At 46.8% G+C, this 133,647-nt stretch overlaps 6 protein-coding genes across 18 annotated transcripts; 4 read left to right on the top strand and 2 right to left on the bottom strand.

The window, feature by feature from the left end:
* The first annotated feature begins 13,225 nt into the window (after positions 1-13,225).
* On the top strand, positions 13,226-28,738 carry ARR3 (arrestin 3). The gene is made up of 17 exons (XM_077826209.1): positions 13,226-13,242; positions 15,229-15,259; positions 15,705-15,765; positions 16,407-16,451; positions 16,887-17,086; positions 17,831-17,890; positions 18,247-18,314; positions 18,707-18,842; positions 19,450-19,534; positions 20,728-20,800; positions 21,600-21,737; positions 22,456-22,539; positions 24,656-24,679; positions 25,456-25,508; positions 26,633-26,642; positions 28,102-28,104; positions 28,639-28,738. The coding sequence occupies exons 1-17, from the start codon at positions 13,226-13,228 to the stop codon at positions 28,736-28,738; spliced, it is 1,188 nt and encodes a 395-aa protein (XP_077682335.1).
* Positions 28,739-32,727: 3,989 nt separating this feature from the next.
* RAB41 (RAB41, member RAS oncogene family) lies at positions 32,728-56,295 on the top strand. Of its 13 annotated transcripts, none has more exons than XM_077825701.1 (8): positions 32,815-33,011; positions 38,391-38,449; positions 39,739-39,792; positions 46,704-46,809; positions 47,090-47,201; positions 50,190-50,283; positions 52,380-52,446; positions 53,715-56,295. In XM_077825701.1, the coding sequence occupies exons 1-8, from the start codon at positions 32,933-32,935 to the stop codon at positions 53,777-53,779; spliced, it is 636 nt and encodes a 211-aa protein (XP_077681827.1). In that variant the 5' UTR covers positions 32,815-32,932; the 3' UTR covers positions 53,780-56,295. The 13 variants fall into 13 exon arrangements, 7 of the variants coding, with proteins under 7 accessions (XP_077681820.1, XP_077681821.1, XP_077681827.1 ...); XM_077825700.1 differs by lacking the exon at positions 50,190-50,283 and adding an exon at positions 50,831-50,924 and having other exon boundaries at positions 32,818-33,011; positions 46,701-46,809; XM_077825696.1 differs by lacking the exon at positions 46,704-46,809 and adding an exon at positions 42,438-42,543 and having other exon boundaries at positions 32,818-33,011.
* Positions 56,296-66,748: 10,453 nt separating this feature from the next.
* On the top strand, positions 66,749-71,335 carry LOC144270279 (START domain-containing protein 10-like). Its single transcript, XM_077826642.1, has 6 exons — positions 66,749-67,009; positions 68,544-68,691; positions 69,167-69,270; positions 69,704-69,821; positions 70,130-70,182; positions 71,030-71,335. The coding sequence occupies exons 1-6, from the start codon at positions 66,854-66,856 to the stop codon at positions 71,249-71,251; spliced, it is 801 nt and encodes a 266-aa protein (XP_077682768.1). The 5' UTR covers positions 66,749-66,853; the 3' UTR covers positions 71,252-71,335.
* Positions 71,336-74,238: 2,903 nt separating this feature from the next.
* PDZD11 (PDZ domain containing 11) lies at positions 74,239-83,398 on the bottom strand. Its single transcript, XM_077827002.1, has 7 exons — positions 83,296-83,398; positions 82,948-83,047; positions 80,348-80,431; positions 78,783-78,839; positions 78,281-78,379; positions 77,587-77,647; positions 74,239-75,977 (listed from the first exon to the last, which is right to left on the bottom strand). The coding sequence occupies exons 1-7, from the start codon at positions 83,331-83,333 to the stop codon at positions 75,937-75,939; spliced, it is 480 nt and encodes a 159-aa protein (XP_077683128.1). The 5' UTR covers positions 83,334-83,398; the 3' UTR covers positions 74,239-75,936.
* Positions 83,399-83,535: 137 nt separating this feature from the next.
* Positions 83,536-123,944, top strand: KIF4A (kinesin family member 4A). Its single transcript, XM_077826046.1, has 32 exons — positions 83,536-83,657; positions 84,466-84,606; positions 87,168-87,310; positions 87,494-87,608; positions 88,390-88,580; positions 90,155-90,244; positions 91,285-91,451; positions 91,760-91,854; positions 95,659-95,778; positions 97,151-97,326; positions 98,127-98,188; positions 103,937-104,069; positions 104,736-104,794; positions 104,981-105,086; positions 105,846-105,923; positions 106,282-106,467; positions 107,173-107,276; positions 109,341-109,485; positions 109,948-110,058; positions 110,751-110,834; positions 111,905-112,018; positions 113,019-113,174; positions 114,359-114,453; positions 114,955-115,084; positions 117,102-117,272; positions 117,935-118,042; positions 118,985-119,062; positions 119,166-119,267; positions 119,957-120,118; positions 121,685-121,804; positions 122,614-122,736; positions 123,223-123,944. Exons 3-32 carry the CDS (start codon positions 87,188-87,190, stop codon positions 123,406-123,408), a joined length of 3,690 nt encoding a protein of 1,229 aa, XP_077682172.1. The 5' UTR covers positions 83,536-83,657; positions 84,466-84,606; positions 87,168-87,187; the 3' UTR covers positions 123,409-123,944.
* A 2,607-nt stretch (positions 123,945-126,551) lies between these two features.
* On the bottom strand, positions 126,552-132,632 carry TAF9B (TATA-box binding protein associated factor 9b). Its single transcript, XM_077826786.1, has 7 exons — positions 132,550-132,632; positions 132,220-132,301; positions 130,827-130,963; positions 130,613-130,747; positions 129,435-129,516; positions 128,536-128,649; positions 126,552-126,911 (listed from the first exon to the last, which is right to left on the bottom strand). The coding sequence occupies exons 1-7, from the start codon at positions 132,598-132,600 to the stop codon at positions 126,745-126,747; spliced, it is 768 nt and encodes a 255-aa protein (XP_077682912.1). The 5' UTR covers positions 132,601-132,632; the 3' UTR covers positions 126,552-126,744.
* Between the last annotated feature and the right edge of the window lie 1,015 nt (positions 132,633-133,647).

Below are 133,647 nucleotides of genomic sequence, written 5' to 3'. Positions count from 1 at the left end.
ACAATTAAATTTAATCAGTTTCAGGGACAAAATGAATTTTACAAGTAGCCTTAGTCAGTTTCAAGGACTGTAAACTCAGGTAACGTTTTGTATTAAAGACTACATTGTAGACATTTTCCTTTTTAAAAAACATATTGAAAAGCTCACGGTCTGGGGGCACTTTCATGATTTCCATGCCCTCCATGAAATTGTGGTTTACACAGGGCCCAACTGATGGGCAAATGGAGAGACTCCCTGCTATCTGAGAAGGGAATAACCTCAGATATTGAAACCAAATGGGATGAACTGCCCCCAAGACTACTGCTGGGCAGATCTAACTTGTCATTAGTCTTTATTATCAGCAGGTGTCACTGTCCTCAAGTCAGGAATAAAAATGAGACCACTGTGAGCAACTAGGAAAAGTGTCTTGTTCTTGTCTTTCCTTGTTAACTCGACCCCCTAAACCCACCCTGTCCAAGCCAGCCTCTGCACTATCACGGGTCTGCTCAGTGAGATGGCTTGATACGCTCCCTTATGTCTGCACAAACTCACGCTCTAACACAGGCATGACAGAGCTGCAGTCACCTACTCAATCCCTTCAGTTCTTTAAGCGAAATGGGACAAGGAAGAGGTCTTTGTATCTGCACCCACATCGGATTTAGGAATTAGAGTCTGAGGGTGCATCAGGGTCTGAGTTCAGATTCCATGGGACAGAAATTTCAGCAGTTATTCTCAAGAGATTTGCCTGCATCTGAACTGGAACCAGAAAATAGGCTTCTTCTGAGTTTGATCCAACCCAGATCCCAAATGGAAGGGTGGGTTTGGATCTGGGGAAGCTCTTAAGGGGTTCAGATTTGAGGATCCAGTTCCAATCTCGACTTTAAACAGTTTTTGAGTTTGGGGGGAGGGGTACAAGTGGGAGGGATGTGCCCAAAGCTGCTTCTTAATCCTGGTCTACACTTAAAACGTAGATTGACATAGCTACGACACTCTTAAGTGTGAAAAATCCAGACCCTTGAGTGCTGTAGCTATGCCAGCCCAACCCCTGTGAGATCCAGCTAAGTCAAAGGAACTGGTAGGGAGGTGGCAGAAAAACCCTTCCTGTCACTGTAGTCTGCATCTATGGTTCAGAGTTACAGTGGTCTAGCCACGACACTAGCTATGCCACTATGGCGCCTGTAGTGCAGACATGGCCGAAGGTTGTAAACTCTTTGGGCAGTGACTGTCTTTTTGTTCTGTGTTTGTACAGTGCCTAGCACCATGGGATCCTGGTCCCCGATGGACTCCTAAGCACTAGAATCATACAAATAATAATAATTATAATAAAAGAAAAAAAGGTGAAGCTCTTCATGGAAAGTGCACTCCTCCTATTCTCCCACTCCAAACACTGTCTTTCTGCTACACGCTCCCAAGGTGTCCATCTGATTGGTTAACACTGCTGAACTTTTTCCTTGTTGGATGATAAAATCCTTGGCTGTTGGCAGTTTCTTTCTCTATGTTTGTTCATCACCCAGAACAATAGGAACCCAAACCCGGTCGAGGCCTTTAGATGCTACCAAAATGCAAATAAATAACAAAGAATCATAACTGCTTAGACAAAATGTAAATGCAAATTAGAGAGAAATGCTAAGAACAGCTAGAGGAATGTCAGCTAAGGAGGTTAGGTTGAAACGCCGGGGGCGGGCAGTTCACGCACTCACGTTGATCGGAGTGACCTGAAGAATATACATTGTTTTGTGCTTGCTCAAAACAAAACAAGCCCATAAAGATTTGGCTAAAAGCTATTATCTCTGAGAGTGCCAATGGGAATTCAGACTGGAAAGGCCAAATCAGGTGTGTGCATTCCTGAACTGATACACATGCTTGCATATACTAGCAAACACACAGTCCTGTGCCTGACTCCAGTGGGCTAGTGAAAAGCCTGAGATGTTTCTTTCAGCCAACCTATCCCCCACACCTGGTCCATAATTCAAAAAAGAGCCATTGAATACAGTTTATTTGTTTTAGTCAGGGAAATAAGTTCTTCCCCACTGGATCCAGACAATGGGAAATAAACTGAACTGAGCCCCTCGACAGTGTTCCTTGCATCCTGCCTGGACAATATTCTGATTGATTGATCCACCTTCATTTTTTGTAGTGTTCATGGCCACTGCACTACTGAAAGAAAGCAGGCTATCCTAAGAGCCTGAGTCTCAGGCCAAAACCTTGAGATTAGGCAGCTTTGATACATGCTGAGGGTTCTCAACCCTCACTCATCACCGTGCCTGTGTAACTACCACCAGGAAACACAGACCTGCCCACTCCTATGGCTGTATCTCTGCTCACTACGAGCGTTCAGAACAGGTCTCTCAGGAGTGTGCATCCTGTTCCCTGCAAGACCATCACTAGAAAGCTCACAGTTCATGTGTCCTCCTGACCTTGATGGAAATAGCCAGTGCTAATCTACAGATTAAGCAGCTCTCCTGTCTACAGTTACAGGATCACAAGCCTCAGCGATGGGCAACGTGTTCTGACAGATAAAACCCTCCCAGCTGAGGCTGGCCTGACAAAGATGCTTCTTTTCAGCTTACAGAGACCTGACAGCACAGGTGGGCTAAGTGTGAGGAGGGGGTACACAGTGATTAAAGGCTGGCGACAGAGTTCATGAGCACCAGCGGTCCCTGGCAGCCCCGGGAGATGGCCACAGAGGGGTCCCAGAGGCAAATCTGGGGGCAGAGAGATCAAAATGATTGGCAAGCTGGCCACTATCTGAAACAGAGTCAGCTGATCCTGTGCCCTAAGAGTAGGGGGTGTCCGTGCTGCTTCAGCAATGAAATCCAGAATCAGAGATCTTTACAGTCCAGTATTCCACACAGTCCAGTATTCCAGGCTTCCCTGCTCCCCTGCTGCTTTTGGGAGTCAGCGACCTTGTGAATGCACCAACCCTGAAACACAAATGGCAAAGCAATAAAAATAAATACAAACGCTCATTGGAACCTGAGCCTTAACTATCTTCAGTAGTGCTGAAGCCCTGCAGGGCCATTGGAACAGGGTAGCAGGGCCTTAGGAGCTGAAACAGAAACAAAAACATACTTAAGGCAAAGGGATATAAATAAGTGGGGCTAATAAAGCAACCTAGGCCTGGGCCTGTGTCTGAGCAGAGACCCTGGTGAGCTCACTTGTGCACTACACCTTGCATGTACAAATGGTAGCATGTCTGTGTACAAACCCCACAAGTGCTCAGTCTGTGATGGATTTGTGCTTGCAGAGGCATTTGTCCCTGCCCATCTTTCAGTGGTAGGGTGGCCAGATGTCCCGATTTTATAGGGACAGTCCCGATTTTTGGGTCTTTTCTTATATAGGGTCCTATTACCTCCCACCCCCGTCCCAATTTTTCACACTTGCTGTCTGGTCACCCTGTTCAGTGGTGCCTGCGAAACTGCACAGGCACAAATACAGGCCACTTTCTAAAACACAGGGCAAGGATTGCACCTTGAGTTGACAAAATGGCAATAAAGTTCTTGGCCTATAGTTTTGGCACTGTTGTCATTTTTCCAGTCTGCCAGACAATATAGTAGTTATTGGTCCTATAGCTTAGTTGTGCTCCGTGTAATGCTTAGCGAATAACATACATGAACCACAGAGAATTCAGGTATCAGGCTTGTGCTGCTGCATATCTGATTCTGTGCAATCCCACCACAAAAGAGCTGCTTCTGTTACAGATGTTGATGGCTGGGAGGTCTCTTTTCTCATCTCCTAGTAGCAGGGCCAGCATAGCCAGGAACAAATGTTCTTTACTGCATTCAAAGTCTTCACACATCCCCAGATTTGCTATTTGATCAGATAAACAGAAAGGCTAAACCCATATTGGCTCCTTAGCAGGTGGAATTTGCAGGGTTTATATTCACCCTGTGGGATTTTTTTGTTCTTGGATTTTATAAATGCTAAACTGCTCCATAATGCCTGACTCATAATGGGCACTTCTGGCTGGGTTCTGATCATAATCTTGGGATCTCAGACCAGAACCCCGCAGTGTAAAAGCACACAGTCTTGCGTTGCCCTGAGTTGCAGTCACTATCCTGATGCCAGGTGCAATCACAAAAACTCAAGAGATCTCTCCTGGTGGGAGAGGAGACTTTGGCGCACTCTGTATGCAGAGCTATCAGCACATGTTGCAGCGCATTGCAAATTGACAGAAATCACCAAAGTTTTCCCCCAAAGAAAACTCATTCCAGCAGGATTTTCTTGCTGAAGGAGGGAAGGAGGCTTTGTTGTTGAATTTCTTTTCTTGGGGTTTTAGTTGTGGTCAGAGGCTTTTGTGACTCTGAACTCACGCTCAGTCAAAGGTCAAAGAGAATGGGCTTCTCTTTAGCAATACCTGCCTCTTTCCCTCCCTCTCCCTTTTGCTGTGTTAGGCAAAATATGTCACCCCATTTGACAACTCTGACACCCTGAGACTGCGTCAGCTGACAGCCAGACAGATGGCGCTATAGAATATTTCCCATGAATGAGCGCTAGTGGCTCCTGATCTTGCTGCTCCCTGGGGTCTGGCACTCCCTTCTTCACATTGACTGGCAAATCAGATTATGTGCTGTTATTAATATAGCATGATCCAATGGCTGGAAGCTGAAGCTAGATAAATTTAGACTGGAAATAAGGCATAACCGTAGGGGTAATTAACCACTGGAACCATTTATCAAGGCTTGTGGTGGATTCTCCATCACTGACAATTTTTAAACCAAGGTTGGATGTTTTCCTTAAAGCTCTGCTCTAGGGATTATTTTGGGGACGTTCTCTGGCCTCTGTTACGCAGGAGGTCAGACTAGACTATCACAATGGTCCCCTCTGGCCTGGGAATCTATAATCATGTTCAGACACATGCATTGGAGAGGCAGCCTCAAGGAGAGGCTATCGAGTTTGATGAGTGTCTCGCACTAAATGCAAAGCAGCCTCCAGCAGATTGATAGGGCAGTCTCACCAGGGGGCTCAGGGTGAAGGATATGATTAGCACTGAACTTGGCCCTGATCTCACACCTGATCATCCACATTCTCCTGAGCTTCCCACTTCCTCAGGGAGCTGCCTTCCTTCTGGGCTGGCTGGCTCTCACCTCCTTTGGGCTTCCTGTGCATTAGTCCATCACACTGTGAAGAGAGCAAGACAGCCAAGTACTGAGCAGCCACCTAGCCTGAGAAGCTTCTCGTCAGGAAAGTGCTCCCTTATCCTGGCATTAATGGGGACAAGAGAAATCAGAGGGGGGAACGGAGTTGCAGTAATGAGAAGAGTCAGCCTTGCAACAACCAGGCAGGTGAGGGTACCAAAGGGGCTTCCCGAGCTCTAAACATCAGTTTGGAAACATCCTTTCATCACATCTTCAATCTGGAATCGGGCACTCTCCACCTGTTGGACTGTCTCTCCCTCTCTCTTTTGGGAGCCATATGATGACACAAGGCCAGCCGTGCTGAGAGAGGTGGGGAAAATTCCTGCTAATTGGCCCAGTCTGTAAAGGGAGAAGGAAGTTGGGGGGGAGGGGTGGAGGCTATTTTGTCTCATAAAACAAAGCCACCTTTACACTTGCAAGAGTTTTCCATTCACAGCAGGGAGCCGTTGATTAAAGGCATTGTAATAGGGTCAGCTGGGACATGTGAGCCACATTCTTATAGGAGTATGCTGGCACTACCATATGGAAGAGATCATTGGCCCAGCTAGTCCTGTGTCCCACCTCCAGCATCATACAGTACCTGCTGCTTTAGAAGAAGACGAAAACATCTTGATAAATTGGAGAATTGGTCTGACATCCACAAGATGAAATTCAGTAAAGACAAGTGCAAAATACTGTACTTAGGAAGGAAAAATCAAAGGCACAACTACAAAATGGGGAATAATTCACTAGGCAGTAGTACTGCTGAAAAGGACCTGGGGATTACAGTGGATCGCAGAATATGAGTCAATAATGTGATGCAGCTGCAAAAACGTTCATTATCATTCTGGAGTGTATGTGTAAAGCCGACAGACCCCGGTCGATAACTGGTGTAGCATCCGTTAACCACCTAGTCTGTCTGTCACCCACAGGTGTAACCACAGCCTGTGTCTCAATCTTCAACCCTCTGTCAGAATACACAGAATATCTCTGATTAATGCACTAAGGTACTCTGAGCACAGAACCAGTGAATATAAATGGCAAAACCTCAAAATGAATAGGAGTCACATCCCATTTCTGCCCTAGCTTCTGCAACACACATTTCCTTCCTATGTGTATCACAGAAACAGAGTCTTCAAATTAACAATTGTATTCTTTTGTTTTCCCTTCACCTGCCTCAGATTAGTCACATGACCAAAGATTCTAATAGCCCTCTTAATTTCTGCAGTACTATCAACAGGGGACACATAACTGACCAGAATTGTCCTATAGGGATCTAACCCTAACTGTGTACGAGTTTCCATTATCTTAATAATATTAATATGATGCACAAATTCAATAATGTTCAATAACACCACATTCTTTTATAACTAATTGTTGCAATATTCCTCAAAAGAATTCAGAGGTGAGCTCTGAGCAATCCTCAAGTCCCTGTCTGTTTGGGCACCAATCTGTAACCTTGCGTGGGCTAGAGTTCACTTCATTTCCCATCTCCAGTGCCTTAAAAAAACCCAACTCCCATAGAAAGTAGCTGGAGACTCAGAGTTCAGTCTCTAAGGATTTTCAGCAAGGATTGCACAGGGTCAACCTCCCCACATTCAAGTCCCAAAAGGAACTAAAGAAATGAATTGAATTAAATAACTTTATGAAATCTTATGATAAAGAAACAAATAATCTAATTTTTACAGCATGGCATGGCTATTTTATAATCCACAGACATTACCTTCACAGTTATACATAAACATAAATAAAGAAAACAAACTAAAATCTGAACAGTTCAGTCCCCACAGAAATACAGTGAGAAGAAACTGAAAGTTCCCAAAAGCTTAGTTTTTGTTCACCTAAGTCTCAGTTAGAGTCTTCGATCACCAAATCTATACAGTCTGCTGAGTCTAAAACAGCGGTCACCAACTGGTCGTTCGTAATCGGCTGGTTGACCCTAGAGGATCTCCCAGTCGATCGCGATCTCCAGGGGTAGCACAGCGTGGCTGCAGCTAAGGCAGACTCCCTGCCTACCCTGGCCCCACACCGCTCCCAGAGGCAGCCACTGCAGCCCCATGGCCCCAGGGGCAGGGATCTCCCTCCGCGCGCTGCTCCTTCCTGCAAGCACCACCCCTGCAGCTCCCATTGGCTGGGAGAGCTTCAGGGGTGGTCCTTGCAGAGAGGGGCAGCGTGTGGAACCATGTGCCTCCTGCCCCTCCCAGGGGCTGCAGGGGCACGTTGGTCCCTTCCAGGAGTGGTGTGGGGCTGGGGTAGATTGGGACCCTGTCTTAGCCTCGCTGTGTCCGCCGCCGACTGGGAGGTAAGTGCTGCCCGACAGGAGGCCGCACCCCAACCCCCATCTCTGAGCCCCCTTCCAGATCCAGCACCCCATACCCCCTCCTGCACCCCAAGCCCCAGCCCTGATCCCTCTCCCAGAGATAGCACCCTGTACCCCCTCCTACACCCCAACACTCTGCCCCAACCCTGACCCCCCTTCCAGAGCCAGCACGCAATACCCACTCCCGCAGGCCAACCCCCTGCCCCAGCCCTGACCCCACTCCCAGAGCCAGTATCCTGTACCCCCTCCTGCACCCCAACACTCTGTCCCAGCCCGGAGCTCCCTCCTGCACCCAAACTCCCTCCTAAAGCTTGCACCCCTCACCCCCTCCTGCACCCCAGCCCCTTGCCCCAGGCTCAGCCCAGAGCCCCCTCTCACACTGAGTGAACCCCTCAGCTCCAGCCGAGAGCCCGCACCCCCTCCCAAACCCCTGCCCCAGCCCTGTGAAAGTGAGTGAGGGTGGGGGAGAGCCAGCGATCCACGGGGGTGGGGGGGAGTGGAGTGAGTGGGGCAGGGCCTCGGGGAAGGGGCAGGGCCTCAGGGAGGGGACGGGGTAGATTCTGGGTTGCCCTTAGATTCAAAAAGTGATCTTGGGCGTAAAAAGGTTGGAGACCACTGATTAGAACAACATCTTCCCTCCACTTGCTTGTAGGCATCTTCAGTTGGAATCCAGGCAGACTCTTCCTCTGCTGAAATCACTGCTAGCCAGTCGGCTAACTGATTAATCAATCACTCAGTTAAGTGTATATATTTAAAGAAAACCCTGTTACAAGAAAATACAAAACTGAGAAGAGCAAAACAGAAATGACTCTTTCCTCATTACTACTTTTAAAGAAAAGTTGGTGAATCAGACTAGTTGAGACAATTTAACAAAAACAGTTTGGCTAAAATCCAAACAACATTCAAAGCATATAATTAAAATAGAAGTTATTTTTCCCTCCCAATTCCCTTTGCTATAATTAGCATTGCCCATGCTTCCCTGTTAGAGGGTTAACATTAACAATATCACTAATCTGGCCTTCTGCACAGCAGCTGCCCTGACTGCTTGCCCTCATGGAGCCTGACCCCAGCAACACAGAACCTACTGGAGCAGACCCAAAACTACCACATCCAATTCCAGAAGCTTCTGGCTGTGGAGCGCTTAATCTGCCGAGCAACAATGACTCAGACCCTTGATGCCTTTGAGGAGCAGTGGGCGCTGTCCGGGGTTCTCTGCTCAGTGTCCCAGGCTGGTTCCTTTCGTTTGACCCTTTAACCACATTCCTGTCCCTGTTATTTCATTAGTTGTCCCCTGTATTTATTTGGTTTCCAGGTCCTGTGGATCCCCCTCTTAGGCTGGGGGGGGATCCTTTAGCAGTGCGTGGGCTTTGCCCGCCCACTTCCTGGATCCCAATAGGAGCAATGACTCAGACACAACTCACTCCTCCCTTCCTTGAATGGGTCTCCTAAAGAGATATCTCCTTATTAGGCACATGGGTTACGTATGAACAGGACTGTCGTGTGTAAGACATAGGAGGTAATTGTCCTGCTCTTCTTGGCATTGGTGAGGCCTCTGTTGGAGAACTGTGTCCAATTCTGACGGCCACAATTTAGGAAAAATGTGGCCAAACTGGAGAGAGTTCACAGGAGAGCAACAAAAATGATAAAAGGCTTAAAAACCTGACCTCTGAGGAAAGGTTAAAAAACTGGGCATGCTTAATCTTGAGAAAAGAAAGTGAGAAGGGACCTGATAACGGTCTTCAGATATGTTAAGGGCTGGTATAAAGAGGACCGTGGTCACTTGTTATTCATGACTATTGAAGGTAGGACAAGAAGTAATGGGCTTATTCTGCAGCAAGGGAGATTTAGGTTAGATATTATGAAAATCTTTCTAACAATAAGGATCATTAAGCTCTGAAATAGGCTTCCAAGGAAGGTTGTGGAACCTCCATCATTAGAGGTTTTAAAAACAGATTGGACAAACACCAATCAGTGATGGTCTAGTTTTCCTTGGTCCTAGCACAGCGTGGTGGACTGGACTTCATGACTTCTCAAGGTCCTACATTTCTATGATTCTATGATTGAAGAATGCCAGGAAGAAACAAGGACTGCAAACAGGGGCGGCTCTATCAATTTGGCCGCCCCAAGCAGTCCCCGCCCGAATTGCTGCTGCTGCAAGAGCAGCGGAGCTGCCGCCAAATTGCCACTGCCCCCGCAAGAGCGGCAGAGCTGCAGCCGAATTGCCGCCGCGGGACACGGACGGCCGCCCCATTCTCAATGCCGCCCCAAGCACCTGCTTGGAAAGCTGGTGCCTGGAGCTGGCCCTGACCGCAAAGCTTCCCCATTCTAATGTCTTCCCAGGGCTCCTCGTTACACCTCGCCCTGCTAGCGTCTCAAACCAAGTCTCCTAATGACCTGGTGTGATTTTGCAGCAGTGCAGTGATTGTAGAAACAGGCTCCCAGCATTGTGCAAACTTCCAATGTGCAAGAGCAAAGCATCCATCCTAATTACAGTACCATCATCAGGATTTAAGCCTGCTCTACCAAGCTCTCTAATCTGCTTTCTCAGGGCTCCAGCAGAAGCATTATTTATAGCCCACTCTTACTTACTAAAAGTCCCCCAACTAATAAAGTAATAGGATTCTAGCCTCGAAATACTCCCCCTACAATATGCACACACACACAAATCACATCTCCAGTCAAAGCCTCTCTGGCAAGAGCAGTCTCCAGGGGAGGGACTAGCAAGGAGCTATAAGAAGCCTACAAGCAGAGAGCAGAAGCCTCCTTGTAACTTGGCTATAGAAGAAAGGGCTGGAAGAGTAGCTGGGCTCTGTTCACTCATCTCACAGGTAAGACCTCTCTACCTCCCTTTTTCTCAGGCTGGGAGAGGGAGAGGCTTTTTCTGTCCCTCACATCCAGTACTCTGGGGGAAGTTCAGTTACTCTGGTTACGTTATGAGCTCACTGGGGCAGGGACCCTTCTGGGTCTTGTAAAGCGCTAAGGACCAGTAATGTTAATTTTTCAATAGCGGCTATATAGGTGGGTAGTGCCTTCTGGCCCACAAGGGGCTAAAAGAGGGCTGCCTGCCTGCTGAGACACTAAAGGACTTTGCCAACCCTATCCAGGGAACCCATGAGCCTGCATGTGGCTGAGCTGGAAACCAGAGAACAGAAGTATTAATATATCAGAGTAGGAGATGCCCCATCCTAACCAAGCCATAATATGTCTCCAAATCCCTAGTGCACCCTTCCTCACAACAGCCTTAGGAGAAATAGGAGGGGACTCAGCTCCTTTCTTCTCTGGCTTCCTCCTTCCACTTTCTTCTTTAATTCCCACCACATCACACCACCAACATCCTGCCATAGACCTGTCTTGTCTCCATCTGGGGAATGGATGAGTCCCATAATATCCTCCTCTGCTCCCTCTTTCTCTGACTCAGGGTAATCTGCCTGCTACTGCTCCTGAGGTCTAGCTAGGGCAGATGCCCAGCGTTTCAGAATCCCAGAGCTTTTCCACAGGGCATTAAAGACACAGTCTGATGTTAGGATTAATTACCTGTCTCCCAATGGGGCAGAAGGGTGCTCATCCCTCTTTCCCCCAGAGTTCTGATTTCTTTTTTCTCCTGGGTTTTGTTTCAATTACACTGAAAAAAGCTCTGCCCATGTGCTGCCCAACTTAGCAGTTCTGCATGGGTTGCTATCCCACCTGGCTTAAGCAGGGCTATCCAAGTTTAAGATGCTGAGCTCATCCCTGATAAGCTCCCCGCAAATCAGCTGATTACAACTGAGATGTTTACAAGTGTAATTCTGGCAGCAAAGACTGATAAAGTAAAGCTCATTCAGATGATGACAAGATCTTGAGCAGTCCCCTGAGTGCAGGGCGAAGCCAGAATCCACTCCATGTTGGCACAACACTACAGTGCAGGGTTTACCTGAATTGTCTCTGATGATTAATGATCACTATGGCAGTCTGTGCTCTCAGACCATTCACTGGGACAGAGGGAAGGAACCGGAACTGGATATCTATGGTCCCGGGAATTGACCTGGGTTTCGTACACCCCTGGAATGGACTTTGGGACCCTGGCCCTGCACTGCTAAAGCCATGGGTTTTCATGGATTTCAGTGAAAGCAAAAGCAGTCCCCATACTAGCTATGTAAAGAGTGAAGAGAGAGATGATGGATTCATGAATGGTGAGAGACAGATGTAGAGGCAGAAGTGGTTAAATATGGAAATGTTCAAAGCAGAATGGTATTTTCATTTTCCACAGGCTGAATTATAGGAAAGCCCATTGTGCAGACTGTGAGCTTTTTGGGGAGAGGGGACTGTGGCTTCCTGGGTATGTGTATAGTGATAAGCACTAGTCAGCAATGACAGTGGCAGTTGTGCATTCCCATTAAACTGATGTGGGGGTAGAGACAGGAGAAATAATTTCCCATAGCAGCAGTATGAGATGGATCTTACCTGCCCTATTTTTGTGCATTCTCAGAGTAATAATAATTAATAATACTTAGCCCTTAACTAGCACTTTCCATCCACTGATCTCAAAGCACTTTACAAAGTGGGATCAGCTTATTATCCTATTTTTACAAGGGACAAGCCCGCTGAGGAAACCGCGGTGCAGAGGCTAAGGACAACAATTTCAAAAGTAGCCCTATTTCTGGCTGCTTCAGCTTTTGGGCAACCAGTTTAAGACATGCAGGATCTAATTTTCAGAGGTGCTGAGCCCCCACAGCTCCCATTGACTCGATTGGGAGTTACTTGTATCTTGTCAGAAGAGGATAGGACCTCAGGAAGGGACTTCTCTTATGGGGAAAGCCAGCTCTTTGTCCTTGTTCAAAGACCCCTTCCTGGGAGGTTGTATGTAATTAGTGGCTTGAATATGCATTGGTCTTGACTGCTCTAAGCTTGGTTTCCTAGCTCCCTTTATAGAGGACTGGCAATATAGCAACCAGCAGCTTCCTCCTAATAAGTCATTATAGCAAATTTCTTGCAGATAAGGACTTGTGTAAAATGCTAGCTCCTCTAATAGCTTCATTCATTCATCCTGCTTTCCCAGCCCCACAGATGCTCACTCAACAGTCACTTGCCATCAGGATGGTCTGAAATGGTTCTTCTGTCACCTTCTAACATCTGTTCTGCCCTACACATCACTCTCGTCTTTTCTGACCCTCATTTTCTTTGCTGCCTTCCAGTGTGATAGAGGAAGAGTTGGATGCTAGGTCTGTTCCCATCTGGGTTATGGGGGTAGCCTCGAACCACAGTTAAACTTGCATCAGTGCTGCATGCACCTAGCCACGTCCACCAGGTCCTTAGGGAATCAGGAGCAAACATGGCTGGGAAACAGAATGCCCTAACCCCACTCATAGCCTGGTTCCTCACGAAAGAACCAGTGAGACCATAGCCTGAGACCCCAGGCTGAAGGAAGGCCCTGGCCTATCCTAATATCATAGTGTCCCATCAAATGTTAGACCTGTCATTGTGAGAACTAGGGCTCCTAGATATCTCACCCTGGTGACCCTAGGCTGAGGAACTAGGGGGCCACCCATGCCATGGCCATGCCACTGAGTGGCGCTGTGACCCCACGCACCAGGTTGCAATGCGCAACGCCACTTCCTCAGATTTGGAGGGGGTGGGTGTCAGGGCTTATGGGCCAGGGGAGTCAGGCTGCTGGTGGGAAGGGGGCGCCTGAGAGGGGAAGAGGAGGGTCAGGTGGGAGGAGCGCAAATCTATGCGCCCCCAACAATTTTAAGGGCTCTCTGAAGACCCTGCTTTTGATTGTTTTCTTTTGCTTCCTTTTGCAGAACCCCTGCTGTGCAGTGACTGATTGAAAATGTCAGACGGCTCCAAGTATGTCTTCCTCTTCCTTCTCCCACTATGTATTGGATTGGGGCACTGCAGAGTGCCAACATGCAGCACCCTTCACAGGAAAGAGGGGACCCCAAACACACTGTGTTAGCTTGCCCCAGCCCTAGTGGAGGCAGCCCATACCCTGCAGAGATCGGATGGAATGGGATAAATGCCCATTGTTTTGAAGGCCTCAGCCCCCTCCGGGGACAGTCCTGCAATCAACCCATGTTGCCTTTTGTTCTTTCTCCATGTGGGACTGGGACGTGCCATCCTCCAGGGATGGTCAGGAGTCTCATGCACGTGTGTTTAGCAGTGGGTGACAGGACTTTGCCTGGCTTTGGTGGCCCATCCCTCTCTCTGTCATGCATATTCAATGCCATCTGCTGGCATTATGCAAGCTCTCCCACTTTGTATCCCGCCCAGAACAAAGCCTGCATCTGAGGGAAGCTGGGTGCTTAATGTTAGACTTGATGGAAAGGGAACGTGGGATTATGGTAATGGGAATTGACACTGAAGTCACTATCAGCTCCTTAGCATCAGCCTCCAGCTGGCAAGGATGTCCAAGGTGACTTTAATCCTCCAGAGTCTGGGCCAGGAGCCAGATGGACATAGGACCAGAGGAACTTCCAACCCAGTCAAGTGTCCCAGCTCCTGCCAAAATCAAACCAGTTCAGTGGTCCATTAAGTCCAGTGTCCTGGCCCAAGCAGTGGCCAGTTCTTGATACGTTAAAGGAGGAGGAACCCCACCATCACAAAAAAACGACCCTCGTGGTAGGTCATATGTGCTGCAGTGTTCACGTGTAGTGGCTGGGTCCAGTGACTATAAACCCTGCATCTATCTCATAGATCAAGCAGTTTGACTTTGTTGCTGAAGGTCCCAAATCCAGTCTCTTTTGATGAGAGCGGTGTCTGTATGCATATGCAGCCACATCTATGTACATGGGGGATTGTCTCCTCGCCACTGGGTGATCAGTTCATGCCAAGAATTAGGAGCATTGGGAGCCCATGTAGCCTTTTACCCTGACTGCAGATAATGTCTAACTGGAATAGGAACTTGCCCCACAGCATACGCTAAGGCATCAGAGTTTAGCGTTACTAAGGCCATATCTACACTACGGGGACTACAGCAGCAGTGTTATGGTGCCAAAGATAGACTGGCATAACCTGTAGTGTAGACACATCCTACAGCAACAGTAAGGGTTTTTCTGTCATTGTAGGAATATCACCTCCGCAGCTGCATTTACACCGCGGGTTAGGTCGGCATAGCTCACCTGGGGTTTCCCCATCCCTGAGCACCTGTTGACCTAAGTGCAAACCAGGCCTGAGTGTTTGGCAACAGTAGCTCCCTGTCCTGTGGAGAAATCCACTCCTCAGTGCCAGCAGCTAGAGAGAATTGGGGAAATGCAGCAGCCCTACCTGAGAAACCTGAGACAGGAGCAGGACTAGTGCCTGGCTGGCTGACCATATTCTACAGTGAAAGGAGATATATACACATGGTCTCCCTAACTCCAGGAGCTGTTCACTAGCTAACACTCTCACATCGCAGTTCCCTGCTTTCCTCCCCAGCCTTTAAAACATGGTCTGTGGCAACAGTATGTCCTCCACTCCTCCCCACCAGGAATATTCTTCTCATGATAGTAGGCAGAGAAATCCACAGCATAGAGAGCTCAGGGCATATGATATCTCCATTCTCCCCAGCCATTTGAGTCTGCACCAGGCAGAAACAGGCAGAAGCTCAGTTTGGGGTCTGACCATGCAAGGGACTGAACGCCCAAAGATCCTGAATTCACATGCCCACTCCTCCGTAGCTGAGTGTTCTGGCTACAGACTCAGCCTCGCTCCCCGACTTCCTCCTAACTACCAGGTGAACTGACTCCCCTTCTCCTCCCTTTCTCTGAACATAGCACTTCAGCAGAGGCCAGCCTGCAGGGACTTGCAATCTTTTCCCAGACCTTCCCAACCCTTTTGTGTTTGTTTCCTTTGCAGGGTTTTTAAGAAGACCAGTCCCAATGGGAAGGTAAATACCTGCTGAGCTTGGGCAAGCCTGGGGGGCTGCAGAACACAGACACATGCAAATTTGTATCCCAGGACACTTTACCTGTTGAACTAAATTGTATTTGATTTACTCAGGCACTACTAAGAGAGACTTGCAGGAACATGTGTGTCAGAGACTCCATGCTAGGGGGATTCCAAATCCATCAGGGGTGCATTGTGGGGAATCCCTCCCTCTTCAATCTCTCTCTTACTCTATTTCTGATGCACCTGGCATTTTTAAATATAATGAAGTCCCTAAGTAATGATGGCTGTTCTGGTAACTTGAATAATCACAGTATCGAGAGATCTCCATTCCATGATCCCAGCCATGGCTACAAACTTGAAACTTCCACTGGTCAAATGAAGAACAACAACCTGTTTCTTTGATGTTCTTTTTTTTTTTTTTCCTCCCCTCATGCTGCCTCCAGTTATCCATCTACTTGGGGAAGAGAGATTTTGTGGACCATGTAGGTTCTGTGGAACCTGTAGGTGAGTGACATTACTGTCCCCATCCCATTCTGCAAGCCAGTATCCTCTGCATGTGACACGGCAGCTGATTGCTATGTAGCTGGTTGTCATGTTGCAAACAAAAGTTTTGTGAGGCCAGATTCTCAGCTGGTGTAAAATGGCTTAGCTCCATATGTTCCAGTGGTCGGTGATTTTCAGTGGGAATAAGCAAGAGGAGCAAGCAAGACTTGTGAGAAGCAAAAATTCTGGTTTCCTGCAAATATCTGTAACATAAGACAAAGGTGGGAGAAGCAGAAAATCTAGCCTCTAGGAGCAGGTAGACAGACACGCACTAGCTCTGCTCTAGCTAGCACACTAAAAATAGAAATGTGCCCATGACAGCATGAGCAGCTTGCCTGAGTACGTACCCAGGAGGTCAGCCAGGTCTGTATATGGAGAAAACTGATCACTACATGGAAATGGTTTTGGAAGTATTTTAGGAAGTGGTAGCAGCTCTTCAACATGCAATTTCCCTATGGGATGGGCTAATGTCTCTGCAGCTGGAGAAAGGAGCTACTTTTGTTGACTAAATTTTATGGATAAAGTACATTTTTAAAAGAACATTTGCAGCCCCACCTGTTGTGAAGGCTGAGCTCACCTGCACTTCTTGTGCTTATTTGCAGATGGTGTTGTCTTGATTGATCCAGAGTATCTGAAGGATAGAAAAGGTAACTCTCTGCAGCAATAAGATGCAAATGTTGTGGCTATGATATGCCTTGTGACTGTAGTTAGGTTAAAGTGCCTAGTGATCACCAGTCTCCCTATTCAAAGCAACCCTTCCTGAGCCAGAGATGAAAGACTGTCTCTGTTTTCTGCTCTTCTCTTCTGTCTTGGGGACTGATTCTGAAGCTCCCAGAGGCTTGAAGAAGGATTTCATGGATCTTTCTATCTTTCCACTGGGCTTTAGAGACCCAGCCCTAGATAATTGGGTCAGATTTTTGCCTGCACAAAGAAACTGCTTTTAACTTTGAAGAGTCATTAACATGGCCCCTTCTCTTGTCTCAGTCCTGCTCCTCCACCTGCCTTTTCCTCATTTCCATTCTTTCCTTTTGCTCATCTTCTTTTCTCTCTTTCAATTTCCATCTGTCCTGCACTGGCCCCAGTGTATGTGATCCTGACTTGTGCATTCCGCTATGGCCGAGACGACCTGGATGTCATTGGCTTGACCTTCAGGAAGGACCTCTATGTCCTGACCACTCAGATTTATCCTCCTGTGCCAGAACAGACACCAACTTCCCTCACTCCTTTGCAGGAAAAGCTGTTGAAGAAGCTGGGCGAGCATGCTTACCCCTTCACTTTCGAGGTAGGAACTTCTAACACACATGGCTCTTTCCATTCACACACTCCACTATCTCTTGCTATGCACAGCCTCTCTGGAGCTGTGAAGCAATGGCCACTTCTCATGCTCCCCAACAAATGATCCAGGATCAGTGGCAACTAAGTCAAGGAGTTAACTCATAGTAGTACCCTTCTCAGCTACCTCAGCTCAAAGGTGCTGCCATATTGCTGGGGGAGCAGTCTTGAGATTTTGTCCCTTGGGTAAGGGATTGGGGCAGAACCAGCACCAGCATCAGCTTGAACAGAAGCTTCCTATGGACAGACATAAAGCCCATGTCATAGACAGTGGCTTAAGAAAGTACGAAGAGACTATGGGGCCCCAAATGCGTTGCTACCGTGGTGTGGTGTATGGGTGTGCAGTGTGTGTGTGTGTGTGTATGTGTGAAGTTCCTTGCTCCATTTATGCCTTAGGGAACTAATCCTCAGGCAAACTCCTTATCTGAGCCGATAGCCATGATGGAAGAGGAAACTCAACTGCAGAACTCTCAGCTGCTACCAAAATATCTGCCAGGGACACATCTATCCCACCATAAACCCAAAGCCTCGGGACTGAAGCTAGGGATTTTCTCATCCCAACACCCCTCGATGCCAGGGGTCACTAGCCTGGAGTCAGACATTACAATGAGTGAGGGGGAACCTGAGCTCTGATTGTGCTGTTCTGCTGGGTTGGGTTTGGTGTTCTTGGTAAAGATTTCCTCTCTTCCCCCAGATGGCAACCAACTTGCCCTGTTCAGTCACTCTCCAGCCAGGACCGGACGATCTTGGAAAGGTGAGCTTGGGTTCCGCATTTCATACCTATCATTGGCCTGAGAGAAAGACAAAGAGGTGGATGGATGAATTAAGAATCTGTCTCCAACAACCTGCCCCAACTTTAGGGCTCCAAAAATCACAGCTGCTTCCATTGTGGTACAGCCAGCTGGGGGGCAGCTCTGAGAGGGAGGTAGCACAGCTGCTTCATGCAGAGACAGGGTCTTCAGAGAGGTTGATGATACACACTGATGTGATGAGGAAAGGAGGTGAATAAATGTAACTATCAGCACTTATTATCCCTGATGGAAGTTAAGGGGCCCTGTTCCACCCTGAGGCCTATCACAATAACCTTGTAACCATCTGTGTTTCCCTCAGGCTTGTGGTGTGGACTTTGAGGTCAAAGGATTTTGTGCTGAAAATCTGGAGGAGAAAATTCACAAGAGGTAATTCCAGTGCATCCCTTCTTCCCCCAGCACCCTAAAGCAAAAGAACCAAGTTTCTCCCCTGAGGCCAAATCCCTGCAGGAGGGCAGCCCTGGGTTTATACTTCCAATGGAGGCCACAGGCTTTAGCCTCCATCATCCCTGCCTCATGCTTTTTGATTCAAGGTGCCAGCCTCTGTTTCCATTTCTGATGCTTCTTAAGAGCATACTTTGGTTTGCCCATGCATCTCCCTGGGGCGGGGGAATAAAAGTGTCCATCTGTTTAAGCAAACAGACATTTTCCTCCATTCTTTTAGATCTAGCTGGGGGAGAAGGGTAGGTTATATGTGGGACCCCTTGGGACAGACCCAATGTCTCTGTGCTTACAGGCCTGGCCATTTCTCATCCCTGCAGGAATTCAGTGCGACTGGTGATCCGAAAGGTCCAGTTTGCCCCAGTAAATACGGGTCCAGCACCAAAGTCAGAGACCACCAGGCAATTCATGATGTCTGACAAGCCCTTACACCTTGAGGCCTCCTTGGATAAGGAGGTCTGTATCCCTGTATGGAGTCTCTCCCGTGTACTCTTGCAAGTAGGGCCTGTCCCACACAGACTGGTACATGCTGGTCTTTCCCTTTGCTGCTGGAGACTGATTACAGCAGAAATGCTCAGCTGTGAAACTGAGGATCCAGAAGAGGATCTCGCATCCATTCCAGCCTCCTGACCTATTGTGCCTCTCAGCCTTCCAGCATCCATTATTCATTTGCCAATAAATATGGGGGCTTCATCACAGCCTGTACTTTTTAAGACATGCTTTACCCTGGGGTGAATCCTCAGGAGTGTAGTTGGGCTGGAACTTTCTCTTCTATGTCTGTATTTCTAGTGCTTGGAAACAGACCCTTTCCACAGACCCAAGAAGACAAAGGACCCCCTCCTATCTGGGCTGTCCCCTTCTTGGAGAGGAGAGGTCCTGGTGCGCATTGCATATGCATTCCCTTGGGTCCCTGCATCCTAGCTATTACAGGTCTCTCTTTCCATGGTGCCTCAACTTCTACTTATCTATTTAGGTCCTTACTTTGGTGCCCATCATCATAGTATCTGGTTACTTCCTTAACACCTGTTAGTGCGCAGTGTAACCAGCTCCGTTGTGATTGCAGATCTATTACCATGGAGACCCAATCACTGTCAATATTAATATCAACAACACCACCAACAAGATTGTGAAGAAAATTAAAATATCAGGTGAGAGAGAACATGGTGCACACCCTCAGGCCTCAGCTTCATTCTTACCTCCTGTGCCCCACATTGTTCCTTTTGTCCCCTGTCCTACACTTTGCTCATGCCCCACACCCTGGGGCAGACCTTTAAAACACCTTTGTGAGAGTCAGGTTTTATAAATAAGTGTGCACATGGGCCCAGTAGGTGAACTGTGCTGGTTGGGCACAAGGCCGAATGCCTCACCTCTTCTCTTCCCCACTCTCCCAGGCTCAGAGAGTAAATCCCTGCGCCTGCTTCTCCTCTCACTTGGACCAGTTCTACACCAGTGTAGTTCCACTGACTTCAGTGGGGTTATACCTCCTTTAAACCAATGCATGGGAGGGAAGAACCAGGTGCTTTGTATGGTTCAGGGATGCGGTTTAGAGACACAATAGTTTCATTCACCCTCATAGAGCTCAGACTGTTAGGGGAGGGATGAGATGTAAAACAACTGAGGCCAGAAGCCTGCACGACGTGTGTCATGCTCCAACTTTATCTAACCTGTCAATGCAGTGGTGGAATGACTAGGAAAATCCTTGGGAAGCCCCCTGCTATTCCACTGGTTTAAGGGACTACCTCTTGAGATGCTACAGAGCCGCAGTGTCACGGGGCATGCACAAGGGGGGCAAGCATGAGCATGCCCCTCCTCCAATCCCTTCTCCTTCGCCTTCTCCTTCGCCTCCTCCAATCCCTTCTCCAACGCCTTCTCCTTCCCTGCTGCTGGCGTCCCAGGCGTTGCCTCGGCCTCCAGCCCTGACTCACCTCAGTGAGTGCCTGCAAAGCAGGCAGCAGTGCTGGGACTCCAGCAGTGGGGAAGAAGCAGCAGCTGGAGGGGGAGCGGGAGGGGGAGGAGGAGTTCAGGTGGCAGCCAGCCGCCCTGCTGCTTCCTCCCTCCCTTGGGGGGGCAGGGGTTGCAGGGACACGGAGAGTGCAGCTGCCAGGGCAGCTGCTGCCACCTTGCTGCCGGGCATCCCCGCCAGGGTGTCTCGAGAAATCTGGGCCGGGGGGGATCACGCAGACCTTTCACTTGTGTGTGTTTAATGTGCCCCTCCGAAAGCGGTCAAATTTAAATCCCTGCGCATGCCTCTGTACAGAGCCACGGACGGTGTGTGCAACATCCTATGTGATAGGCATGTCATTGCCACGATAGACATTGTGTTCCCTTTCTCTCTGATCAGTCGAGCAGATCACAGACGTGGTTCTCTATTCGCTGGACAAATATACAAAGAACGTGTGCACAGAAGAGATACTGTAAGTGAGAGGAGGTAGCAGATCATATATCACTGGGCTTGGCTGTCCAGTAGAGTGATGGGGAGAGAGAGAGAGAGAGAGTCAAGGAGTGGGAAGAGAAAGATGGGGAAAGAGAGGAGGCAGGAAAGATGACGTTTCAATGCGGAGCAAGACTATCCAGAGTTCTAACAGGAAATAGGGAAAAAGAAACAGAGCTTTGGAAGGGATGTAAACCCCCAAGCATCACGGCATAAGCCACTGTCTAACCACTGGGAGCTAGGAGGAAACTTCCCGGGGGACAGATTGTCACACAACTGCCCACAGCAGGGTCCTTGCAACTTTCTCTGGAGCATTTGGCGCTGGCCACTGTAAGAGACAGGATACTGCGTGGACTAGTGGGTCACAGGTCAGATCTAATCTGGCAGGTCCTGTGTTCCTGTGCAAAGGAAGAGGGAGAAAGAAAAGGGGAGGAGGAATACAAAGGAGAAGGAAAGTGGGAGAGAGAAAAGGAGACAGAGAAGCCGGGGGATACAGACAGCAGGCACGTTTGTGTTTGGCGGAGTGGCGGGCGGAATAGAGATTCTCCTCTTCCTGGGGCATATAGACAGCAGGGTTGGGGGAAGGGATCAGGTAGTGTGCTGTGGCCTTGCTCTGCCCAGACACATCTGCTCTGGGTCCATAATCACAAGCCGTTCCCTGGTGCAGCAGCAGGCAGCTCAGGATCCTAGCTTTCCAATGGGTTACTTGCAATTGTCACTACTCTGTTCTCTGTTGGGACTTTGGTGGCTGTTCCGAGCTTTCCTCTCTGCATCCCTTTCAGTGAGACTGTGGCTGCCAATTCCACCTTCTCCAAAAGCTACACAGTGACTCCCAGCCTATCATCCAACCGTGAGAAGCGTGGCCTAGCACTTGACGGCAAGCTCAAACATGAGGACACCAACCTGGCCTCCACCACCATGTAAGAGAAAGGCCTCCACCCTGCCAACAGTGCTCTCTGGCCCATCTCTTTGCTTCTCTTATCAGTCTCTGCCAGACAACCACTTCCCACACACTACTCCCACTTTGTACCATCCAGTGCTGCTTGCCAATACCTAGGTACCCAAACCTTGAGCTGCAGCCTCCACTCCTGCTAGTCCAGTCCTGGGCCTCTACACACTGCTTATGTACCTTGATCCTGTCCTGCCTCAGTCCCTGCAGCTCTGTTTCTAAGACCTTCTTGAGCAGAGACTGTTAATCATGCTGAAGAATTTGTTGCGTTTGTGATGAGGCTGCACACCCACTGATCCATCTTGCAGATGAGAGGTAAACCCATGGGCCTGACCGTGATCTTTAAAAGATCCCATAACACTTTTTCCAAGAGCCGGTGCATCAGCCCTAGTGTCCTGATAAAATTCCAGCTGAGGTAATTACCATCGACCCCCACAAATTCCTCCATGCTTTCAGCTACATTAGTCTTCCCTTCCTTTGTACCCTGTGGCTGTGCAGTTAAACAGCTACTTCCCTCTGCACAAGATGGAGCCCTATGGGAGACACAGATTATAAGATTTTTATGGCATTGTTGTGGTGGCTTAAACCTATTTTAGTAGCTGTCATCCTGATCATCAGGTGACAAATTCAACATGGCATTTCTCATCCCAGGTCATCTTCTGACCTCTTTTCTATGCTTTTTCTTGTAGACTGAGACCTGGGATGGACAAGGAGGTATTGGGGATCCTGGTGTCCTACAAAGTGAAGGTCAACCTAGTGGTATCCAGAGGAGGGTGAGCATCTCTCCGGTACATAGAGTGTGACTCTTTGGTGTAAGAGTTGTGTGTTTGAACAACACCTGGCATAACAGTGACCCAGTGCATGACTGGAGCTCCTAGGCACTACCCCAATACTACTACAGCTAATCAGAATAATACTGACATGTACTGACCAGGGAAATAGCTTAATAACTGGATTCCTTAGTTTGCCTTTTGGGGCCATCTCTGTACCCTACAAACACTTAAGCCAGGGGTTCTCAAACTACATTGCACCACGACCCCCTTCTGACAACAAAAATTACTACATAACCCCAGGAGGGGGGACCAAAGCCTGAGCCCGCCAGAACCCCACTGCCACAGGTGGAGGGGGCCAAAGCCTGAGCCCGCCCGAGCCCCACCAGCCTGGGTGGAGGGGACCAAAATCTGAGCCTGCCCGAGCCCCATGGCCTTGGGTGGAGGGAGCCAAAGTCTGAGCCCACCCGAGCCCCACTGCCCCGGGTGGAGGGGGCCGAAGCCTGAGCCCGCCCGAGCCCCACCAGCCTGGGTGGAGGGGACCAAAACCTGAGCCTGCCTGAGCCCCACAGCCCTGGGTGGAGGGAGCCGAAGCCTGAGCCTGCCCAAGTCCCATTGCCCCGGGTGGAGGGGACCAAAGCCTGAGCCCGCCTGAGCCCCACCATCCCGGGTGGAGGGAGCTGAAGCCTGAGCCTGCCTGAGCTCCGTTGCTCTGGGTGGAGGGGACCAAAGCCTGAGCCCGCCCGAGCCCCACCACCCTGGGTGGAGGGGACCAAAGCCTGAGCCCGCCCGAGCCCCATTGCCACGGGTAGAGGGGGCCGAAGCCTGAGCCCGCCCGAGCCCTACCGCCCTGGGTGGAGGGGACCAAAGCCTGAGCCCGCCCGAGCCCCATTGCCCCGGGTGGAGGGGGACGAAGCCTGAGCCCACCCGAGCCACACCACCCGGGTGGAGGGGGATGAAGCCTGAGCCCACCTGAGCCCCACTGCCCTGGGTGGAAAAGCCAAAGCCCAAGGGCTTCAGCTCCAGGTGCACAGGTGCCAGCTTACTCTGGGACCCAGGGATGCTCAACCTCCCGCTCTGCGCTCACCCACCTCCTTCTCCCAAGTCCCCACCCCCACTCCACCTCTTTCAGCCCCACGTCTTCCCGCCCAATTCCATCCCTCAACCGAGTGCGCCCTGTCCCCGTGCCTCCCTCCTCCCTCCCCGGCGCCTTCTGCCCACTGTGAAACAGCTGATCACAGGCGGGAGGCACTGAGAGAGAGGAGGAGGAGTTGATCAAAAAGGCAGCCAGTGGACAGGAGGCGCTGGGCGGGGAAGGGAGGAGTTGGCTGCCGATGGGTGCTGAGCACCCACTAATTTTTGGAGCACCTTTTGGAATTGGCACCTATGCCCAGGTGAGGGCCTGTAAGCTGAGCCCCACGACGCAGGGCTGAAGCTGGTGGGCTCAGGCTTCGGCCCCAGCAAGTCTAATCTGAGCCCTGGCGACCCCATTAAAACGGGTTTGTGACCCACTTTGGTGTCCTGACCCACAGTTTGAGAACTGCTGACTTAAATCATCCAGGCATTGGGTCTTCCACATGGCATCCGTTCCAGAGGTGAGCCTTGGCTTCTCAATGATTCCCACCCCTTTGCTCCCAGGTCACATCCCCATTTATACCCATGCACCTCACTTTATTACCAAACATTCTCTAATGTCCCACATTCTCATAAGCAAACTAGGGAAATGTGGTGGAGATAAAATTCCTATAAGGCGAGTGCATAACTGATTAAAGACCGTGCTCAAAGAAAGAAGTTATCAATGATTCATTGTCAAACTGGGAGAGCATATCTAATGGGGTGCCACAGGAGTCAGTCCTAGGTCCAGTACTATTCACTATTTTCATTTATGATTTGCATTACGGAGTGGAGAGTCTGGGACTCTTGACACATCACCACAGGACACCTGGGTGCCATGACAGCAGGGATCTGTGAAGGGTGTCACTCACCTGCCCAAAGTAACAGTGACACGAAATGAAAAGCCTCATTGTCCAGAAGGGGACATTTTCCACTCATTCATTACATTTGTATTTGTTGTACTGTTTTTTAGCTGAATTCTATGTTCTTTCTTTCATCCCCACAGCATCCTGGGAGATCTCACTTCAAGGTAAAGAATGAGTCGATTGACGGGCGTCTATCAGGAATGGTGTCCCTGCATACGGAGCTTTGCAATCGGATGGTGCACAGGGCCCAGAGACAATGAATCCTTCTTTCACTGTACAAGAATAAATATCAAGCCGCCCCCACAGCTTCACACCTCCAAAACACACATATGCAAACACACTTTCAGACACCTTGTGTGAAGATGTGATTGTCAAACCCCACACCTCCTGTGTGACACCTTCCTGTGTCCTGCTAGTGGGTGGCTCCTCTTCTCTGGGCTCTCATGTTCCCTGCTCAGCTTTTAGTGCAATTACCCAGCAGATGACTTGTGCTAAGAGAACTTCACTCAAAGTTGAGGAAGGAGTGGGTCAAGTAGAAAATCCAAGGCCTTTTCTGGCGCAAACCATGATTTGCAGCCTGACCTCTCTCCAGTCCGCTCTCTGACCTGTATTTCGCAGCACCATTCAGGGAGTTGGATGGTGTTCCTAATACAAACACACACAGCTGCTCCCCATCCTGTCCTTGTCCCACAAAAGTTACATTTTAACACATATCAGTTTTAATTATGATTTTGATTATCTGATTGTTGCATAGCATTGTGGGACGTTTCCATGACTGCCAGAGTGCTGTAAGCAAGCCTGAGCAGAGACAGCCAGACCTGTACTCATGCCCATTGAAAAGGCCGTCAGTTCAGGAGGATTTAACATACTCTTGTGCTCTTCCCTCACAACTGTCTCTGTGTAATTCTCCCCTTTAAGAGATGTGTGCTTTTCCTTCCAGTGATGTTGGTGTTGAGATGCCTGTTATTCTGATGCACCCAAAGCCCACTGATGGTGAGTGATCACGCTGGAATACAATTTTCACTAGGGAAGCAGCAGGGAGGAAATGCATTCATATTCCTGAAGGAGTCAGAAACACTAGTGACACCAGTTATCTCTAAGGCCAGGTGAAGCAGTTCAGCTCAGAGAAGACCCAACCCAGATGGAAACAAACCTCAGAGCCTTTCCAGGGTGGGATCAGTTCATTTGCCCTTTTCTCTGTGGCTCTGTTTCTTCTGCCATGGCCAGGCCTGGAAGCTCCAATGCACCCTGAAAGAGAGAGGCTTGTATTATTCCCTCTCCAAACCGAGCTTCCACACTTTCTGCAACTGACCCATCACTGGGTTCCCATGATGTCCTGCACAGTGTGCCAATGAGACCATCAACAATATGAAGAAGGCACGGGCTGTGCTTTCCAGAGTCCATTGTTTCCAATGAATTTGTAGTCAGTCAGAGCAGTTCCCACTTACATTTTAGCCATGATCTGTCTATGGCATGCCAGGGGAGGTCTCCTGTAAGTTTGCCACCTCTCCAGATCTTGACAGGACCATCTTGTTTCCTGCAAACGTGTCTTACAGAACATACAACTACATCATCACACCAGTATGCTGCATTGTGATGGCACAGACATCACAACTTCATGATGCCGTGGGGTTGTAGTGGAGGACAAATTTTTAAGGGTGGTGATCCAATGCCCAGCCAAGACTTGAGGCTAATGCTCTGCTGGAGCAAAGGTCCTATTTTGCAATTGTGTGTCTGAGCCACTAAACACAACACAGGTAACAGGAGAGCTGTGAACTGTGTTTAATGCTTATTTAGCAGAATTGAGTAATAAACGCAAAACTCCACAATGTGTGTAGTGTAGTGGAAGGTTTGACTTTGCCTTGAGATCTAGGCTGAGAAATATTCTCAAGGTTGCATGGTGTCTCAGCCATATGTCTACTACTGACCTTCCACAGTAACTCTGCAGATAAAACACACAAGCCCTGTCAGTTATTTGCCCCGGAATGTGTCTTTCCAATAGAAATATCCCAGTAGTAAGAACATGTCCTTTTGAAATGCCTGTTTCAGACTAACCTCTGTGTGTCTCTCTCAATCTTTCTCCGCCTCCCCACGATGTGTTTATAAATGGACTATAGAAAAGCCAAGGTAAGGAAAAGGTTTCTCGGCCTCTATACCAACGCTTTCTGTAAGAAATCTGTTACATAAACTCATTGGCGATAGCTGCAATACTAAGTAACCTGCTCCCATTTCAATATGCAGTTATGGAGCCTCCTGTGAGTGTCTTGGACCAAAAGATCCATCATAGAGCTCAGGCTCAGGCCCCACAAATGTGTGCTCTCGACATCACAACAGACAGTATGACATTACAATGTGATGTCACCACTAAAATGAGCATTGTCATAGCGGGAGGAGAAACCAAAGCTGTAAGAGAGGCATGTTTGCAGCTTAGTTTTGTTTATTTTATGGTTTCCTGGCTTTTCTTCTCCTTGCTAAAATCACACTTCGCCCCTGTTGTTTCAGATCCAAACTGTGTTGCCTATTTCAGTGTTACTTTATTATTTTCTGAAGGGAGTTGCTGTCACCAACTTGGCTCCATAGATACATGCCCTGCTCTGTTGCTATGGTAGATGGCCCACTGATAGAGATTTCTGTCCCTTGCTCCTATCAGCACAGCTGAGAACACAGACTACAGCGCTCCCAGTCCTGTTGCTTCCTTGGTAATCTTAGCTGGCTCCAATTCACTTAAGCTTGGTGGCTGCTGGAGGCTGCACTCCAGGCACTGGACTACCGGAAACTGTAACCAAAACAAAATCCAAAATATCCCTAGAGAGAGGGCACTGGCTGAATTCTTAACAGCAATAAATCCTGTAGCTACTGTAATTAGTGTAGGAAATGACTAAAGCATCCAAGAACTGTCCCAACAGGACACAAATCCACCAGGATTGTTAGTACCAAATCCTGCTATGTGCCAATAAATTATATATTGAGAGCCAGCCTCATAAGATAAAGTCCTGTATCGCCCTGGTAATTCTGTTTAGCTCCAGAACACTCTGTCCAAAGGACTCTAATGGTGAAATCCCACTTCCCCAGCTGGCAGCAATATATACTGACCAAAACACAAGGATGGAATTGCCACACTTACAAGTTTCCCCTCTAGGAAATCTCACAATGTCAAATCCATCCCCCACTCCAAAGTCCACCAGCTATGACTTTGATCTATAGTTGCAAGACCATGAAAGACCACTTTTGTGTCTAGTTATATCCTGCGAGGTGCTGCTGCGGGACACTGGAGAAATGCATGAAAATCAGAACAGTACTTTGGGAACAGGCAGAGTCCAGGAGCTCCCTGTGCCTAGATAAGCTACTCACGTGTTCTCACAGCAAAGAATGTACCCTTTATAGCCTCTCTATGAGCCCAGTCAGGATATTTCAAATGTCTCTCAGGAGTACGGAACTCACTTGCACTTCATTCAGTTTGTCGAATCACTTTATAGTCTTGAAATTTTGGAACCTGTTTTGCTGAATTTTCTCCTTTTTTCCTTCTGTTCCTTTTTGTGCCTCTTTCTCTGTTTCATGGTGTCATTTTGCATTTCTCTCTTGCAAGAAGGTAACTAATCCTCTTTATGTCTCTCTGTCTCCATTTTGTCTGTTTGGTCACTGTGTAAAACTTTGTCTTCAGGAATCTCTTTAGATGCAGGTTTCCCCCCTCCATACACACACCTAGCTGAATGTCCTGGGTAGAATTGCATTGCTTCTGCTGGTAAAAGTCTCAGCCACTTGAGTAGCTATTTACTATTCATCAGCACATCTTGTGGATTGCCTTCAGTAAATGTCCCCCACTACACTGTCCTTACCAGTTAGCACTCCAAGCCTCCTGGGGCCACGGCTGAAATATGTACAGAAGGCGAAGCACTGTTCCTCAACAGAACATGTGCATTGAGGAGTCCTGTGAGGCTGGGTGTCAGGAGAAAGTGGACATTGTCTCCATGCTTCTGATTATTTAAGCAGGGACTTCACCCTTTTGGGACTTACACACTGTGACCCTCCCTCCTCTCCCCCCACCCCCGCCCGAGGCAGATGATGTGTGTAGTCACCAAAATCCCAATTTTGAGGCCTCATCATTCTGTCTTCTTCTCTCCAGTGAGGAAGACATTGTGATTGAGGAATTTGCTCGCCAAAAACTCCAGGGGGAGAAAGATGATGAAGATGAGAAGGAGGAAGCTGAAAAAGACGAAAGCTAATCTGCTGCCCTGTCCGGTCCAGCCAGAACATGCAGCAGTGACCACTCCAGTGCACATAGATTTTTTAGAGCCGTCCCTGATGTACCAATCTTATATTGTGGTGTGATACAATCACCATTTGTTAGCAACTGTAATTATTTGAATGCTGTCAAGGAAATGTGTTACATTCTGTTTATGCCACCCACTGGAATTCTGCAACATTCTGCAATTTCTTTATAAATAAAACTATATAAACTGAAAGGTGCTGGAATCCATTTATTTTGGCTTTGGTTTTACTCTGATCACTTCCTCATAAGTCAAGGAAGAGCCTACAAGCTAGAGACAAAGTTGGTGCACAAGTCCCTGTGTCTCTTTCACAACAGCGCCAGCTAGGTGGACACCACCCCACAGGGAAGGGTCAAGTCCAAACAAATTGTTTTTTTTAAATATGTTATTAAAGGAGAATGTTCAGCATATGCTGTATATACTATTCTTATAACCAGTTCAGATCTGGAACAGCCTTCCAAGGGGAGCAGTGGGGCCAAAAAACCTAATTTGTTTCAAGACTGAGCTTGATAAATTTATGGAGGGGATGGTGTGATAAGGTTACCTAAAATGGCATATGGCTCATCTGTGACTGCTATTAGCAAATATCTCTAATGGCGAGAGATGGGACCCTAGATGTAGAGTTACTACAGAGAATTATTTCCCAGGTGTCTGGCTGGTGGGTCTCACCCACATGCTCAGAGTCTGATTGATCACCATGTTTAAGGTCAGAAAGGGATTTTTCCCCAGGTCAGATTGGCAGAGATCCTGGGAAGGTTTTTTTGCCTTCCTCTACAGCATGGGGAATGGGTCACTTGCTGGTTTGAACTAGAGTAAACAGTGGATTCTCAGTAACTCAGCCAGAAGTTGTGCGTCTATTGCAGGAATAAGTGGATGAGGTTCTGTGACCTGCGATATGGAAGAGGTCAGACTAGATGATCATGCGGGTCCCTTCTGGCCTTAAGGTTTTTGAGCCTATGATTTACACACAAAACCCTTTCAAATCTGCCACAGTCCAGTGACGTTAGTTTGCCTGCTCTGGAATTAGGTGATGTCATTGGGGTTGGGATCTCTCATCTCTCAGCCCAAATGCCCAGCCTGCTTATGCAGACCAACATACAGCGATTGTATTTACTGCACCTGCTAAAGAAGGTAAAGTTGCTGATGGCTGATGAGATGCAAAGCTGGATCTCACAGGACCTAAAACATGATAAGAGTGAGATTTGAGGTAATTATGTGCTGACTGCACTTCAGCCAGACAATTTGGCACCAATTGCAGAAGAGAATGGAACCAGCAGGATCATATTTGTCATCCACGTTTAACTGTGATTGTGACAACAGTTGACCAAAACCCCATAACAGCATTACAGTCAATATCTAGTGCTCTGTGGCAAGCAAGATCTAAATTCTGCAACAAGGTTCTTTGGATTCTCTGAAGGGCGCAGAGACTGGAAACTCTGTGGCAGCTAAATGTTAAAAAATATGTTTAAAATTAAATATGTAAAAGAATAATACAGTCAATGGTATCCATTCTTTTTTATTGTGTTATTAAACTCAATGTATCTTTACCCTGCCCCCACATGTTCTGTTTTAAGGTAGTACACATTTTTGGATTGACAATGCATAACTTCATCATAGAAGCTTTGATGAAAATAGGTTCTGGCAGCTAGAAAGGCATTGCAGTTTGGGAGCTGGACATTTCTGCTAAAATGAACAACAGTGATGTAAACTGTTATATTTAGACTTCAGAGTTAATACCACCTTAAGATGAATGGGGCATTTCACACCTCAGATCTACTGCTTGAGTCTGTCTGCAAATTCAGGCAGATATCATTGCCTCAGTTGCAGTCATGATTTGTCTAGATTAGGGAAATTTGCACCAATGTAACCATATCAATGTGGTTACACCGGAGCAAATTCCTTATGTATTGCGATGATGCAAAAGTGGGCTTGCTTCTATGCAGGTAGGTTCACATTGGAGAAGCTCGTTCAGTGTTGCACATGTATACAGAGAGGTTGCATTGGTTTAGCTACATTGGTGCAGCTACATAAGTGCAACAAAAGTCACGTTTAGATAGGACGTCATGTCCTATATTTCAGATTTTCCCTACAACCATGGTCATGTTTGCACTAGGAAAATTCAGACCCATAATATACGACCTGGGTAGTAATGTTGAAAGTACTGTACTAGTGCGTGCAGGACATCAGCATTCTTACTATGTGACCTAAGTCTTCAAGGCCCATGAAGGCTAAAAACACGGTGTTGTTTTTGCAAATGGAGACTTATAGTCTACAGTACATTTGGGCAGGGAAGCGTAGATCCCTGTTATCCATCGGATGGGTAGGCCCCTGTTATAGGTGGATTAGGGGAAACCTGGTATCTAGCTGCTGCGGAGCCCCTGGAATAGATGCATGGGGGGATTTTATGTAAAAATCTGGTGTGTGTGTGGGGGGGGGGGGTTCCTGTTACAGGTACATTGTGTTATCCATCTGGTGGGAGGTCCCTATTATAGGAGCATGGGGGACCCCCGTTACACATCTGGTGGGAGGTTCCTGTTATAGGTGCATGGGGATCTCCTTTATCCATCTGGTGGGAGTCTGTTATAGGAGCATGGGGAGACCCACCCTTACCCATCCGGATGGGGGTACCTAACAGTCTGGGGAAAGGGCAGGGCTGGCCTTACCATGAGGCAAACTGAGGCGGCCGCCTCGGGCGGGGGACCACTAGGCCCCAGAGTGTAGAAAATTGTGTCTGCTGCTGATGCATATGTATTCTCTCTGCTCTAGATGCACAGAGATGGTGGAGTGCTGTGCTGGAGGATGGACGTCACAAGAGACATAACAGGCAGGAGAAAAGGGGAGAGGGAATAACAGAAAGCAGCAGGGGCTTCAGGGAGAGAGAAGAGGAGGAGCCTCTTATCTACCTCTCTAGTACCCCCAGGAGCCTGGACTGATTAACACCAGCCTCTCACGGAGCTTCCTGTTTCCTGCTGCTTCCCTGAACCCACTTGAGGAGAACAGGCCGTCAACTGCAGTAGTATGAGGCAGTTAGACCCTTAAGACTCTGATATCTTCCCTCACTCAGGCCCTGCTACCAGCTGACTTATTTGTCCCCTTCAATTGAGTTTTGAGAGTTACTATAGCTGGCACAGAACAGCAGTCATGAGTGAAAGAAGAAAATGCCCTCCTGGGCAGCATTCAGAAAAAGAAAGAAAGCAAAGGAAGCTTTTCTATCTAAGCAGGAAGGAGCTCTCCTGAGATACATAGACACAAATATTCACGGTGAGCCTTCTGGCCCCAGTGAGGATGTGGGTGTTGAGGAGATGCCTGATCTTCCAGTTAGTCAGAGTGCAGGTGACCTGGTAGCTATTGCAGCATCCATATCTCCATCACAAATGGATGTAACCATGCACATTCCTGAAGAAAAGTGTAGATCAGAGAAGAGTGTGGTGGAGGCGCAAGAAACAGCTGCTGCTGAGTTTAGTTCCTTAAGTCTAGATGATCCAGGGCTGTGGACCCACTTGAGCAGTAGCCTGAGGGACTTCCTTGTACTGCATGGGCCACAGCAAGTGGAAAAACTTCATGTTCCCCAAAGACAATGAAAATAGAAGTTTCCATCCAACACATTCCTGGCGTGAAATCCCCAATGGTGACTAAGTGGAGAGGCCGTGGCTTATGTACTCAAAACCCCAGAATGCTGTTTTTGTTGCAAACTCTTCCAGTCCCATGTTCCAGCCACATTGCGTTCTACAGGAACAAAGGACTTTCAAAGTTTTGGCCCAAGCAAGGGGGAATGTGGGGGCGCCATTTGAGCGCCCTGCCTCAGATGCCAAAATGTTGTGGGCCGGCCCTGGGGAAGGGGGTTTGTTCATCGCACCTCAGGCACTGGCTGCCTTGGGCCGTTAAACACCCAGCCTTGAATTCAGCACCAGCGTGCCACGTGACGATTCGGTGACGTCACACGACAGGAACGGGCAAGCCGGTACGTGAAGACGTCGCTCACGCGCCGGCCGGGATGAGCCCAGGGCGCAGGGGGATGACGTTTTCGCTCTCTGCGTCTGCGGAAGTGACGCCCGAAGCGGTGGCGGTGGGTGGATCTCGGAGCGGTGGGAGTTGGGTAGCGTCTCTTTTTCCCCAGTCCCGGCTCCGGCTCGGCCTCCCCGCTCCGCCATGTCCGCGCCCGGCAGTGGCGGCGACTTCGGGAACCCGCTGCGCAAGTTCAAGCTGGTGTTCCTGGGCGAGCAGAGCGGTGAGCGGGGCGGGGCCATGGCTGGGGGGCGGGGGGTCGCTCTGTGACTGGGGTGGGGCCGCCGGGGGCGGGGTGGAGAGAGAGGTCGCCGTGCCTGGGCGGGGGTAAACTCGGGGGCGGGGCGGGAGGATTTGGGGGCAGGGTGGAGTCCGGGCGGGGGCGGGGGGACACCCGGAGCTGGGGGCTGAGGCCTGAGGCGGGGCAGACCCGGGAGTGGGGGTGCGGTGTGGCCAAGTGGAAGACTCAGTGACTGCATCGGGGCCCGGGGTGTGGCCCTGTGGGTTTCCGCAGGAGCTGCAATCTTCCCCCTCCGTGATTTCTAGCCTCTCGGGGGTGGGGAGAGGGCGCTGCTGTCATCGTCCTGGTGCTCTTCGCACAAGGCCAGACGCAGATCTGAGCCCTACTCACCATTCCTGGGAATGGCTGGCTGTGTCCCCAGCATTGCTGACCTGGGCTGGTGTGTGGGGTGTCCAGCCAGACTCTCAGCTCTCCAGTCCTTAGCCAGGGATAAGACCTTATCTGCACCACGGAAATCCGCTGTTTTGATGATGACACACTCCTGTCAGCACACTTATAACACGCCTGGTGACCAAGCACAAGTGCCCCAGCCAGATCATCATATGCCTCCCCAAATCCTTTGCTCCAGACACAGTTCGGTCTGTGCCATTTTGGTGACAATGTGGATGGAAGTGTTTGGAGTTATAGTATGAATGTTGCAAATAGTTCTTCTCTTACTCTTCTGCAGTGCACTGGTTGTGATCTTCCTAAATCCAGTGTCTGTCAGCTGTGTCAAGAACTGGGAGTGGACACCCAGAGAGTAGTGCAACTGAAATGGCTTTAGAAATGGCCTAGTGTGGATGGGGGACAAAACTGCACTGGTTCAAAATATGATTCAGTGTAGGCACACTGAACTTTTTATATTAATGGTGGTTCACTCCCACCAGTTCAGTTGTTCAGTGAAGCCCACTGTGTTTGTTTTTGGCATTATCCAGCTTTGCAAAATTCTGCTCACTCACTTTTGAGCAGGTGAGTTTGAAAAAAGATCACTTTTTTATCACAGGATAAGCAAGCAGACTTTTATGTCTTGGCTGGCTAACGTTCGTAACATGTGCGAGGTTGCAATAATATATGCACATATAAAACATTGAGATTATTATTGAGGTTCTTAGTGGGAAGTCGGTCTCTCCACAGGCTGAAAGCTACTGGGTTTAGCTCAGGGGGTTCTCAAACTTTTGTACTGGTCACCCGCCTCCATTGCCCCCTTTCACACAGCAAGCCTCTGAGTACAACCCCCCTTATAAATTAAAAACACTTTTTAATATATTTAACACCATTATAAATGCTGGAAGCAAAGTGGGGTTTGGGGTAGAGGCTGACAGCTTGCAACCCCCACATAATAACCTTGTGACCCCCTGAGGCACCACAACCCCCAGTTTGAGAACCCCCGGTTTAGTGTAATGCCAAATTTCTGGGAGCCGTCTGTGGAGGGTGTTCGTGAGTAGGGTAAAGAGATTTCAGGAATTCCACTCTCTGCACTTTTGGAAGAATTGCATGATCTTAATGCATTTCCACTAGACCGCTTGGGGGAGCACCATGGCCAGGTGCAAACAGTCAGAAAGGGCTTTTCTTGTTGCTCTGCTGAAAGCTCACATTTATGAAGAAGGATGGTCCAGTGGTTAGGGTACTAGCCTGAGGCTCAGGAGACCATGATTCAAGTTCCTGCCCCACCACAGACTTCCTGCATGATCTTTGGGAAGACATTGAGTGTCTCTACCTCGTTCTCATGTGAAATGAGAATAATAGTTTCAGAGTAACAGCCGTGTTAGTCTGTATTCACAAAAAGAAAAGGAGTACTTGTGGCACCTTAGAGACTAACCAATTTATTTGAGCATGAGCTTTCATGAGCTACAGCTCACTTCATCAGATGCATACCGTGGAAACTGCAGCAGACTTTATATATACACAGAGAATATCTCTGTGTATATATAAAGTATATATAAAGTCTGCTGCAGTTTCCACGGTATGCATCTGATGAAGTGAGCTGTAGCTCATGAAAGCTCATGCTCAAATAAATTGGTTAGTCTCTAAGGTGTCACAAGTACTCCTTTTCTTTTTGAGAATAATAGTATTTCCCTACCTCACAGAAGGGTTGCAACTCAAGGATAAATATTTAAAGGTTGTGGCCCCGCCTCCCTAATTTCCCACAATGGTGAACACTGAAATAGATAAAAATAGAAAAAATGTTTAAAAATAAACATGGATATTGTCAGTCAATATTTAAAAAAAATTGAATTCTGTCTAGCGTAATTGCAAGTGCTATAATGTTGCTGTTTCAGATCTGTGTGGCCAGAAATTACCATTTCATAAGTGTTGTTAAACTGTAACTAACCCTGGTTTGGTAGCTATGTACACCAAAATATGGTTAAAGCACTTATGGTGACTTCTGTCCAGCTTTGTAGAACACAATTGCAAAACATGATTATCTCCAAATGTGTTTAAGCAGCTGTTTTTCAGCATAAACGAGGGCTGAAAGGACAGTGTTAAGAAGCTGTATGAGGGAGCATGGTCCAGCTTGGGAAGGCAGTAGAGGGAGGGTCACTGCAGTGTGCGACGTTGGGGTGGTAAAGGAGTACATGAGAAAATCTAAGATCCCATAAGGCACATTTCACAGTGATGGTCTGCGGAGTGCTTGGTTGTCCATGGAGAGCCGATTAGTGCTGGCTCTTTCTCCATTCCGCTACTAAACAGTGCTTTAAGGAAAGCTAAAAATATATTGTTTTCCTAATGTTACTATTTATGTTGGCAATGGTTGTAGTTTCCACAGATAAGTTAAGCAGTTCTGAATGGATAGGAAGGGATCCATATTAAAACGTGGACCCTGTTATGAAACCACTTGATAGCTCCTGTCAAAAAATTATGCCCTTTTCCTATGAAGGGAAAGAGAGGGTGCTCAGAAGCATTGGTGCAACTGAGAAAAGTAGATACAAGTGAAGAAACATAGGGTCTGATTTCACACCTGTTACAAGAAGGTGTAATTCCTATAGATATCTCTAGGTCAAACTCCCTAGTGATGTAAATGGGATACAAGTTGCATATTGGTATTAAATAGCCAAAAAATAGCATAAGTGGTATAGTAGTGTAACTTATATAGCCCACTCTCATCCCCTCCGTTGCAGTTCTGCTTAACCTCTCTCTCTCTCACTTCTGACTCTTCCCCTCACAACAGAGGCATACTTTATCTAGTTCCTCCCATCTTAAAAAAAAATCTTGACCCCAGTTGCCTCTGCAGCTACCACCCCTTCTTCCTTCTTTGTAAACAGAGCAGTCAGTCGCTGTCTAGAGTTACTTTCTAATCTGGTGTTCTTCATCTTACAGTCTACTGAAACTGCTGTTGTGAAAGTCTTTAATTATTTATTCGTAGCCAAAGTTCTGAACCAGTACTCCAGCCTCATCCTCCTTGACCTATCAGCCACCTTTGACATCATAGACCATGCTATTCTTGAAATTTGTCCTCCCTTAACTTCAGTGACTGTTTTCTCCTGGTTCTCCTCCTACCTCTCATTGCTCCTTCAGCATGTTCTTCAAAGGATATCCCCCTTTCAGCTAGTTGTGGGGGGTTCCACTGGACTCTGTTCTTGCTCCTCTTTTCCATCTCTTGATTGTCTCCTCTGCAAACACATTCAGTTGCCATCTCTATGCTTACAACTTGGAGATCATCTTCTTCTCCAGACCTGTCTCCAAACTAAAATCTCAGCCTCTCTCTTACTTCTCATTGTAGTTGTCTAGTCATAAGCTCAAGCTTAACATAGCTAAAACAGAACTCTGGATCTTCTCTCCCCAGTACCTCATTTTTCAATCGCTGTGGACAACACTACTGTTCTGTGTCTCTTGCAGGCCCATCACCTGTGCATCATCTTTGATTCAGACCTGTAGCTTCTACTGATTGTTTCTGCTCAGCGTCTCTGAGATACAGCCTCTCCTATCCATCCACACAGCTAAGACTCTCATCAAGGCTCTCGTCTTGATTACTGCAATATATTTTTTGCTGGCCTTCACAATTGCAAGCATTTACTTCCCTCCCTGGTTCTATAGACCACAGAGGCCTTAGCTGAGCTCAGAATTTACCCCACCTCTTTCTGTCAAGGGTACATGTTTCTTATTGATGGTAAATCCCAGTAAGAGCTCTTAGTTTGCTCAGTGTTTTTCTTCCATCTTCTTAGATCAACCGTGCCACTGGATACCATAAAGATGACCTTCCTGGCAGAGCTTAGCTTGTTTGCCTTCTGTTATCCTACCATTCTGCCACTGAAGCTATTGAGATTTCACATTTATTTTTGGTTCTTCTGTGACTTTCTGCAGTTCCCTATTAGATCTTCTCCACACAAACTTGCCCCACTCATATCCGTTCAAAATATTACTGCAAAGTTCACTTTACTAGCCCATTGTTTTGACCATATCGTCTCTCTCTTTGCATCCCTTTACTGGCTCCCACTTCTCTGTTGCATCACACATGAGCAATTTGTCTTCATTTTCAAGGCCCTTCACGGCCTGTCCCAACCCTCCCTATCATCTCTCATTCACTATTGAGATGTCAGCTCCTGCCTCCGATCAGCCTATGATACCAGTCTCCATTGCCCACTTGTTAAATTTTCAAACAAGCAGCTTCTTGCTTTCTCATGTGCTACCCGTCGTACTTGTGAGGAGCTCCCATAAACATCAACAAAGCTACCTCATTATCTACTTTCAAATCCCTTCTTAAAAAATTCCTCTTGTGTGATACCTTCAAAAAATGATTGGTCTGCTTGTGTGCTGAAGCCACTGCCTATCATGCTACCCAATACTGTCGCCCTGTTTCTTTGTACTCCACACTACCTCTGTCTGTATCCATTTGTTTTAGTTAGTCCCTGCCCCAAACAGTTTACAATCTATCTCATTGTTCTGTTTGTGCGGAGCCTAATACAATGGTGTCCTGGTCTAGGACTGGGGCTCTTAGGTATTACAATACAAATAATTTATACAGATTTGGCATTGTTTTGGGTGAGCAAAATGAATAATTTTTAAATCCCATCCACACTTCAGCTACAACGAAGTTGAGGACCAGGTTACAGTATACTTAGTAATTAACTAGTACAACCTTGAAAATATCATGTGGCTTGGTTAGATCTATTCTGCACTATATTTTAACCACGTTGTGAGTGGGTTCTTTGTCTAAATATTTTGTAGTATAGACAGTTTCTTACAGACCAAAGAAGGTTGTCGCAAGAAGAGCAACAAACGCTGAGTTTGGAAACTTTATCATTTGAATTAACTGTGCTTTGTGGGAAGCATTCTTACTCCTTTTCTGCCACTTGAAAGTAACTTTTTTCTCTCCTCCTGCAGTCGGGAAGACATCTCTGATCACCAGGTTTATGTATGACAGTTTTGACAATACTTATCAGGTGAGTGGGAGCCCAGTAAATGCTTTCTTTTATCAAAGTACATCAAATTCCTTCATTGTTTGGGAAGAACTGACCTTTCAAGAACTGTGATAGAAGCTACATAAACCTGGGATTACATCCCTGACTATCTTGGCTAATAGATATTGATGGACCTATCCTCCATGAACCCAGTTATACTTTTGGTCTTCACAACATCCTTTGGCAATGAGATCCTTAGGTTGACTTTGCATTGTGTGAAGAAGTACTTCCTTATGTTTCTTTTTAAACCTGCTGTCTATTAATTTCATTGGGTGACTCCTGGTTCTTGTGTTATGTGAAGCTAGATGCATGACGTTTCACATAGGTGGGCGCTGACATCTCAGTGCCATGTGGAGATAGGTAAGATGTGAAATCTGTGTAACTCTCCCTCCTTACAGAGGCTACACAGTTCCCTGCCTACACTGAGTTTCCCAGCAAGTCAGACTGCCTAGACAAGTCAGCATGAGCATTTTGCTTTCTTCTCAGAGGCTATAAACAGCATAATTGCCCACGGTTATGAGTTCTCACACAGCCCTTTCTAAGCAAGCACACTTATTCTTAAGGTGAAAGCATTACAGAGGAAACATATTAAACAATAAAAGAACCTACACACACCAATAAGCTTCACCAGAGAGAATTCAACTCCCGCAAAGGCTCTGGCAGGTGATCAGTTCTTCAAACCCCACCAAGGGTTTTTTCTGTGGTTCATAACAGCTGTTAGTTCAGAACAAGCACTCTCATGAATTTGTAGTTTAGGACTTTGATCTTCAGATTCCAGGAATAGGTAATCTGCAGATAATTGGTTTCTCCTCAGGGCATAGCTTCAATAGGTTGGATCAGGAGGTGGGAATTTGCATTCACCTCCTCCCTAGCATTTCCTAGGAAACCCACTTAAGAAGGAACTTTTGGGACAAAATTATCTGGTACTTTGTTTAAAATAGTCCTTTGATGCTCAGAACACTTCCCGGGTTTACGTCACATCTCCTCCCTAAAGAAGTTATGCAATCCTACAATAAGAGATAAGGTTTTCATGTATAATACAAATGGATTCCAAAGCTACTTAAACTTAATTCAATAAGGTCTTGCAAAGATACTGCAGAAAACTTCCCTATCTGTCACTGTTTAAGACACACTCTCATGGACGGATTGAGGCGATAAATGCACATGAACAACCTTAACTGGAAGATTTTTGAGACTAATAAATATAATGCTGTACAAACCAGTATAAGGGGATAAATTGCAGGTTACTGAGACCTTTTTCTTCTTTTCAGGCAACCATTGGAATTGATTTCCTCTCAAAGACAATGTATCTAGAAGACCGCACGGTGAGTGAGGATGCTGTAATTAACCTGGCAAATGCAGTCACAAGAGCCGCAGTTGCCCACGCACACAGTGTTTCTGCCTGGTTCTTCATGCAATGGCCATTCCTCCAAACCCCACAGCAGCCTTCCCAGGGGCAGTGTTTAACAGGAATTGCCAGACTTAGTCAGGCTAGTAATCTGTCTTGCATGGAATCCTGTTGTACTGGCTCAAACCACTGGTCCTGTTTCTGATACTTGCGATACTTGGTGCTTCAGTGGAAGGTCAAAAAAGCACTATGCAAAATGTGTCAAGTTCACAAATCCATATGCTTGAAGAAAAGGGCTGTCTTTGTGTTGTACTCGTTGCTGCTATATCACAGGCATAACATGCACATTCTCAAAAGTGGCTGCAATGCTGCCTTTGGGACTGTCAGTATGAATGAATCTAAGTAGACCAGAGGTGATTCTGCTCTGTGAAGTTACTGAAGATTTCTGAGGATAACAAGGTCAATTCTCACAGGGCAGGTGGCTAGATAAGTCAGTAACATAATTCTAACCTACAACATTCAGATAACAAACATATATATCTGAATAAAGTCAGTGAAGGAAGGAAAATGTTCACTGAAGCAATACAGTTAAGTGTGTCCGCTACATGAGGCCCCTTAGATTCCTCTCTTATTCCTTTTGGTATTCCTATTCCTTTCCTATTAAATCTCAAATGAGTACTCATCACTGGCTGAGCAGGTGAAACTGGCCTTCCTTTGGAGACAGTCGCTGCTCCTGAGGGATGTGATGCTAACCCTTCTGGGTGGGTGGCACTGGGCATGCTGCCTCTGCACCTGATCTTCAAATCAGAGCAACATCCCTCTCTCTGGTTCACTGTGGCAGAGAATGAATTTCCTAACTGCCTTCCTCTCGCATTATCTCCACGGTTAGCTTTCTGAGTCATGTAGGGGTCCACCGGAGGCCATAAAGCCTGTTGAATGCAGGCAAAGATGGTGAAATGGGAGATGAAACAGGAGCAAAAATACCTGCTCTCTGGTTGTCTGCATGTCTTTTCTCACAGGGCCTTGTAAAATCTAACACCAGCCGTGTCTGAGATAAGGCTCTGGCTGCCATGCTTGGATGGAAGCATGACAGGGCCTTGGTTGCACACTGGCCTAATTAACATTTTGGTGCGTTTGATGTATCCTCCCCTCAGAGCTATCCTTGTTCCAGATGCTCAAACTCTAAATCCATCCTGTGTTGCCTGTACCGTGAACAGAAGAAACAACTGTCTCTAGCCCCCAGTGCATGTACTTTTCATTCTCAAAATCAGCCCTAAGTAAATTGCCAAAGAAAAACACACACGGGCTTTCACTGTGGGAGATAGAACACAAACATGCTACTTACAACTCATTGCTTGTTGGGGGGTGGATGAGACACACCAAATTAAATGGAGTGCTAAGGAATCTCATTTACCTTAATGAGTACCCATAACTGTCAGAGCTCCATGTCATAGCTACAACCTCAGCCTGGGAGGATGGATGGAACTTTGTCCTTCACCTCCCAGTATTGCTCACTAACAGGCTGAATTTTCAAGTACAAGTTCAAAGCTTTGGGGCTTCATTCTTCTTCATACTATGAATCTTTAACTTTTGTGTGATCCTGGAATGGAAGAGAGGAATAGGCTGCTGAGGTGTGGAGAGATTTGACCTGGAACTGAAGCTCTGCTTGCCCTCAGCCATCAGAGTGTCTGGGTGCAACTCCCAAGTCAGTGTGATTGGTAGGTTTTTGTAGATTTCTTTAGGGCTTGTGAAAACTGGTCCCCCCTGGCATAACCTTCATCAAGAGGTAAGGAAGAGCTTAGTTTATGGCAGCAATGTCAACTGTTAGATTTCACACCATCCCAAGATAATTTACTGAGTTAGCACAGAGGGCTTGCAGGTAGTCCTGCTTTTTAGGCTCCCATGTAATGGCTTCCAGTGTCTCCTGTTGTATGTATTCCCTCTTTCCACTGTGGGATCCTCTGTTCTGAGCATGAGTGACGGTAGGCCAGTTTGGAGGGTGTTTGGTAACACTATATCAGGAGAGCAAACATCCCAGTTGAAGGTGGCTGGGCCTCAGGCATTATCCTACCTTTTGTGCTTTACACCTTATAATGAGATTAAACAAAGACCCTCTTGGCTTCATAATGAGCTAATCTACAAGAGGCTCCAGGATGATTTAGTCCTTATGTATTAGGTGTGACTGCATACAGCCATATGTAGGTAGCAAGCATTGTGGATAGCCCTGTCCTGTCTGACTGCCAGGATGCAGTGATATAGGTACACGGTCATAATCCATCTCTGGTGGATGTTAGAAGTGATTTTATGAGGGATGTTTTGGTTTTCCACCAAAATAGGGTCTCTCTCACAGGTCAGCAGGTTGGTGTGGAGGTGGAGGCTAAGTGATGGTTCTGCCATGTTGTTTGCGGCCATTGCATGGAAGGGATGGAGAGGTACCTTCATCACTCTTCATTCTCCTGCACTGCATTTTTGTTCCATTTTAACTTTCCTTTGAATGTTTTTGTGTTATTTTTTGCCTTGCAAAATAGCTTTCTTTTTATTTCACTTGGGTTTTGGTTTTATTTTGTTTCCATTTTTCCTGCTCTTCCCCTTCCTCTCCCCCCACATTTTTCCATTTCCCAGATCAGGCTGCAGCTGTGGGACACAGCCGGCCAGGAGAGGTTCCGCAGCCTCATTCCCAGCTACATCCGTGACTCTGCTGCAGCTGTCGTTGTCTTTGACATTACAAGTAGGTACTGAGCCTGAGCTCCTGCAGGGGCCTTGCTGTTAACAGGTGCCCTCTAAGTGGAGGAGACAGCTCTGTTTCTGGAAGGGGCTCCTTTCCATATGGGGTGGGCTAGGCTTGCAGCTAGAGGCCTGCAGGTGTTCTTTGGATGGATCTGCTGCCTCTGAATGAGGTAGCTGAAGTCTCTTCTTTCCCACTTCCAAATGTAATTCTGTCAAGGCTGCTTAGGGAATTAGGAAATCATTGATTTCTGTTTACTCAAATCTCGAACCTTAAAGATGACCTACAAAGGGTGAGTATGTGTGTGAATTGGATTTATGCCTTTTTATATCCCTTTGTGTTATTAAAAAAGGCCTTAAGAGTTTTTCGGATGCTTTTATCTACTTGTTTTAACACTAGAACTTTAGGTTTTCTCTGGACAAGTAGAGCACTAGAAGGAATTTGACAAAGATACCAAAGAAGTGAAACCTGAGTTGGGGGAGTAACTTTTTTTTATTTTCAAACTGTGTGAAACTGCATAACACCAACTTTAAAAACTGCACAATGCATGTCTGGGTTGTCCAAAGAGCCCTCTGACAAAAAGGGAAAGGCAAGACTTAATATTCCTGGCATTTCTAAAGAATAAACAACTTTGAAGGGAAAACACCCATCCATCAAACTTTCTCCAAATTAAAATGGTCTTGTCTATATGGGAGGTGTAAGCTAAGGCGTGAATTTAAATTGATAGTTGTACTGGTATAACCCCTGGGGTAGACACTTATTCCATTATTAAGAGTTCCTTTTCTTGGTTTAGTTTATCACTTGGGAAATCAAAAAGTAATTTATATCGGAAGAAGTGCCCACATGGAGGGTTATACCAGTATAGCTATATGGTATAGACCAGACCTAAGTAAAATAAAAAACACTGCCCCAACAGTTTTTCCTTTGCAGGTTCCCTTAAATCTACAGCTTAGGATACAATATTCTAAATCCGAAGGATTTATGGGTGCGGACTACCTTTACTTTTGTCTTGCACTGTGCTGAGTACATAAATGTTTAACAAGTAAGATCACTTTTCTGTTTGAATTTTCACCAGTGATTTGTAGTGGGGACAAGCAGTTGAGGTCTCTGTAATTTCTAAACTTAGTCCGCTTTGGGAATGATGGTCTGAGACTTCCTTTGGGGAAGGACCTCTGGGGTGGCAGAACATATACATGTAATGTGCCATAGGGCACCATGCAGGAATTTGAGGTTGAAAATGAGGACAAGTCTGCCTTCTGCACATAGACATGGACGTGCTCGGATATACATTGGGAACACCTCTAGCTGAGGTTGGAGTTTGAGAGAAAGGATGCGCACTCTGCCAGTCTGTGATGACATCTCTCCCTCCCTGCTCCTTCCAGGGTTGGATATTGCAAGGGGCATAACATGCCATTCAGCCTGTTCTACAGCAGGCTATGGGAGGCTTGCAGTTCTGTTTGGACTTGGAGTAAAAGATTGTCCTTACACAGCCCCGGCCACAAATGAAATGGTGAGAGTTGGGGATAGGAAGGATGTTACGATTGTTTCCCTTATTCTCCTTACACACACTAAAAAAAAAAAATATGTACATATATGCAGTCTGTCTCCACAGCAACTTCAGTTTCTCCAAACAGGCTTCAATAAGTCAAAACAGTCTAGCAGATCAGCAAAGCTGTGGCACCCCATACAACATACTTGGGTGCCTGCTGAGACAAGCTGGCAGAGCAGGATCAATCCAGAATGAGTGCTTGAACCTCTCAGTAACCTCTTCTAGATACATGGCTGCCACTCATGTTCCCATGTAAGTGAGGCACTACTGGGTTTGGGGCTCTTGTGCAATCAAGCAGGTCCATTTCCTCCATAACAGTGTGGTGCTCCTTCTGAAGTCTGTTACCTTGTACTGTAAGGAAACCAGCCAACTTGTGCATACCAAAGGCTACGAGAGAAATATCTGGATGAGGACCTCTCCTCCTTCCAGAGTAGGGAAGGGGTTTCTCTCTCTACAGCACAACCCTTGTACAGCACTGCTTAGGGTTTTGTGGTGGTACTACTCCCCAGAGACTGGCTGAGCATCAGTTTTTTGACTTCTGGGAGCCACTGGAGGCTAATAAGGTATTGCAGTTAAAATTGTTTTTCTTTGTCTCCTCCCCACCCACCACACACACCCCTTATCCCATCACCTCAGGGTTGTGTTGCTTCTGAAACCGTCTCAAAAACCTTTGTGTGTGTCAGACCATGGCTCAGTGTTGGTGAATTTTTATGCTTGTTAAAACACAAACTGCTTGTTAGTTCAGTGGTTCCCCGTGTTGTTCAAGCAACAGTATTCCTTTACTAGAATGAGATCTTGACTGTACCATCCAATGCCCACCATCTTTGATTCAGTGGTTTATCCTATGGCTATGCTTATGATCACGAGGCTGGAGTTTGGAGCAGCTTAAACTCCATCTTGTTTAGAGCCTGCCTGGGTGAATTGGAGGTGGGCAGCAGCAGTGATGTGCAGACCACCATGGAGGTGCATCATGAAGCTAAGGAATGGGCCTAGGGTACAAGTCAAACCTGAATCTTGAGGGCTCATTTACAGTGTAGCCTAGTGGCTGGGATTCACTGTCCTGGATTTCCTCTGGCACTGGGGGATGCTAGCACAAAGCAATACCCTTTATAGGAGAGGGGAGGGCACCAAGGACATGAACACTTAAATTTAGACCCCATCTCTCTTGAAGCCATAGGGCAATGGAGTGGATTCTAATGCTAGTACCATGGGGGTTTGGAGAGGTATGGTCTGCCAAAGCATCTCCAAGAACAAGTCTCTTCCTAAACAGAATTTGGCAGTCTGCCCTTCCTTCCTTCCTTCATAAAAACTGCCATGTTCATCTTGTAGCTAGTGTTGGGCACTTGCAAGCAACTAACATCATCTTTCAGGCATGAAAGGGCTATTGTTCCAAACTGCGGAGTAATGAGCATTTGTGAGCACATCGAGCCTGCTCAGATACTCCTACTGGGTCCTTTCTGGGGCTTCCTCCAGCTCACACTAAACATGTTGGATCACTGGGAATGTCAGTAGCAGGCTTTTCTCACCCCATCAGACTGTTCAGCTGAGCAGCGCGGCTAACAGGATTACAGTTGGTAACATTTTGGGGAGGGGGAATTTGAGGTGAAACTACTTGATATATTTTATTAAGCATCTGTTCACTCACCGTTGTGGTATCTAGGGGCCTTTTTTGAGCCCTGACACTTCATGTAGGTAGGACACACCTTCAAGCAGGCATAATCACTGTCACTTCTTTCTGACCTCCCAAGAACCTCCTGTGGATGTGAGGGTGGAGTGAGTGGGGGAAGGAGAAATAACATTTTTAAATTGTGGTGTTTCCTGTAGTCCCTTTAATGCTTAGATAGTCTGACTGAGCTAATATGGCTGCTGTGCTAGAGACCAAACTGCCCTCTTCTTACCAAGTAACTAGTGCATGTTTCTGCTTTTCATGTTTTCCTGCAAGGGAGCACTGAATGCAGTTTGTGAGCTGGGGCTTGCTGCGTGTGCTTTTTTTCTTCCTGAAACCTCTTGACCTAAGCTTACGTGAAAATCCCCATTACCCTCTTTTTGGATGCTTGATGCTGAGGAGAATGTAGATGCTATTTCACTGTTGTCTCCTGAAGAAGTTGTCCCATGTCTTTGCATTGAGTATAAATCTGAGAATTGCACAAGGGGCACAGATCTGAGATTCTAGCTCTCTAGACTAGGTGTGTTGGGGAGGCAGCGCATGCTCCTCCCTTGGAGGGAATGGCCAACATGGTAGGTTACTTACTGGCCACCTTCCACAATGTTAAATAGTGTTGGAGGATGCCAGTGGTGTCCTTTTTGGTTGGAATGGCAATAGCCTCAAGGTAGAGCTCATTGGTATGGGGAGCGGGAGGGTGTGAACTTCATGGGACTCCCAGGCACACAGAAGGGGTAATTAAAGTAGGCCTTCTTACAGCCTGAAATAGAACAGCTGGGTTCACTGCTCTTTCTGTGTTCAGGGGGCTGGTCAGCAAGGCAGGTGTCTAGTTCCCAGACTGAGACCTGTAAACAGTTAGTTCTGGCAAATAGCCTTTTCTCTAAAGGACAGTTTCCTCCTTTCTTCTTTCTCTCTCTGCTCTCTCTGCTCTCCCTGGCCTGGTACCAGCAGGTTCGGCTACAGCTTTGGGACACAGCAGGCCAGGAGCGGTTCCGCAGCCTCATTCCCAGCTACATCCGCGACTCCACCATTGCTGTGGTAGTCTATGACATTACAAGTGAGTGGTGCTTTGATGTCTCGTGTTTGAAATGCTACGCTTGAGAGAGGGGCTAGTAAGTGTACAGTCATAAGTTATTGCAGAAAGATAACATTAGAAACGTAACTGTCTCTTCCCTTCTGGGTTGGACAAGAAGCAATCTAAGGATGTCATCTATGCAGTGCTGGGGGAATTGGCAAAGCATAGGGGTAAAGACACAGGTAGTTTTGGAAGTGTTTCATTACCCCCCTGTTTGAAAGAGCCTCTAGTTAATGTGCTCAATCCTCCCCTCTTCACACAGATCTGAACTCGTTCCAGCAAACCTCCAAGTGGATTGATGATGTGCGAACAGAGAGAGGAAGTGATGTCATCATCATGTTGGTGGGGAATAAAACTGACCTGGCAGACAAGAGGTAATGGGGGGGAATTGGTGACCTTGCCAGTTTGATAGCAAGTGGCTGGTATACCTTTTAAGGGGACCACTAACTGTTCTTAAGCCCAGACTACAATGGCCCTTTGGGGCTTAAGTAGCCCGTGATGAGTGAGATTCCCACTGCCCTTGCTGTTTGTTCCATAACATATGTAATAGAATGCCCAAGGTGCTTAGTCTTGTTAGACGGTACAAATAATCATGGTTAGAACAAAGTCAACTGAAAACGCTTCCCAGCCTACCAAAACCAAGCACCTGCTCCACACTGTTTGGTACAAAACATGCTGTTAATAGGAAGATAAGACTGAAAAAGTAACTTCGCAAAAGTCAGGAAATTCTGGTCCCCACAGCAACATTAAGTGGGTCTTTGTGCATGGCAAATGTAAGAGGCCCTGTCAAGTCGTCTTTGGTATCAGATGTAGGTGTGTGGAAAACAGATTTTACAAAATCTGAGATCAACAGAGAGGCTTCCTACAAAACAGAATTCCCTGCAGTAGCACAGCAGTGCAGTGTTTGGAACCAGCAAATGAAACAAACTCAGAATTAACAGAAGTGAATCTGGCCACTCTCAACTGTCCAAAATGAGACAGGTAAAAAGTGAGCTTGACTCTTCAAACTCAGTCAGGTTTACTAATATAAAACGCTACTCGTATGTTAAAGAAAGCAGTTCAGTTTTTGAAAAATATTTTAAACGTGACGGTGTCACTTCAACACGTGTAGCAGGGTAGTTGGCCTCTGGTCCCCTAGGATGCTTGCATTCTTTAATCTCTTAACTTCAGATTCTTATCCTTAATGTTGAATTCAAGCTTATGGCATTAATTGAAATTTACTTTCTATGAAGGACAAAGTGCACTGAGATTCAAATGTCACATAACTACCCTTGTGATGGAACAATAGAAATATGGTAGATACAAATAGCGGCTGTGCCTTTATTTCATGATGGATAACCTCTTAAGCATGTTTGCTCATGTATATCAAGTGCTAGGCACCTCGGCACATTGTTAATGAGGGAAAAATTAGACTGCGCAGTATTTTTTTTAACTACTAATTTCAAAACAGTTACCTTCAACTATGTCAAAAGCACTAACTTTACGGAGTTCTGGTCCATGGAAAATTTGCTTCTAGTTAACCTATTTGCGTTATTGGTGTACAGTAAAAATCTAAGTTGCTGAACTGGGGTAAACACTTGGAACTCTCACAGCCAAATGTAGTCTTGCCAAACTAAAGCCATTCACTCCAGGCTGCACACAAGATACTTCTGTTTGCTGGGTGAGGCTCCAGCCGTAAGAGGAATTTAAACAGAAATGCTCTGTCAAAAATAATTCTTTCACTGGTATGGTAGCCATGCTAGAAAAATTGTAAACATTCAGCCAAACCCCTTCAGTTGGCTATTTAATTTCCTCTGCTTTGATGTAAGGCTCAACAAGATGTCTGACTGTACAACTCGGTTAAAGGGGTATTTGTAATACTTTAGAACTTTTAAATCTGCTTTTTATTTTACCATTTCCATGAAGTATAAAAATCATTTTAGAGTTTAGCGCTTGCATTCTCTGCTTCCCCCATTGTGTTGGTGTTACACAGTGCTCATGTGACATGATACTCAACCTTGCAAGTGCATATTGCTGCCATGAGTCTCATTTTCTCCTTGGCCCTTGTCTTCCCTTACCACTTCCCCTTCACTATCGAGAACATGCCTTGCTGCTGTGTTCAGCTTTCTAGCCCCACTGGGAAGAGCATATACAGTTCTGTTAAACCATCTAGCAGTGAGTTAATCACAGAGGCTAGGCTCCTACTCACCTTAGTACTTGGGCTACTGACAGATGCTCTGTGTCAACTGAACTAAGCCATTGTCATGTTTACTTCATGCCAGCAACTCTAATTCATTCCCCTGTTGCTCTCCTATAGTTCTGTTTTCAAAGCTCCTTTCTACCAAGGTTACTCTACAGAGTCCCAGCTTCAGTGGATGCCACCATAAATGATGCATTACTACCATACGTTCCAGGAACATTGAAAACTCTTCCCACCCAGGAACAACTTAAACTAGGTTGTAATTAACACACACCAAATGCTCTGGACTGAGAAATCTGCCTGACAAGGATTCCAGGCTGCCTCACTTTGGATCAGCCAGGGAAAGTGACTAGATAAAACATGAGAACCATGCTTTATCCACAATAATGCTATGACCTGAGCAATTAGTACTTTATGTCCTTCCTCGGTTCCCAGAATAACATCAGTCATCTGGCTCTTAGATTTTGGGCTTTCTAATTTTTAATAAGCTTGTGAAATCTGCCACTCTTGTCATTTTCCAGTGCTGGAAAAAGACACAATAGGAACCTTATCAGTCATCCTCCCCAGGATGACAGATGGGACAGATATGTAGGGCACCCTGCGTATGCCAGCTCATCATTTGTACCAGCCTTAACAAAAAAGCCAGAGACTTTGCCATGCTTGCAGTATACCTGTGGTTGGACTGCATGTGGCATTAGATATTCCCACCCCGTGGGGTAATCTCAGTGGTATCAGATGCTTTGCTTATGAGCAAGCTAATGTGATCTAACACCTGAAACTCTGGTCAAAGCAAGAACCTGCCTTGTCGTGTCTAGAGTTTTAGGTGTTCAGATCATGTTGGTTAGTTAAAATACTGCACCTCTAATCCTAAACTAAACAAAGCCCCAGTGTCAGTCTGAGCCTGGCCATGACTTCTGTGTCTTGATAAAGTCCTCAGGAAACTGTTAGCCCTTTGGGAGAACCAGGTACTGTCCTCTAAGCTGTAGTGTCAAACATGTTTGAAGAGTTGAGCTATTTATTTAATTTGTCATTTTATTTTGTGTAGCCTGTATGTTTTCTTTCCATGCTAATGTTTCAGTTGCTGGCTAGTTCCTTTGTAGTTTTCTTTTAATTTCTACTACCATTTCTGTCTAGTTTTCTTTTGTTTTGGTTTCTTTTCTGTGATTTGTTCTCGTTGCTGTAGACAGGTTTCTATAGAGGAGGGCGAGAGAAAGGCCCAAGAACTGAATGTGATGTATATTGAAACCAGTGCTAAAGCAGGATATAATATGAAACAGGTATGTACAGGGCATTGGTCAGGGATGCTCTTGCAGGTGCTTTGCTTCCAAGCAGCAGCTCAGTACTTGCTGTTGAATTTCACCTCCTGCTGGAGCCTGCTGGAGCCTTCCTATCACCTTACGGAGTTTCCTTCTGTTGACTTGGGGGACTTGCTTTTTGCATGGCTGCACACTGATTCTGTTGCATTAGGTACAGCTGAAGAGGTTCCTTCCTTCCCCCACAAGAAGGCTATGAATGAGACTTAAGTGTGTTGTTACATGAAACTCAGCCGGTGCAGACTCATCCTTATTGGTTATTATAATCTACATATTCCCTCAGCTGCTCATTTGGGTTGGTCCCTTCTTAGCTGGAGCATAAGAAGGTAAAGGGAGGGAGGGGCGTAAAGGCTCAGAAGCCCTACGGTCTCCCTTCTTGGACGATGCTCTACTGTTAAAACCCTTTACTGAAGAGTGTTTCAGTCACAGAAGTCTGTAACTCATGCCTTCTCTCTCCTGTCTGTTCTTCCTTCTCTTGCTCTTTCTTTCCTGTTTGCATCTGTCTGTCCAGGCAAATCACTACGGAAGAAGGTGAGCAGAGAGCCAAAGAGCTGAATGTGATGTTTATTGAGACAAGTGCGAAGACTGGATACAATGTGAAACAGGTAGAGCAGCACTGTGCCCTCAGGATGCAAATTCTGCACTTTTTCCACTTCACTGTGATTAGGGAGATGAGCTGCTTTATGGGTTTTGTGCTGCATCAAATCTTCACTTCCCACTTTACTCTCTGCCTCCATATTCCCAGCCTCTGAAATTCTTCCCTTTAGGCAATCAGTGTGTCCTTTAAATAGAAGCGGCTCCCTCTCTTGCCAAGCCAAGGGTGGCTCATTCAGGTAGAATGCTAAGGGATCCTGTCAGCAGCTGATGTACCCTGTTCCCAGACCTGTGACACCAACAATACTTGTTGCATATACTGATATGCTAAAGTATGTCAGAGCTTTGGAACCAAATCACCTGTGTTCTCTTCAAATTACAGCTAAATTAGTGTCTTGTGGAATTTCCTTTCCCAGGTGGTGGTTTCTGCTGGGACAGAATTAAACCTTGTTCCACATTTACTTTGAAGTACACCCAACATCATTGCTGTCAGGACATTCTTCATCTCTGATTTGCACTAGTCACAACATGCTGCAGGGCAACAGGTTTGGCAGGAAACCTCACACTTGGGTTTGGGGACTTCTCAAACTAACTTCATTTTACTCTTTAACTAGATTACTCTGCATTAATGTAAAATTCTGGGCCTAATCTACTTGATAGCATTGCTTTATTTGCCTAGCAGAATTTGTAATGCATGAATTTCTGTCATTCTCTAGTGCTGCAAGGTAAGTCCAGCTTTGTGTGTCCTGGGCACAATTACCATGCTGCACCTGAGGCACTGTTCATGATTTGTCTAAGGTAGGGAAGGAAGAACATGGATAGATAGAAAAGAGTCTGTCCCTAAAGGCTAATGTGCAGCACTCTCAAGTCAACCCCTCTACTCCTAGCTCACTGCCTCAGAGCTTGGATTTCTTTTAACTTAAAGGGTAGACTTTTAAACACCATGTCAAACACCATGTCCCTAGAATCCTGAGCTCATTCTGGAACAAACTAGATCAGTTTAGTGGTGGATAGCACTGTCCAGTAACAAAATCAATAATAGCTATGCACAGAAGCAGTGGGGTTGGAATGGTAAATTGCTGCCTCTGACTTGCTTCCCTGTTGAGTGGAGGATGGAATTATTAGCCAGCTGGCTCTTAACATCGTGGCATTTTGTGGAACAATGGTCTGGTACATTTAAAGAAATAAAAAAGCTGAAGCAAAATCCTGCACCAGAGGTGTGCTTTGTAGATATTCAGTAGCTTACTAAACTTGATAAAATGTTTGGACTGGGGTTGAATAAAGTCCTTAGAGATATTCCTGTGAGGACTATGTTAATTACTGCAGTGCTGGCTAAAATGTGTATATAACTCTTAGCAAAACCTTGGCTTTCCAACAGCAGCTGTAGAGAGAAAATTGGGTTTTTAATCATTTACTTTCTTTGACAAGTTCTGCGTTCACCTGTTGCTTTGGTTGCTGCCTTTCAGCTTTTCCGCCGTGTGGCTGCTGCCTTACCTGGGATGGACAGCACACCCGAGAAGAGCAAAGAAGACAGTATCCTTGTCTGCTGTGCAGTCACTTTCTTATTTCAAGAGTTAGCAAGGTTTCCTTGTTGCCAGGTCTGGCTGCTGTCCTTGACAGATTGAAGGCAGTCATGGACCTTGATTCAGTTGCATCACTGTAAAGCATAAGTAGCCTTTATATTGTAATGCTCACCTGCATGTGTAAACTGAGGATCTGCAGCCAAATGTCTTGGCCACTTGCACCACTGGGGCCAGTATTGAGCTTTTGCTGTTTAGGCTTGGTGTGAAATGTGTTTTTGATTTGTAATGATTCAGTATGGTCTAATCTTTTCTGATTCTGTATTCTGCATGCCTTGGGCCATACAGACCTCCTTCTGACTGGCTTGTCCCCTTCAAAGTGCTGAGTGAGGGCAGTTCCCCCACTGTTGCGCATCATGTCTGCTTTTCAGTGTACATGCTCTGTTAATGCATCTTCCCTTCTCCGGAAGGGTGACTGAGAGGCTATTCAGAATTACAGGAGAAAGAACTGCCAAGTGGGGCTTAGCTAGAACCCATCAAACTGAGCTCCTAAATGACTGTCTCAGACTGAAGGGCAGGAACATAGCCTCTGCCAAAGCAACAGTCCATAGAAATACATTACTTGCCCATGTATCCAGTTAATGCTCTAACAGCAACTGGTGACTCCATATGTGCACACACTGGTAATATAGCATGGGGTGGAGACAGTCAGTTGTTCTTGAGAAGCATGCTTTGTGGGGCTAGTGGTTTGCCATGGGCTATTTATGGAGAAAGACCAGTTCAGATTTATAGTGAAAATGCCCCAAATCGCAGGTCACACTAGTTTAAAGCTACAGGTAGTTGCTAATATGTTGTAGTCAAAGTGCTGGCTTCTATCAAGCAGAGTAGGTGCTGTACTGGTCAGTGCATGCTGGTTCAACTGTGTTATCACAGCAACCTTGGTTGTCAGATGCTAAATCTATAGCTGTCACTTCAGTACTTCTTCCTAGCCTCAACCTTCACAAAGGCAGCAGCTCTCTACCAATGCCTTCAGCCAGCTGTTGGTTCTGGAGATGTCTGCTTCAACAAACAAACCTCATAGTTCCTGGCATTGATGCCTATATACCAAGCCACCTAGGTGGCTGTACTTGTTACCCGGTTCTTAACTGTGGAAACCCCAATTTTACTCCTGGGTTAGGTAAGGTCTGTGCTTTGTCCTGTGTGCTCTACTGGACTTAAGTTGTATTGTGATGCTTTGCCCATGACGCTGGCCAGGTGGCTTCCTTAACTTGTCTTCTACAGTGATTGACATCAAGCTAGAGAAACCTCCTGAGCAGCCAGTAACGGAGAGCGGCTGTTCCTGCTAAAGTGCCCATTGTATAGCAACACTTTCCCTGATTGGCCAGTCTCACTGAAGAGCATCACTTCTCATTGGCTAGGCAAATCTACTTTTTGTGAACTGAAGAAACAACTAATCAATCTACTAAGTGAGCGAGCTCCCTGTTAGCTGGTGGGGAACAGCCCTGGCTGCCCCTCCTATTGCATGGTATGAGCCCTGAGTGCAGAATGAATGTTATGTCCTCTTTTAGTTGTTGCACTTTGGCACCATGGTGCCCTTTACTCCATCCCACACCTTGGGCCTATCTGCACAGGTGTATTTTCCTGTGAATGCAACAAAAAACCTGCCACGTAAGGGAAATAAAGCTGGGGGGTTGTTTCTCCACCTCCCTAATTGCCTTGCATCTTAACCAGTTTTCCTTCCACTCCAGTAATGTTTTCTCTCCCACACCCCACTTCCTTTTATTTTTTCCCCTTCAGCGGCTTCTCCTTTAAAACTAGTCACAATTTGATTTGGCCTTGTCTGTTTTGAGAGTTGGGGGTGATCTGTTCTCCATGTCTGGCTTCCTTGAGAGGGTGCACAGTACAGGCCTCCCAGTCCTTCCCTCCTGTGGTTAGTCTGAGCCAATTCCTGAGTCTTCTCTTTTGAGGTTTGGGAGAAGGAGCTTCCCAGCCCTCCTCACTTCCCACATCAGTGTGAGAGCTGAGCCCTGGACATTCTACTCCCAATCTGCTCTAGCACAAGCCACTGATCTTCTTTGCTCCCTTTGTCCTGTGGTGGGTAAAATTCCCCAGGATCACTGGCTTCAGCTGGATTCTTTGCCCTGGGGAATGTCGTCAGCTGCAGGGGAGGAGGGTAGACAGACTTGCTGGAGCATTCAGTCGCTGTGGGGGATCCTGCCTGACTTCATCTGTTGATGACCTGGGCTCTATCTGTAGGCTGCAGATGAAATCTAGAATTTATCCCTAGGATGTCAGTATTAGGACTGGGCATCCCGGGTCCCATTCTGGTTCTCTTCACCTGCAGACATACTGGGAATCTCCTTTTTCTTGTGGAACATGCACAGTCTACTGTCTGCTAGCCAGACATAAGATACAAGCTACACAGTTACTAGTTATACAGAAATGGGGCTTGCACTGCAGAAGTGGCTCAGTCCAGTGCCAGCAGCTTCAACCGATGTGGTGGAAGGGCAGCTGAGCATCTCGTATTCCACTAGATTGAATCTGGGTGACAGCAGTTTTACTCTTTTAACTATCTAGTGTGTTGCCTATGAAAAAGAACATGACTACCCTCAACCTTGCAGCTGCCTTTCCCGGAGAACCTCCCCAGCCCTGTATGTGGGGAAGATGCTAGGTCACAACATTCCCAACACTGGGACAAGCAGTAGGATGGCTTTGTTCCCACCTTCATAGGACGGAAGATGGGATTAAATAAAGGGAAATGTTGCTTTTTGTGGCTGCTTCTGTTCCATTAGCTTGGGTTGAGGGAACGTCTCCTAGTGACTCTTATGATAGTTTTAAAGGGGATTTTTTTAAAAAGTAATTTTTGCCTCTGTGCCCACCCACAACCCTGCTGTGATCAGACTTGTCCATTGGCTGAGAGGAAAGTACAAGGAAGAGATGGAGAAGTCCTGGTAGACCATCCATTTGACCACCTGGTCTGTGTAGTGGTGTCAGGGTACATCCTAAAGAAAGGGTAGAGACAGTGCAGTAGAACAGGGGCTTAGGCGGTGTGCATCAGCATAAATTTTATTTCCTCTGGTATAATGCCTGGTTGGTCACCACTTCAGCTATGTACTCTTTGTGTGAACCTTGTGATCCTATCCAGGAAGAGGAATGAACTGTCACTCTTACCTGGATGAACTAACTTGAACCCTGATAGCTGGGAGCACCCAACTCATGATGCCAGGGCTGGCTTTTCTGGTTGTGTTTACTTAATGGCCCTGGAGCACCCTGCTACTGGTTAAGGTAGATACATTTGGTATGTAGTCAGCATTGTCCCTTCCTCTCCATGTGAGTTGACCTGCAGGGAGAAGCTGGGATGTTTTGTTCTTTGTTTTCTCCTTCCTATTCTGGAGTGTTCCCCTTTTCCTACCTAAAGCTCTCAATGGCCTAGTCTGAGTCGTTTAGAACCCACCCCCAGGGTGAAGCCCTGGCCCATACTATGTATATACTCCCTGTTGTGTGGGAATTGCTGATGTTCTGTCAGTGTGTCTGTGTCTGCAGTAGAACAGGTTCCGCTCTCCCCTCCTTACAGGCAGACATACCCTGCCACTGTGTTGTATTGTTCTCTCGAGTCACTGGACTTTCTTTTTTTGGGGTGGGGTGGGGTGTAGGAGGGGGAGAATAAGTAAGCGGGAGGGAAAACCTAGTGAAATAAAATAGTTCACTTTCCACTGCCTTCCCTATGAATGTGCATAATAGTGAGTGTGTGTCTCTGGCCCTGCTGTCTCCTAGCTGTTAGCCAAGTAAGTGTGACTATTAATATGAATAGCGACTGTCTGACCACAGCCGTCTATCACACTAAATAAAGTTATTTCACCAACACCTTTTCTATGTTTGTTTTGGGGAGAGGACTGCTGCTGCCACCATTTACTTTACTCAGAGCCCCTGCTCATCAAAGGCCAACACCAATTTATCTGTGGAGGAAACAGGTAACAGGCTGTCCCATCTAAATGCATTCTTCAGCTATAGATGTTCTGTGACGCTGAAGGGTTGTCTGGGAAATGTCTTCTGGATTCTTTATACATCTCAGAAAGAACCTACCACTTTGGCCTTTGGGATATTTTAGTCATTGTTTCTACCTAGAAGTTCTACAGGCAGTAGTGCACTTAAGTCCTATACCTGTTCATTCTGATAAGACCCATACATACAAAAAGTAAATGACCCAGTTTCATCGAATCATAGACTATCAGGGTTGGAAGGGACCTCAGGAGGTCATCTAGTCCAACCCCCTGCTCAAAGCAGGACCAATCCTCAGTTTTTGCCCCGGATCCCAAAATGGTCCCCTCAAGGATTGAGCTCACAACCCTGGGTTTAGCAGGCCCATGCTCAAACCACTGAGCTATCCCTCCCCTCTCTTTCATGTGAACTATGAAAGAAGGCCTAGTAGTTATACAGTTTTAAAGCACTCTACAAACCAGTTGCAAACAAAGTATTGTGTACTTTACAGATAGGGAAGCTAAGGCTCTAAGAGAAAACTACAGTGCCCTCAGATGATAGTTAGTTATAGGCTTGGGATCCCAGAGTCCTGACTCCTCCCAGCCCCAGTATCCATTGTCTCCTGCTTTAACCAGTATGTACCACTTTTTTGGGAAGAAAATTCGTATGTGCCAGTTGCCAAAGGACAAGGGAAGGAGAGGCAGAAATGTTTGCTCATTTCCAAGCAACCCCTGACAATCAGAGTAGGGGGGTGCTAGCAATAAGTAATAGGTGCTGCTGACACTAAGAAGCCTGCTGATCTAGTCTAGCTAAGACCTGTCAGTTGTCTTCCATCATGCTGTGAAGTCAGATAAGTCAATGAAGAGTGAAAACACAAACGAGAAACTTTTTAAAGTACTTATCAGGGCCCATGTAAACAGCTAGCTCCCTATGGGGTCTATTGTGTGCTTGCAATGAGTGAAACTCAAATGAAGAAGGGATTTGTGCAGTAGGAAGTTGGGATTGCTGCAAGGTTGCATACTGTAGAAACATGGTACTGTCATTGATATTTCCACTCCTGGCTGAGGGATATTGCTCCCCTTGGGAAGTTACAGTTGAACAAATTTAACATTTGGAGATGCTCCTTTAGTCTGTTTTTGAAGACTTGAAGATGAGTGAGTGAGGGGGAGCATTGGAGAATTCATTTCAGTATCACCCAACCAGTGAGGAAAGCATCCCTCTGAACAGCAAAACCCAGACTTTGTGTGGCAGACATCCTTTTCAGCCATGGGTTGGGTCCTACCAGTGAACTGCCAGCTCTGGAGTTGCCTGTCATTACATTATCATCATGAACATAAGAAACTGGGCTTTTCTGTTGGGCATGGAATAGTCCGCATTATATACAACCTGGATACATCGCTAAGTTTGTAAATCCACTTCCTGGAAAGGATGTTGATGACACTTCAGGAGCCTGTGTGAGATGAGTAGGTGGGCTTACCATTATAGGTGGGGCAGGTAGCTGCATCTATTAATAAGGTTGCCTAACACTTCCCATTCTAAGACCCTGTTTTCAGTTGTTTATAACTTTGCCAAACTGAAATTTTCCATGTTGCGTGTCTGTCAGGCAGAATTATATCAGCCAAAATAATTCAGCTGTTTCCAAGAATTAGGGTAAGGAAAAATATGCTTTGCCCTGTTAAAAACATTTTGCAAAAAGAAAAGGAGTACTTGTGGCACCTTAGAGACTAACCAATTTATTTGAGCATGAGCTTTCGTGAGCTACAGCTCACTTCATCAGAAAGCTCATGCTCAAATAAATTGGTTAGTCTCTAAGGTGCCACAAGTACTCCTTTTCTTTTTGCGAATACAGACTAACACGGCTGTTACTCTAAAAAACATTTTGGTGACTCCTGCTTTACAAAGCTCTAGTGCTCCATGCTGTGCAGTAGGGACTGAAAATTTGTCAGAAGCGTGGCCTGTGTGTCACTAATGTGCCTTTTGCTGTCACCATGAAAATCCATCCAAATTTGATCAAAATTATAAGCCTTTGAAACATTGCAGTTTGCACATGCTCGGTACAGACTTAGATTTTTAGCAGTTAAGACTCCAACTGCACTAGGCATGCTCCAACCTGAGGTTCAGTGAGATTTTCCCTGCAATTGCAGTTCTGGGTTGATGCAGACCTGGCTGGGTCCAGACACTCTTACTGAGAGCAAGGAGCCTCTCTCTCTCATTGACCTCCTCTGCTGGGCTCAGGTGGCAGAGAGGAGGAAATTAACTGATTCAAGTATAGAGGGGACAAGAGCCAGAACTGGGGGTGACTAGGACTAGCTGAGCAAGGAGAAGTGGGATGAGGAGTTTGGAGGACTTGCTGGGCAAGAACACTGGGACTGAAATGAGACGTCTGAGGAGCAGAGACAGATACAAGGAACCAGGGATGGGAAAGAGACAGAACTGGGCAGAAGAGTCTGTGTCCAGTAGAACACTCCCTTCCAAAGCCTGGAATGGAACCCAACATTCCTAGCTCTTACCATCTCTCTGTTAATAGCAAATATCTGTGAAACCCACTGACGAAGTGTCCCATTCCCTTCTAGCGCTAGTCCACAGAGGATGACAGCCTACTACTGCTATCAGTTCTGTCAATTCAAATGTCACAGGTCTGTGTGGTGGACCTAAAGGTTCCAAACCTGCTGATGATCCAGGTTTAATGTGTTGTTAATGTGGGTGTTAATATGATGGGGGTGTTAATATGATGCCACATGATAATTTTTTCTTTTTGAGTTTGCTTTTTTAAAAGTCTAAGAAGTTACTCACAAAAATATTAAAAGAACATTAGTCCAGCACTCAAAAGTTAGGAAATGCTTGTGTAACCTTAATTCAGCCCCCTTCTATCTGTGCATCATAATGCAATCTAGTGGACAGGGGTCCAGTGAGTTCTGGAGGGCCAGGGGTGAGCAGAGAGGACCTGCTTGAGAAAAGTGAGAGAAACAGGAGGCAAGGATGGCTTCACTCCTGGAGAACCCAATGGGGGAAATGCAGGATGGACAGCCCATGCACTGGCTGAGCACCACAAGGTCCACCTGGACCCTCCAACTATTGCCCAGGAGGTCTCCAATTCTGGTGGCGCCAGCCAGGACCAAACCTCCAGTGCACCGAGGGGGACTCCACCACCTGCATGAAGAAATGGCGGTTGTGTAGCAGGGGTTCTATAAGGAGATCTTCCCACTCGACAGCCACTCTGGACCTGGTTGCTGAAACTAGTTTCCACGTCCTGATAAAAGACTGGCAGCTCAGAGAGGTCTTGCTGGAGACAAAAGAGCTGCTACTGGTACTGGAGGTGAAGGAGGAAGGCCTACATCAGCATACTCTATGCCAGCCTACCTGCACTACCACAGAGTCTTTGCAGGGTCTGAAGGTGGAAGGCGTGGACCTGGCTACAGTTACATACCAGGCCCTGCCTGCCCTCCCCCAGAGGGAGGCTCAGGACACCTGCAGAGAACCAGTGCAACCCTGGCCAGAAAACTCCAGGATCTTCTGCTGGAGGGTGGCCAGGGTCCCCGGGGGTTGGCTCAGGGTGTTGAACTGGTGCCAGAGCATGGACTGGACTAGCTGGTTGATCACCAGCATCAGTTCCAGCACCTGAAGAGAAAGACACTGGAGCAGCCCTGTCCACCTCTACAACCCATCAGACATCCTGGCCTCTAGGTCAATCCAATTCTCCAGCAGGGAGGGACCAATGGCAGAAAAGTGATACCAAGAGAGCGCAGTAGACCCCACAGCTGGCACAGTATGGGTGGGAAGGAGCCTACCTGCTACCTGTCTCTATCAGACCAGCGCTTGAATCAGTTGACCCGGGCAGAGGAGGCTGCCAAATAAATGGCTTGGCAAGCCTCAACCCGTGCTAGGTCTCCTGAGTCCTGGCCAACAAGAAGTACATTATTGGCATATGCCAATAGGCCCACCTGCAAATCCAGCTCCTGAAACACCAACCCAGTCATCCTCTTGCAGGGGAGATGGAGGAATGGTTCAATAGCACCAGTACAGAGTGGTGGGCAATGGAGGCAAGTAGGGCAAAGACGTCGTGGGAGGCAAGAAACAAACAGTGAAGCAAAGGGCCTGGGCACAAAACAAACATCAAAGCTTGAATCCTGGGCAACCTAGGGAAGGCAAGCAGGGAAACAAACAGATGGGGGTCCTGGGCAAGGCAGGGGAGGCAAGTAACAAACGGAAAGGGGAGTGAACTGCAATGAGAGGGGGACCACACAAGACGGGGGGGCTGCAGTGAACTTCAAGGGGAAGGGAACAGGTGAAATGGGGGGAGCAATAAACGGCAAGTGAGATTGGGGCCTTGTGAGATGAGGGGGAGGGGGTTTTGTAAACCATGAGAGAGAGGACTGGTGGGCAGGCAGGAGAAGGAGGCCCACCAGCCCAATGCAAACTGAGGGGAAGGTATGTGAGGGGAAGTCCAAGGGGGCATGTGTACCCAAATGCACTTGCCACTGCTGCAGAGTTCCTATGTGATGCTGATGCTGGCAAGTCACTTAAACCAAACTTTTCACAAGTTGTTACTAATTGTGTGTTCTTAATTTTCTAGTGCCTAACTTGATACCTGATTTACAAATGGGTTGAGCACTCACAACTCCAACTGAAGTCAATGAGAGCTGTGCTTTGAACATATGAAGTGCCATATAATGCTAAGTACTTTGAAAAATCAGCTCCTAGGAATCTCAAATTGGGCACCCAAAATAAGTGACAGGTTTCAGAGTAACAGCCGTGTTAGTCTGTATTCGCAAAAAGAAAAGGAGTACTTGTGGCACCTTAGAGACTAACCAATTTATTTGAGCATAAGCTTTCGTGAGCTACAGCTCACTTCATCAAAGTACTTTCCACAGTATGCATCCGATGAAGTGAGCTGTAGCTCACGAAAGCTTATGCTCAAATAATTGGTTAGTCTCTAAGGTGCCACAAGTACTCCTTTTCTTTTTCCAAAATAAGTGAGCACTTTTGATCTTAATCTCTTTGTGCCTCACTTCCCCATTTGAAAAAGTGGGATCATACCCACTTGTGAGGCCTGTGAAAATGAATGTATTAATAGTTGTGAAGCACTTAGAAGGAAGCGCATAAAAAAAGCCCCAGAGGAAATTTTAAAAATCTGTTTTGTGAGCAGATTTGAATAGTTTGCAGTAAATAAGGCCTGGAGTCACGTATTGAACGATGTGGAGAAAACAAAACATTGAATCAATAAGTGAGCTCTGTCCAATAGCACTGAATGAGGCAGCTTCCTGCTGAAAAAATAGTATGTGATCATGGAGCATAATACACATGTACAAGGGGGCTGAATTAAAGCTGCATAGAGGAAGGGCTGGTGAGTTGCACAAGCAATCTTAATTCTGATCTTTTCTGACTACAGAGTACTTGACTTTGCAATGTTAAGAATGTTCTTATAGTGTTTTGGGTGTGTTCTTTGTTTTTGTAATTACAAACCATTAGTTCTTATGAACTGGCCTCCTCCTTGCTCAGGCACAGAGGAGAGAACAAGAACTGAAACATACTTGCTTTGTGTCAGTCTCCACACCAGAAACAAGTAAGAGTAAGAAAGTTTCTCAAAGCATAAGTAATTCTCCTCTTTAAAGGGGAAGAAGAAAAAGTGTGCTTAACCTTAGACGTGAAAAGGGTAGTGAGACAGCAGCCTGTGACTGAGTCACAAATGGACAATAAACCCACATAGGCTCATTGGGTAAAATAGCAAGTACCTTCATAGAGCCCTCTGCTAGACCTTGTCCACATTAGAATTTACTTTGGTATAATTTACATCGCTCATCAGGGATGTGAATAATCCACACACCCCTGATTGGCCTAAGCACCAAAGTTGATCAGTGGAAGAGCTTCTAGTGAAGATGTAACCTGAGATGTACATAGAACATCTTGTTCTGACTTACTTGCTCTGCAACCACTCTGGTCATTGGTTCCAGGGAGTGTAACTCAGGGCAAGATTTAGCCTGTTGTCTGTCTTAACTTTGGTGACATCAGTACAGTTTCTCGTCAAAAAGGATTTTAAACTTAAACTGGGCACCTCCTCTCTTCCCCAGTGGTGGATAGCTCCAGGGCACTGAACTGAATGAGTCTCACTGAATGAGCCTCACTGGCATGGGGCAGTGTGGGCCGGGCTGGTTGCGTGCCAATCCCTAGATGCTGGTCTTAGCCCCAGAGGTGGTGTAGCTGCATTTCAATCCTGCGTGTAGTGAGGCCTGTCTAGTTCTATTATTATTCAGTTTTTTCAGCTCTTCCAAGGGCACCCCTCCCTAGCGCTGAGTGCCCACTCTCTACATGAAGAGTTACAACACAGACAGCTAAGGCCTTGTCTACACTTGCAAGTTAGAGCGCATTAAATCAGCCCTGGGTGACCTAACTCCTAGGTGTCCACACTGGCAAGGCACGTAGAGCGCCCGGACTCCGCAGCTGAAGCATCCCTGGTAATCCATCTCCATGAGAAGCATAAAGCTTGCTGTGCCCCAGCTGGAGCGCCGTGGGACCAGTATGGATGCCTTGGTCTATTAATGCGCTCTGATCGGCCTCCAGAAGTGTCCCACAATGCCTGTTCTAGCCACTCTGGTCATCACTTTGAACTCAACTGCCCGGCCCTCAGGTGACCAACTGTCAGACCCGCCCTTTAAATTCTCTGGGAATTTTGAAATTCCCCTTCCTGTTTGCTCAGCCAGGCAAGTAGTGCTCTCAGCGCATCTTTCCAGGTGACCATGCCTCCATGCGCCAGGCGATCCCCAGTATGGAGCAACGGAAAGGTGCTGAACCTCATCAGTATTTGCAGGGAGGAAGCTGTCCAGTCCCAGCTGCGCTCCGGCAGTAGGAAATATGATACCTACAGGCAGATATCAAGGGCCATGATGGAAGGAGGCCATGACCGGGACGCAGTGCAGTGCAGTGTTATAGTGAAGGAGCTGCAGAATGCCTACCTCAAAGCGTGGGAGGCAAACCGCTGCTCCGGTGCCGCCCCCACGACCTGCCGTTTCTACAAAGAGCTGGATGCAATACTTGGGGGCAACCTCACCTCCATTCCGAAGACCACCATGGACACCTCAGAGGCCGCAGCAACCCACAGTTCAACAAAGCAGTAGGAGGAAAGCAGGAGCAAGGGTGCTGAGGAGGAGGGGAGCCCAGAGCCAGAGGACAGCCCGGCATTCCTAGATGCATACAGCCAGGAGCTGTTTTCAAGCCAGGAGGAAGATAGTCAGTTGCAGCGGATGGTGCTTGGGGAAGAACAAACAGCAGAGGAGGTGCCCGGTAAGCGGCTTTTATTGTGGGAATGTAGTTGTTTGGTGTGGGCTCTTGGGGTGAGGAGGGTTAGGGCTGCATGCATATCTAGATGCGGAATAGGGCGTTGATGTGCTCTCTCACATCGCTGTAATCGGCCTCAGTGATCTCATCAAAGGTCTCATGCAGAAGCTGGGCAATCTGCTTGTGCAGGTTCCTTGGCAGTGCTACTGTGTTCCTTGTCCAAGTAAGGCTAACATGTCTCTGCCACTGTGCCGTGAGGGGCGGGGGGACCATTGCTGCACATAGGCAAGCGGCATAAGGGCCAGGGCGGAAGCCGCATTGTAGTAGAAGACCCTCCCTTGCTCCCCAGGTCACCCTCAGCAGCGAGATATCTTCCAGGACGAATTCATCCTGTGGAAAATGTGGGGACAGTGTTCAGTATAGGGGCCCCCTGCAGCTGTTGGCTCTCCCCAAGGCACAGAACCCCAGAGGACAGTACGGCCGTGAAACAATTAGTCCTCCTTGCCCCTCTGTTTACTCACCATTTCGGGTCTCCTGTGGGTTATGTGCGCTCGCTTTGGGACGGGCACTTTCTGCTATTGTGTACACTGTACTTGTCTTTAAGTTCAGCCGAATCATTTCTCTGTCTGGTGTGAACAAGGCAGCTCTCAATCTTGTGTCCTTGCGCCACAGGGTAGGGGTGAGCTCAGCACACGGTCCCATGAAAGTGGCTTTCCTCATCCAAAAGTTCTGCAGCCACTACTCGTCATCCCAGACTTGCATGACGATGTGATCCCACCACTCAGTGCTTGTTTCCCGAGCCCAAACGTGGCGTTCCACTGTGGTGAGCATGTCCATGAATGCAGCAGGAGAGTGAGTTTGTGTGTGTATGGGGGTGGGTTTTTGGAGGGGGGTGATGGAGTGAGAGAACCTGGATTTGTGCAGGAAATGGCCTAACTTGATTATCATGCACATTGTGTAAAGAATTGTCACTTTGGATGGGCTATCACCAGCAGGAGAGTGAATTTGTGTGGGGGGGGTGGAGGGTGAGAAAACCTGGATTTGTGCTGGAAATGGCCTAACCTGATGATTACTTTAGATAAGCTATTACCAGCAGGACAGTGGGGTGGGAGGAGGTATTGTTTCATATTCTCTGTGTATATATAAAGTCTGCTGCAGTTTCCACGGTATGCATCTGATGAAGTGAGCTGTAGCTCACGAAAGCTCATGCTCAAATACATTGGTTAGTCTCTAAGGTGCCACAAGTACTCCTTTTCTTTTTGCGAATACAGACTAACACGGCTGTTACTCTGAAACAAGCAATCTTGTGTCATATGCGTTATATGAGTCGACATCATCGTCGGACTCCTCACTGTCAGTTTGTAGCTTAAGGAGTAACTCAACTGCAATCCGTGCTGGCGAGACCCATCAGCATATTCCTCACAAGTTCAGGATCCATTCCCACAGACCGAAAGGAAAGACAGAGCGCTCAGTACAAAAAACGTTGAAAGATGGTGCTACATATGGATGGAAGCACAGGGATTGCTGGGATGCGAAGCGATGCATTAGGACAGGACCCAGAATGCTCTCCCCTCTGCCACCCCCTTCATAGAATCATAGAATATCAGGGTTGGAAAAGACCTCAGGGGGTCATCTAGTCCAACCCCCTGCTCAAAGCAGGACCAATCCCCAATTTTTGCCCCAGATCCCTCAATGGCCCCCTCAAGGATTGAACTCACAACTCTGGGTTTAAGCAGGCCAATGCTCAAACCACTGAGCTATCCCTCCCCCCTTCCCACAAGCCACAGCACCAGAATGAGAAAAGGTGTTCTGAGGGATAGCTGCCCATAATGCACCACTCCCAATGCTGCTGCAAGTGCCACAAATGTGGCCACCCCACTGCGCTTGCAGCTGACAGTGTAAACACACGGCAGCGCTTTCCCTGCTGCGGTCTCCGAATGCTGGTTTAACTCTCAGCGCTCTACATCTGCAAATGTAGCCATGCCCTAAGGCTATTTCATTGCCTTGCTCCAATCAGGCCACCTCCTCCCCCATCACTAGAGTGTCTGCAGCTAATGGACATCAGAGATCACAGCCTTGTGGGCCAGCTCCGTGCCCTGGTCCTGGTTAGGATTGCCAGGTGTCCGGTTTTCGACTGAAATACCCGGTCGAAAAGGAACCTTGGCAGCTCTGGTCAGCGACGCTGAGCAGCCCATTAAAAGTCTGGTTGGCAGTGCAGCAGGGCTGGCAGGCAAGCTCCCTGCCCAGCTCTCAGGAAGCAGCGACACATCCCTCTGGCTCCACATGCTGCCCCCACCCCAAGTGCTGGCTCCGCAGTTTTCATTGGCCAGGAACCACAGGTGCAGCACAGGGAGCCTCCTGGCCGCCCCTTCGCCTAGGAGCCGTAGCGCCTAATCACGGCTTCCCCAGAGCCATCTCAGGTCAGCGCTGCCTGGAACCTGCATCCCCGAGCCCCCTCCCACACTCTGAACCCCTCAGCCGCAGCCCAGAGGCCCCCCCTGCACCCCAAACCCCTCAGCCCGGGCCCTGCCCCAGAGCCCCCGCACCAGCCTGGTGAAAAAGGAGCCGGTGAGTGAGGTGAAGAGGGAGTGACAGAGGGAGGGGGATGGAGTGAGTGGGCGGCCACAGCCTCCGACAAGGGGCGGGGCATGGGGCCGGAAGGACAGGCCACGCGGCGCCACGGGGCTGGTAAGGGCCGCCCAGCTCCCCAGCTGTTCCTTCTGGAGCCAATCCCCACCAGACACTCCGTCCCAACAGCCAACCCGAGCTCTCCCCGCCGCCGCTCTTGGCCACGTGGCCCGCGGCCTGTTTCATGCTGTATCTAATTCCGAACCCGCCATTGATTTTTAAAATTTCACCAGTCACGAGGCGGCAGGTGTGTGCCGCGCGGGGGCAGTCCAAAAGAAGCAGCGGACACCGTGGCCAATCAGCGGGTAGGGCGGGGCAGGCGGGGCGCACCTGGCCGGAATCGTTCGGTGATTGGCGGCTGGTTTGACGAGGCGAAGCCAATGAGGAGCGGGGACAAGCTGGGCGAACCTGGTAGGGGCGGGGCGGGAGCTGCTACGCCAACTGCGTATGGGGTTGCGAGGGGGTGGGGCCTTCGCCGGCACCTGTGTCCACCCGTCCGGCGCCTTCCGCTGCGGACCCCGGCTGGCGGCTCCCCAGCGCCCATGGAGCCTGTGCAGGTGCCCGACGCCGACGCCTTCCGGGCCTTCCAGGCTCAGTGCGAGGCGGAGCGCGGCTGGCAGAGCAGGTACAGCCGGGAGGGCGTCGGGGTGTGGGTGCAGCCGCCCCCGCCCGCCGGCCCCGCCGTGCACACGGTCAAGGTGAGCCGGGGGAGGCAGGAGGCCAGGCCAGGGCAGGGGACGCGGGGTGTGGGGGGCTGGGAGGGGGCAGGAGCCTGGCGGCCGCCTTGAACTCCTGGAGCTCCCCTGGGAGCGGCGCTCGCTGTGCGGTTTGCTGGTTGGCCTCACGCCCAGATGTGGCACGGCAGGCAGCTCCACCCACCGAGAGTTTGACTATTTATAGTCCTGACTCCTCCCTATCGCAAACTGAGGTCCACTGTACTCTGGGCCTGGACCCTAAAGCGGGGCGTCGGGGATCTTGTCACCTGGAGACAGAAACTGGGCACCAGAGGCGTTGCTGGGCTCCTGCCTGGGAAGGTGCTTGCCAGTGCCTGTGCTAGTTACTAGAGTAACTGATTAACTCTAAAATATGGTAGTAGAGCCCCATCTGTGCTAATTGTCACCATCTCTTATGGGCTTTGATGTCCCTTTTTCTTGGTATGCAATTCATGTGACCCTCGTCTTTGCCTTGTGACACATCTGCGACCCAGAGGCACTTGTCACTCCAGTGTCTGGGTGCCAGGAGTCTGATGTGAACGTCCCAAGAAAGTGATCAGTGAGTGGGATTAATTATTCTTCATATCCAGTAGTCTGCCCTGGTGATAGCCTTCCCCACAGGAGTCTTCTCCGCCCATGTGGTATAGAACTACATAGTGAGTGGTGATGGAGTTGCACCAGCCTTGAGAGTGCAGTCTGAGTTATGGTTTCTCTGTAAATCATTGACTCATAATGACAAACACCACTGTAAGTGGGTGAAGCTTGGTAGAGGGTGATGGGATTAGAACTAGAGGTGCAGCTTCTCTGAACCAGTAACAGGAAAGCCATTCTTTCTGGGATCTCCCAGACCTGCTATCTCCCCCATGAATTCTGGTCAACCACAAGCTACTGAGTGGGCCTACTGTGCATCTCCACGCTGGAGCCATCTGTGTAAGATTGGACACCTCCACTTTCTGCCTGCTTGCTTCTATCTGGAGATTGGAACGTAGTGTCCAGCTCTGACTTGCTCTGCTCACATACTTCCCTTCTCCATTCTTCTGCACCAACAAGTGTGGTAGTATCTTACCTATGGAAGCCTGTGCCATCTGCTTCTTGTTCATGATTCTGGTTGCTATGTGGACTGGGGTTTGTCTAGTTATGGGATAGAGCTTTTAACAGTGATCCATTTACATTTCTGTTTCTGCTGAATGACTCAAGGGCAATAAATATTGTTATTTTGGAATGGATTCTCTGTCCTGATCCCTGTTTTTTATCTTAAGTGAGTTGCTTCCCTCTCTGTTCATCATTTACCCTCACAGGGGGTTGATATTTGCAAAGTGTTTTGAGTGGAGGGTTTCAGTGTTTAGTAAAAGGGTGGTGTTTGCCTGGCTGACACACTCCCTCACAAGTGGGAGCCCAGCTGAGGATGAGGAGCTCTTCCCTACACATGGACCAAGTCAGCTACTCCAATTGGGAGGACGGGGGTGGGGGGGGGTGCAACCAGCCAGTGTCCTGACTGTGGTCCTGCTCCTGCCTGCAGTGCCGCATTGACATTCAAGATGTGCCAGCGGAGACGGTATATGATGTGCTGCATGACATTGAGTATCGCAGGAAGTGGGACATGAACGTCATTGACACACACGACATTGCCCGTCTTGCCACCAATGCTGATGTGGGCTACTACGCCTGTGAGTGATGGCTTGGGGGCTGCTCTGATTGGCTGAGTGCGGCAGTAGGTGTGATCAACCCCAGAGAATTGAAATCCTGAGTTAAACAAGTGGAGGGCCCATCCAATTTCCTTGAGTAGGAAGGAGCAAAGACTGAGCCCATTCTGTATGCCCCGAATAGATACCATCTGGTCAGCAGTAGGGCAAGCTTCCCACACACCAACATGCCTCAGCCCAAGCTGGACTTTCTAATAGGAGAGAGGAGTTCAGTCCCCTGGGTTCATTTCATCCTTAGCAGCCTCAATAGAGATTCCAACAGAAGGGTCAGCTGGGCTCTTAGGAGATGAGGGGAGGCATTGGTGGCAGGATACAGAGAGATCACTAACCTCATCTGAGGGGCAAGTGCAGGCAAGGTAGAAACCCCTTAAGAGTCGCAGGAAGTGCAGCCACACTATCACTGGGTGAGTTGAAGTGACTTTGCTTCCTTCTTGGCTAGGGAAGTGTCCAAAGCCCTTAAAGAACAGAGATGTGGTGACACTGCGATCCTGGCAGGTTGTGGATAAATCTTACATGATCATCAACTTCTCTGTCAAACATGCGGTGAGTTGGGGGCGGGAAGAGTTTAATTACATGGACCCATGCTCTCCTGGGAATCTCAATAGTGCCTGCTTAGATGCCTCCTTGATGAATGACTCCGCCCCACAGCTACAGTCATGAGCTGGGTGGAGTTCGTCTGGGTTAAGGATGCTCTGTTGAGCGGAATGTGACTCTGGCTCTCATTAACCTGAGCTGCACTTATTTATCTGCCACCCCTTACTGATGCCTTAGAGTGTATGTAGCTAGTCCCTGTGTCCCTTTGGGTGTGCGGGGACCTTTTATTATTGTGGGATATGAATTCACAGCTAACTCTTTACAGACCAGACACCGTGTCTGAGCCTCTAGATTAGTCCCATTGCCCTGTGTGTATAGCACCAGATCTTAGAAAGAGGTCAGGGAAGGTGACAGGGTCTGAGTGTCTGATTTCACCATACAGCAATATCCTCCCCGAAAGGACCTGGTAAGGACTGTTTCTATCTTGGCGGGATACTTGGTACAGTCGACTGGACCAAACAGCTGCACCTTGACTTACCTGGCTCAGGTGGACCCCAAAGGTAAGTCTGGGTCTGTATCCCTTGTGGGTGTGCAAGGGGATGAGGCAACTTCAGGTCTAGGTGAACAGAAATTCTACTCCCTTATATAGGACGTAAATTGCATTGCTTTCTTTCCACACACTTCCCTCCTAGGTATCCATCTAGGATCACTTTGCAACTTGCCATGGAGACGATCTTGCAGCTTGGCAATTGTACCCTGGTGAGGGGCTGAAGCATTGCGTGCGGTTGCATCCTGGCACAAATGCAGCATTTTTCTGCCATGGCTCACTAATAATTCTGTTTCTCCACCTTTCTTTCTTATGCATTAGGGAAACTGCCAAAGTGGGTTGTGAATAAAGCTTCCCAGTACCTGGCACCAAGGGTGAGTGAAGGCACTCCTGTGTAGTGGGTAATAAGGATCAACCATCGTTCATGGTTAGAGGAAAGGGCTGGCAGTTAGTGGAGATCTACTAACTTGTCCTTAGACTTTCCAGCCCCTCTAACTTCCTAGTACAGGCCTGAGCAGTAGAAAGAATGGGGCATACTAGCTATCCTTGGATTTGATACTAGAATGTGCTGGCCTGGTTAGTCCAACATCTGACAATGACTGACCTCTGATACATCACATCATCTGATACATCATCTGATACTGTGCACAGTGCTTTGTCTTGGGGTCCCCAGCTTCTGACCAGCGGACTCTGCATTCTGAGGTTTGGCATCCTCTGAGCTCTTGGAGTAGTGGGGAAGGCACAGGTCAGGATTGCAGGGCATAACTGTGGGGGAACCTATTTGGCGTGAGGTGTAGTTGAGACACAAAATTGCAGCATGGGTCAGCATCCTGGGTTCTGTCCCCAGATCTGTCACTGGACTTGACCAAGGTGTCACAGTGACTTTTTGGCTCAGCCTCCATTTCCCCATCTGTAAAATGGGGATAATACTTCTCTGCCTTCTAGAGGAGAAGCAGCTGAAACACAATGAGATCCTTAGATCTATTGAAGATGCTGATTGCTTATCCAAATGAATGGAAAATGCTCCTGTAATGAACTTTACAGTATTAGTCTGTCCATCCATGCACTCAGGTCTCCCCCCCTCGCCCCACCTGTCTCTGCTAACTGCATAGCACCCACCCTTTCCCAAGCATTAAGTACATAAGAAAATGCAGGGGGTCTGGTAGTGGTCAGATTCTAGGCTGCTTCCATTTTCTTGGTCCCCTTTTCTGCTTTTGTCAGATGCTGAAGAAGATGCATAAGGCCTGCTTGAAATACCCCTCCTGGAAACAGCAGCACAATGTCAATGTGAAGCCCTGGCTGTACCCTGAGCAGAACAAGCTCCCCACCATGATGCTGTCAGACCTGGCACTCCAGCATGCTGCCTCTCTGGAGAACATTGACGAGAGCAGCCTGTCGGAGGTGAAGGATGAGAGGGGAGACCACAGTGGCTCTGAGAACTGATGCTGCTTGGCTCTTTTCCAGGAGCAACACTGCACTAGACTGTTTTTGGACTCTTCCTGACAGTTTTACATTAAAGGGGGGGAAATGTATTTTTATGCCCAGGGTTTGTAGTTCTTCCTATCATGACCCAAGAGACCATGTTTAGGCCTCAGGCACAGAGGGGTGTCTGTGGACAGTGACTGAGTGGGGAGCTTACAGTGCCTGGGGCCCATTGTGCTGACACAGCTATCGCAGTGAGCAGGGTAAATCTTGAGAAATTATCAGACATCTGATAGGATGGTATGAATTGCTTCTGCTTGATGATCCTTTCTGTCCTTTGACCAAGATCTGTTGCTTCATACGAAGGTAAAGATATCCATAATGCATCTGGCCAACTGTGCTGTGCTGCCTCTTGGTGGGACTTGGTCCCTGAAGTGCTCATGCTGCCCCAGTCTGAGAGTTTTTGCCTGTGTATTCTGAGAGCCATTAAGAACTGGACAGATTAGACCAAGTACCCTCCTACAGAAACGGGCAGCAGGAGTGAGTTTGGGGTGGACAGACATGCCTACTTCCTGGGGCACTTCTGGGGAGAGAGGATAAACGTGTTTGCCTGTTCAGAGTTCATGTGATGCTACCTGTCAGAGCTGAGGAATTCATCTCCAGTGCAGGAGGGAGGCGTGTGCCCCAGAAAGGCCTTGAAGACTGACCCAAGTTTATTGCTGCTGTAACTTGGGATGTCACCCTGTTGCCCCAAGGCTGAACTTGACCCTAGCAAAGCAGGCTTGTATTGAATGGGGTGATGTGATAGGTAGCTGCAGCAGTGAAGCTGGAAAGGGATAGATGCAAATAAGCCTTAGGGAAGCAGGTTGGCTTTGTTGTCAAGGTGACAGGAAATGGTGGTGAGAACTGGGCTGCCAAATTATTAAAAAAAATTACGATTAATCATGAGATTAAAAAGTCTTGATCAATGGCAGTTTTAATCCTACTGTTAATATAATACCACTTATTTAAATATTTTTGCTAGTATTTTTGTTTTGGTGTGTAGTGGGGGAGTGCAGTCTCTTTAAGCAAAGCACTCAGGAGCCTGAACACTTTTCAGCCAGCAGCAGCTATTGTCAGCAGAACTCACTCCTGAGCCACCAGCAGCAGCAGACAGGCTCCCCCGTTCTCTGGCCCCAGCTCAGTAGTGACCAGCTACATGGGCAAGGGGAGGGGGATACCCCAACATCAGCCTCCCCACCCCCACTCTGCACAGGAGGCTGGCTCCCAGTCAAGAGCAGCTTGGCCAGGGGCAGCTCCATGGGTCGAGAGGTGGGAGCTGCAGTGGAGGACAGCAGGAGATGGGGCACCCCTGCCCCAGAGGCATGCAGCAGCACCCCCTGAGCATGGTGCCTTGGGCAATAGCCCCCCTTGTCCAGCTGGTGGCTCCCTACCTGGCCACCACTGAGTCCCAGCTGCAGAGGTCTGCAATTAATGCTCATTAAAAAGTGTTAATTTTTGAGTTAATCACATGCATTAACTGAGATTAATTGACAGTTCTAGTAAGAACATAAGTGGCCATACTGGTCAGACCAGAATCCGTTTAGCCCAGTATCCTGTCTTTTGACAATGGCTGGTTCCAGGTGCTTCAGAGGGAGTGAACAGAACAGGGCAACTTATTGAGTGATCCATCCCCTGTGGTCTAGTACCACCTTCTACCTGTCAGAGGTTTAGGGACACCTAGAGCATGGTAAGGTTGACTGAGTCCTGGAGCTGAGAGGTGTAAAATGGATGGAGCTAGTGCTGCGCTTTAGGGTCCTGCTCTTAACAAATAGGATGAGCAGGTTGAATGTTCAGTGAGAATTTTTAGGGTTTATCTCTGGGTTTGTGTTTGTAGTCATCTGTGTGCAGGTAAGTTAGGGACAGCCGATGGGCCTCTGGCCATAGGCCCCTCAGTGATACTGATTGGAGTTTCTGTTAAAAGACCCTGTGCAAATACACTTGCCTGTGATGAGAGCATTGCTCAACCCTGCCAGGCCTGTTTGTTCACTGCACTCTCCATTCTGCAACATATGGTCGGTGTTGGCTCTGAGAGGCTGGGTGTGGAACTGTTCATTGAACTTTTCCCCAGGATGTTTGCCCTTCTCAAGTAGGTGACACTACTAAAGCTAGAGATATACTAATCTTGCAGGCACTTGTTGGATTTGTGGGGTGTGAGATTGGCTTGTCATGATAACAGACTGTTCCTTCTCCGAGCCAGTGGAACTGTGTCCATGAGTGCGCTATAAAGGCAAATCAGTTGAAGGAAAGGGCATTGGCCCTGTGCAATACTTTAACCTCTGTGTGCTGTGGAAATGCCTTGGGTTCCTTGTCCCTAGGGCGCTATTCCTATTGGCAGCAGTTGCCCTGTAGCAGTGAGGCTGCCAGCTCATGTTAGGTTTTGACAGAAGATTGTTACTGAGAACAAGTCATTGTGTTAGTTCTGTCCTCCATTTTCACCTCCTTACTCCCTGGGCTGAGTCCAAAGTACTGGGGGTGGGGAGAAGAGTGGCTAACCCTGGCCTGTGGTGCAAAAGCTGGGCCTAGAGCTGCTCTTGTCCTGCAGTTTGACCCTTTTGAAGAGACAGTTCCAGTGTTGCTAACAGCAGTGGTTACTAGAACTTCCAGGAGAAGTGAGATTCTCCCCCCCTCAACCTGCTGGTGTTAAGTAGCACATCCCAGACGACTTGTCAGAGAAAGTCAAATTGACTCAGTGGTTGGCTTGGTTTGCAGTGGGGTTCCCACCTCTGGAATTGAACCAGTAATCACAATGGTGAGTGATTGTTAGAAAGTGTCCCTATATGTGCCATGGGTCCTTCTCAGTGCCTGCAGTTGCAGAAGTTAAGGATAGTGTTGCGCATAACTTTAGCCTCCAATGCTGATGTCTATTGAGCTGTGCTCACTACTTCCTCCATGTGTGGGGTGGGTGGGTACAATTCATCAGACCACATTCACTTCCTGGGAGGGAATTAAGAGTACAGGAGCCAGACTTCAAAACTAACTTTTTTTATTAAGACTTTTAGGTGCCTATAAAGTGATAGAACAAATCCCAGCCCAGGAAGGCAGACCTAGCCCCAAATCCTGTTTGGCAAGAGCAAAGAAGCTTTGAGGATAATGACACTACTGCTGTGCTTCCTACCAAGAAGTCAACTGATAAGAGAAACTGCAATAAGCTTCCCCATATAGGGCATGGTGGGTTCTCTTTCGTGTCATAAACAACCAACATTCAGTTAATCCAGTAGCAGGCTGTGAGACCTGTCTACAGGGATGGAACATGAGGGATGAGTGCAGGTACCTTCCCCTATACAGCTGGCTGGGAGTCGTAAAGGGAGAGAGTAGTAAAGGGATAAATGATGTGATACTGCACAATGAAGGATGTGTCCTCAGTAAATAATATCCACCACATCAGCAGCAGGAAATGCTTAACAGTGAAAGCAGCAGTGCTACACAAGGAGCCTAGCAGAACAATTGTCTGTGTTTGGTGCTAGACCACAGCAAGCATGATTTGAAAACCAGTCCCAAGAGTTACTCCACTGTTAAGTCATGACAGGATACAAGCATATGCCTTATTCTCAAAATCCAGGAAGATGGCTGGACAGACACACATACTGAAGTTCACTGGAGTTACCTCCTCTCTCTTCCCTGGATCCCAACCAACCCATTGTCCTAGAAAGGAGCAGCTCAGGGGAGGGTAGGGGTGGGAAGGATTTCTAGCCATGTCCATAAAAGGGGCTGAAGAGCCTGTTTACCTTCTAGAATGGGGGAAGATGCCAGTGTCAGGCTACAGCAAGTGGCTACCAGACAGGGAGAACGAGTCCATCTCCTATGCAGTAACTGGCCCCACCCATTCTCTTACCACAGAGCACTTGTTCATTTAGGCTCTGGGGAGGTAAGTGCTACTGTGCCCAAGGTACAGGGCCTACTTTAAAGGAAACTCCAGTGGCTAGTGAAGCGGGCAGAGGCAGACAGCAGCTTGGCTGTGCCTTCTGCCAGCTACTTTTTCCCTCCACCCCAGCAAGCAGTAGCTGCTTCATTCGTGTTGTAAAATTTTGAAGTGCATGATGGGTAGGGCAAAAGACATTCAAGACCACACTGGAAAGAAAAAGCCTGCTCTGTGCTTGGCTTAGAATCAGCACCACAGCCCCCTCATCTTGTGCTCTAATTCAGACATGACAGGTTTCAGACATGGTGCATGTATACAGACCCACACTCTTTGGCCTCACACCTCATTGTTGAGATGGACAAGAGCTGCACCCCCTAAGAATCTCCTTTAAAAGAAGCAATCACATATTGGAACAGACACTCACTCCATGGATACACGTCTAGCTAGAGAAGCCACCCTTCATGCCCCAGCATCCTCCATACCCCACTTCTCCATCAACCTCTGCAACGCAGTGCCTGAGTCAGAAAGTGGAGTTTAAAGTCCAGCTCCCTGTCCTGTTGCATCCTTGACTCCATGGTGTAAAAAGCAGGAAGAGGTTGGGTCCATTAGTACAAAGAACAGAGCTGGGATTTGTGGAAGCTGAGGCTCATGGAACCAGTGGGATAGTCACACCTCTACCCGAAGCTGAAACTTGAAGGAAAATCTAGTTTAGTGTCAAATCTCCCCAATGCTGAGGAGAGCAGAGTCTTCTTGCTGTGACCCAATGAATTGCAGGGCAGAGCAGCCATTACTGGGGAGGACCCCATCAGGGACAGTGAACGGTTCTCTCCTTCTGCCTCTGGTAATCTGGAAAGGAAAAGCCAGCATTAGTGAGGCTGATAGAATAGGACAAACAGGAGAGAATGGGCTCAGGTGCTGCTATTTGACTGCAGGCATTGCTCTGTATGGAACAATGTCCTGTCAGTAGTGGGGAAATTGATGCTACTACAGTAAGGGTGACAGGTCTAAGGTCCAGCCTGAATACAACACTCACTGGACTCCTCTCTAGCAGTTGATTTTAATGAGATGGCATGTTTGTTGGCAGCTTAGCCACTTCATTCCTAAATTCCTCCAGCACTCTTGAAAGTAGAGCTAAATCTAGGGATTTGGTGTCCCTTAATTTGTCAACTTGTTCTAGCACTTCCTTTGACACTCCAGTCCAGACACCTGATCTTAACTAAGGTGAGGCACTATCTCACACCACCTTAGAATCATAGAATATCAGGGTTAGAAGGGTTTCAGAGTAACAGCCATGTTAGTCTGTATTCGCAAAAAGAAAAGGAGTACTTGTGGCACCTTAGAGACTAACAATTTATTTGAGCATAAGCTTTTATGAGCTACAGCTCGCTTCATCGGATGCATACTGTGGAAAATACAGAAGATGTTTGTTTTTATACACACAAATCATGAAAAAATGGGTGTTTATCACTACAAAAGGTTTTCTCTCCCCCTACCCCACTCTCCTGCTGGTAATAGCTTATGTAAAGTGATCACTCTCCTTACAATGTGTATGATAATCAAGGTGGGCCATTAGAAGGGACCTCAGGAGGTCATCTAGTCCCAAAGCAGGACCAATCCCCAATTGGTCTTCATGATGGAAGGTTTATGTAAAGAAATCACTTAGCTTCACTGCAGTATCCTCATCCTCTTTAGCTACTCCTTTGATTTCCTGATAGAATTGTTGGGTCCAACACACTCTCTCAGGCATCCTACATCTCAGATTTAAAAAATGTCTTTCTGGTTGTGTCTCTGGCTATTTGCTCTAATTTCCATCCAATAACTGCCATAGTTTGCATCTCTCTGATGGCCTCATTAGGGTTGGATTTCCATTTTCTGAAGGATACTTTTTGGCTCAAATAACCTCTTGAACTTGTCATTTTACCACCTGGGTTTTTTCTTGCATCTTTGCACCTTGGTTGCTTAGCATGCAGTGTCCTAAGGCTTTAAAATTTGCTCATGTTGGTCAGTCTCCTTTTTAAAAAAATCTCCATTCTAAAGAGCCAGCACTATTTGGAATCTTTCCTCCCTTGAGAAAGTTTAAGTGTGTCCACTGTTAGTTATTCAAATTATACCTAGTGAACTAATTCCTGACTTAAGTCTAAAATTGCTGCTTGTGTGCTCTAGAACTACTGTTCCAAGAACCTGTTTAAGCTGGTCAGTTTGTTTAAACTTTGTCTTGCTAGGATGTGACCAGTTTATATGCAGGTGCTTGATGTCACTCTTATTGTTGTATTTGACGAGTGTAAAATCTTGATCAAAGCCACAATAGTTTCTGATCAGGAGCCTGCTAGTCTAACCCTATGTTTGACTCTAGATTTTTAGTATTTGTCTAGCTGGAGTCAGCACAGTCTCTTGCTAGGATGCAAGGCATCAGGCTTCACAATCAGCATTTCAGAAGCAGCTAACAGGCACTTACTGTAGGGGAAGTAACGCACTCGCATGATTATCTCACGGGCAGTCTTCAAGATCTCGACAGCCTGGAAGCAGCAGCAAGGGAGTCAGTAAGTTAACAGATTGGGCTGGCAGAAATTAGTTCAAAGGGGCCTGCCCCAATGCCACCCTTCAAACCCAGCTGGAGGTTCCAACCCCCAGTATACAACTTGCACTGATTACTGCTGCTGCTCCTCTAAGTGCAATGCTTTAACATCCAATCAACTCTTATGCGTCAGGCCTAAACCATGACACACTAAGGAAGGTATAGTGGGCTTCCCTACCCATCCTGTATCAGACTTGTGATGACCAATTCTGTGCTTTTTCCCATTTAGGGTTGCTTACTTCTTTAAATCAAGAATGAGCTCTTACCGAATGATCCTTGTCTGTGAGATTCTTCTATTTTATAGGTGGAGATGGGAGCTATGAGTCAGGAATAGAACTAGGAATAGAGGTCTAAGAGCTTGCCTCCTAGACTTGCTCTACCTAGTGGACAAAGCTGTAAAGTAAATGCCACACTGTAGGTGAGTCCAGGCTGGGGTGATGCTGTGAGGGGGCAGGATCAGCTCCCCTCACTGCATGTCTCCTCCCTCAGTTCCCTTAAACCCCTGTCTCTCTATCAATCTCAGATTGTACAAGCAGTATATGATCCCCTTAGCAGCAGCCAGGGAAGCTCTCACCTTGCTGTGCTCAATGTCCTGGAAATCTACATCGTTAACAGCCAGGACCTGGTCTCCCTCCTGAAGCCCTGCTCTGTGTGCATCTGAGTCAGGGATCACCTGAAAATGGAAGAGAAGAGATAGCCACGTCAGTCAAACCAACGTATCAGATTATGCAGAGCCACCAGTCCACAGTTCTCTCCCCAGCCAGATCAGGTCAGACCCTCAGAGCTCTGTAGTACCAGTCAGCCTCTATATTTCCCCTTCATGTTGTTTACCTCTGCTCCACTCAGAAAACAGCAGGGTGTGGAGTTTGGGTCAGAACGAAGGTTCATTAGAGCTACAGGCCAGGTTGTCCCCAGCTGCTGATCCTTTGGCAGTTCACAGCAATGGGTTCTGGAGCTCCATGCAGTGTTTGAGTTAGCCCCAAATAGGTAAACTCTCTGCTAGTTTAGCTTGTCCAAAAAAATTACTAAATTAGCTAGACAAAGTGGCAGAGAGAATGGCAAAGGGACTGATATACCTTGGAGATGAAGATTCCCAGCTGGGAGGCCTTTCCTCCTCGAATGTTGAAGCCCAGCTGTGAGAAGAAAATAGGATTTATAGTTAAGTGGAATGTGAACTACTGCCAGTTACTGGGACTTCTGCTCCAGTGGCAGCAGAGGAAGACCTTCAGAACCTGCAGCTGTTACCCACGGGGTCAGACAACACCCTGAAGCGTTCAGGGTCTCTATTGGTACCTTTATGGCAACCCTTGCACCCCTGTGAAACATCATCCCCATTTTACAGTGAGGAGTGGAGGTAGAGGTCAGTGGCCCCATTGGGAAGTTAACACCAAGCTTTTCTCAGTCCCAACCCTGTGCTCCAACCACAAGACATCCACTGCTTGGGCAGGATAAGAGTCAGTCATCACCCAAGAAGAGGGCCAGCAGAACTCTCATGCCCTGGCCCCCCAATTTCTAGGGGCAGTTTCAGTTTATTATCTAGGAAACATTTTAACAAGTGATAAAAGCAGGAGAGGGAGTCACCTGGTAGCAGGAGCCCCATTCCCAGGGACAGCAGGTTTGTATAATTTTTGGTGATGCCCAGAACGGGTTCAAGTCCCCCTGTTCCCCTCCCCACAAACTGTCTACAGTTCTGGGAGGGAATTTCAGCACTGGGTGCGGGCTCTAGGCTGGGGGTGCAACACTTACCTCAGGTGGCTCCCAAAAGCAACCCACACACTCCTGTGGTAGCAGCTCCTAGGTAGGGGGGCAGGAGTCTCCTCATGCTGCTGCCTGCAGGCACCACCCCTGCAGTTCCCATTGGCCACAGTTCCAATGGCAGAGTTGGAGCAGAGGCAGCGCGCAGAGACAGCCCCCACTCCCCGGGATGTGCCAGCTGCTTCCAGGAGTGGTGCGCTGCACGGAGCAAGGGCAGACAGGAAGCTGCTTTAGTCTTGCTGCGCTGCTGCTGGCGGTGGCAGGGGCCCTTTTAAATCACTTAGGGGCGGCAGTGGGGGCTGGGAGATGCTCTGGCGGAGGCGTGCAGAAGAAGCCAGGGGAGAGACCAGGCCATGAACATTGGTGGAGCCAACCCCCCGTGCTCTGAATATTCCTGGAGCACGGGCACCATGGGCCCATACAACTCACCACCCCTGCCTCCAAAATGTCTTCCTAAGCATATGCAGAAGAATGATATCCTTCTCAGAGTATGGTGTGGGGTTACCTCCTCCCTCCAACATCTATGTGGACTGGTCTCCAAGCAGGATTTTTCACCTCTCAATGGAATGAGACTGTGATTGTTGCAGGACAAGGGGGTGGAGAGGTGAACCTGAACTATCCCCTTCACTGCTAATAGATTCCCTAGGAAGTGGTAGATGAAGACAGAATGTGTGTGTGACCCATACCTCCCCTCCCTTGAGGCTACCAGACAGTCACACCATGGTGCATTTTGTGCCTTAGAGCCCTGGAGCAAAGCAAACCTGCCACAGCAAAACAAGAACATACTAAAGCAGCAGACTGCACACACTGATGCCAGGCCTCAACCAGCAGGCAACCCTATCTGGGCCTGTAGAAAAGGCTAGGGCTGTGCCCTGAGAGTTCTCACCTGAGCCCCAGGAGGCTTCTTCAGCACAATAGTGCGAGGCAGGTACTGGGTCAACTCATTATTGTAGTCAGGGTGGTAAACTCTCTGCAAAATACAACAGCCACTGTAAGAGACCTGAAAGCAGCAGGGAACATAATCCCCTAAAGGGGCTTTCTGCACCCTAGACAGGAATTCCATGCTATTGCTGCTCAAGATGCACGTTGTGATACCTATGGTATACTGCCAAGTAAAAGTGGTGTGGCTGGTGGCCAGCAGGGATTCCTCATGTCATTGACATCAAGTGCTTATATACAGCTGTAGGAGATCCATCGCAAAGCCAGCTTACACAGAGCAAGGCTACATTATCATCACCCTTCCCTTCCTCCCCAAAATGCACACCATCATTTGCTTGTTACCCCCACTTGGGATATACATGCTTTTCCAGGAAAGGTCTGTCTCATCCTAGGTTTTTGTGCAGCATCCAACACAATGGAGACCTGACTCTGATAGAACAGGGGTGGGCAAACTTTTTGGCCTGAGGGCCACATGCCAGTTGCAAAACTGTATGGAGGGCCGGGTAGGGAAGGCTGTGCCTCCCCAAACAGCCTGGTCCCCACCCCCTGAATGCCCCCCTCAGAACCTCCACCCCATCCAACCACTCCCTGTCCCCTGACTGCCCCCCAGGACCCTTTGCCCCTTATCCAACCCCCCCCCCCGTTCCCCACCCCCTTACCATGCCGCTCAGGGCAGCAGGAGCTCACAGCCACACCACTGCGCTGCCCAGCAGGAGTGCTGCGGGGGAGGGGGAACAGCAGGGGAGGGGACAGCCTCCCTGGCTGGGAGCTCAAGGACCGGGCAGGACGGCCCTGTGGGCCGTAGTTTGCCCACCTCTGTGATAGAGCGTGCATGTGCTACCACGTTACAAGTAGTGTAACAGCCTTTTTCCATCGTGAACAAGCAAGGATCTCTGCTGTCAGATGCAGGCTGTGAGGGGAGGGCAGTGCCAGGCAGAACTCAGCATCAACCTGGATTGTATCACATGTTAAACCACTATATATCAATATTAAAGGATGTGTTGAAGCAGGGGGTTAGACCCTGATTCTTCAGGGCTTTGGCTGGGCCCTAAGAAGACCACATATCTTCTCAGCCAGTTCCTTATAAAAGGCACCATCCCTACCCCAAAAGTTAGGCTTTCTGGTCCACCCAAAAACCCAAAGACCCAGCTGTTTAACTCAGAGGGCGAGGGCCAAATAAAGTTGTAACCTCAGCATCTCCTTTAATGGGCACAACAAAACTTTGTTCGATATGGCACAATTACTGTAGATCAGTGTGTCTAGATGGGGGACCTGGGAGGACAGGAGGACGTGGTTTCTTTTTCATCTAAAACACCTTGGCACAGCATCACTTCCTACACTCTGAAATGTTTGGTTCTTAATTGGCCCAGTAGTCAGGAAATGCTTTAGTCAAGTTTGGAAGAAATGGCTATGGGTGGAACAGGTTCCTTGCATTAGTCAAGGAGGCTGGGTGTGGTAGCCCCAAGCAAGGCAGAGGACTGCCATTTTTACTCAAGGGATGCTCCTGTGATAGCCAGAGCAGGTCAGAAATCCGTGCAAATCCACTCAAACAAGCCCCACCAGCTGCTGCAATTAGGAACTTCATGGTAATAAAGGGGGACTGCAACCACTATATTAAAACAGAAGGGAAGAGGACACCAGGCACACACAGAGGAGCAAGTTTCAAAAGATTATTGGAAGCGTTAAAATGTATCCTTTTAAAAGATTTTTTTCTGTCATTAATTATGCCTGAGGTAACCAGTAAAAATAAACTTTATGATCTTGTTTACTTTTTATGCTTCTTGTTATTTGGATGGAAAGATTAGATTAGGAAGTTTGTGGTTCTAGTGAATTTTGCTTTAGAGTTCTCCTGTACTCAATACTGTGAACATTGCAAAACAAGATTTAAAACAAAACATGACTTTCACTAAATATTTTATTTCATGGAAGGTTCTAGCAACATCAAGTTATGGCTTGTAAGGTAAGTGCTAGTTCAGCTTTCTGATTTATTGGAGGTTTAGCTCTTATTTAGGCCCCTCTCCTGCAATGAGTATGCCTAGATCTCTGTACTAATATGAGCCTCCATTGTTTTTAATTGAGTTCCATGCAGAAGTCCATCTGCTATTGTAGGATGAGGACTTTGAATTACATGCTCCTGGGGCAGAGCACTTGTGGCCTTAGTCATCCGTAAGGCAGAGCAAGTTGTTGGTGTAAAACGAAGCAATATTTGACGAAAAATAGTTGATGCTTACCTTTAAAAAAAGGTTACAGCCAATTCTAACAGCTACTTTCCATCCAATCTGCATCTCAATCTGCCCAACCTGACAAAGGTTTAGTAAATGCTGAGCTAATTTTAAGAGAATCACTGGCACCACCTACAGCTGTAAAGGTTTAGAAGAGATTTCGGAAGACTGCCCCATGGTTAAGCCACGGCAGCTCGCCCAGCACCGAGCTCACAGAGGAACCATTATTCCAGTTCGAGCCCAGCGGAAATACTGCCTCGCTTGTAACGAGTGTCCCCGGGGCCCAGCAGCCCGTTTTTCAGAGCGCTGGGAGCCAAGCACTGACCTCGTGGGGAGGGATCCAGGCCGGCGGGTTCTCATAGGCCGGCAGGAAGACGACAGGATAATCGTCATAGGGGATCCTGCTGTCCATCGCGGGAGCGGCTCTGCAGGGAGAAAGCGCGGCGTCCCGTGAGAGGCTGGACCGCTGAACCCCGAAGCCACCCCCACCCCACGGCCAACCCGCGGCGCTTCCAGCTACGGCGGGGCGAGAGCAGGCTCCTGGCTGCCCCCCGCGCACATCCCGGCCTTAGTCTCAGCCGATGGGGCCCAGCCCGCCGCACCGATGGCGGAGAAGCCCCCTCCAACACCCCGCAGGCCCGCCAGAGGGAGCCCGCCCCTGTACCCCCCTCACCGTCCAGTTTCCTCGCCCCGCACCCCCAGCACGATCATGTGACCGTGACCCACAAAGATCACGTGACGAAGCGGGAGTCTATGACGCTGTCCCTCGGTGCTGCCCCTGGTTACATGTAGGAGCGCGTCTCTTCCCGTACGTGGTGACGTATCGCGTCGTGGCTCTGCCATTGGCGGGCGGGGCGGGTTTGAATGTTGGCGGTTAAAGCTCCAGGACAAGGGGAAGGGTTACTAAGTGGTGGCCGAAGGCTCAGACAGGCGGCGGTTCCTTTCCGCACCAGCTTCCCGCGGCCCTGCTGACTTGGGGCGCCGGGCTTGGGCTGCTGGCGCCTGGTCGTTGTCACGGGGCCTCCGCGAGGGCAGGTATCTCTCCCCCGAACGGCCCGGGACCTCTGCGGCCCGGCCCAGGGCCGGCTTGTTCTCCGGAGCCGCTCAGGCCCGCGGGTGGCGGGATGCGAGCTCTCCCGGCGTTGGCTCGCTCGGGAGCCTGGGCTGCCACCACGGCGTCCCCGTGACCCTCTGAGCGCGGGGCGGGCGGAGCTGGGCAGGGCCTCCCGGTGCAGAGCTCGGCCGTGTCCCCCGCTGGCTTCCCCACGGGGCCTCGCCTCAGCCCCTCGGAGTCAGAGAAACGGGGGTACAGCTAGGAGCAGCGTCCGCCGCCCCGGCTTGGCTGAGCCGCCGCCCCCCCCTCCCCGGGCAGGAGCGGAACAGTCTCCGTGCTGGGAGGCCCCTGCAAGCACCACGGGCCGCTCGCCGTCGCCGCTTGTTCCGCGCTACCCGGCTTGAGGCAATGGAGCCCCGTGCCGCGCCCCCAGGCGCCAGAGCTGCCTGAGTCAGCCCAAGCCTGGGATTGTCATAGACTATCAGGGTTGGAAGGGACCTTAGGAGATCATGTAGTCCAACCCCCTGCTCAAAGCAGGACCAATCCCCAATTTTTGCCCCAGATCCCTAAATGGCCCCCTCAAGGATTGAACTCACAACTCTGGGTTTCACAGGCCAATGCACAAACCACTGAGCTATCCCTCCCTTTGTTGGCTTCCCTCCAATGAGCGTTTTATGAATGGTTTTGAGCTTTCTTCGTGGTCAGTTTGTCACAATTTCTCCGTGGGAAGCTTTGGGGCAGGCAGTGCCATGTCTGTTGATGGTGTGGCATGATGATGCTCTCTTACAGAAGGGGCTCTGTTACTATGGTGACTGGACACGGAACGGGTGCAAGACACTGAGGCTCAGGGAAGTGAAGGTTGTACAGCACATCAGCATCGTTCTGGGAATAGGGAGGCGAAAAGCTGCTCATATCTCTCCAGAGCCTCAGGTGACAAAAATCCTTCTTTCTTCCTGTTAAAACTGATATTTTTATCAGCTGTACTATTTTTTCCTAACAAACAAAAACCTCCTTTCTAACTAAATAGCAAGGGGTGGGGGTTACATTTTTGGGATCCAGGACAATAGCATCTGCTGCAGACACCTACTAGCAGAATATTGATGAGAGATTGCAGCAAAGTCTACAGCAATCCTTGACCAGAAGTGTAGCCACCACCTGCTACTGAGGAGAGAGAACTGGGTCTTTACTACTCCACATGTTCCTAGCTTTAGTGTTTTTGGTCTTTCTGTTGCTGTTCATCCTTTTCCCAAGCATTGAAGCACTTGGAGGAGAGGAAGGTGATCAGGAACAGTCAACATGGATTCACCAAGGGCAAGTCATGCCTGACCAACCTGATTGCCTTCTATGATGAGATAACTGGCTCTGTGGATATGGGGAGAGTGGTGAATGTGATATATCTTGACTTTAGCAAAGCTTTTGACACCGTCTCCCACAGTATTCTTGCCAGCAAGTTAAAAAAGTGGATTGGATGAATACACTATAAGGTGGATAGGAAGCTGGCTAGATTGTCAGGCACAATGGGTAGTGATCAACGGCTCAATGTGTAGTTGGCAGCTGGTATCAAGTGGAGTGCCCCAGGGGTCAGTCCTGGGGCCGGTTTTGTTCAACATCTTTATCGATGATCTGGATGATGGGTTGAATTGCACCCTCGGCAAGTTTGCAGATGACACTAAGATGTGGGGAGAGGTAGATACGCTGGTGGATAGGGATAGGGTCCAGAGTGACCTAGACAAATTGGAGGATTGGGCCAAAAGAAATCTGATGAAGTTCAACAAAGACAAGTGCAGAGTCCTGCATTTAGGAAGGAAGAATCCCATGCACCGCTACTGGCTGGGGACCGACTGGCTAAGCAGCAGTCCTGCAGAAAAGGACCTGGGGTTTACAGTGGACAAGAAGCTGGATATGAGTCAGCAGTGTGTCCTCGTTGCTAAGAAGGCCGACGGCATATTGGGCTGGATTAGTAGGATCATTGCCAGCAGATCAAGGGAAGTGATTATTCCGCTCTATTCGGCACTGGTGAGGCCACACCTGGAGTACTGCATCCAGTTTTGGTCCCTCCGTGCTACAGAAGGGATGTGGACAAATCGGAGAGAGTCCGGCAGAGGGCAACAAAAATGATTCAGGGGCTGGGGCACAAGACTTACAAGGAGAGACTGAGGGAACTGGGGTTATTTAGCATGCAGAAGGGTGAGGGGGGGATTTGATAGCAGCTTTCAACTACCTGAAGGGGGGGTTCCAAAGAGGATGGAGCTAGGCTGTTCTCAGTGGTGGCAGATGACAGAACAAGAAGCAATGATCTCAAGTTGCAGTGGAGGAGGTCTAGGTTGGATATTAGGAAACACTATTTCACTAGGAGGGTGGTAAAGCACTGGAATGGGTTATCTAGGGAGGTGATGGAATCTCCATCCTTAGAGGTTTTTAAGGCCCAGCTTGACAAAGCCTTGGCTGGGCTGATTTAGTTGGTGTTGGTCCTGCTTTGAGCAGGGGTTTGTACTAGATGACCTCCTGAGGTCTCTTCCAACCGTAATATTCTATGATTGTCAGAGTGAAATTACCTGATTCTGGTTAGTTTAAAGGCTAGCCCTGAAATTCTGAGTTGCAGTCATAAAACCAATCAAGTTGTCATTAGTTACTTTGGTCCTTGGAAAAGCTTTGAGCAGCAGAGGCTTTGGAGGTATGTTTATGTGCTTGGGTAGGTGATGCTGCTTCAGGTCTGATTATCATACACATTGTAAGGAGAGTGATCACTTTAGATAAGCTATTACCAGCAGGAGAGTGGGGTGGGAGGAGGTATTTTTTTCATGCTTTGTGTGTATATAAAAAGATTTTCTACACTTTCCACAGTATGCATCCGATGAAGTGAGCTGTAGCTCACGAAAGCTTATGCTCAGATAAATTGGTTAGTCTCTAAGGTGCCACAAGTACTCCTTTTCTTTTTGCAAATACAGACTAACACGGCTGTTACTCTGAAACCTGCTTCAGGTCACTTACAGCAGGCTTTCTTTACAATTCTGAAGGCTTGTCTACATTACAGGTTATGTCAGCATTATGCTGACCTAAGTATTGGTGTGGACAGCACAACATTGCTACCACCTCTCATGGAGGTGGTTTTATTATGCTGATGGGAGAGCTCCCTTCTGTCAGCATAGAGTGTCTTCACCAGATGCACTACGCCACTTCATTGCTTCTCGTGTAAATGAGCTCCAAGTGTCCTAAGATCTAATTTTGAAGTGAAATGTTAAATTATTCAGAAACTGCTAGCTTAGGGTTTCTCACTCTATCTGGGTAATCTTTCTTTGTGCAGTGAATGTGATATAATGGAATCATAGACTCTTTCCAACTTATGCCAGTTGTAAACAAACACCAGTGCAGACTGTGTGGAAGCTGAATGTGTCTTAATGCCCAGAGTGGCTGTCAAGCCTGATAAAGGAAATCCAGCTGATGATACTTACAGTGAGACACACTTAACTCTATGTCTTTGGTTTTTTTAGGGAAGCTATTGTAATCTGAAATGGTGAAAGAGGATGAGAAAGTGATTCCTGTGCGTGTGGTACTCCGCTGCCGCCCCTTGGTCCCCAAAGAGATCAGTGAGGGATGCCAGATGTGTCTATCCTTTGTGCCTGAGGAACCACAGGTAAGTAAATGATGTCTTGACTATGAAGGGTCAAAATCTTTCACTTACTAGAATCACTCTATTGACGTCAGTGGTATTTCTGTAGACTCGCACCATTGTAAATGACCTGAATTTAGTATCGAGTAAATGAACCCATAAACTGCAGTGTATGTGTCACTACCTGCTTTCTCATTTTTCCCACAGGTGATTGTAGGCAATGATAAATCCTTCACATATGATTTTGTGTTTGACCCATCTGCTGAGCAGGAGGAAGTTTTCAATAGATCTGTTGCCCCTCTGATACGGGGCATCTTTAAAGGTGAGAGCCTGTTGGATTGTTCATAGTAACTAAGTGAAATCTCTTTTTAAAAATGCTGTCAGTTGTGGTCAGGGTGGCATTCCAAAGTCAAGTGAAACAGGAAAAGATCCTGTCAAGCCAGGAAAAATCACTTGGTTATCCACTCCGATTTCCCTCACCCACCATACCTTTCCATGTTAATAAAATGCTTTTCTGATTAGAAATCAATCCCAGGCTGAAGTGGTGAGTGCTAAATCCTGCCTATTTACTGCTAGCGTGGTATTCCACTGGGCCACCAAGATGAGTTGTGCAGTCTCACTGGGCTTCACGGAAAGCAAAAATGGATGGACTGACTTAAAACACCAGGATTATGTTAAGATCCTTTATGATTGTTTGTTTGATCTGCAGTCCGACACTTGAATGTTATATGCTTCAACTTTGAGACTGGTTACCTAAGATGTTGTGGGGAGGGGAAGGTTGACAGAGCAGTTAAAAAATTGTTTCTGGCATCTTTAGTCAGAACCATAAAATTAGGCTTAATTAATAAATCTCACCTCATACTTCATAGTCCAGATAAGGCACCTGGTTCTGTTCAGCTTTTTGTTCTTGACTTAGCAGACTATGAACTGTGCATTTATGCTGTGTAAACTGAATGGGTGAGTGGCAATGCTTCTCTGAATTGGAGATTCTAGCTTCTGAGGACACTTCACACGGAAGCATACCAGGATGCTCCAATCTGACAAGGTCTCTTCTTAGATGATCCCATCCTCCTCCTGATTCCAGGCATTCTCTACTTCTTCAGGGTATAATGCTACTGTCTTGGCGTATGGACAGACAGGTTCTGGAAAAACATATTCTATGGGAGGGACTTACACTGCTGATCAAGAGCATGAACCTACTGTTGGAGTCATTCCTCGTGTTATCAAACTGCTCTTTCAGGAAAAAGAACAGAGGCTGGAATGGGAGTTCACCCTGAAAGTCTCTTATTTGGAGGTAAAAGCTATTTACAGTTTCAAAATATCTGGAATTAAAAGCAAACTTTGTAATAAAGTGAGGCTTAAATAGGTCAAATTCTTCAGGCAGCCGGGCTTATTAAAATCGAAGCCTCAGGTCACACACTATGTTGGAGTCTTGGTTGGGACTGAAACCAGATTCCACTAGGCTCCTAGGTTTTTTGTTTTTTTTAAATCATAAAGCCTCCTTCTTGTGGTTATTTAAATAGTCTGGTGTGGGGGTTTTTGTTTTTGTTTTTTTTCCCCTTCTCTTTTTCTTTGGTAACACTCCAGTGAGTAGGGTTGTGGCAGCTGAATCAGGAGAGCTGGTATAAAGGGGAATCTAAAGGACTTTAGAAAGGGACCTATAACTTCTCATGAATGAAAGCCTATGTAGCAGATGGGTGTCCCTTGCCTCTGTTTTTCAGAAGCTGGGAATGAACGGCAGGGGATGGATCACTTGATTACCTGTTCTGTTCATTCTCTCCAGGGCACCTGGCACTAGCCACTGTCAGAAGACAGGATACTGGGTTAGATGGACATTTTGCCCTACTGGGTCAGACCGTTCTTATGGGACTGCATACTTTCCTGATCAGTGTGCAGATCTGGCTACTAAGTCTAACCTTCTATGCGTGCTACCTGGGACACAGTTCCTAGAATGTTCTGTTGTAATCTATAATGGGGATAGGACTACTGCATTTCTTCCTAGAGCAGTGGTTCTCAAACTTATTTGATCAATGCGTTCCCCCCACCCCCCTTTGTGTCTGTAGACGTTTACGCAACAAGTACATATATCACCGCACAGCTCTGAATGCAGAGCGGAAAGCAGCGTCTGTTGGAGGAGTGCCCAGCTCTGAAGGCAGTGTGTGCCAGCAGCAGCACAGAAATAAGGCTGGCAATGTGAAAAGAGAGATTTGTCACTTTTCGCAGTAGACTTAGCGCCCCATTGCCACCTTTGCTTCTGCCACCCTGGTGCTGACAGCCAGAGCCCCGCCACCTCCTGGTGAGGGATTGAGGGAGAGACGGGGGAAGGAGAGCCTGAGCCTGTGTGGTGCGGCTCTGGCTGTCCCCTTTATCCCTGCCTCCTAGGCGTGCACAGCCCTTCTTCATGAGCCCCAGCCACCTGGGGCTGACAGCCAGAGCTCTTTCCTGCCCCCCCCAAAAAGCACACAGCTCTCTCCTCCCTTGACACATTCCCATGCCTCCCTTGGAAGTCCCACCCCATGGTTTGAGAACCGCTGTCTTAGAGAGATTTGCCTCAGATGAGCAAGGAGCATCTCCAGCATCACACTCTTCTCTTTTGGGAATTGGGGTTCTCAGGCTTGTAGAACTTCTGTCATTGAGGAGCCCATGGGGAATGGAGAGTGGGGCACATGTGTAGGAATTTAATTTAATAAAACACAACTCCTACTCACAGGACTGGGGCCAAGTTAAATCTGCATGTTTTAGTGAGTAAGATGTGTGCAATATCTTGCAAAGTTAGCATGGTTCAGCGTAACCCTTTATTGTCCCTCATGCTCCATGCCCGCTTCCGCCTGGACCACTTGTTCTGAGCTTCTGTTCAAATACCTTCAGATCTACAATGAGGATATTCTAGACCTGCTGTCTCCATCTAGAGAACGATCTCAAATCAGCATACGGGAGGACCCCAAAGAAGGCATAAAGGTGCGTTGTTCCCACAGAGGTGAGCACACTGGGAGGTGGGAGAGGTCAGAGTCCAATGTTTCAATCAAACCCAGACACACTTTTGCAATTCATGATCTTGCTGTCTCAGATTCTCGCTCATGCTTCACTCTGGTCACTGATACAAAAGAATGCTGACTTCCAACTCTTTTCTAAATTAAATGTCTGGTGATTCTCAAACCTGCTCTGCGATGACTTCATTAGGATCTAGATTTCAGACCACAGCTAGTTAAAGCTCTCAGTGAACTGATAACATTAACTCAAACCCTGATTTTATTTAAAGTAACACATTACTGCAGTTCCTGAAGCCAAACTTCCTTGCTGCATGCCTTCTCCCAAACTCAAAAGGAGGAAAGCTACAGCAAAATGGCCATGGCAGGCACTGGCTATAGATATGAAACTAAACTGTCCCTAAGTCCCCCAGAGAAGGCCTGAAGTCCATAGATGAGTTTGGGGTACAGTGTAGGGAAAGTTTTGTGCTGCTGTTTCATCCTGCATCTGTTCTGTGGATAAACTAGCTTTTGTCTCCAGGGCTTGTCAATCATACTTCATTAACATTTCCAAATGGTGAGTGGGTTGCTGATTGCCATATTTCCAAAAACCTTGGGCATATGTAGTATCTATGTTCTAGTTGGATGCCTGGAACAAAGGTTCTCTTATGCAGCTTTGTATGCTGGCACCTTCAGAGGATTTGCTTCTGTATTTTAGATGAGGCATGACTCATGTTAGTGGCAGCATACTGGGCTCCTGGATGGCAATTAGATATGCCTATTTATAAGCTGTTAATACAGCTCTTAGTTGGCACAAATTTGGACCCCTTGGTGAGCATTAATCTCTTTCTGGTAAAGTCTGTTAGACTACAGCAGAGTGCAAATGTGTGTTTCTCCTTTGCTAGTTGTGGTCACAGTGGGATGGAAGCAGGGACTTGGTCTGAGACATAAGTACATGTCTGTAATGTAGTAAGTGAAGGCTGAATATTGAGAGGCAAGAAGACGAAACCAGATTCTTCGTTCTTGGCACAGATTGTAGGATTAACAGAACGGGATGTGGCGTGTGCCCAAGATACCGTCCTCTGTCTGGAACAGGGAAACAATTCCAGAACTGTGGCCTCTACAGCTATGAACTCTCAGTCCTCGCGGTCCCATGCAATCTTCACCATTTCAATCGAACAGAGAAAGAAATGTGACAAGTAAGAAAGCGAGAACTCCTTCGGTAACAGTTCTGATTCAACCCTGTCTCTTGTCAGTCTGAGATTTCATACTTGCCTATCAAAAGGTAACCTTTTTAACCATTACTGGTTGACTCTAGAAAAAGTTGCCTCGAAGATATACAGTCACTGGACTCTCCTAATTTCAAAAGCCAGTGGCAGCACTTTGATAAGAAATGCACTCTTAAACCCATTGGATCAGCTCTGATGTGAAATCCCCTACATCCTGCTTGCTGCTCGCATTCTAACCACACATTAGCTGAGGAGTGTAACTTTTCTGTCTGATGTAGGAACAACAGCTTTCGCTGCAAGCTACACCTTGTAGATCTTGCTGGCTCCGAAAGGCAAAAGAAAACCAAGGCTGAGGGGGACCGACTAAAGGAAGGTAAGGAAGCACAATAACTTCAAACAACTTCAGTAGTGCAAGCTTGTGCTCTTCACCTCCGACATTCCTAGAAAGGACAAAATACAGCACACCACTCTGAAATCCTGACCTTAAAGGTGACACATAAAGGAGAGAGACTTGGTTTTGCTGGGCTTTGAGGTATAAGGAGAGCTTGAAAGGTATCTAGTAAAACTTTGTTTGGCTTTTATGTCAGGAATATATCAGGCTTTGTCTTCTGGAATTTGAGGACTGAAGGACTAGCTGGATCATGGCTTCCTAAGTGACTGAAACATATGCAGTTGAGGGGGAAAGCTTTTTGTTCTGATGATCAAACACAGTGTTCAGTTATTTAGCCCAAGTGCATGAAATGCTTTGGGAGAAAAGCTCTCTGAAAGAGTCATATACCTTCAGTTAAGGGCTGATCTTCCATTGCGAATCTCTAAGGAATCCAGCAAAAACAAAGACAAAAAATTTCTTCTCCTTTTTTTTTTAAATCCACTAGAGCAGTGGTTCTCAAACTTATTTGTGTCTGTAGTCCTTTATGCGTCTCTTCCCCAAGTACATATACCGCCACCCAGCTATGAAGGCAGAGTGGAGAGCATGCAGCAGCACAGAAATAAGGGTGGCAATGTGAAAAGTGATATATGTCAATATCACTTTTCACAGCAGACATAGAACCCCATGGCCACCCTTACTTCTGCACTGCTTCTGCCACCCCAGGGTTGACAGCCAGAGCCTGCTGCCTCCTGGTGAGGGACTGGGTGTAGTGGGGGGAAGGAGAGCCCAGGTGCTGAGGCTCTGGCTGTCCCCTTTATCCCTGCCTACCAGGTGTGCACGGCACTTTTGCATGAGCCCCTGTCACCTGGGGCTAGGGTGACCAGATGTCCCAATTTTATAGGGACAGTCCCGATATTTGGGGTTTTGTCTTATATGGGTGCCAATTACCCCCGTCCCCCTGTCCTGATTTTTCACCCTTTCTGTCTGGTCACCCTATCTGGGGCTGACAGCCAGAGGTTTTTTAAATTCACACATTCCCGACCCTCCCGTGGGAGGCCTGCCCCATAGTTTGAGAACTGCTGCATTAGAGGACTCAACCAGTCTTTCCTCTACATTCACCCTTTAAAATCAGAACAAGATTCTTTGGGTTGGTGCAGAAGAACGGGAAACTTGGAGGAACTCATGCTAGCCACTGAAGGGTTCTAGGTAGATTTGAAATGTCTATTCACCTTTGATCATAAGGACGTTCAATGAGATCCAAAGGCAGTCAATTCAAAACTGATACATAGCTTTTCACACAATGCAGAAGATATTACTGCCACAAGATATTGCTAAGGCCATTAGCTTAGCAGGATTCCAAAAAGGGTTAGACATTTTACTTGGGTAACAGAATGTCTTAAGTTATAATAGTAAAAGCTAAAAATAAACAAGAGCTATGGAAAAAAATATAAACCCTCAACTTGGGGCATAAGACATCCTCTAATGGGAATTAGGATCAAATTTTCTCTGGGAGCAAGTTATTCCATAACTACCCCACGTTAGGGTTTCTTCTTCTGAGGCTCCTGGTGTTGATCACTGTCAGAGATGGGTACTGGACTAGATGAGGCACATTGTCAGTTACTATGTTCCTGTGTTCAACTAGCAAAGTATGGGGAAGGAAAATGTGCCTTACCTTCCACTCTCGCCATCACGCTGTAGCTGATGTCAGCATTGACTCTTCTAGGCGGAATGGATATAAGGGTAGAGGTCCAACATGCTAAAACATCACTGATTGCTACGATCTTTATGAACCTTTGACTGTACCAAAATAAGCCATCTGTTGCACTCTGATAATGGGGTGGGAGGTGAGAAGGGCAGATGCTGTTCATCCTTGGTTCTGGTTTTTCAAAAAAATATCCAAATCTAGTAGGATGAGACTCTGATGTTCATTGAGTCAGAAATATAGGGTTGGAAGAAACTTCAGTGAGTCATTAAGTCCCGCCCCCTGTACTGAGGCAGGACCAACTAAACCTAGACCATCCCTGACAGGTATTTGTCCAAACTGTTCTTAACCTTCAGTGAGGGGGATTCCACAACTTCTGTTGGAAGCCTATTCTCGAATTTAATTAGCCTTCTAGTTAGTTTCCTTATATCTGACCTAAATCTCTCTTGCTGCAGATTAAACCCATTACTTTTTATCCTACTTTAGTGGACATGGAGAACAATTGATCACCATCCACTTTATAACAGTCTTTAATGTATCTGAAGACTATCATCAGGTCCCTCTTAAGTTTTTCTTTTTCAAGACTAAACATAATCAGTTTAACCTTTCTCCGTCAGATTTCCTAAACCTTATATCATTCCCCCCACCCCCCCGGACTCTTTCCAGTTTTGTCCACATCTTTCATAAAGTTTGGCACCCAGAATTGAACACCGGTATTCCAGCTGAAGCCTTACCAGTACCAACAACCTCCCGTGTCTTAATATGACACACCTATTAATAGGCTTCAGAATGATATTGGTCTTTTTTGCAGCTGCATCACATTGCTAGCTTATATTCAATTTGTGATCCCCTATAACCTTAAGATGCTTCTCTGCAGTGCTACTGCCTAGCCAGTTATTCCCCCTTTTGTAGCTGTGGATTTTTCCACCTCCCGCCGCCCCCCTTCCTAAGTGCAGTACTTTGCACTTGTCTTTATTGAATTTCATCTTGTTGATTTCAGACCAATTCTTCAATTTGTCATGGCAATTTCGAATTTTAATCCTGTCTTCCAAAGTGCTTGTATCCCTACCAACCTGTCATCTGCAATTTCAATAAGCATGATCTCCTCTCTATTACCCAAGTCATTAATGAAAATTCTCAACAGTACCAGATCCAGGACTGACCCCTACAGGACCTCACTAGATATACGCTCCCACTATGATAGCAAATCATTGATAACTACTCGTTGAGTATGGTCTTCTAACCAGCTGTGCACCCATCTTATAGTAATTTCATCTAGACCACATTTCTCCAGTTTGCTCATGAGTGTCTTTTGGGACTGTCACAAAGCCTTATTAAAATAAACATAACATCTACTTCTTCCATTCCCCACAATCCCCTAGGCCACTTACTCTGACAAAGAAGGAAATTAGGTTGATTTGGCCTGGTTTGTTCTTGACAAATCCATGCTGGCTATTCCTTGTAACCCTGTTACCATGTAGATGCTTCCAAATTTGTTTAATAATATGTAGGCTGACTGGTCTATAATTCTCTAGGTCATCTCTGTTCCCCACTTTAAAGATAGGTACTATGTTTGCCCTTCTTCGGTCCTTTGGGACCTCGCCATCGTCCAAGAATTCCCAAAGATAATTGCTAATGGTTTGGAGATTGTCAGCTAGTTCATTAAGTACCCTAGGTTGAATTTTATTAGGCCCTGCTGACTTGAATACATCTGATTTATCAAAATGTTCTTTAACCTGTTCTTTCCCTATTTTGGGGTTTTCAGTTGGAAAAAAGAGCAGGTCTTTAAAGAAGAGTTCCTCTGCCATTCTGACTAGGACGACATTGAAGGTTATTAACCTGCTGGTGCTTCATATAACTCCACATAGCACATCTGTTCTGTAACCATATCCTTCTTCATTAAATCTCTTATGCAAACCTGTGGGAAGAAGGCATAGGGAGGGATTTCCTTCTGGGAACTGGAGCTTTTCTATGAGGACTAAACCTCTTCATTTTCTACATTTTCTGGCCTTTGTTGGCAAGTATAGGACATAAACAGTAATAAAGCAAACCTATCTATTTGGTTTAACTCTTACTCACTTTGGATTTTATTTGTTTGTGTGCAGGAATCAACATTAACAGAGGTCTCCTATGCCTGGGGAATGTAATCAGTGCTCTTGGCGATGAAAATAAAAAGGGTGGTTTTGTCCCTTACAGAGACTCCAAGTTAACACGGCTGCTGCAAGGTAAAAGCCATACCGGTATAGTTCTGTTCTATAGTTAAAAATAAATATGTAACAAAATAATATGTCAAGAGCTGTGTAACCCTCAGGCCAAGTGTGTTACATTCCCATTGACCTGATATGAATGTATTATTTGTGCTTTATTCCACATACCCATGATCCTTAATCCCTCTGTGTTTTTGTTGTCTTGTCTTTGAGTGCAAATGCTTTGGGGTAGGGGCACAAACAACTCTAACTCTATCCTGCAGTGACACTATAAGGAAAAAAACCTTGAGACACTCTAAACTGCCTTTTTAAAATACATTAATCTAATCTGGAGGCACAATCACTAGTATCAACAAATCATAACTGAATGGTTACTGCACCATGTCACCACAGGGCAGAGCTAAGACATTTACACCTTAATGTGTTTTTTGTTTTTTGTTTTGTTTTTTGTTTTTTGTTTTTTTTTTTGGATTTCTTAAGTTTAACCTTAACTCTGAATTTTCTGAGTTTGTAATGCTTGTTTTTGTGATAAACACATTACAAGAATGTTATTTACCCTTAATTCCTGATCTGGAATCTTTAGTCTTCATCTTAATGACACTTTAGTCTGGGAATAAAAAGGAAATAGCTCAATTTACTAAATTAGTTTTTCAGTCTTCCTTTTCACAGTGAAGTAACTTGCTACACAAAACCATTTTACATCTTTCAAAACATGGACTGTAAGGTGCCATAACCTTCTTAAGAAACCCAGTTGAGTGAGCTGAATTTGAGCAGGGCCATTTGTGCTCTTCTCAGGAGACTTATGGCACAAAGCTGGATAATACAGACGCTGGGTGCAAAAGTAATAAGCCATTCTGGGCAGCTCATTGCCAGGGGGAGTATATTTGTTCAGATCCTCAAATGTAGGAGAATGAAGTCTGATCTGATGTTTGGCTGTCCAGAGAACCCATGAAATTTCATCTTCCAGGGGAGCTGATGCCAGCAGAAGTAAGAGTACCTGAAACATTTATATAGGGAATTGTGTAGCTGCTTGACATGAGACTCCCGTCAGCAGCATGTGATGTCAAACCACCGGCGTTTGGAGTAGAAACAGGAGGCAAAATAGCATATGTGAAAAATGTTGTTTAACTTTTTGAGGGGAAGAAGGAGGTGGGGTGACATATTTCAGTGGGGCTCTTACTAGTTGCTTTTCTTAACAGTGTTTCTTGTAATGGGAGAAATCAGCTATTGAGTATTACATGACTAGCACGTTAGCCAACACAGACAAGAGGTTTTGACCATTGTGTTTTATGGGTTTGGTGCACTCTTACAGCTCTGGGTTTCCATCACTAACCCACTTTGACATTTTCACTGTCTCAGTAATGCTTTGTCCCATTCTGTTTCTATTCAGATTCCTTGGGTGGTAACAGCCACACTCTCATGATTGCCTGTGTGAGCCCAGCAGATTCCAACTTAGAAGAAACCTTAAACACTTTGCGCTATGCTGACAGGGCGAGAAAAATAAAAAACAAACCAATAGTCAACATTGATCCTCAGGCAGCTGAACTAAATCATCTAAAGCAGCAGGTACTGGACACTTCCCTCCTTCAGCTGGAGGCTGGAAAACATCTGTTGTACATAGCAAAAGTGAGATAATCCTCATTGCATCAAATTCACGAAAGAGAAATAGACACTGAACTCACTTAGCTATGGGTCACCTTAAAGGAAATCCTTAAATGTTTCTTTGTGTGCAGTGGCCTCTTCTCTAATGCCACATGCTGCTTGAGATTCTCCACTGTAAGTGTGCTGCAACTGGAACATTTATTTTCTCCACTTTTAGGTTGGGCCTTCAAGGTCAAGCTTCGGTCATGGCCAAGTGTTGGTGTCCACCACAGTTTACATTTCACATTAACTGTGCACTGGACACACCATAAGAAATGTCACTGCCACCAAAGTGCAGCCATCTCCGGAGTGAAGTATGGCATCTAGCGAACACTGCACAGCTATACTGCCCAAGTTTAGGATAGGAAATGTAGAAGGGTTCATATGCAATCAATTGCAGGCAAATCTAGTTTAATCAAATTCTAGTTTGCTTAAAACATAAAGGATAATGCTTTCTCCCTATTTCTCCTGGCACTCTTGTAGGGACTCTTCAGTGAAGATGTGCTCATAAACTCTATCTTGTGTATCATGTGAAAGGTAACACTGTGCTGTCAAATAACGCTGGAGCATTGGTTCAGCGCTGACAGAGAGGGAAAAGCTCCCTCTTAGTCATTAATGTTAATTCCTGCAGCTCCAACTCTTTCTTAGAGGTCAGTGTGCTCTGAGCTGATTACTATAGAGGTAGATTCAAAGTTGGGTACTTTTTTTTTTCTGTTTCCCTCTAGGTACAACAGCTGCAGGTCTTGTTGTTGCAAGCCCATGGAGGGACGCTCCCAGTGTCTGTCAAGTAAGAATTGTAGACTAATGCTCTTAATATAACTAGAGGCCTTGATTCCCCGCACCTCCCCGTCCCCCACCTGACTAGCCCTCTTGTACTGAGGCTCTAGACTGCACTTGGTGCTAAGACAGGAACTAATTTTTCACTCAAGTATTTGTCAAGTCCTCTTTCTCACTCCTTTGTCATGCTCCCAGTATTTCGCTTCCATATGCAACAATACCCTCTGTAAGAATGCAACAGTCTAGCTGTAGTAGAGGAGGCATGGGGAGGAACTTGATCAATAATGGTAACATTTTAGTGGTGTAAATATCAGCCTTCTAAGAGGCTGCTAACAAACACTATGAGTAACTGACTTTATTTCCTCTCTAGCTTAATAGCAAACGCTAGTAAATCCAGGGAGGAAATGATGTGTGTGTGGGTTTGTCTTAGAGGGTGCATCTACTCCTAAGTGAATGCCATTTCTCAATTTAACACCAGCCACAGTGATGCTACCTAAATAGTATCCACTTGCCTATGTGATGCAGTAACTGTTTAACTTTTATAGTGCTTGAAGGTCTTAAATTCAGGATTTGGGTTTCACCAGTTATATCCTTCTCTCAAACTGATCCAGCCCCTGTTTGTCATAGTTCTGTTGGGAAATGTGCGGAGAACTTCAATCTCACTCCAAAACTTTACTAAAGTTGCAGTTGAGCTGTAGTTGGTCTTGTCTGACAGGCAGCTGCTGGGGTTACCCATAAAATTTCCCTGAGCAGGCATCTGACCCTGCTTTTTAAATTGAAGGGTGGGTAGCATTTTACTGACCATGTATTTCTCATATTGGATAAAATCCCTTGTACTGCCTCCTTCCAACTGGACACTTCTGCTGTATAGTTTCTCAATCCATCATCCAAACTGTAAATTAAAAGTAAGCAAAGATTACTTTTCCATCTTCCTAGACTGTAAGCTTCTCAATACAGGAGTTTTCTCTCTTCAATTTTCTGTCACAGTTCAGGGTGACTGCACCTGCATCTCAGCAAGGGTGCCTACCCTTAGGCTTCCAGCTCCCCAGCTGTTGCCTCTCTCAGGTGGAGATGCATGTCTCTCACCCTTCTGACCAGGGTATTTCCAGGTTGTACAGTTTCCTGCCTTCATTGTATATTTCCCAGCAAAGACAGTCTGCTTAAACAGACTTACTTGCTTTCTCTTGAGAGACTGATACCAGAATGATTGCCATGGATATATGACTACATGGTCTTTTTAAGGAAGCCTACTTTATTCTTAAGATAAAAAGCATGAGAGAGAGAACCTATTAAAAACAATAAAAGAACCCAGAACATATGCTAATAGGGCTTCTGGTAAGCTTAAGGCCATGCCTACATTACAAGCTTATGTCGACTCAAGTCATGTTGGCACACAGCTGCCGCAGTTACTACATTGCTTGTGTGCATGCGTACTTGGCTCCTTGTGTCGGTGGTGAGCATAAGCACTCCTGGTAAGTGTACTGATGCAGAGTGCGGTGCTCCATAGGTAGGTATCCTGTTGTACAACTTGCCACTGTCCAGCGCACTGTCTTTTAGGAAGATGCATGATGGGTCCTAAACAAGTCTCACAGGAGTGACTGGGAGCATGGTGTCAACTCACCAGTTTGCAACTGTCTGCATTCCATACTTTTTGTGACTTTTGTCAAAAACCTATGACCCTCCTCACTGTCCGCCATCTCTGACAGAAGCATGGAGCCTGCACAGCTCAGCACTATTGTCATGAGTGTTGCGAGAACAGGGTACGTGATCCTGGAGTATTTGCAAAGCCATAAGAAAAACCAAATGAGAGGGAACATGACATTTCCTTGGAGGACAGATAGCTGTGGACCATAGTGAGAACCAATTCAAGGTTGTTGGTGGCACTCACAGAGAAGCTGCAGCAGGTGGAGCATTGCTTCCAGACCCGAGAAATAAGCACTGACTGGTGGATTGCATCATAATGTGGGTTTGAGATGACTAGCAGTGGCTGCTGAACTTTTGGGTGCGGAAAGCCAACTTCCTGGATCTGTGTGCTGAGTTCGCCCGAGTCTCTGGCGCAGAGATATCAACGTGAGCTGCTCTGACCATGGACAAGTGAGGGGCATTTTGTATGAGGGAAATTTGCTATGCCAGATTGCTGCCCATCAGTTGGGAATCAATTTGGAGCTGGGTAAATCCACTGCAGGTGCTGTTGTAATACCAAGTGTGCAGAGCCACTAATTGCTTCCTGCTATCTAGGACTGTGATTCTGGGCAATGTGCAGGATATAGTACGTGGATTTGGCAGCAGTGGGGCTCCCAAACTGCAGTGGAGCAATAGATGGCATGCATATCCCTATTTTAGCACCAGACCACGGCGCCACTGAGTACATCATCAGAAAGGGCTACTTTACTATGGTTACATAAGCAATGGCAGATCACCGGGGTTGCTTCAATGACGACAGTGTGGGCTGGTCAGGGAAGGTGCATGACATTTGCATCTTTAAGAATACAGGATTGTTTGGAAAGGTACAAGCAGGGACTTTCCCAACTGGTGGATTACCATTGGGGATGTTGAAATGCCAATAGTGTTGGGGGCGTCCCAGCCTACCCTTTGCTCCCCTGGCTCATGAAGTCATACATTGGCCATCTCGACAGATCAGCAGGTGCAAAATAACCATTAAATGGGCTTTTGGTCATTTGAAGAGTCACTGGCATTGTTTACTCATAAGATTGGACCTCAGTGAGAAAAATATCCCAATAGTTAGGACTGCCTGCTGTGTCCTGCATAATATGTGAAGCAAAGCAGGAAAAGTTTCTGCTACGGTGGAGCAGCTGTCTGCTGAATTTGAGCAGCCAGATACATGGGCTATTAGAAGAGCTCAGTGCTATGCTATATGACTCGGAGGTTTTGAAGACAGGTTTTTAACAGAGAGCCAGAGTAGGGTATGATGGTGTTGGGTGCTCTACCTGTCCCTGTTCTTTTGTGCCCTGGTAAGAATCGTGTGGTGATTGCTACACATGTAGGCATATAATTTTGTGTGTGAATGATCCTATGAGTTGTGTAACAAAAACAAATACATTAAAAACTTAGTAAATTAATAGAACAGAAATTCTGAAGGGGAAAGGACCTTCATGTCCATCTTAACTAAACACGTACACCTACCTGTGAAGGTCACAGTTGGTGAATATGAAGCTGTGATTGTCATTAATGTTCCCCTAATGCCATGTGGATTGTTCAGGAAGTGCATACAGAGGTCCCCAATATTGAGTTCTCAGTGGGCTGCAGAGGGTGGCGAGCACAGGATTGTTGAACCTGCATGTTCACCAGTGTGCAGCACCTGTGTTCTGCTGCCTGAGAAGCCCTAGTATGTCCTGGTGCATCTCCTTTTCCTGTTGGGACTCCTGGGCCTTTGTCCTCTCCACTCTTTCCTTCTCCAGAATGTCCACAACGTTCATCCTCCAGGCTCTGTGCTCAAGGCCTGATACAGCACTGATTTGCAGGATCTCATTGAACATGTCATCCCGAGTCCTGTTCTTTCCTCCTTATCTGGCTCAGGCATTCTGCAAGTGTGGAGGGGGAGACTTTGAAGGCCACAATGGCAGCAGCTGAAGATAAAACAGAGGTACCATTAGCAGCATATTCTCTACAGAAAACAAAACTTAAAATGCGGATCTCACTCACCTTGCTCCCCTAAAGTTATAAGCACTACATTCTCGCTTCTTCTGCTTGGGATTGCTTGTGAATAGTGCCAGTGACATCACCAGCCATGGTCAGTATGGCCTGCTGGAGGATGTGGAAATGAGGGGGGAATTGCTCTGTTGCATGATTCTAGTAGCATAGGGCAATGGCACTGAATGCTGGCACTGTTTTCCACAGATGATGGTGGTTTTAGCTAGCATCTCATTCTTGAGGGTAACAAAGGCAGAGAACACAGCTGCAGCTCATGTCCTGAAGCTGCCCAGGCCCAGATGCTGCTAGCCTGTGTACTGCAATAGTGTCGTCTGAAGTTATCACTGAGTGGCATGGGAAAGTGTCCTATTGCGGAGGAAGAAATAAGGCAGCTCTCCCTAGAAATTTTTGGCAGAATACTCTCATGAAAGTTTCATCGTGATCTTAGGAAGATTCAAGGGACATCCCTGTGTACATACATAAACTACTGCACATGCCCCCACGTAATCTTGGAGGGAAATGAAAAGCAGATGGCAATTCTACCTCTTTTGGTTGTATGAATAAATTAATGAAAAGACCGTGTCCTGCTACTTTGAGAGTGCCAGCTTTGTAATTGAAAATAATGGTTCCTTTCCCTGTATCAGGCTTGCCTGTGTTGGACTGTGGTGGAGTCAAAACAAACAAATAAATCCAGGTCCTGGCTTGCTGCGTAGCTGGATTCCCTGGTCCCCTGTCCCCCATACTCCTCTTCATCCACTACCTCCACTGTTCATGGCAGGGGCTTGTGACTCGGGGCCCTTAGAGGTATCCCCGGTGCTGTGGGAGTGGTGGTGGTGTCTCCATCAATATGGCATGCATCTTTTCATAAAAGCAGCACGTCTGTGGCTTCGCACCCAGTTTGATCATTGGCCTCCCTGGTCTTCTGGTACGCCTGCCACTACTCCTTTGCTTCTCACCCAGTACTGCCGCTGGTTCCTGTCATTCATCTTCTGCATCCCCTGAGCAATTTGTTCATAATGTCAACATTTTACGGCTGGTCCACAACTGTGCCTGCACAGCCTCTTCTTCCTGCAGGTCCACGATATCCAATATCTCCTGTCAGTGCATCTGGAGCACGTAGCCAACATAGTCTGCTGGAGAGTTGCACTCAACAGTGAAGAGCTGCTAGTTATGATCACCAAGTCTAGTAGCCAGGAAAAGGAATTTCAACAATTTGCAGGGCTTTAAAGGGGATTAGGTACTTATGGATCTCTGTGACACCTGGGCAGTGGAATTCACAATGGTGACTAAAGCAGTCAGTGTAGAGCATTGTGGGACAGCTCTGGAGGGCAGTTAGTGTCAACATAAATCATGCAGTGTCTACACTTGCATTGTGTCAACCTAAGCACACTGATCGTGGTTCTATGCTGCTCAGGGAGCTGATGTTACTATGTTGGCGTAACGGGGTGCTTACAGTGGTGGGAGACTGATTGTAAGTGTAGGCACATGCACAGCTAGGTTGACATAAACTGCTTTGTGTCAACCTAACTGTGTTGTGTAGAGTAGGCCTAATGTATTCTTGTGAGAAAAGTCTTCCAACACTCCCCTGGGGCTTCCTTATAGTTGCCGGTTCATAACTGCTTCAGCTGAGAACAAGTACCCTCATGACAAGTTTAGGCCACTCTTTTATACAGTTCCAGGAGTTTTTGAGCTGGACTTTCCAGAAGCAGGTCATTACAATACACGTGTCTCTCTCTCTCTCCCTCCCCCCCCTCCCCCCCCCCAAAGCATGTCTTTGAAGGTTGGATCTAGAGGGGTAGAACTTATGTTCCCTTCACCTCAAGGTACTTCCTAAGGAAATCCATTTCCAACGTATTGTTCCAAAAAGACCTTTGAACTTCCTCATACCTTCCGAAGATTGCAGTAATCTGTCTTCTTGCTAAAGAAGTTCCATAAAATCTCACAATAATACATACACTGTATAGGAAATGAAAATGTTTATCCAACAGGTATTAACCCAAATTCAATAAGGTTTAACTTAATTCAATAAAGTTCATTCAGGATACTGTCAGTCTGTAACAGTAAACATCTCATTGGCATTAAAATAATAAACACTTGTCTTAATTAGTGTGAAGCCATCAGAGAATCTGCAATCCCTCATGGAGAAGAACCAGTCCCTGATGCAGGAAAATGAAAAGTTGAGCCGAGGTCTGAGTGAGGCAGCTGGTCAGACAGCCCAGATGTTGGAGAGAATCATTCTGGTAAGGCTCAAAATTCTATGTGAAGAGCTTTTAGCTACACACTACTGTTTCCCACCTGTTGGAAATTGACCACTAACAGTGTTCTAATGGTATTCAGGAGCATCTGACTCTGGAGGACTAAAGCTAAATTTGTAGGGAACATATTAAATGTCCAGTAGCAATATGATGTTAAGCTACAGAATGCATCTGGTTCCACAGCCTGCAGGTTTTGACTCAAATGTACTAGAACTGGAATACATTGCACTTTGCTCTGAAAATGCATTACCCACAGGAATACAACACTGAATACCAACTTTTCTATTTCCCAAGTTCTCCCATCAGTCACTGTGGCTCTGTGTGTCTTGACTATTTGGAGGCCATTTGCCCTCAGTGGTTGTACTGCCAAACTTTGTGATTCCAGGGTTAAATAAGTCAAAATGTGTCTTGCATGCCAACTTCTCCCAAAAGCTCCTAATACCTGCTCTTTTGTTGGCTTTGGAAAAAACTCCAGACTTACTTTAAATTAAAGGGAACTAACCTTCCCCTGAGTGTGCAGAAACCTGTACTGAATCACAATGCAAGTCACCTTACAGTAGAATGATGAAGCAGTATTGCTACAAAGAAGATAGCTGTTTCCTGCTTCTCCTTCTATAATTCAGTATCTAATTGACTTTTTTCTTTTCTTAGACAGAACAAGAAAATGATAAGATGAATGCCAAACTAGAGGAACTCCGGCAGCATGCTGTGTAAGTCCCATCCAGTTTCATGTGCTGCAGAAGTGCCCTGCAACACTGTTCATTTCATTGATTGGCTCTGCATTTGTTATTCCAAAGTCCATCTGTATGCAGGGAGGGTGAGCAAGTATGTTGGCAATACCCTATGCAATTGCCAAGCAAGACCCGTGGACTCAGTTGCATGTCTGAATTTTTTAGGTGCAAACTTGATCTGCAGAAGCTGGTAGAGACTCTGGAGGATCAGGAGCTCAAAGAGAACATAGAAGTGATTCGTGATCTCCAGCAAGTGATAGTCCAGTTACAGGTAAGAACTGACCTAGGGAATGGGAAGATCCCTGTATCAAATGAGCTTCCTACTGAGATGAACTCAGTGGTATGGTGCCAGTCTGCTAGGTAGTGGTTTCTTTAAAGCCCTGCTAAATAAGCCCTTTGCACAGGTGTGTGGCTGTTAAATGGCTCTTGGCAAGTTACTTTAATATAGACTTCCTGTTGAAACTTCAAAGCCACAAAATGACCATTTTATGCTCAGATAGCTGCTCGCTCCAGAGTAAATGAGTATCCTCAGAAGAATGCTGTGAAGTGAGACTATTGCACAAATTTACAGCCCAAAGACTGGGTAATGCAGGGCGCAAAAACAACTCTTGGAAGCTCAGGGTTTTAGCTTCTATATTTCTAGTAAACGGCCCTATTGGAGGGAGCTGGAATTGTTTGAAAATGTCATGTCCTTGTCTAATATATGATTCTTCCATGTTCCCCTTCCTAGATGTCCCTCAAACCTCCAACCACCCCGTAAGAAACTGGCTGCCAATTCTGTGCAGTGCAGGAAGTGTCTGATAGGGAGTAACTTTGGCTTGTCAATTGAGACTGCGTTCAAAAGAGGCGTTCACTGTTGCTGTTAAAATGGGATGCCAGTGACCTTCCCTTCCTAGAGAGGAGAGTTTTTTCAGATCAGAGGAGAGTCTAGAGAAGCCTTTGCTGTTCTAAATGGACAGCGAGGAGCCCTTGTTAACTGCACATCACTTCTCACTGCTGTACATTAAAGTGCTCTGTTTGCGCTACACAGGATGAAAGTGCTGCCTATGTGGCAGCATCCATGGAAGCTGTTGCTGAGATGGCAAACTCTGAGCAAGAATCTGACGCTGTAAGTAGTGGGGGGGGTCTGATATACTGCAGATTTTGACTATATGTAAATGTTCTTATTCACTCAGTAACTGCATCTTTCCTGTTCCCTAATCCCATGTGTTTGTCACTTTATAGTTACTTCCTACCATCTATCCTTCCTCCTTTACTGTACCCTTTCCTGTTTTTTTTTTCTCCTTCTTAAAATTATAAAGTTATGTTTTTAAAAAAAAAAAAAATGTCCAAGCATTTTATATAAATACTGCTGCTTACTTCAGTAGTATTCAACTGTTCTGCTAACTATGTTCAAACTGCCAATGCAAGCACTGAGGAGCTCCTTGGAATTCGTTTCTTCTGGCTAATAATTGTCTATATTCCAGCAAGCAGAAACCAGCCAGGACAGCAAGAGATCCCCAGATGCTTTCACCACCCAGCATGCCCTCCGCCAGGCAGAGATGTCCAAAGCATTGATAGAATTAAACAAAGCCCTGGCTCTGAAAGAGGCCTTGGCCAAGAAAATGACCCAGAATGACAGCCAGCTGGAGCCAATACAGTCCCAATACCAGGTAAATGCTCCTTTCCAGGAAGGCTCATGGAAATATCTGTCCAATGTTGTCCTCTTCTTCATCCCATATGTGCATGTTTTGTAATGCTAGTGGGGGAAGGGATTAATCAGAACATGAGCATTCCCCTGGTGGTTCTCATAGTAAGAACTCCATATGTCTTGAGGTGTGGTATGAGAGAGCCTCTGTCACAGAACTCTGCCATCTCTGGAATGGTAATCTTCTAGCTGTAGGTGCCCACAGGTGGCAGAACTATGGTGCCTAAATGGCTGCACGTCGTTCTAAGCAGCCAGTCCTTGCTGCTTCTGATCAGGACACTGGCTACTGACTGTTCCATGTAGTCCCAGTCTTCCAACTCACCCCTCAGAATTGCACTTCTGCTGTGGCAGTGCTTAGCCTCCATGGAACTCAGCCACTGCTGCCATTGAACTGGCTTCCTCTTTTTCCTATAAGTTCAAAAATGATGGATTCCAGCACCCCCCTGACTTATTGATCAAAACATGACTGCCAGACTAAAGGCTAACTGCAGGTGTATATTGATCTGGCTCCTACAGCTGCTGCATGGAGAAGTCTTCTGATTCCTCCGACAATAGTGCAGTTGTCCAACCTATTGAAGGGAAACATGGCTCCCCAAGACCTTATCTAGCTTTGTCCCTAGCCATTGGGATTTCAAGACTTGAAATCTCTCTGCTCCTGTCTCCTTTCTAGACTAATATCAAGGGCCTGGAGTTGGAGGTCAGCAGCCTGCAAAAAGAGAAGGAAGAACTGATCCTTGCACTACACACTGCAAAGAAGGATGTTAACCAAGCAAAGTAAGGCTGGCTAGAAAGGCCAAGTAGATTAGAGAAATGAGCATCTACTGGAACCAATCAGTGGCAATTGGCCTGGCCATTGCAGCACATACTGACTACTGGAATAAAACGTAAAATCCTAAATTCCAAACTGTGTTGCAATGAATGGGCTTGTCTCCTCCATGACTATGTCCCATTTGATATATCTGCACACTTCAGGTGCTGGGTGTAGTTTTTATCACCACACTATACAATGAACCAAGCTAAGGAATTGAATTCACACCCCTGTCAGGTCATGAGGGCTCTGGGGAATCGCTTCACAAACCTTAACTACTTCATTGAGACAATGAGTATATTTTTAGGCTGTGGAAGGGTTCATGTTTGGCACTAGGAAGGTGCCTACTGTATCATGCCAGTCTGTAGGTAAAAACATAAAGTGTGAGGTGGGGGGAATACCCTCAACTCTGAATGAGTAAATTTTCAATTTCTCTTGTAGAGAATCTATTCTGACCTAGTGCATCCTGCTAGGAGTTGAGATGGGAAAGGGGAGGCCCTTGAGACTTAACGCCCAGAACAGGGAGCCAAAGCATTATTCTTAGCCCTGCTACAGACTCTGATGTTGTGTAGTTTTCTCCTTTCTCAGTGCCTCAGTTTCCCATCAATAAAACAAGAATAATGCATACTTGATGTGATTTGTTGGGAAGGACTTGTCAGACTTATTTATCTTTAAAGCGCTTTGCCGTCTGCTGATTAAATCTATTCTTATCGCTAGCCTCTTTAGAGTATACTCCTGTTTTTCCAAATGGCTTGGGGAACAGCTGAAACTTTTGGATAACCAGGCATTCAGTTAAACAGAAGTACTATTTTTGATCTTGGTTCTAGCTTCGGGCTGGGAGGCAAAGGTCTGGGTACAGTGGGAGTTGCAGGCTGAAGACACTCTGGGGAGCTGCTTTGCTCAATTGGCCACTGTTGTCTTTCCGGGCTATGAGCCAATGAGCTCTGTGTGTCAGCCCCTCTCCTGCACATGTTGCCTGCCCTGGGCTATGGCCGGACACTGCCCCTCAGTGATGGTTCCAGTGTCCGTGAAATTCCTGCATTGATGGTCACTGGCAGGGTTTGTGTCCTGGGCTGCAGGGCTCTATGATGGGAGAGGAGGGCTGACTAGAGAGGCTGCTATGGATACAACTAGTTACAGGCTGCATTTTTGAACTGGGCACAATGCTGCAGCCATGGAACCAGATTGTGAGTGGATATATTGTTGCACTGGTATAGCATGAATTATACTCCTTGCTGAGTATTAGCTTAGCATGAAGAGGTTAATTGAGAAGTTATTAGTGGGCTACTTGGGGAGTGCACTGTGGATTCAGATAACTAGAATTTTCAGATAAAGGAAATTCTAGTTAAGTGGGAGTGTACCGTATTACAGTTCTAGACTCTATTGGTATGTCTATCTACACTGCAAAAACCAAACAAACAAAAATCCCAAACCCTGCGGCAGCAAGATTCGGAGCCTGGATCCAATGAATCAGGCTTGCACTATGGAGCTAAAAATAGCAGTGAAGACATTTGGGCTTGGACTGGAGTCCAGGCTCTGAAAACGGGTGAAGAAGGAGGGTCTCAGAGCCTGGGCTTCAGTCCTAGCCCAAATGTCTTCATTGTTGTTGTTTTTAGCTCCATTATGTGAACCCTACAAGCTTGAGTCATTTAACCTGGGCTCTGGGATTAGCTGCTGTCCATCTCTCTTTGGGAGTTTTAAGGTATGTTTGCAATGCAGTCGGCTCTCTTTCACCTGAAGGGAACTGATCTCTTAGCAGAGATGTTCTTGGCTTGCCCAGGATCAACTATTCTACTTGCACCCTGGGAAATAGATTTCTAGTGTGCATCTCCCTTCCAACCTTCCCTTTGGGTTGAATGAGTTGCTGAGAAGCACAGCCAGAGTTTCTAAACTCTGCTTTATACAATGGTCAGGTCCTGGGGTGAGTGAGGGACCGCAATTCTGGGTCTGTTTTCACAGTAAGGAGAAGGGGAGTCTATTTCTGGAGAATAGCTCTACTAGGCATATATTTATAGGGTGATTCTTTGCAGGCTGAGTGAACGCCGCAGGAAAAGACTCCAGGAGTTGGAAGGGCAAATGAATGAGCTAAAGAAGAAATTGAATGAACAGTCAAAACTCTTGAAGCTGAAAGAATCTACAGAGCGCACAGTCTCCAAACTGAACCAGGAGATTCGGGTAACTAACACTGCCATATGCAGCCTCTGAGCTCATCTAACGGAGTAACTTCAGTCAGAAGATAGTGAAAACTTCCATTTTATTGGGTTGGCTTCACCCTGTGTATTACAAGACTCCTGTAATTGTAGTTATGTGACTATCGCTGCTAATGATGGAGTGGATAGGAGGCTCTTGTAGTACAAGTATAGGCATGGGAGTCAAATCTGGCTATACTACTTGTTCAGTCCAAGCCTTGGGCAAGTCACTTGACTTTGTTGTAACTTGGTTTCCATGTCTGTAAAATCAAGATGATTCCCTACCCCTTTAAGTGGGGGTTAAGAGGATGAAATCATTAGTCTCAAGCACTGACATCCTCAAAAGGCAGGTGCTGCGGGTGGGCAAAGTTTTGTAATATGTCCTCTTGTCAAGAGTACTTGGAAAAACTATCCAAAGTGTAAGTACTGGAATAACTTCCTGCTGCAGGAAATGAAAAATCAGCGGGTACAGCTGATGCGCCAAATGAAAGAGGATGCTGAGAAATTTAGACAGTGGAAGCAGCAGAAGGACAAGGAAGTGATCCAGCTGAAAGAACGGGTAAGTGAGCCATTAATTGCCTGGACAGTCACTGCTGGCCATGAGTTAACATCTGAAAACATAACATCTCTACAGTGCCTTGAGAATAACAAACCAATAGGTCAAAAAGCCTCTTGTTCCATATATGCCTGAGTGGCAGACTGCCACCTTTCACCAGTTATATGTGTAATGGGCAGATAGACAATTGGTTTATGTCTGAGGTTCCCTGATCTGCCAGTAGAGTGATCACAACTCCGATCTAAATCAGAAGGAAAAAATACCACGGCGTTAGTACCTAGGGGTAGCTTTACCACAAAAGAGAAGTAGGAGGCATCTGCCTTTCAAGGGTATATTGAGAATACACTACATGAGCAAATAGTTAAAGCTGTTACTATTACAGTAGTTAACTTAATCAATCAGGTTGTGGCATTCAGGCCTAATAGGGCTTCTGTGCCTCTTTAGTTTTCAAGTCTCCTTGTCTCAAGATGTTGCGAGCAGAACAGTCCTAGTCCCAGAGGACGTAGGAGACCATATTCTAGAGCAACAAGGGCCTCCTGAATTTTAAGTCAGCTCAAGCTTACAGTGATCAGTGTTTCTGTCATAGAGCACATAGGATGTCTGTGTCATGATCCCCCTGGACTAAACAAGTGCACTGTAAACATGTCTTTATATGACCTGCAACTTTTTGACTTGCCTAGTTTGTTTCTCTTCAGGATCGCAAGAGGCAGTATGAGCTGCTTAAGCTAGAACGAGACTTCCAGAATCAAGCCAATATCCTCAGGCGCAAAACAGAAGAGGTGAGGAGCCAGCATCTGCTAGGGACTCCTGATCAGTCCCCCAAGGTCTGGAAGACGTGACTGGAGTTTTGGCAGGGGACAGATGGAACTCTTGATATTCTGGGGAACAGTTTTGGGGTTTGGAGATGAATTGAAGATATCAGTTCAGAGGGGATGCATTGTGACTTTTCTCTCCCCCTTGAAAAATTTGGGACTCTGCCTCTTAATTCTCACTGTTTCCTTCCCAAACCCAGTACCTCTTGATTGCACTGCCTGCCCTAGATTTTACCACCTGTTCCAACAATGATGGATAAGCACACTAGCTGGATCTGCTAAAATGATCACCAATGAGATCGCTAATGTTTAAAGTGTTGACATTAGGCTTCAGACTTCTCATTGATATGTGTGTGGGTGCAGTTAACACTGTGCGGAGCTTGTCTCGGGCTGTTTGCAGATGTGAGAAGACAACACTGCATCAGTTTTCTCTGGGTCCACTTCTTGAAGGCTTTCTTCAACTATAAGGCCTAGAAGCAGAAATGTTTTGACACAAAAATGCTTTTAAAATGAGAGCTTCGGTTCTGGCACACAACTGCATTGGGTGTATTCTGGAGACAACTTGGCTGCAGAATCACAGGAAATTAGGTACCCGGCATATAGACTTAATAATAAAAATGCATTCTAAAGGTGAACCAAGAGGCTTGTAATATGTCTAAGACCCTAGTTAAGGGGTATTCTCCTCCAAAGGCTATTGACATTCAATAATTCCAAAAGCAGATCAGGCAGCTGTTTCCTTCATGCTTAATACTGCCCTGCGCTCCGTGACCTCCCATCTGTATTAGCTTTACAAGGGCTCAGTGAGGGAAGAATGGATTCTTATAAATGTAGATCTGCTATTCCACAGCTAAAGCTAAAAGCAGCAGTGTTTTTGTGCAGATGTTTCCTGACTGACTTTCAGCAGCATGGAGTCCTGCTCCCAGAGCTGTGAATCAAATTAAGCTAAGCAGCCCAACAGTTTCCACTATGCTAGGGATGCAGGGAGGGGAAATGCTTGTATGTGTGGTGGAATTTTATTTTATTTTTTTTTTTTTCAGGCAGCAGCTGCTAACAAGCGCCTGAAAGATGCTCTACAGAAACAGCGTGAAGTAGTGGATAAACGGAAAGAAAGCCAAAACCGAGGAATGGAAGGAGCTGCTGCTCGAGTAAAAGTGGGTATCAGCATGGTGGTGCACTGCCAGATGCATCCCTTTGAATAATGAGCTCACACAAAGGTTGCCTGACTAGCTCACTGGTGGAGGCTGGGTTTGATGGGTGGAGAACAGGGAGGGCCATGGAATTTCCTGTCCTGTATAGGAGTAAATAGAGGCAACATAGTTTATTTGTCCCTAGATATGGAAGAGTTCAGAGGAGGAAGTGGGTGACCAAAGTCCCACTGTTGCAATGTTCAGTAGAGTTGATTACAGGGGTGGGCAAACTTTTTGGCCCAAGGGCCAAATCTGGGTATAAAAATTATATGGTGGGCCTTGAATGCTCACGAAATTGGGATTGGAGTGCAGGAGGGGGTGAGGGATCTGGCTGGGGGGTGGGGTCCAGGGTGGGGCCAGAAATGAGGAGATGAGTGTGTGGGAGGGGGCTCTGGGCTGGGGCAGAGTGGGCGCTGAGGGGAGTGAGGGCTCCAGCTGTGGGTGCAGGCTCTTGGGTGGGGCTAGCGATGAGGGTTTTGGGGTGTAGGAGGGTGCTCTGGTCTGGGACCGAGGGGTTCAGAGGGAGGGAAGGGGATCAGGGCAGGGGTTTGGGGCATGTGGGGGTGGCTCAGGGGTGCAGACTCTGGGTGGCACTTACCTCAAGCAGCTCCCGGAAGCAGTAGCATGTCCCCCTTCCAGCTCCTACGGGGAGGTGCGGCCAGGCAGCTCTGCTGCACGCTGCCCTGTTCGCAGGTGCTGCTCCTGCTGCTCCCAGTGACCATGGTTCCCTGCCAATGGGAGCTGCGGTGGCAGCTCTTGGGGCGGGGACAGTGTGTGGAGCTGCCCTTATGTGTAGGAACCAGAGGGGGCACATGCCACTGCTTCTGGGACTGCACAGAGCAGCCCCTGACCCTGCTCCCCAGTGGGAGCTCAAGGGCTGGATTAAAACGGCTGGCAGGCCGTATGCAGCTGTGGGCTGTAGTTTGCCCACCCGTGGTTTATTCTCTGTCCTGTCTTTCTCCAGAGCTGGCTTGCAAATGAAGTGGAGGTTCTGGTTAGTACTGAAGAGGCCCGGCGCCACCTCTCTGACCTTCTGGAGGATAGAAAAATCTTGGCCCAGGAACTCCTGCAGCTTAGAGAAAAGAGGGAAGCTGGGGAGACTCCACCTCCAAAACTCAGGGTGAGTGACACACAGGGAAACAATAGCTGAGAGCTACACTCACTCTCTGTCCTCTTACTGCTATGCTGGTTTTCTCCATTCTGGGCCTGTGAACTCCTGTGAAGAGTAGATGAATGTTCCCCTGGCTGATGAAAGGAGTAGCAATGAAGAGGTGGTTGTAGCACAAGAGGTAGCGGGGATCTGGTTCTTCGTGGTTCTATTCCCTAAAGCAATTAGTCTGGCATCAATGTCATGAGAGTGAGCCCCTGCCCCATCGAAGGTTTTGTGTACAACCCCTTCTTCCATTGAGAGGGAAGGTCGGGTTTCAGCTGAGAGGAACTATTTATAAACATCTTTCCTGGTAATACAACCCCTATCTTAAGTGTTTAGAGTGTCTAAACTAAAACTCAGACTCAAGCACTGGGTGGGGAAATTTTTTGGCCTGCGGGCCATATCTGGGTATAGAAATTGTATGGCGGACCATGAATGCTCACAAAATTGGGGGTTGGGGTGCAGGAGGGGGTGAGGGCTCCTGCTGGGGTGGGGGCAGAAATGAGGAGTTCAGTGTGTGGGAAGGGGCTCCAGGCTGGCCAGGAGGTGGGGGAGCTTTCCAGCTGGGAGTGCAGCCTCTTGGGTGGGACTGGGGAGAGACGCTTGGGATGCAGGAGGATGCTCTGTGCAGCGACGGGGGGGGTTCAGAGGGCGGGAGGGGGATCAGGGCTGGGGTTGGGGCAGGAGGAAGAAGCTCAGGGTGCAGGCTCCGGGCAGCACTTACCTCTAGCAGCTACTGGAAGCAGCGGCATGTCCCCCTTCTGGCTCCTACCCAGAGCCGTGGCCAGGCTGCTCTGTGCGCTGCCCTATCCGCAGGTGCTGCCCCCGCAGCTCCTGGAAGCAGCAGCATGTCCCCCTGTGACACTTGGGGCAGGGGCAGTGTGTGGTGCCCCCTTGCTGCCCCTATGCGCAGGAGCTGGAGTTGGGGTATGCCACTACTTCCGGGAGTGGTGCAGAAAGCCCCCAACCCCACTCCCTGGCTGGAGCATGGAGCAGGGCAAGCCCCTGCTCCCTGGCGGGAGCTCTAGGACCAGATTAACAGGTCCCACGGTCCAGACGTGACCCGTGGTTTACCCACTGCTGCTCAAGCACTCTCCACCTGCGTCCCCAACCTCAAATTGTTTCATATTATGTCTTGCTGCAATTCTCTTCAGAGACGTACATACTCGATCGCAGATGTGCAGGCTTCAGAAATAGACCATTCCATCACAAAGCAGATAGAAAGCCTGGAAACAGAGATGGCGCTCAGGTAAGGGAGTGTCATGAAGCTTCTAGCAGGCAGAACTAGCTCTCATTTCTATAGCACCATGATCTCAAGGTACCTTACACGTTCACCATTGCAGCCGTTCTGTGAGACCTGGGAGAAGTGAAGAATAGGAAACCCAACTGACCTGTTCTGTGTAGTTTCAGGCAGAATATAGCTATCCAGTGAGAATTTCCAAGATACTGGGGCTATGAACACTATTTATGCAAAAGAAATGTATGTCTGTTTTGCTTATCTGAAAGATGGTAGCACAGCCCTACTTGCATGATGCTGAAGCAGTGGCTTGGTACAGATTCAGGAGAATGAATTTCCAGCTGACCCACCAATGCAGCTTTGCAGCAGACCCCACCACTGTGCAAACAATCAAGTTTTAACTAACTGAAGTTGCTTTCCATAATGTAATGTTTTGGGAATATGACATTAGTGTTATCCAAGAGCTACTCCAAATTCTTTTCCTTGAGCTCAAATGTGTATTTGTTTCCAAAGGAGTGCCCAGATAGCAGATCTGCAGCAGAAGCTATTGGATGCCGACAATGGAGACCGGGTGAAGCAACGCTGGGAAACTATTGCAACTATTCTAGAGGCAAAATGTGCCCTGAAATACCTGATTGGAGAGGTAAATTCTTTCTGCATTGTGGCACATCCATCTGTTTGGGATTGCTACACTGTATTTATTAGCTTTCACCATAGACATGTCTGCCTCAAAGAGCTCATAATCTCGGGTTGGACAAGAATAGAAGGAAGTGACAAATGTGGTGATACATGACAGGAAGGGGTTGTGACAGGGGCAGAGGTGAAAGTAAGCCGGGTACGCCCCAGTACGGCGTACTGGCAAGAGCCGGTGCGCTGTACCAGGGTGGATCAGCTTCCCCAGGCGCAATTTAAAGGGTCTGCGGCTCCCAGCAGCAGCTAGAGCCCCCAGCCCTTTAAATTGCTGCCAGAGCCCTGCTGCCGGAGCCCTGGGGTAGTGGCGGCAGGGCTGGGGCAGCAATTTAAAGGGCCCGGGGCAGTAGCGGTGGCCAAAGCCCAGGGCCCTTTAAATCGTCCCCGGAGCCCCGCCGCTGCTTCCCCAGGGCTCCAGCAGGCTCTGGGGACAATTTAAAGGGCCTGGGGCGGTAGTGATGGCCGGAACCCTGCTGCCGCTGTTACCCCGGGGAGGGGGAAGGAGGCACTTGCTGGTACAGGGTGGGCCAGGGCTGGCTCTGACCTCCCGCAGCCCCGCCCCTTCCACCCAAGGCCCCACCCCTTCCAGAGGCCGGAGGGCCCATACTGGTAAGTTTTTCTAGACTGACTTTCACCCCTGGACAAGGGTCATAAAAAGATCATGATGATGATTGGGTGAATTGTGCATTCATTTTGAAGGTTACATAGATGGTTGTTTTAAAATGTTAAAACAACCACTGGTCTCCTTGAAGTGGGTTATATGGGCAGCCTAAAGAGAGGGAAGAGGTATGCTGGATGGGGTCAGAATGCGATTCCTGACCTGGGGTGTAGCATGGAGGAAGTGTGGGGAAAAGACACACAGGATGCATCCATGACAAATGGGTTGGGAGGGGAGACACCATCCTTGAAAGGGAAGAACTTGAATTTGACACAGGAGGTATGGGGGAGCCTATGATGGTGTTCAGGGAAGAGCTGAACATGGTTCTAGCTACGAGTGAGGCATGTGACTTTCTGCTGCGGAGTTTTGGAAGGTTAAGAGTGAGGGATGATGTGTGTAAAGAAAGCCAGAAAGGAGCAAGTTGCATTAGTAAAGGTATGATACAATCAAAGGCTGATTGGGACTTCCAGAAACTGGAAGCATGGGTTGTGGAGAAACAGGAATTTACTAGCAATGTCTGTAGTTGGGAGATGGGGAAGATGGCTTTGAGTTGGCATTGAGACTCCCAGGAGGAAAGGTCTAAAATAAAAAAAAAATCCACAAAAAAATTAGAAGGAAATGTAGAGGCACTGGCCTGGAGACACTAATCAGATCTTTGTGATCAGATGAGTTTGCCCAGGGGCAGTGAGGGCAGAGGACAAATCTCTGGGGGTACTCTGAGTGCAAGGGAGGAGGGGAAAACAGCATAAAAAGCATCCCTGAAGGAGTAGTCAGCAATGAAAAGCACAGTCTATAAATGTCAGGATAGAGAGTAATTGTCTTTCTGTGCGGTGGGTAACTTTGAAGGATAACAGAAGAGACCTAGAGATTTGGCCAAGGAAAGGCCACTCATAATGGAAGCATAGATGAAGTGGAGGGATGGGGAGGAAGCCAGACTTGTAGAGGATCAAGGAGAGAGTTAGAAACTCAAGGCAGGAGAAGTAGATGTTAAGTCCAAGAAGACTGGAGACAAATGAGGTAGGTGGGATCAAGAGATATCTGAGGAGTGGGGGAGACAATGGCATGCTGAAATGCAGAAACAAAGGTAATAGACAATGGTGGAGTCATTCTAGTAACTGTTGTCACTGCTGCCGATTCTATCTGTTTCCATAGTGAAGTGTGTGCGCGGGGGATACCTGATGATGATGTTTTTCAGGTGTGTCTAGCTCTAAATTTGACTCCAGCACCCTTGTTGCTGATGTCCAGTCCCACTCATGGGCTGTGGAGAGTGGCACCCATTTTCTCCAGTAGTCTCCTTACTGATGTCTTTCAGCTGGTTTCCTCCAAAGTGGAGGAAAGCAAACTTCACAGCAGTCTGGAACAGAGCAAAGCTAACTGTGCAGACATGCAGAAAATGTTGCTTGAAGAGCGAAACCAGGTGGCAGAGATAGAGGCTGAGCTCCAAAGTCAGTTGGTGACGCAGGAGCAGCAACATCAGGAAAAGGTAAAACCCAGAGGTGAAGGAGCACCATTATTACCACTGCTTGGCTTCCGTGGAGTTAAACAAATGTCTTGGAGCTTCTCTGCAAAAAGGTTCCTAAAGGTCTGCCCAAAAGAGTACCTAGATCCAAGTACCTCTTTCCTTAAGAGAAAAAGGGTTAAATTAAAATCAATTTGCAACCTGTCTTTTATTTTAAAAAAAAACAAAAACCAGCAAACAAACAAACCCTATTTTCATGAGGCTTTATTGGTCTCTGGCAGGAGACCTGATGTAATTATCCCTTAGGAAGTCTCCCTCATCTGTCTTCTGGCCTCCATTTCTAAAGTTTTAATGGTGCTAAATGGCCTTGCTGAAGTAAAAACAGAACCATTTCATTCAGCTCCATTCAAAGGCACAAACTTGCTGCATCTGAAGACACGGTGGTGTTTTCAAGTGGACCCAGACTACTCTTATGCTGTGGATGGCAAAGAACTAGCTTGCTTGTCTCTACAACTTGTCTGCCTACTAGAGATTGCTCACCACACCATCTCTTCAGCTGCCCCAAAACCTCCAGGTCTACTGAGAATGTCAAGACTGCCAGGCATGCCTTAAGGGTTTATCCCTTAAAAGCATGTTTTGTCACTGTCTACATCCTCTTCATCTAAGCTGTGTTAATTTGCCTATAGGTTCTGTACCTGCTTAGCCAACTGCAGCAGAAAGAAGCAGCAGAGAAGAAGCTGGAGGACTCTCTAACAGAGCATGAGCAACAGCTACTTGAGCGGCTCAAGTTCCAGGTAGATTAGATGGAGGTGGACTCGGCTGTGGTAGGTTCCCTCTTTATGGAGGGGTCCCCTGGTGCAGGATCTTTTTATATGTGGGTATCCCCCCATTGCCCCTGCTGGCGCAATGCCAGCTCCTTGCCATTGGAAGCGGGGCTTCCGAGTGGCTGAGTAACAATGGAAATTATTCATGCTGCTCTGCATCTGTAGACTAGACTGCTTGGAGTAGTTGCTAGTAGATGGCTGGAATATTGGGCCTCTCGTCTGTGTTCGTAAATGCTCCTTCGAAAGAAGCAAACTAAGTGACAACAGCCTTGCCTCAAAGACCAGTTCAGCTTCCACAAGCCCCACATCAGCTGCTTTTCTGCATGCTCAGGCCAACCAAAGGAATACTGTTAGCTACATGCTGAGTGCAGCATCAGTCTGCCTTCAGTGATGAAGGGCCTTTGGGGGGGATCCAACAGTGGAAATGTTAAAAGCACCAGCTCCAGGGTGGGCCCTACAGTAGTAAACAACAGTGGAATATGCTATTCTATCCCTCAAAGCTACTAGAGTTTAGTATAGCAAATTGCTAGGGAAGGAGAGATTTGTCCGAGCTACTGAAGCAGAGCTTTCCTAGCCTAACTCATAGATTGTCCCTGATGGGTAAGGAATGTGTTAAAAGTTTGGAGACTGTAACATGAGGAGAGGGAACTGTTGGCCTGTTTGGTAGGACAGAGGAAGTTAGTAATAATACAAGTGAGGCTTGTATTCCTCCTGACCTCAAAACTAAAGGTCCAGTCTCATGTTGGAGATTGGTGGGGAGGCCACCTCTGCGGATGTGGAGGAGCAGAGCACTCCTAAGCATTGAGCAAGACGACCTCCTGACTTGAACGATCTGTTGCCAGAAGTTTGGAAGCAGTTTCTATCTCTCAGACCCTAAATAACCCTACAGATTTCATTTTTTCTTGAGAACAGGATGAAGAGCTTGAGAAAATGAGGGAACTTTGTGAGAAGAACCAAGAGCTTCTCCAGGAGAATGAGTCCCTCAAACAGGTAGGGAAGAGTGTGTGCACAGCCACCTGGCGCCTTATTGATGGCAGGGTTTGTTAGGTTTGGCTATTTATGATGCAGTGAAATTCATCATCTTTTTTAACAGAAATTAATACTCCACCAAATTGCCAGCGGACAGAAGCTCCGACACATTCAGCAAATGCCAACTCAGTCCCCAGATTCTCCATTTGATTATATTCCACCCAAGGTAAACAACTGCCATCTGCTAATTGCCACACTTCTCTGTGACTGATCGGGCTCTGTATGGATAAAGATACTGGCTAACAAACCTTTCAAACTTCCCTCTTACACCCGAGTTGCTTTATTAAGCTTCTTTGTTCTGAAGACTGGGATAGATGCATCATCTGCCCTAGGCAGGCCCCAAGGATTTCCCCCACCCTCTTCTTTAGTAAAGAACTAGAATCCTTTTGGAACCAGTTGGCACTGCTGCTCCTTTTCTGTCTAAAGGAAGCTGTCACACCTTGTATGTTGATACAGTTTGCCTTGTCCCCACCTTCGCAAGCAGGCTGCTTCCTCTGTAGCACTGCCAGTGTTTGCTGAGCCAGGGAGCAAGAAACTAGAAATCAAGTATAACGTATGGCCTGCAAATATGCTAACCACTAGGAATAATGTGGTGATTTAGGATCACTTGTCATAGCTGTGTAGCATGGGGCAGTGCACCAAAGTTCTGCAAACTTTAAAGATAACAGGCTAAACCAGCTGCTGCTTTGAACTGTTAAGAATCCCTGCCAACCTGATGACTTGGCACCTCTCTGGTCCTGCAGTTCTCTTGGCTGTTCAAGTAAGCTGGGTGTGATATGCTGCTGGGACTCTGGAGTAGTCCAAATTCTGACACATTCCTTAGGAGGTCTCAAACCATCTAATTTCCATCTGTAGCCAAAGACTCGCCGTCAGACAACTGCAAAACCCCGTGCACAGACACCAGAAATGGATGTGCAAGAGCTGTTCTCTGAATCTGGGGAGTCTGGAGGAGAGATGGAAGATGCAGAGTGGGTGCCAATAAAAGCAACCAAAGGATCCAAGAAAAGCCTATCAGGGGTATGATCCAGCTACCTTTCTCTGCCTCCGGCTTGGGTTACTAGCTCTGACTGAGGGGGCCACTTATATATGTCATGGTGCTGCCTAGCACATACAGAATGAAACACAGCTGAACTGTGGGGTTTGTGCTGGCATTCTGAAGCAAAAGCCATTTACTCCAGCAGCACAAGAGGGCATTTAGTTGTGGCCAGTAGTGCTTTGGATGGATTGTTGTCTGCCATCCACCTGAACACTTCAGATAGCAGCAAAAGTAGCAAGTGTTCCAGGGCAGCTGTACTTCCTGCACATCAAAGGAGTTTGTAACTCTCTGAACTGCTATGCTCATGCATGTGGCTGTTCCAGAGAGAAACTGGCTAGGATTGCAAAGTCCTCCTGCAGACGGTCCCAGCTATCGTGTGATGCAAAAGAAGCTGAGTAGTCAGCTTCTATGTGTACAGGGCTGCTGACCCCGTGGGGAGAAGATGGGTATGGAACACTAAGCACTACATGTAGGAAGGGAAAGGGGGACAGAATAGAAGATGAGTGAGATAGTGGGAGATGATAAAGAGGCAAAAATATTGATGACACTGGTACCATGCAGCTTTCTCCACAAGCAGTGATGGGTACCAAATGAAGCACGTGCATACAACTAAGGAATGGCATTTGGGAGGTAGAGAGAAGTGTTAAACTTTGTGGGAACGCTCCCTTCCTTCCTGGTTCCCGTAGTGATACCTTGTTCAGGCTCTTGCTCTCCACTAAGATTTTTGAGGGAGAGGCAGTGTGGATGGAGCCTGCATGTGCTGAACGCTTAAATCAGTAAGAACCAATGGGCCATTCTAAGCTTGAATTTCCCCAAAGCCAGTGCTCTGATCCCCTATGACTGCCTTCTCCCTCAAATTTTTATTTTTTTTATTTTATTTTATTTTATTTTTTTACAGATACACTTGTGTAAAATGTATACTGACACATCTGCAAGCTACATGCAGGCTCAACTGACCTGAAGGGTTGAGGGCCATCCACATTGAAACTGCTGCTTGGCATCAAAGGGAGTTTGTAATTCTGAACTGCTGTGCTCAAACCTTATTTAAAAACTAGGCAGTTTCAGAACCTCCATTGCAGGGGTGAGCGTGGCTGATTGTACTTCAGGCTTAGAATTTAAAACTGTGCCACAAAACCAATGTAACCCTTTTACTTCTGAACTGGGATGTGCATTAGCTTTATCTGAGAGAAACTCTAGTTTCATGCACTTAGACCTGTGAGTGAGACTGGCTGTTGCTGGCATGTGTAATGGGAACATGGAGAGGTCTCAAGCTTGAATTTGACCTGGCAAGGTGATGAAAGTTATCGTGGTGGTGCTGAAACACCAATATTCAGAATGAACCTCTACTCCAGGAGATGGCTCAGTGGATCACATGATCACTTGCATCTCTTTTCTGGGGATAGAGTGGCAGTGAGGTGATGAGGGTCATGGTAGTTTATGCAATTTGGTGTCCAGTACTAGCACTGGTAAAGACCCTCTGCTGTGGCTATCTAGACACAGCCCAGCAGCAGTGGAACTGTTATTACATTGAGCTCTCTTCTCTTAAGTGTTCCTGCCGGGGCCGATGTGGAAACAGGCAGTGTGGCTGCAGGAAGCAGAAGCTAGGCTGTACTGCAGGCTGTAACTGTGATGCAACAAAATGTAGAAACCGTGATTCTGGCCTGCTGGTGAGTAATACTGCATTTGGCACTTGGACCTTGGTGCTGGATGCACCCAACATCTGCCTAATAACTTCCATATAATCTAATTCAGAAAGACAAACATGGGCATCCACAAGCTAGTGGTGCCTACACATACAACTTGGCAACCTATGTTGGAAACAATTGTAAATGTCATTTGCGTATAATCCACCTGGTGCATCTTGCCATGTTAACCATGTTAATAGCTCCACTGCTTCGCCAGCCTGCAGGATTAAAGAATATGAATGTGGGAGTCTTTCTACTGATCTCCAGTCTTCTGGGTTAACTTGCTGCAACCTGGCAGATGTCTCTCAGAGGATAGGTAATGGCAGTCCCTTCTGCCTGGTAATTGACATGAACTTGTGCCTCTGGTCCAAACTACAAAAAACTTACTCCACTCCATTTATTCATGGCTTTTTAAAAACATCCGAAGAGGAACTTAGCTGGTTTTAGCTACCTCACAAATCATCCTGAATCATTTATGATTCCGAATAGTAGCCCTATCTGCCTTTTGCATTTGAGTTTGACTAGCAGTCTGGTACTGGGAGGCCTCTGCTCCAGACCTCCCATCCTGGTAACCTAGAAAGCAAAATTAGGTGATTTTTTGATCCCTTATCACCTTGAAGAACCAGTTGCCTTATAACATGTGCCTTCTAGTGCCCACGCCACTTTCTCTAGAGTTGCTGTTCACAGCAAGGGGAAGTAAAATACTAGGATCCATAAATAAGTCTATTTCCTGAATAAGATTTATTGATGGGGCAGCATTGGCCTAGGCTCATGTGCATGTTTGTCCCCAGGATGGTCCTATGAGTGAGGATCAAACAAGAGATTCTGAAGGATCCTTCAAACTGGAAGATCCCACGGAAGTGACTGCTGGGGAGACCTTCTTTGAACCAATATGTATCACTCCAACCAAGAAGGTACAAATCAGAAATGGGGGAGCCTGGGTGGAATTGATGATTTCTAGCCACTGGCTGCTGTATCTTGTTCATGGCTAGGAGTGGGCACTAAATCAGGAGAAAATTGAGAGGCAATTTCACTGCCTCTGCCTCTTGCTTCTCCCCGACCTTCTGAGTAGCCTGGGGGAATTAGACCATTTTGCTATTAAATAAGCCATTGACATGTTGGCCCTTTACCTGGTTCAACCTCACCCTAATTGATTCCATGTCCTTATGCCAACTAAGTACACTGGATTCTGCTCCCTCCCACCCAACTTTTCTGCCCCATTTTATAAATCTCTTCAGAGTTTTGACACGTACAGAAAATAGAGTAGCTTTTGTGAATTACCGTTAGTGACTGGGGAAAGGCAGCTTGCAATTGTGGAGGTCTTCCAAGTCTCAGGGCGGGTTAGCTGGTTTCTTTGAGTGCTGTTGCAACTCAAGCTAATAGCCTCATTTTCTTACCAGGTCCTGAAAGAGATCACTGAGCAAGATGTGTTTGTCAAGAAGGCCAACACAGCTGCACTCTTAATTAATGGAGATGTAGAGTTCCAGGAGAACCAACTACCACTAGTAAAGAAGAAAAAGCGAATGTTGAGTAGTAACACCAGCTTCTTCTCCGGCTGTACCCCCATCAAAGAGGAGGACAACTGAGGGCAAGGGAGACTATCTGTGACTTTTAATGTTACCATGTTGCACTTCCTTTCCCACCTCAGACACTAACTCTTAAATGATTAACAGGATCTATGGCTACAAAATAAAACTTCAGAAGGAACAAGTCTCAGCTGCTGGCCGTGATATGGGACGGCAGCTCTCCCTGGGTTGTTTGTCTAGATCTGCCTGAGCAGATGTTCGCTGTACCAGAACAATGGAGGGAAGTGTTACTTTCTCTTTGGAATATTTTAGTGAGCAGAGTAGACTCATCTAGCCCATGCATTCCAGCTGCATCCTGAACTGTGAACAGTTTTACCTGCATTGCTCTTAAAAGGTCATTTTGAATTGCACTGGTCACTGGGCCCTTTCTTCAAATGCAGAAAAAGGAATTCCTGCCCAAATTACCATGTGAGCCTTCATGGTGCTTTTATCTCAGTGAGGCACTGTTTGTCATCTTAAAACTAGCTAGCACAGCAAACTTGTCAGTGAGTGTGCTTCCTCTAGGCCACTGGTGCCTCACTAATGAAATGACTCTCACTAGCCCTTGTGTTTGTGAATATTAGTAATTTTAACTTTTTTAAAATTTTGTAGCTTTAATAAAGAAGTACAAAAATGCATAAGCTCTTAGTGTATTATGTTCTGAGCGATTCTAACAGCACCTACTCCACAGAGCCTCAGTAACTTCCTAACCCAGGTTGATCTGACTAGACAATGAGGTTTGATCATGTCAGTGGGATAACTGCAACTATCAAAGTTCTTCTCTGACTACATGCCCAATTGTATTGCAATGCATGTAGTTAGTAAAACTTCCAGCAACTGCTCCAACCAAGCACAGGGCTTGCTGCTAGGCTGAATTGTGTTCAATAGCTATGCTATACTTTGAAAGAACAGGAAACACAAATGGCGTTGTCTAACTCTCTCCTCCTCTTGACCTACAAGGAAAAAGTACTGCTATTTGTACTTGTTCCTGTTTACTACAGCACACTGGGTTCTTCTGTTGTCCATGCCAGGAACTAAACTACAGGGCCCCCTGAGGCTGAAGCAGTGCAGCACGCTCTAGCTAATCTAATGTACAGATGGCTCCTTTGCTAGAGGATGACTGTAGTGACTCAAACAGTTATCCTTGCGGAGAATGTACCTTTAAAGGCAGGTGGTTGTAAATGAGTGGATGGCTGTTAACTTTGTGAGCCAAAACCCATCTTCTGCAAGTAGTTAGCAGTTCTGCTGTGGTAGTTTCACTTCTCACATTTGTTCAGAGGAGTGAAGTTCTGGAACAGCTTTTGAAGGGGAGGAGTGGGGGCAACAAAAAAAAACCATATTAAGCTCAGGCTTGAAACCAGTTAAAGTTGTTTTTGGGGTCTGTGTTTAAATAGAGGGGATGGTATATTAGGACTACCTATATGCCATGTGATAACCAGTAGCAAAAAAAACCTCAACTACTGTAGATGGGCTGCTAGCTGGGGAGGGGTCTGAGCTAGTAACTGAATTCTTTCCCAAGGTATCTGCACAAATTGCAAGTCCCATCTTTGTACATTTTGAAATGTCAAGGTTTTCCCCACTTTAAGGAAGACCCTGAATTTCATCCCTACTCTTCTTTCACTTTGGAACAACTCCTTGGTTGATATGAATTTTCAGCTGGCTGTACAGTTAAAACTGCAATCCAGAAACTACTTTCTAGGGGCAATTAGCTTACAGCACTGACTTGTGGAATGCAGGATCTGACATTACATTAAATAAAGCAATTGGAATGATCTTCCAGCATTTCCCACTGCTGCATGCTGCAGCTATGCTACGGGCTACTACTATTGAAAGTGGTCACAGTGGCTTTTTGCATAAACACTTGTTAATAGCTATCATATGCATCTATGCTGAGACTCTCCACTTCATATGGTGTGCCTTGCTCAGTGTACTAGGACAAACAGCCCTCCCGTTGAGTAGCAGCCAAGAACTACACCAACTGAAGATGCAAGATAAGTTTCTTTATATAGTTTATTGGACTGTCACTGTCAACTATTTCAGCTCTCACAAGTTATTGCTTGCAGAGTACCATTTTCTTTCAAGCCACAATCACTTTAATTATGAAGCTACCAGAAATCTATTTTGTAAAAGCCCATATGATTTGCTAAAGGTGACTAGGCCCTGTTTTCAAAATGGCTAATACAGGGGTCTCAAACTCAAATGACCACAAGGGCCACATGAGGACTAGTACATTAGCCTGAGGGCTGCACCACTGACCACCCACTCCACCCCTTCCTTGCCCCCACAGGGGGCTCAGGGCAGGGGGGGTGGGTCCAGCCCAGCACACACTGAGGGCAAGGTAGGCTGCCTGCCTGCCCCCATGCCACTCTGTGAAGGGGCCAAAACCCAGGGGGTGGGGGGAGCAGCAGCCCTGTGCGTTGCCCTGGCCACTCTTCCAGGTACCTCCCCCAAAGCTCCAAGGGCAACACACAGACCCCTGTGCCACTGCCCTGCTGCCTGGTTCCGGCCACTTTCCAGAGCTGGGGAAGGGTCAGAGGGAGGGGGGCAGTGCAGCCAGGGAGGGAGGGAGCCTACCCTGACATTATGTACTCCCCCACCCCCTTTAATCTCCTGCCCCTGATGTTCTAAATTCAATGTATCAACACAACCTAGGGACCACTACAGACATGCTTAATAGGCAGCTGCAGTTGAATGAGAGGATATATTAAAAAACAATATGCCATAAGGTAAATTATGGTATTCCAGATTTGGGATAGCATGAAAACACTTCATCTGAAGAGATCTAATATGTCTCCTTTAAAGTAAATAATCTGAGTAGCAGCTCAGGAGCAGAAAAAGAACGTTCTCAAGAACTAAACCAAGACTTTTTCTGGTTATTTAAAAATTGACACCAACTTCAAACCTAGTAAAAAAAAAAAAAAATTGTCCTTTCAAAGTCTACACCTAACTCTGACTCCTTTTTAAAAATTCTCTTACACAGTATAGTAAGAAAAGCATCTGGCAGAAACTGCACTCTTCAAAACTTCAAGCATTTCTATTTGAATTACAAGCAACACACTCAAGAGGAGAGGGAAAGATGTACATAACTACGGTACAAGACAGAAATCCTGAATAATAATGAACATCATGGTGAGTGAGCACCAAAAGCAATTTTGAATCACAGACACAGTTAAAAAACAGCTTTTATTGCAGCATCGTTATCCTGGCACTATCATTCTTCTCCTGATTCCATTAACTCTGAATATTTACACATTTTCTGTCACAATTTGTGAACAACATTTTGGCAAGTTCCAACTTGGCATCAGACTCAATATGAATCACACCTCTGAAAAAGTATGGAGACTGGACTGTATCCCTTTACAAATTATCATAATCGTCATCATCTTCATGCTTCCTTTTCAATGGATTTGCCTCACTGGCTGCATTCTGTGATGATACCATATTTGTAGTAATCAGAATGTTTTTTGATCCAATTAATGAAGGATTAATCAGAACATTCTGAACTGTAGGGGTAGTAGGTGTTGCTGTATTTAAAAGGAAAAGAAAAGTGTTTATTAGCTGCCATTGCCACAAAAATATAGTTAGTATTTCAAGCTAATGAAAATATAGTTTCCTATTATAGGACATGTAATATCCTAAAGGTGAAAGGTGTGCTGCATGCTAATATTCCTGTTTATTTTCAATAATGTTAATGGAGTTTCCATCACATAATTGTGGATTTGTTGCAAAGCTTAAATTGAAATTTGCTATATTGTTTCTGTCAGGTTTTGCTAGTCCTCACTTAAAGTTGTCCCGGTTAACATTGTTTCGTTGTTACGCTGCTGATCAATTAGAGAACATGCTCCTTTAAAGCTGTGCAATGCTCCCTTATAACGTTGTTTGACAGCAGCCTGCTTTGTCCACTGCTTGCAGAAAGAGCAGCCCGTTGGAGCTAGCTGGTGGGAGTTTGGAACCAGGATGGACTAGCAGCCCCTAAGTTCCCTGTACAGCAGCAGCCCAGCAGGCTACCAGTTGCCAGGCAGTTCAGCTCTCCCTCCCCCCACTGCCTAGGAGCTGCTCCCAGGAGCCTCCTGCTTGCTGTGCAAGGAGAAGGGGGAGAAGAGAAGAAAGTCAGGGTATTCCCCTACCCCTGCTAATTTACCCCATTTCCACAGAGCAGTGTGGGATATGACAGGGCTCAGGACAGAGGAAGCTTCTTGGCAGCAGCTGCTGTCTCAACTTGCTGATCTACTTAAAAAGGCAATGTACTTAGAGTGGGGTCAGTGTACTTAAAGGGGCAATACACATCTCTCACACACACACACACACACACACACACACACACACACACACACAGAGTGTGTGTCTGCCTCTCTCTGCCATGCTGTCTCCCCTCCCTCCATTCGTGCTGCCTTGTAGACTGTGAGGCTACATTAACAACAATGTGTTAACCGTTGAGAACTCTGCCAAATGCTAGTTCATCATTTAGCAGTAAGGCATTCCCTGAGGAATATCCCACCCTCTGACTTCACCATCTCAACCAAGTTTCACAATCATCCCTGCTGTGTATAATATTAAACTGTTTGTTTAATAGGGAAATTGGATTTGCTTAAAGTAGCATTTTTCAGGAACATAACTACAACTCTGGTTGCTTGTTTTTGTTCGTTTGTTTTTAAACAGGCTTAGTCCTTAAAGGAAGTTTTGTGCTGTCTGTCTGTTTAAGTAGGATCTATGACAATTTTACTGATTAAGAGAATCTGTAATTGTTTAGTAACAGAAAGTGAATTATTTCAATAGTTAAGTAAGACTAACAATGGCTTTGGTACATTTGTACTGGTTATGTTAAGACTAAGAATTGAGGACCAAAATAAAGTTGAAAAGACAAGCTTAATTCTGGCATTTCATGCCTTTTGAGCGCTTGACTTTTAAATCTTAAGTAAGTAAGTGTCTAGCTTCCTAGGTTTTTAAAAGAGAAAATGGAAGAAACAAATTCCATTATGTGGTATCACATTAACCACATGGGTCATCAATAGGGTTAGAACCTCTAGATCCACCATGCAGATCTCTTGCACCTCAATAGAAGAAAAAAACAAAATAACCAATATATGTGGTCTTTTAAAGAAGTGGTGTAGGTCTCAAGAGATTGGTGTTTTGTAACTTATGCCATACCTGATTTGACTGTTGTCTGAGAGGATGGGATTTGTACAGTGAACCTTTGACCTGTCAGTGATACCGGAGTGCCAACTTTTGTTGAAACAGCTACTGTTTGTGCTGAAGGAGTTCCTGAAATATACAATGATTTCATTAGAGGACTCAGTGCAGGCAAATACACAACTCTTTACATTACATAAAATGTCTTCAAAAAAACTGAACTTGCTACTTTCATATAGAAAAGAGATAAATTACTATTAAATAATATCAATATACATTGATACTTCATAGCTAGGTTTGATCTAGATCCTAACAAATGGCCAGATATGCAGAGTAAGCTGTGTGCAGCAGCATTCATACATTTGTGTATGAACACAACCAGTGAAACTCCCAGCTGGCCAGAAGCACATGCATGGTTACATGTATATCATTGCATGTGCCCAACTTAAATTCTGGTTCAAAATAGCTGAGTCAGTAAAAAACCTGTTTCAATCTATACTTCAGGGTGTAAGCCCTCCTCAGAATGTAGTTTGTACTTTTTTAAAAGTCATTCAACTAGTTCATTTTTCTCTCCTGAAAAAGTGCCACAGTTTCCATTTTATAGAACAGGTCAGAAATACAAGAATGGTATTATCATTCCTACATACTAAATAAAAATGGTCTAGCTTTGGTAACTTAGAGAGAAAACTTATTTTCATTTAACTTCCACTGCACTTTCTTAAAAACTCATTAGGTTGTTAAGATATCAAAGTTCACTGAAATGGTGAGTTGGATGTTATCTACTGTTCCCTAAAAATATACTCCAAGATGGTTTTTAACAGGTAAGAATATTCTTCAAAATTTAGAACTGTTCCATAAGTTTAAAGATTTTTCTAAGCAAGGTCAATATGGCAAACCATAACTGAGTTCCCTCTTACCTAACGTAGGCGTGCTAGGTCTACTACTTACAGCACCAACACTTAGTCGGGGCACTGTTATTCTTCCCGCAGAGGAAGAGACCTGTAGATAGAGAATAAATGCATTCAGATTAGAACTACCATTTCAGTGTTAAGAACCATTGATTATTTCTGTGATAACACGTGTATCCTCTGCAACATGGAAGAGTAACAAAATATGAACATGTGATCATGCGCAGCCTACTGCAATGCAACACTTTGTCACAGAATTTACCCACTGAGACAGAAGTTCTCAAACTCCTCACACTGTGAACTACATTTCAGTAGAGATGCCTTGTGGAACCACTGAACCACTAATCCACCATGCTTATGCACAAAGTGCAGAATCTTTTAAAAACTTAAGCTGTTTGATTTATACAAGTGTAAAAGAAATTACATTAAAGATTTAATTTTAAACACACCACTTACAGACTAAGGCCTTCTAAACTTTGTTTTGGCTCAGGATGAAATTTGTTACCTGGATAGTGTTTACAAGGGAAGCGTTGCTACAGTTATAGCAGTGTTTTAATATTGTGATAGCACTAACCAATTTTAATATTGTAGTTACAGATACTAACCAATCATTTATAATGAAAGTGCATTGCTAGTTTTGAGTAATACTGAAAATTATTGCACTATTCACAGTATACGTGACCAACAAATACTACTATTACATTAATAAGAAGCAATACAATTTACTTTGATTTGCTTTTTCAGTATAGTATGTCATTTTGCATAGGCTAAAGCAAACTAACCAAAGGACAAGTCTTCACTTTAGCATTTATTTATCCAGGAAAGCTTTGTTTAGATTCTGTGTCTGATTTTCAATGACTTTGTACCTTTTACCCAATAGTCCAGCTGAGCTGACTGAATGGTCCACCAGGATACACCTAACCTGAAATCCTTTGTGCTAACCATTAAACAACACAGCCTTTTTTACACACAATATTAAAAGGTAAATTGGTGGAAAGAATATCTGCAAACAGCAGATTATTTCTGGCAATTGCCAGAAATAATTTCCATATACTTTAGCACCCAGAGATCTCTACTGGTATTTGCACCTATGTTTGTACCTTGAGAAAAACTGAATAATTTGAGCATCCTGTTTAATAAAATGTCATCATCACACAAAAATCCCATTTGGCTCATAAAACTCTTACCTTTTTTTGCAAGGACTTAAGTCTGTAATTTGGAGCTGTTAAACAGTATCTATCAGGTGGTAGTCTGGGTCCAGAATATGGCTTTATCAATGGCAGTGGGGTTTGATTCTTTTGTCTTGCAATATCTAGCAAAAACTAGGGGGGAGAAAAAGGGAAATAGTTATCAATACCCATGTTCTTTTGTTATATAATTTTCTAAATAAGCTTTACTTACATCTCTTGGGGGAGGAGAGGTAAATGACTGGTCTGTTCGACACTGGATTGCTAGTCTCACATCATCTGCATCAACACTGGACTTCTTAGCATGACTTGAGTAAATTTTTGCATCTTCCAATATAGTAGTCACATACCCTTCGAAGAACAAAACAGAATATCTCCCAATGCACATGTCTAAAAAAATAGCAACTTCTCTTCACAAAAATTTGGTAAAAGTTCATGTACTCTACAGGTTTTCTAGAAGCTATGAAAGGACATTATTTCCTGATACACATTCCACGAAACAAAAGATGAATCTGTCTCGTCACAATCAACAATACATTTATTGTGACAAAAATTAATCCCTTAGTACCCATCTAGTTTTATTTCTAATAGTTCCTCTTTTTCTTCAAAAAAAATTTTTTAAAACAATTGTGCTCATTCAAAAGCTAATAGCAATGACTTGTGCAAGACAGTACAAGTTTTTCTATCAAGCATTTGTTTATGTACATGAAACCTAGCATGCAATATCACTCCTACCTGTGCCACAGTCCAGGGCATCTCATCAGCAACATTTGCAAATTGTGCCAAATAATGTGGTGGGTTTTCCATATAATTTTTTTTTTTAAATGGCAATGGACTCATTTTTACTTTTGTTCTCGTGCTAAGATTGGAGCCAAAAATTCCACAGGTGAAACTCTACAGCAGCAACACACCGCACCACAAACCTTCTAAATATCCAAATTTTTCTTTTCTTTTTCTGTGCCATATATTGGAGAGTTAGGAACATGGAAACCGCCATACTGGATCAGACCAGCAGTCCACCTAGCCCAGTACGTTGTCTACAAGTATCCAGAACTAGATGCTTCCGACAATAACATAAGATCCTCCTGATCTCTGCTAATCAGAAATTGGTTTAAGCCCTGAAACACACGGTTTACTATTGTTTCCTACAGTTTTATTGTCATTACTGATAACTCTGGATATTCTTTCGATACCTATAAATATGCAATCACCTTCTGAATCTTGATAAGTTCTTGACCACAATGATCTCCCGTGGCAATTAATTCCACAATTTAATTACAAGTCATGTGCAAACATATTTTCTTTTATTGGTTTTGAATTTTCCACTTTTTAATTTAATTGAACATCCACTTGTTCTCCTATGCTAAGACAGGCAGGCACTCCTGATCTGCCTTCTCCATACCATTCATTACTCTACATACTTCTCAAACAGTCCCTCCTATTGGTCTCCAGTTTTCCCAGGTCTTTGATCATCCTCACTGACTCTCTCCGAAGCCCTGCCACTTCTGCAATAGCCCGTGTGAGAGAGGTGCCCGGTACCGCCTCGGGGAGGCCACACCTGGAAAGGCAGCGCAGCATGTTCTGTAGGTAGCACTTTGACAACTTACTGTAGGCGAACTCCAACATCTGATTGATAACCCGTGGTTCATACTCCGTGATCCCCATGTCCTTCAGGATCTGGGCCATAACCTGCGTTCGGGGAAGAGAAATACAGCGTGAGCCCATTAGATCAGGCGCTAACATCCCCCTGCCAAGGGCGCAAGGGGCTGGGCACACAGTGCTCTGGGGCTAGCGCCCCCAGCTTCTCAGCGCTCCTTCGCCTCAGCAGCAGCCGAGCACAGGACCCAGTCGGTGCACCGAGGACGCCCTGGAGCCGCCCCGCCGAGCCCCTCCACCCAGCCCGGCCCGCGACGCCCCCACTGAGAGCCCCCCGCTACCTGAGCATCCTTAGGCGCACTCTTGGGAGACGCCATCTTGCTTTGCTCCATTGCTTCCGGTCAGCTGACCTGCTTATTTCCGGGGCTGCCTTGTGAAGTCCCGCCCCCCCCGTTTGCTAGTGAGCATGCGCAAGAGCCTCCGCACGGTGCTGTTGGGCATGCGCAGTGGAGTGTCAGGGTGGGAGTAGTAGCTCATTTTCGGCGGCGCGCGGCGCAGCCGGGAGCCGTGGCAGTGCGGGAGAGGCCGGGCAGGGTCTGCGCTCTGTGCTCCTCTCCTGCTGCTCCGGGCGGCGCGCGGACCCAGCCCCCGGGGTGCTGCGCGAGCGCGGGAACTTTTGCTGCTGCTTGGAACGCGAGGGTCCAGCCCTGGTGGCGCGCAGGGCTCAGGCGGGGGGATGCCGCGGAGCGGGCTGAGGGCTCAGGCGGGGAGCCCCGAATGCTCGGCTTTGGAAAGAGCCGGGTGGCTGTTTTTAAAGCCAGTCTCATGGTTTCCGGGGGCCTGACTCGTGACTTTTTTTATTGCTCGGTTGGGGCTAGTGTTGGTGACCCCAAGTGTATAAAAATAACGAGTGGGCCCCACCAAATCGTACTTAAAAATTAGTAAATGAAGGGTTCATTTGATGTGCCTTCCTGTGCCTGAGCCTTTGCCCTGCTCTTGTGTGACATAATCAAGTTTTTCTCTGGCTGGACGGCTAAAAACTTTTTTTTTTTTTGAACGAAAGCCTAATCACATGCCTCCAGGAGCTGGGGCTTTTGGAAATATATCAACAATCATATGATTTGCTATAAAAGCAGAAGAGTTGGCAGTGCTAGATGACATGAGTTTGGGGGAGTTAGAGGAGGGGCAGGATTCCTACCGAGCAGTGAGACGCTCGTACAGACTGTTACGGGAAAAAGTAAAAGTGGGCAGAGGTCTGCAAAATAAATAAAACCACAAATAAATGCCTGCCTTTCTTTGTTCCTCTCTCCCACACGTACAAAAGGCGAGGGTGGTGAATAAAATGAATTGACATAAGAATGGCCATACTGGGTCAGACCAAAGGTCCATCTAGTCCGAGAGTGGACAACGCCAGGTGCTGAATGAACAGAAGAGGTAAT

Source organism: Eretmochelys imbricata, chromosome 9, assembly GCF_965152235.1.
Source record: "Eretmochelys imbricata isolate rEreImb1 chromosome 9, rEreImb1.hap1, whole genome shotgun sequence".
Taxonomy (NCBI): domain Eukaryota; kingdom Metazoa; phylum Chordata; order Testudines; family Cheloniidae; genus Eretmochelys; species Eretmochelys imbricata.
This window is presented reverse-complemented; position numbering and strand designations above follow the sequence as displayed.

Coding starts and splice junctions, on each gene's coding strand:
- PDZD11 (XM_077827002.1), bottom strand. CDS start 83,333: ATGATCGTGCTGGGGGTGCGGGGCGAGGAAACTGGACG. Junction 78,840..80,347: donor AGAAGCCTCCTGGGGCTCAG/GTGAGAACTCTC, acceptor TTCTTCTCACAG/CTGGGCTTCAACATTCGAGG. Junction 75,978..77,586: donor AGTGCGTTACTTCCCCTACA/GTAAGTGCCTGT, acceptor TTTCCTTTCCAG/ATTACCAGAGGCAGAAGGAG.
- LOC144270279 (XM_077826642.1), top strand. CDS start 66,854: ATGGAGCCTGTGCAGGTGCCCGACGCCGACGCCTTCCGGGCCTTCCAG. Junction 68,692..69,166: donor TGATGTGGGCTACTACGCCT/GTGAGTGATGGC, acceptor CTTCTTGGCTAG/GGAAGTGTCCAAAGCCCTTA. Junction 70,183..71,029: donor CCCAGTACCTGGCACCAAGG/GTGAGTGAAGGC, acceptor TGCTTTTGTCAG/ATGCTGAAGAAGATGCATAA.
- ARR3 (XM_077826209.1), top strand. Junction 15,260..15,704: donor AGACCAGTCCCAATGGGAAG/GTAAATACCTGC, acceptor TGCTGCCTCCAG/TTATCCATCTACTTGGGGAA. Junction 24,680..25,455: donor CTGGGAGATCTCACTTCAAG/GTAAAGAATGAG, acceptor TTTTCCTTCCAG/TGATGTTGGTGTTGAGATGC.
- KIF4A (XM_077826046.1), top strand. CDS start 87,188: ATGGTGAAAGAGGATGAGAAAGTGATTCCTGTGCGTGTGGTACTCCGC. Junction 104,795..104,980: donor GAACTCCGGCAGCATGCTGT/GTAAGTCCCATC, acceptor TGAATTTTTTAG/GTGCAAACTTGATCTGCAGA. Junction 110,835..111,904: donor TCAGGCGCAAAACAGAAGAG/GTGAGGAGCCAG, acceptor TTTTTTTTTCAG/GCAGCAGCTGCTAACAAGCG.
- TAF9B (XM_077826786.1), bottom strand. CDS start 132,600: ATGGAGCAAAGCAAGATGGCGTCTCCCAAGAGTGCGCCTAAGGATGCT. Junction 130,964..132,219: donor GATGTTGGAGTTCGCCTACA/GTAAGTTGTCAA, acceptor TGTTCTTCGAAG/GGTATGTGACTACTATATTG. Junction 130,748..130,826: donor CCTCTCCTCCCCCAAGAGAT/GTAAGTAAAGCT, acceptor TCTCCCCCCTAG/TTTTTGCTAGATATTGCAAG.
- RAB41 (XM_077825694.1), top strand. CDS start 32,799: ATGACGTTTTCGCTCTCTGCGTCTGCGGAAGTGACGCCCGAAGCGGTG. Junction 47,202..50,830: donor ACTGACCTGGCAGACAAGAG/GTAATGGGGGGG, acceptor CTGTCTGTCCAG/GCAAATCACTACGGAAGAAG. Junction 50,925..52,379: donor CTGGATACAATGTGAAACAG/GTAGAGCAGCAC, acceptor GCTGCCTTTCAG/CTTTTCCGCCGTGTGGCTGC.